The sequence below is a fragment of the Borostomias antarcticus genome (assembly GCF_949987555.1).
Source record: "Borostomias antarcticus genome assembly, chromosome: 1".
Lineage (NCBI taxonomy): Eukaryota > Metazoa > Chordata > Actinopteri > Stomiiformes > Stomiidae > Borostomias > Borostomias antarcticus.
The window spans coordinates 30,595,693-30,739,871 of NC_140234.1; the positions used below are offsets into that span (position 1 = coordinate 30,595,693).

Below are 144,179 nucleotides of genomic sequence, written 5' to 3' on the forward strand. Positions count from 1 at the left end.
TGTGCAAAATAAAACATATCTAGAAATCAAGCTTCAGGGTCTTGATAGTGTCCTTTTTGTATTCGTTTCTTGGATTCGAATGGAGCGTCTCTGCCCTCACACTTTGTTTGATAGGTTCAGTCGTCGTTCATATTTTGTAATAATAAAATTGTTATCTGTGAATCCCTGTCTCTGTGCTTCATTTAGTTGAAGGCTCGTGTGTAGGAAACATTATGGCTATAGCTCCTGTGGAAGTCCCTAGGCGGCGCTGTCGCTCCACTACCACTCACTACACTGGCGCTGTCCGCAGCATCAGTGAGCAGAGACGGTGGTGAGTGGAGAGGTATGACGTTAAGGCTAAAAAGTTAGCATTTCCGCCATTGTGGGGTGCAGTCCAAAAATGCCCAAAACAACTCACAGAATAGTTTTGTTGTAAAAGTTCAAATACATTATTGAAGATGAGCAATAGGCCTATGCTTAAAGGGCATTTCAACAAAGTTTTGTGTTGGAGTGTTATTGTAAATTGTAATTTTTACTGCAAATGTAGAAAATTATTCTTATTTACTTATTATTATTATTATTACTACTACTACTGTAGCCTACTATGAACTATGCTGAGTATTCCATTAACTATGTTGAGTTTTCCATTATATTAATCAGCCTAGACTGTGAAAATCCACCCATTGTGATGTAACAAAAGACATCTAGGCTACATTTGCCGATGTAACAAAAGAAATCTATTATCTTATGAGTGTCCACTTCTACCTGCCCAAGCACATTCGGATAACGCCAGCAGCATGTCTATAGCTCGTGTAGTTGTTTTCATAACGTTTCTATTTTCACAACAGATTTATTTTACTTCAATCTACGAGCCGGTCAGTGATGTTGAGGGAGAAGCTGTGAAGATCTTTGACACGGCGTTTAACTCTCAAACTTCTGAGACAGACGTTTGGGATAGGGATGTAAGTAGGCCTATAATAGCTAATGTTGGTGTGTAGATAATTCTATAAATATATATTTCGGAGGCCTGTAGAAGAAATGTAAAATCCAGCGCGGGCCAAGTATATCCATGTAATGGCGGCGACGGGGCACTGAGAATGCAGCTTCTAAAAAATCTATTTTCTGCCGCGAAACGGTTGTTGTCATCAATCTGTCTTTATGAATCGCTATTTGTGCTTACATAGAGCGAGGGCTTGTTGTGGTTTTTCATATGCCTCTGTAATATGATCTTTAGAAACGTCTTTAGAAACGAAATAGCTTCACCACTTGCTCCAGCACGCATGCGCACAGCGCGCAAACTGGCTATTCTCCGTTACGTCTGTAGGCTACACTCGCGGCTGTTATAGTAGTAACTACAATGCAATTACATTTAGTCTACATTACATTACATTACAGTCATTTAGCAGACCCTTTTATCCAAAGGATTTAGCGTAGTCAGTGTAGGCCTACTGTTACTCACCAGGGGTGCGTTTCCCAGAGGCATCGTAGCGCAACGTTCATCGTAAGAACGTCGTTAGGTCCCCCTCTAGGTGGCGATGCGTTTCCCAGAGCCTTCTTAGGCCAAGGTATACCTCTCCTCTGGAGGCTCTGCTCTACCAGGAGGCTCTGCTCAGGCATCTCTTTTGGTCCAGCTGCTGGTACAGCCTGGTACCAGTGGTCTGCGTCTGCTGGTACAGTACAGACTGGTACCACTGGTGTAGTTCTGCTGGTACCGTTTTGAGCCGGTGGCGAAAGATGGGCAGCGACTCTGCTGTCCTGACGTCAGTGGTCAGTTTGTTCCACCTAACCTTGCATCACCAGGCTCTCTTCGATGGAGAACCTGGTTTCTCTGTTCGCTGGTTTCACTGTTACTGTACATTACATTACAGTACATTACAGTCATTTAGCAGACACTTTTATCCAAAGTGACTAACAATAATTGCATTTAACGTAGGAAAAGCCAATGTACTACTTCTTGCCAGAAATCACAAGTGCATCTTCTTTCTAAAACAAGTGACTAAGAGCATAATCTAGTGCTGAAGGCAAAGTGCAATGTACTGGTGATTACATTTCCATTAGGTCCTGTAGCTCTAGGCTGTACGTATTCAGCAATGACGTACAGTATGCAACATTGGTCAATTACACAACAGCATTAGTCCCCCAATATCATTACCGAAATATTGATATTGTAGAAGAAGTTCAGTTAATCTGTCATCCTTGTCATTATCATCATGAATCAGTCTCATCACAACAGTTCTGATAACCCCAATGGGAGATGGGAAATGTAGTCTGTGATAACAGTTTTTTTCTTCCTATACAGCCAGTGGAGGCCACAGATGATGTCCTTTCGGAGCGGTTCAGGCCAGACACTGTGCAGGATGGATTTTCCACGGTGCCAGCTGTAGAGGAGGAGCCCCCCTCCAACCTGGCAACCCTCAGTTATGAGGTATGAGGCATGTCGTGCCTGATGCATGTAGGATGGAGCTGTTCCTTCCATTGCCCTGTAGGCTAGCACAAAACAGAGGGACAAAAAAGAGACCAAAAGTAATGGGAAAAAAAGGAATAAAAATGAATGGGAGTGACAAAAAAACCACCAACATAGAACTGAATATAGTTGCAAGGATCAAAATGATAAATTATATTATTATGTCAGTATTAAATAGTCCCTCAGTTGCTTTCTAAAAGCTGTCTGAGAAGACGATCTCAGTGAAAGTGATAGAGTGATAGAGTTTTGGACCTCTAAATTTAATGTTGAATTGATGGCGTGATGTTCGACAGAAAGGTAGGTGAAGTTGATTATTATGCCTGGTTGGTTATTAATGGACCAATTAATGTCAACTTCAGGAAAAGTGCCACTAAAATGCTTCTTTGATTAATACAGGATGGGAGCTATCAGGATACCCTCGATTCTGCTCTAGAGCATCCTGCTGGAGTATGTAACGGTATGTGTTATGTCCAAACATTTTGAAAGTGTTGAGATATGCTAGCCTTCATTTATGTGCACTTTGTCACTAATTCACTCATTCTGTGTCTATAGGATCTCTGGAGGCACAGGCGTGCACAACACAGGACATGCACAGCTCTGTCATGGCAGTGAAATGGAGGCCAGGGTCCAGGTTAAGAGTGTTGCCTTGGATCATTCTTCGGTTCATAGTCATCAAGGTCATCACTGCCATGGTTTTCAAGCTTCCATGGAGCAGCATCCTCCTGAGAATCAGAGAGGTGGTGCATGGAAGGCATCGGGTTCCCTTCTCCCAGCTGTACGTGGCCGGTCTGCTCTACATACTTTTTTGTGAAGGGTATTTGGACTTGCTCCCTTTTGTCGTGCCGGAATGGACCGCTCTCAAGGACATAGTCATAGAGGTCATCATAGAGGTCATCGTCCTTAAGTTGTCGTGGAGATGCACCCTGAGCTGCAACAGCCATCTGGAGCGCCACGACCTGCCCCTCAACACAGAGAAGCACCAGCAGGACACCCTGAAGCAGCTCCTTCAAAAACAAGAGAAGTCCCTGAACGTTCAGGTGAGCCAGCTGTATCTTAACCTCACTTTGGGAGATTCTTGTCTTTTCATTTCAATATTTTGAACCTTAAAACAATGAATTGTGGCGTCCGTGGTCCTGCGACAGAGCTGCGTCCGTCGCGTCATGGGCAGGAGGAGGCGGGAGAAGTTGAAGGCGGAGGCACGCTCGGCCGAGCGCCTCAGGAAGCTGGATGTTGCCAAGAGCAAGAGGATCATGCAGCTGCAGCGCAGGATCAATGAGCAGGTGAGCACTGTGGCTGTGAATATGGATGTTTATTAGGAGCTAAGTTAACATATTTGTACCCAAGCTGAATCTTGATTTGAGAGGTAGAGAGGTAAAAAAAAAAAAAACATAATGAAATGATATTAAACGCCAAGAAATTGTCAAAGTTCAACTGATCCCCCACTTACACAACAGAGCACGATGACAGGAAATATTACAAACCTTGGCTTTATTAGTAACATTTTTAAAATACTACAACAGTACAATGTCTCTCTGATTATAGCAATATGTGGACTTTAACAGCTATTTTACTGGTGAAATTAGTTAGCCAGCTGTTTTGCTGGCTAACATAACATAGCTAACGTTTGCTAGCTCAGAGCTAGCTAGTTTCGTTACTTACTTTTTTCTCCCGCGTTAAAATCGTCATGAATGCAATGACGTTGGGGGTCAGGATTCCCGACTTGGGAATTCCTGAGTCCTGTATTGTCTTGAACGCACCATATGTCCTGTCACACAGCGCGTCACACACAAGTCTTTTAGCCTGCTTTTACATCCCCTGTTATACTTAGCTTGAAGTAGGCTAGTATGTCCCATTCGTATGCATACTGCATTCAAAGTACATACTTCATAAGGGCAGCTGTAATACGTACTAGCAGTAAAAAGAAGAAGTATGCGATTTGGAACAAAGCCAGGGAGTTTTGCTGTGTCAAATGGAAAGCTTGTGTGTCTTCCCACAGTATAAGGAGAACAGAGCGCTCAGTGAGAGGCTGCGAGGCCTGGAGAGAGGGGTGGAGAGACTGGGAGGTCTGGAGAGAGAGGTGGAGAGACTGCGAGGCCTGGAGACGTCCCGGGCTGCTGATCGCCTGGGGAGAGAGGTGGCCCACCGGGAGACACGATACGGTCTAAGGAAAAGTCTGTTCCACACAGAGCTCAAAAACAGCACCTTGGAGCACTCACTCACCTCCACAGAGAGAGAGATACTTGGGTAGGAGCAAATGCATGTGGATGCACCTTCTCAATTCTTGCCAAATGATGTGATGATAATGAGAGTTTCTGTCTGTTTATTAAGGTTGAAGGAAGAGATCAATGTTAAAAAACAGGGGAGAGCAGCGGAGCGCCTGGAAATACTCAGACTGAGGGAGGAGGGAGACGGTCTAAAGAAAAGTCTGATACTGACAAAGATCCAGAACAGCAACCTACAGAGCTCACTTGTCTCCACAGAGAGGGAGATACTTGGGTAGGAGCAAATGCATCTGGACAGGGCCGCCGCCAGGGGGGGTTGAAAGGTGGCGGTCGCCCCGGGCCTCGCGCTTTAGAGGGCCTCGCGGCAGGCAGGAACTTTATTTTCATTCTAGCGCTGCCACGACTCAGAGCCGTGTCGGGGGGGGGGGGGGCTGGCGTTTCGGAGGGGAGACAGAGGCGTGTCGATGGGGGGGGGGGCGTTTTGGGGGGTACACAGAGCCATCTCTGGGGGGGGCTCGCAATGCCTATTTCGCACAGGGCCTCATATATCCCAGACGGCCCTGCACCTGGATGCACCTTCTCAATTCTTGTCAAATTACTTGATGATAATGAGAGTTTGTCTGTTTATTAAGGTTGAAGGAAGAGATCAATGCCCATCAAAAACAGGGGAGAGAGGCAGAGCGCCTGTTGACATTCAGACTGAGGGAGGAGAGAGACGGTCTGAAAGAAAGTCTGTTACACACAGAGATCCAGAACAACATCCTGCAGCGCTCACTTGTCTCCACAGAGAGAGAGATACTTGGGTAGGAGCAAATGTGGATGCATCTTCTCAATTCTTGCCAAATGATTTGATGGTAATGAGAGTTTCTGTCTGTTTATTAAGGTTGAAGGAAGAGTTCAATGCCCATCAAAAACAGGGGAGAGAGGCGGAGAGCCTGGAAATACTCAGACTGAGGGAGGAGAGAGACGGTCTAAAGAAATGTCTGATACACACAGAGTGCAAAAACAGCACCTTGGAGCGCTTACTCACCTCCACAGAGAGGGAGATTCTTGGGTAGGAGCAAATGCATCTGGACAGGGCCGCCGCTAGTGGGGGGGCGAAAGGTGCGATCGCCCCGGGCCTCGCGCTTTAGAGGGCCTCACGGCAGGCAGGAACTTTATTTTCATTCTAGCGCTGCCACGACTCAGAGCCGTGTCGGGGTGGGGGGGCTGGCGTTTCGGAGGGGAGACAGAGGCGTGTCGATGGGGGGGGGGGGGGGCGTTTCGGGGGGTACACAGAGCCATCTCTGGGGGGGGCTCGCAATGCCTATTTCGCACAGGGCCTCATATATCCCAGACGGCCCTTGCACCTGGATGCACCTTCTCAATTCTTGTCAAATTACTTGATGATAATGAGAGTTTGTCTGTTTATTAAGGTTGAAGGAAGAGATCAATGCCCATCAAAAACAGGGGAGAGAGGCAGAGCGCCTGTTGACATTCAGACTGAGGGAGGAGAGAGACGGTCTGAAAGAAAGTCTGTTACACACAGAGATCCAGAACAACATCCTGCAGAGCTCACTTGTCTCCACAGAGAGAGAGATACTTGGGTAGGAGCAAATGTGGATGCATCTTCTCAATTCTTGCCAAATGATTTGATGGTAATGAGAGTTTCTGTCTGTTTATTAAGGTTGCAGGAAGAGATTAATGCCCATCAAAAACAGGGGAGAGAGGCAGAGCGCCTGGACACATTCAGACTGAGGGAGAGAGACGGTCTAAAGAAAAGGCTGATACAGACAGAGCTCAAAAACAGCACCTTGGAGCGCTTACTCACCTCCACAGAGAGGGAGATACTTGGGTAGGAGCAAATGCATCTGGATGCACTTTCTCAATTCTTGCCAAATGATGTGATGATAATGAGAGTTTTTGTCTGTTTATTAAGGTTGAAGGAAGAGATCAATGCTCAAAAACAGCTCATTGGCCACCAAGAACTCACAGGAAAGTGAACAAGAGAAAAACTAGTAGGGGATAACCACAGAGATCTTATGTTCAAATGCATTTAATTTGGGAAGTAAACATTATATTACATTACATTACACTCACTTAGCTGACACTTTTATAAAAAAAAGAAAATTAACGTAGGAAAAGCCAATGTACTACTTGCCAGAACTCACAAGTGCATCTCCTTTCTAAAACAAGTGACTAAGTGCATAGTCTCGTGCTGAAAGCAAAGTGCAGAATAGCAAACTAAAAATATAATAGGCGCCTAAGAGGGAGGATCGTGGTACTGACCACTACACTCTGCTACCTCGGGAGGACTGGTTGCCCCGTCACTGCGAGGCCCCTGTAGTCAAATGACGCGGTCACGGCTCTTCTCTGTCCTGGCCCCACAGTGGTGGAATGAACTACCCACTGACGTCAGGACAGTAGAGTCGCAGCCCATCTTTCGCTGCAGGCTCAAAACAGACCTCTTCAAGAGATACAGTACTACCAGGAGTAGTACTGTACCAAGTACCTATTCTATTTTTAGTTTGCTATTCTTCACTTTGCCTTCAGCACTAGATTATGCTCTTAGTCACTTGTTTTAGAAAGGTGATGCACTTGTGAGTTCTGGCAACTACTTTAAATGCAATTATTGTAAGTACCTTTGGATAAGTGTCAGCTAAATGACTGTACTATATTGTAATGTAGCTAGCTAGCTAGGTTTTAAGTGGATTAATTGGAAGGCCATAACATATTGACATCATGTTCATACAAATCAAAACATTCGCTGATTTTGTGTTTTGTGGATTGGTGTATTGCTGTTTTAAAATAAATCATTTTCATCTGGATATGTTTCACTAATAGGATAAAGATGATCACTTAGAATAACTTTGTATTGACTGGTAATGGCTCTACACTTTCAGTATCCAAGTGGTTTCACACTATGGACGTGTGGGGGAGCATGTGGTGTACACCAAGAGAATGGTATTGACCTGAATGCTTCAGGTGGTTCACATTCATTTGGGGATTTATGGTTTTGTGTTCATATAAGAGCAGTTAAAACAGATCAGTCAAATTTGGCCTTGAACACTATAAAACGGGGGCTCATTTTAGACCTAGAACCCGGGTAACCCAGGTGAGTTGTGGCTGTGGGTGTGTATGGGGATGTTTTCCATCTGCTGGATGAACATAATATTGTCTTACCCATTAATTTCCTATAGCGGGTCATTTTACCCATTCAATTCCTATGGCGGGTCATTTTAAACCCAGAACAGCACCCTGATCAGCTTGGTCTCACACTACAACAGATTCAGCTTCATCAAGGTGATCAATATTTCATCTGCAACATGCATTTTCAAGTTGGCCATATAGAACTGCTAAACTAAAAAAGCACACATTCAACAATTGTACATGCTGACGAAATGCATCACAGGCAGAGGTCTGTGCTTCCTGAGCGCTATTCTAGTTATTATCATGTTTCTGTAACACTATTTAACTGGCCACCCGAAGACCTTCATCAACATGCAATGATAGCAGTCAACCACATAGTGGCAGTGCACAGAGCTCAGCTAGGAGACCTCAAACTGCAAGCAGAGGATGCAGATTATCAGATTATAAACACTATGAAGAGTGAAGATGTTCTTCTGAAACTCACACAGACCTAGGCCTGGTCTCCTACTGGTACACTGGGCTCCTCCAGATACACTGGTCTCTACTGGTACACTGCACTCACAGAAATATTTAAGCCTAACTTTTAAGATTTATGTAATTTAATTGCATGACAAATTTCCATGAATTTGCTTTAGGTAGTTTTAACATAAATGTACCTAATAAACTTTACATGATGCATATTTGTCAGTGTAATAAAACCTATTTATTTGAAATGCATAATCACCAGGTTTATGTATTCAGTATAAATAAAGTCTATTTGCTTTAAATGCATAATAATCAGATTATGTATTCAAAATACATAACGTATATTTGTTTGAAATGCATAATAATCAGGTTTTCTATTCAAGATTAATAATATATTTGTTTGAAATACATAATGAGGCTTATGCAATAAACCTAATTAAATCAAAATGCATCATTTATGTAATTTTTTGATTAACACCCAATGGATTTAACATTCTTTTCCATTCACTTCACATCTAACAATTTCAGTTACATCAGTAGAATTTCCCCTAGTCTCTCACATACGTTTCTGTTATCGTGAGGTGAACCATAACCCTTACTGTACATATTTTGTTGTGTTTTGAATCTGTGACTTCCTGTACACAGCAGCTCAATGTAAATCAGGCTTTATACCATATTTCCATACAGCAAATGTGCTTGTTATGGTCTGTGGGCACAGCTTCAGAACTATGTAGCCAGGTGACCGTTAGGACGGCAGGCCAGTGAAGAACTGGCTGCTCAGACAGGGACGCAAACCCCAACAAGATCCCCACTATGATGTCATCGGCCATGGAGAGGAAGCCATGAGGATGGAGGAGCATGTCTGTGAGACGGAGAGAGAGAGAGAGAGAGAGAGACAGAGAGAGACGTTACAGACGTGCTAGGGACATACTAGACGTTTCAATCACACACACACAAACAAACACACACACACAAACACACACACACACATGCACATCATTGATTGATTGATAATTTCCTTAAGTCTGTACAGAAGTCTAGTGTTCACCCGTTTGTAGACCTCCTTGCCAACCCCATAACTGAGCATGTACTGAGATAGAAGAGAAATGAGGGGGGTGGGTTTAATCAACGGAAGATAAAAGATGGTGTCCCTTTCTTTGTCACCATAGGGAACTCTCCTTTACACTGTTTATTGAGAGAGAGACAGAGATGATGCTGCCAGCTAAGGTTGCTGCTCCTACAGTATGTGTGTGTTTGTGTGTGTCCATGTGTGTGTGAGTGTGCATGTGTGTGTGTCTGTCTGTGTGTGTGTGTGTTGGCCTGTGTGTGTGTGTCTGTTGGTGTCTATGTGAGTGTTTGTGTGTGTGTGTGTGTGTGTGTATTGATAGATGGCTCACTGTGAAGCTCATCCCCTGACAGCGTCCCTGCTGCTTGGCCTTCTCCGGGCAGAAGCAGGAGTTTGGGATGATTCCCCCAGTCCTCATAGCTGAACAGGCTGCAGAACTTGAACTGTGGAAGAGAAGACAAGGCACACAAACACAGCGGCTTGTCACACAGCCAATCAGAACACACATACCTGCTGATGCATGTTTGTGATAAGAACCCTGTTAGACGACTGGTGTCTGGTGACTAGTGAGCCAGTCTTGTCTTGTTATTGTTCTGTTTGGTGCACCAGACCTCAGATAATTTGAGGCCCTAATATTAGCTAGACAAATATTTGTCAAAGAATCATGTTATTGACATGTCACACAGCAAAATACATGATTATATCTGATGAAGGGCCAAAAAGCCTTGTATGTACGGCACTACAATATCATATAAATTCAACAAATTAATCAGAGACTATGAATCGTGTCAACATTAATATTCCTGCTACATTGGCGAAGCATTTAATTGTACCCTAACTTACACCTGTGTAATTTGCACACACAAACATACACAGACTGGATGTTCACACCGATTTGGGGGGGGGGGGGGGGCAAATTCTATCAGGTGTAAGTGGGGGGCTCTGGGGAAGAAAGGTTGGGAACCCCTGCTCTAATCCATATTGTGACACTGTTCGACAGTGTATAGCAGCCCACCATGGAAATGGAGAAAAGTTAAATCTGGTGTTGTGATCTGAGATGTTTGTGGTTGTTTCTGGCACACAATACATTTCACACTACATCTACCATGTCATGAAAATGTCATTTTTTAAATCATGAACATTAGAGATTTATTGAGCAAGAATGTGCAGTGAATATGAGGAGAGCATGACTGGCTTCAGATAGCTCTAAGTAAAAAAATATAAATGTTGCAGCTTATTTACACTGTAGCAATCCTGCATTAACATATTAGTAGGCCTACATACTGTGATGGGAATGAGTTGTGGGACTCTGGACTGAGCATGGATTCACTGATTGACTGAATTGAACACAGGTGGGACTGATTGAGATGTAAGCAGACAACAGGCTGGTCAGATGAAGAGATGTAAACAAAATGAAGAAACAGTAACAGCTACAAATAAATACATAAAGAAGTTAAAAAATCATGTCACAGAACAATGCCTGAGTATGTACATGTATTAGCATTTTTATTCTGCATCCCCCCTGGGCTTGAACTCTTGTTGAGTTACCTGCCATGTGAGAAGCCATAGATGGTTTCACACTGACTTAAGCAATCACAAGGGCTGCATGTAACTGTCACAGGTGCATTGAGGTTTCAGCAGTTTTCACAAAACCAAAGACTAAACAATAAAACCAAGGTAAACCAGACTTACAAGATGGCACCGGAAACACCAGGGACTATGCACAGCTACAGCAAATGGAACAGACAAAGAACCAGATGGGAGCTACTATACATGTAGGCTAGAAATACTGTACACATACTAACAAGGCAGATGGAAACCAATCAAACCATCAGTGGCACAAGTCTCTCAATCAGAGCCAATTTAGCCAGTTGTAGTCCTAGGGTCCGCTATTGGGGCGGTGTTGCCAACAACAACAAGTACTGTACACATGTAAAGATGTTGTCCCCCACCCATTATGCATGTTCCCTTGTGGTATCAAGCCCCCTGCTTCTCATTAGGCGTTTTTATACTGAGATCCCACTTTATTGCCCTGTAGAAGACCCCTCAATTTTCTGGCTTTGTTTGTTTATAATGAACCAAAGAAAGACAGCATAATGTGTGATTTTATATAGCATGCCGGCAATCTGGAATCGAGAGGCATGACCCTTGGGCGCAACATTCACTAGTTGTTAAACAAATCCATGCACCTGTATGGTCAAAAGTCCTATAATGAATGTTGAAATACAGACATACCTGGTGCTAGTAATGTCACATCATTTGTATCAATGATTGACCAAAGTAAGCTCCCTACAAACCATGGTAGAGTGAATAAGAGTACAATAACGTCTCCATCTAGTGGGCAAACAAGTCCATGCTCCTGTATGGTCTAAAGTCATATACTGTAATGAATGTTGAAATACAGACATATCTAGCTCTACTAAACACCTCAAGCTCTACTCTCTGCAGATGTAGAAAGTACATTGTTTTAGTGACTTAGTCCTCTTGACCCCGTTCAGGGGCATAGGGCGTCCACCAGAGCTCTCCATCTCTCTCTCTTCTGGGCCTGGGCTTCCTGCCAGCTCACTCCAATGTTCTTCAGGTCTTGGAGTGTGGAGCGTCTCCAGGTTTCTTGGCCAACCCTGTTTCCTCTTTCCCTGTGGATTGCAGTCCAGGGTCTGTCTCGTGATGTTATTTGAGTCCTTCCTAAGGGTGTGACCTATCTTAATTCCACTTTCTGCTTTTGACGGTGGTAGCTATGTCGTCCTGGTTTGTGATCCCTCACAGCTCCTCATGTGGTCTTGATGGGCCACCATAGCTTGAGGATGTAACGCAGGCATTTGTTAACAAGAACCTGGATCTTTCTTGAGAGGCCCTCGGTTGTCTTCAACATATCGGAGCCGTAGAGCAGGACGGTCTTCACGTTGGCCCATGGATCTCAGGGAAAATAACAAAAATAGGACTAGTTAAATAGAAATGTACAGTAAACATATCAAAATATACAAAGGGTAAGAATGAATAAACAAGTCTAAATAGGTTGCCTAGTAATGCAAACATATGTTGAGCCTACTGTAAATTGTGCAAAATAAAACATATCTAGAAATCAAGCTTCAGGGTCTTGATAGTGTCCTTTTTGTATTCGTTTCTTGGATTCGAATGGAGCGTCTCTGCCCTCACACTTTGTTTGATAGGTTCAGTCGTCGTTCATATTTTGTAATAATAAAATTGTTATCTGTGAATCCCTGTCTCTGTGCTTCATTTAGTTGAAGGCTCGTGTGTAGGAAACATTATGGCTATAGCTCCTGTGGAAGTCCCTAGGCGGCGCTGTCGCTCCACTACCACTCACTACACTGGCGCTGTCCGCAGCATCAGTGAGCAGAGACGGTGGTGAGTGGAGAGGTATGACGTTAAGGCTAAAAAGTTAGCATTTCCGCCATTGTGGGGTGCAGTCCAAAAATGCCCAAAACAACTCACAGAATAGTTTTGTTGTAAAAGTTCAAATACATTATTGAAGATGAGCAATAGGCCTATGCTTAAAGGGCATTTCAACAAAGTTTTGTGTTGGAGTGTTATTGTAAATTGTAATTTTTACTGCAAATGTAGAAAATTATTCTTATTTACTTATTATTATTATTATTACTACTACTACTGTAGCCTACTATGAACTATGCTGAGTATTCCATTAACTATGTTGAGTTTTCCATTATATTAATCAGCCTAGACTGTGAAAATCCACCCATTGTGATGTAACAAAAGACATCTAGGCTACATTTGCCGATGTAACAAAAGAAATCTATTATCTTATGAGTGTCCACTTCTACCTGCCCAAGCACATTCGGATAACGCCAGCAGCATGTCTATAGCTCGTGTAGTTGTTTTCATAACGTTTCTATTTTCACAACAGATTTATTTTACTTCAATCTACGAGCCGGTCAGTGATGTTGAGGGAGAAGCTGTGAAGATCTTTGACACGGCGTTTAACTCTCAAACTTCTGAGACAGACGTTTGGGATAGGGATGTAAGTAGGCCTATAATAGCTAATGTTGGTGTGTAGATAATTCTATAAATATATATTTCGGAGGCCTGTAGAAGAAATGTAAAATCCAGCGCGGGCCAAGTATATCCATGTAATGGCGGCGACGGGGCACTGAGAATGCAGCTTCTAAAAAATCTATTTTCTGCCGCGAAACGGTTGTTGTCATCAATCTGTCTTTATGAATCGCTATTTGTGCTTACATAGAGCGAGGGCTTGTTGTGGTTTTTCATATGCCTCTGTAATATGATCTTTAGAAACGTCTTTAGAAACGAAATAGCTTCACCACTTGCTCCAGCACGCATGCGCACAGCGCGCAAACTGGCTATTCTCCGTTACGTCTGTAGGCTACACTCGCGGCTGTTATAGTAGTAACTACAATGCAATTACATTTAGTCTACATTACATTACATTACAGTCATTTAGCAGACCCTTTTATCCAAAGGATTTAGCGTAGTCAGTGTAGGCCTACTGTTACTCACCAGGGGTGCGTTTCCCAGAGGCATCGTAGCGCAACGTTCATCGTAAGAACGTCGTTAGGTCCCCCTCTAGGTGGCGATGCGTTTCCCAGAGCCTTCTTAGGCCAAGGTATACCTCTCCTCTGGAGGCTCTGCTCTACCAGGAGGCTCTGCTCAGGCATCTCTTTTGGTCCAGCTGCTGGTACAGCCTGGTACCCGTGGTCTGCGTCTGCTGGTACAGTACAGACTGGTACCACTGGTGTGGTTCTGCTGGTACCGTTTTGAGCCGGTGGCGAAAGATGGGCAGCGACTCTGCTGTCCTGACGTCAGTGGTCAGTTTGTTCCACCTAACCTTGCATCACCAGGCTCTCTTCGATGGAGAACCTGGTTTCTCTGTTCGCTGGTTTCACTGTTACTGTACATTACATTACAGTACATTACAGTCATTTAGCAGACACTTTTATCCAAAGTGACTAACAATAATTGCATTTAACGTAGGAAAAGCCAATGTACTACTTCTTGCCAGAAATCACAAGTGCATCTTCTTTCTAAAACAAGTGACTAAGAGCATAATCTAGTGCTGAAGGCAAAGTGCAATGTACTGGTGATTACATTTCCATTAGGTCCTGTAGCTCTAGGCTGTACGTATTCAGCAATGACGTACAGTATGCAACATTGGTCAATTACACAACAGCATTAGTCCCCCAATATCATTACCGAAATATTGATATTGTAGAAGAAGTTCAGTTAATCTGGCATCCTTGTCATTATCATCATGAATCAGTCTCATCACAACAGTTCTGATAACCCCAATGGGAGATGGGAAATGTAGTCTGTGATAACAGTTTTTTTCTTCCTATACAGCCAGTGGAGGCCACAGATGATGTCCTTTCGGAGCGGTTCAGGCCAGACACTGTGCAGGATGGATTTTCCACGGTGCCAGCTGTAGAGGAGGAGCCCCCCTCCAACCTGGCAACCCTCAGTTATGAGGTATGAGGCATGTCGTGCCTGATGCATGTAGGATGGAGCTGTTCCTTCCATTGCCCTGTAGGCTAGCACAAAACAGAGGGACAAAAAAGAGACCAAAAGTAATGGGAAAAAAAGGAATAAAAATGAATGGGAGTGACAAAAAAACCACCAACATAGAACTGAATATAGTTGCAAGGATCAAAATGATAAATTATATTATTATGTCAGTATTAAATAGTCCCTCAGTTGCTTTCTAAAAGCTGTCTGAGAAGACGATCTCAGTGAAAGTGATAGAGTGATAGAGTTTTGGACCTCTAAATTTAATGTTGAATTGATGGCGTGATGTTCGACAGAAAGGTAGGTGAAGTTGATTATTATGCCTGGTTGGTTATTAATGGACCAATTAATGTCAACTTCAGGAAAAGTGCCACTAAAATGCTTCTTTGATTAATACAGGATGGGAGCTATCAGGATACCCTCGATTCTGCTCTAGAGCATCCTGCTGGAGTATGTAACGGTATGTGTTATGTCCAAACATTTTGAAAGTGTTGAGATATGCTAGCCTTCATTTATGTGCACTTTGTCACTAATTCACTCATTCTGTGTCTATAGGATCTCTGGAGGCACAGGCGTGCACAACACAGGACATGCACAGCTCTGTCATGGCAGTGAAATGGAGGCCAGGGTCCAGGTTAAGAGTGTTGCCTTGGATCATTCTTCGGTTCATAGTCATCAAGGTCATCACTGCCATGGTTTTCAAGCTTCCATGGAGCAGCATCCTCCTGAGAATCAGAGAGGTGGTGCATGGAAGGCATCGGGTTCCCTTCTCCCAGCTGTACGTGGCCGGTCTGCTCTACATACTTTTTTGTGAAGGGTATTTGGACTTGCTCCCTTTTGTCGTGCCGGAATGGACCGCTCTCAAGGACATAGTCATAGAGGTCATCGTTAGTATCGTCCTTAAGTTGTCGTGGAGATGCACCCTGAGAGCAGGACAAAAGGTGAGCCTTGCATTTAGCAAGTTGATCAACAGCCATCTGGAGCGCCACGACCTGCCCCTCAACACAGAGAAGCACCGCCACGACCTGCCCCTCAACACAGAGCAACACCAGCAGGACACCCTGAAGCAGCTCCTTCAAAAACAAGAGAAGTCCCTGAACGTTCAGGTGAGCCAGCTGTATCTTAACCTCACTTTGGGAGATTCTTGTCTTTTCATTTCAATATTTTGAACCTTAAAACAATGAATTGTGGCGTCCGTGGTCCTGCGACAGAGCTGCGTCCGTCGCGTCATGGGCAGGAGGAGGCGGGAGAAGTTGAAGGCGGAGGCACGCTCGGCCGAGCGCCTCAGGAAGCTGGATGTTGCCAAGAGCAAGAGGATCATGCAGCTGCAGCGCAGGATCAATGAGCAGGTGAGCACTGTGGCTGTGAATGTGGATGTTTATTAGGAGCTAAGTTAACATATTTGTACCCAAGCTGAATCTTGATTTGAGAGGTAGAGAGGTAAAAAAAAAAAAAAACATAATGAAATGATATTAAACGCCAAGAAATTGTCAAAGTTCGACTGATCCCCCACTTACACAACAGAGCACGATGACAGGAAATATTACAAACCTTGGCTTTATTAGTAACATTTTTTAAATACTACAACAGTACAATCCTACCACCAAGTAAAGAAAGCACCACAATCAGTAGCCTACTTAAAATAGCCTACTAGGGGCCTACCTAAATGAACTAGCCTACTGTTGGTGCATTCAAGACAACTCGGGACTCAGGAACTCCAACTTGTGAAAAACGAAATTGAACGCTCGTCCAACTCAGGATAACAAATCGGGAATTTGGTATTATTTTGAGTCCCGAGTTGACGTCACAACATGGCGGCATAGTTTCAGTTTATTCAGTTTATTTTTTTACAGGGACAATGTACACCAATCAATAATTTTAGGAACATTTTAGTTAATGAGCACTCATAGTAAATGTGCCAGTGTTAGCTGAGTAGCTAGTATATATAACGTTGACTATAAGAATTTAATTATTATAAAGTGTTTGTTGTTGTTTTTACATGTAATTTGATGTCTGATTGTGCAATATATGTTTGTATTCTATATATGTCTCTCTGATTATAGCAATATGTGGACTTTAACAGCTATTTTACTGGCGAAATTAACGTTGCTAACGTATGCTAGCTCGGAGCTAGCTAGTTTCGTTACTTATTTTTTTCTCCCGCGTTAAAATCGTCATGAATGCAATGACGTTGGGGGTCAGGATTCCCGACTTGGGAATTCCTGAGTCCTGCATTGTCTTGAACGCACCATATGTCCTGTCACACAGCGCGTCACACACAAGTCTTTTAGCCTGCTTTTACATCCCCTGTGATACTTAGCTTGAAGTAGGCTAGTATGTCCCATTCATATGCATACTGCATTCAAAGTACATACTTAATAAGGGCAGCTGTAATACATACTAGTAGTAAAAAGAAGAAGTATGCGATTTGGAACAAAGCCAGGGAGTTTTGCTGTGTCACATGGAAAGCTTGTGTGTCTTCCCACAGTATAAGGAGAACAGAGCGCTCAGTGAGAGGCTGCGAGGCCTGGAGAGAGGGGTGGAGAGACTGGGAGGTCTGGAGAGAGAGGTGGAGAGACTGCGAGGCCTGGAGACGTCCCGGGCTGCTGATCGCCTGGGGAGAGAGGTGGCCCACCGGGAGACACGATACGGTCTAAGGAAAAGTCTGTTCCACACAGAGCTCAAAAACAGCACCTTGGAGCACTCACTCACCTCCACAGAGAGAGAGATACTTGGGTAGGAGCAAATGCATGTGGATGCACCTTCTCAATTCTTGCCAAATGATGTGATGATAATGAGAGTTTCTGTCTGTTTATTAAGGTTGAAGGAAGAGATCAATGCTCAAAAACAGGGGAGAGCAGCGGAGCGCCTGGAAATACTCAGACTGAGGGAGGAGAGAGACGGTCTAAAGAAAAGTCTGATACAGACAAAGATCCAGAACAGCAACCTACAGAGCTCACTTGTCTCCACAGAGAGGGAGATACTTGGGTAGGAGCAAATGCATCTGGACAGGGCCGCCGCCAGGGGGGGGTGAAAGGTGGCAGTCGCCCCGGGCCTTGCGCTTTAGAGGGCCTCGCGGCAGGCAGGAACTTTATTTTCATTCTAGCGCTGCCGCGACTCAGTGTCGGGGGGGGCGTTTCGGGGGGGAGACAGAGGCGTGTCGGGGGGGGCCTCTCATATATCCCAGACGGCCCTGCACCTGGATGCACCTTCTCAATTCTTGTCAAATGATTTGATGGTAATGAGAGTTTGTCTGTTTATTAAGGTTGAAGGAAGAGATCAATGTCCATCAAAAACAGGGGAGAGAGGCAGAGCGCCTGTTGACATTCAGACTGCAGCGCTCACTTGTCTCCACAGAGAGAGAGATACTTGGGTAGGAGCAAATGTGGATGCATCTTCTCAATTCTTGCCAAATGATTTGATGGTAATGAGAGTTTCTGTCTGTTTATTAAGATTGAAGGAAGAGTTCAACGCCCATCAAAAACAGGGGAGAGAGGCGGAGAGCCTGGAAATACTCAGACTGAGGGAGGAGAGAGACGGTCTAAAGAAAAGTCTGATACACACAGAGCGCAAAAACAGCACCTTGGAGCGCTCACTCACCTCCACAGAGAGGGAGATTCTTGGGTAGGAGCAAATTCATCTGGACAGGGCCGCCGCTAGTGGGGGGGCAAAAGGGGCGATCGCCCCGGGCCTCGCGCTTTAGAGGGCCTCACGGCAGGCAGGAACTTTATTTTCATTCTAGCGCTGCCACGACTCAGAGCCATGTCGGGGGGGGGGCTGGCGTTTCGGAGGGGAGACAGAGGCGTGTCGAGGGGAGGGGGGGGGGGGTTTCGGGGGGTACACAGAGCCATCTCTGGGGGGGGCTCGCAATGCCTATTTCGCACAGGGCCTCATATATCCCAGACGGCCCTTGCACCTGGATGCACCTTCTCAATTCTTGTCAAATGACTTGATGATAATGAGAGTTTGTCTGTTTATTAAGGTTGAAGGAAGAGATCAATGGCCATCAAAAACAGGGGAGAGAGGCAGAGCGCCTGTTGACATTCAGACTGAGGGAGGAGAGAGACGGTCTGAAAGAAAGTCTGTTACACACAGAGATCCAGAACAACATCCTGCAGAGCTCACTTGTCTCCACAGAGAGAGAGATACTTGGGTAGGAGCAAATGTGGATGCATCTTCTCAATTCTTGCCAAATGATTTGATGGTAATGAGAGTTTCTGTCTGTTTATTAAGGTTGAAGGAAGAGATTAATGCCCATCAAAAACAGGGGAGAGAGGCAGAGCGCCTGGACACATTCAGACTGAGGGAGAGAGACGGTCTAAAGAAAAGGCTGATACAGACAGAGCTCAAAAACAGCACCTTGGAGCGCTTACTCACCTCCACAGAGAGGGAGATACTTGGGTAGGAGCAAATGCATCTGGATGCACTTTCTCAATTCTTGCCAAATGATGTGATGGTAATGAGAGTTTTTGTCTGTTTATTGAGGTTGAAGGAAGAGATCAATGCTCAAAAACAGCTCATTGGCCACCAAGAACTCACAGGAAAGTGAACAAGAGAAAAACTAGTAGGGGATAACCACAGAGATCTAATGTTCAAATGCATTTAATTTGGGAAGTAAACATTATATTACATTACATTACACTAACTTAGCTGACACTTTTATAAAAAAAAATCATTTAACGTAGGAAAAGCCAATGTACTACTTGCCAGAACTCACAAGTGCATCTCCTTTCTAAAACAAGTGACTAAGTGCATAGTCTCGTGCTGAAGGCAAAGTGCAGAATAGCAAACTAAAAATATAATAGGCGCCTAAGAGGGAGGATCGTGGTACTACTGTATCTCTTGAAGAAGTGAGTTTTGAGCCTGTGGCAAAAGATGGGCAGCGACTCTGCTGTCCTGATGTCAGTGGGCAGTTCATTACATCACTGCAGGGCCAGGACAGTTAAGCCCTGACCTTATCGATCGACCGTTGGAGCCTCGGAGTGACGAGGCAACCACTCACCCCAAGGTAACACAGCATAGTGGTTGGGAGGGAGTGTAGGGTTTGACTATGGCCTGGAGGTAGGAGAGAGCTGTTTAATTCATTGCCCTATAGGATAGTCCCAGAGTCTGAATGCAAGCTGCTACAGGGAGCCAGTGTAGAGAACAGAGAAGGGAAGTTTGTGGGAGAACTTGGGTGGTTGAACACCAGGCGAGCAGCAGCTTTCTGGACAAGTTCCAGGGGTTTAATGGCCGAGGCAGGGCTGTCCCAGCAAGGAGGGAGTTGCACTAGTCCAAACGCGAGATGACAAGGGCCTAGATGAGCACCTCGGTACATGCATTTTCCCTTTACTACTCCTTTAATATAGTGATAGTATACATCTTATAGTAGAAGAATGAGGAAAAAACAAAAAATTGATGATTGGAAGAAAAAATGCTATTTTGTTGTGTCTCCACTTAAGTTTTTTTGTAAAGCCTAGTTTTTATTTTTATTTCAGTCAACTAAAATTATTCGTTTTAGACCTAAAAGTTTATATATTCTCACACCTAGTTTTCATTTTTTCGTGAACTATAATAACCTTGATCCAGGCCCTTCTCATCTCCCGCCTGGATTACTGCAACTCCCTCCTTGCTGGGGCCATGGCGTTAGCCATTAAACCTGTGGAATTTGTCCAGAAAGCTGCTCTGTGCCTGGACTTCAACCACCCCAAGTTTTTTCACACAACCTCCCTCTCCGTTCTCTACACTGACTCCCTGTAGCAGCTTACATCCAGTTTAAAACTCTGGTACTAGCCTGCTGGGCAATGAAAGGAACAGCTCCCTCCTACCTCCAGGCCATGATCAAACCCTACACTCCAGCCTGACCACTACACTCTGCTACCTCGGGAGGACTGGTTGCCCCGTCACTGCAAGGCCCCTGTAGTCAAATGACGCGGTCACGGCTCTTCTCTGTCCTGGCCTTACAGTGGTGGAATGAACTACCCACTGACGTCAGGACAGTAGAGTCGCAGCCCATCTTTCGCTGCAGGCTCAAAACAGACCTCTTCAAGAGGTACAGTACTACCAGGAGTAGTACTGTACCAAGCACCTATTCTATTTTTAGTTTGCTATTCTTCACTTTGCCTTCAGCACTAGATTATGCTCTTAGTCACTTGTTTTAGAAAGGTGATGCACTTGTGAGTTCTGGCAACTACTTTAAATGCAATTATTGTAAGTATCTTTGGATAAGTGTCAGCTAAATGACTGTAATATATATTGTAATGTAGCTAGCTAGCTAGGTTTTAAGTGGATTAATTGGAAGGCCACAACATATTGACATCATGTTCATACAAATCAAAACATTCGCTGATTTTGTGTTTTGTGGATGGGTGTATTGCTGTTTTGAAATAAATCATTTTCATCTGGATATGTTTCACTAATAGGATAAAGATGATCACTTAGGATAACTTTGTATTGACTGGTAATGGCTCTACACTTTCAGTATCCAAGTGGTTTCACACTATGGACGTGTGGGGGAGCATGTGATGTACACTAAGAGAATGGTATTGACCTGAATGCTTCAGGTGGTTCACATTCATTTGGGGATTTATGGTTTTTGTGTTCATATAAGAGCAGTTAAAACAGATCAGTCAAATTTGGCCTTGAACACTATAAAACGGGGGCTCATTTTAGACCTAGAACACGGGTAACCCAGGTGAGTTGTGGCTGTGGGTGTGTATGGGGATGTTTTCCATCTGCTGGATGAACATAATATTGTCTTACCCATTCATTTCATATAGCGGGTCATTTTACCCATTCAATTCCTAATGGCGGGTCATTTTAAACCCAAAACAGCACCCTGATCAGCTTGGTCTCACACTACAACAGATTCAGCATCAAGGTGATCAATATTTCATCTGCAACATGCATTTTCAAGTTGGCCATATAGAACTGCTAAACTAAAAAAGCACACATTCAACAACTGTACATGCTGACGAAACGCATCACAGGCAGAGGTCTGTGCTCTCTGAGCGCTATTCTAGTTATTGTCATGTTTCTGTAACACTTTAACTGGCCACCCGAAGACCTTCATCAACAGGCAATGATAGCAGTCAACCACATAGTGGCGGTGTTGCACAGAGCTCAGCTAAGAGACCTCAAACTGCAAGCAGAGGATGCAGATTATCAGATTATAAACACTATGAAGAGTGAAGATGTTCTTCTGAAACTCACACAGACCTAGGCCTGGTCTCCTACTGGTACACTGGGCTCCTCCAGATACACTGGTCTCTACTGGTACACTGGGCTCCTCCAGATACACTGGTCTCTACTGGTACACTGCACTCACAGAAATATTTAAGCCTAACTTTTAAGATTTATGTAGCCTAATTTAATTGCATGACAAATTTCCATGAATTTGCTTTAGGTAGTTTTAACATAAATGTACCTAATAAACTTTACATGATGCATATTTGTCAGTGTAATAAAACCTATTTATTTGAAATGCATAATCACCAGGTTTATGTATTCAGTATAAATAAAGTCTATTTGCTTTAAATGCATAATCAGATTATGTATTCAAAATACATAACGTAGCCTATATTTGTTTGAAATGCATAATAATCAGGTTATCTATTCAAGATTAATAATATATTTGTTTGAAATACATAATAATGAGGCTTATGCAATAAACCTAATTAAATCAAAATGCATCACATTTATGTAATTTTTTGATTAACACCCAATGGATTTAACATTCTTTTCCATTCATCTCACATCTAACAATATCTACGATACATTAAAAGAACAATCAGACCACCTTATTGATTCAACAAATTTATTATATATTTTATAGCTCAGTCAAGTCAGTAACTTGCTAATTTGTTACAGGACAGAACATGTTAACCCAGTCCTTGTGTGGTCTTGGACTTGGGTCTCTGTTACTCTTGAATGTTTATGTTTCCACAAAAAGTTAAATACCAGTAGAATAAAGTGCTTTTCTATTGTGACATGAGGCAATCAGGGTTTTGTCAAGAACTGAGGCACCAACAACAGAAAGATTAAAGATTAAAATTAAATAATTCTGGTCAAATCTAAAAAAAGGGCAAAACTGCCAGCTAAATCGCTTGAGAAACTACCCATCCACCCATCCACTCACTCACACAGTCATATGCACACACTGTCACACTCACTCACACAGTCACTCACTCACACTCACAGTCACACTCATATAAAATGAAATGTAAAAAAGGACATTTAAAACAAAATGCAGGAAAAATAAAATAGGCTACGGGAATAAAAGTTACAGTGCAGTGTATATAATAATTATTTGATGTAATAAAAAGCCGCGGCAAAAAGAAAAGTCTTCAGTCTTGATTTAAAAGAACTGAGAGTTGCAGCAGACCTGCGGTTTTCTGGAAGTTTGTTCCAGATAGGTGGAGCATAAAAACTGAACACTGCTTCTCCATTTTTTGTTTTAACTCTGGGGACAGAAAAAGCAGGCCTGTGCCAGACGACCTGAGAGGTGGATGGTTCATAACATAGAAGCAGATCAGAAATATATTTTGGCCCTAAACCATTCAGTGTTTTATAAGCCAAAAGCAGTATTTTAAAGTCAATTCTTTGACAGACAGGAAGCCAGTGTAAAGACCTCAGAACTGGAGTGATGTGATTCACTTTAGTGGGGACTCGAGCAGCAGCGTTCTGAATCAGCTGCAGCTGTCTGATCGATTTTTTAGAGAGACCTGTAAACACATCGTTACTGTAGTCGAGCCTACTGAAGACAAACGCATGGACAAGTTTTTCCAGATCCTGCTGAGACATAAATCTTTTAATCCTTGATATATTATTCAGGTGATAGTAGGCTGACTGTAATTGTCTTAATGTGACCATGTCCGAGTACATGACTACACCAAGATTTCTGGCTTCGTTTGTGGTTAGCATTACTGATTGATACTGAACGCTGGGTGCCCTTTCTATTTTAAATTAATATTTTAATGCACAATTCATCACTTTTTTCAATAGCTCCCAGGTCACGTCACCCAGTCACTTCAAAACAACACAGAATATTATACTACATTGGGCAGATAGGACACAGTTTAGTTTATTGGATTTTAGTGACATTTCTATTTTATATTAATATTTGAATGCATAAACCCGGTCTCCCGGGTGGGAGTCCAATGCTCTCACCACTACTCTACTTGTGCAGTGGAGATCGGCGGGTTGGTTTTGGTGTCCTTCTTCCAGTCCCTAGTGTGCGTTGGGGTTAGAATAAGGGTTGGGTTGGGACAGTATCTGACCTATAAGGCAAGGGGTAAAGGTTGAAGTGAAAGGATGAACATGTGGAGGTTTGGGGTATAGTCCCATAAAGTCATCCCCACCGGGTCTTGAACCCTGGTCTCCTGGGTGGGAGTCCAATGCTCTCACCGCTACTCTACTTGTGCAGTGGAGAACTCATTCTTACCCTTACACCCCATGATGGAGCGAGCCCTCCTCATCTGCTTGTTCAGCTTGTTGGCGTCCCCAGACCTGATGCTGCCTCCCCAGCAGACAACAGCAAAGAACAATATACAAGAATGTGCTGACATGGATGTGGCATTAACATGTTATAGGCTAACTACTCTATGTTCATTACGTATTAATGATGTGTTGATTACTTTTTGGAGCCGTTATGTCACGTTTATGATGTGGTAGATAAAGTGTAATGAATGTGTATTGGATGTATTGTGAATGTGAATTGTTACTTTGCATATTCAATTTTCAGTGTGAATTGAGTTCTAGCTGGCTTGTGCTCAGTGTGTGAAAAGTCAGACCACTGACGAGTGTGCATCTGGGGTCCACTGTTCACCTAGGCCACCTGGATTCACTCCTCAGGCAAAGGATGATATTATCGGCAATGTAATCTACAGTACATCAGCTACAGCACATTAGGTGCACACCATGGTGAGGTATTAGATCACATACTTCCATTGTTCAGCATTCCTGCACAGTGCTTCCCTTGTTTGTAAAGGTCACCACATAGCTTTGTAAATGTCAAGTCTCAGGCTTGTTAGAAGCTTTTTACTTTGGGCTTTTTATGTCAGAGGGTGCAGGATAGAAGAAGAATTATCACAAGGTAAGGAAAGTGAGGCCAGGTGATTTTCAGTATCTAAGAGAGAATGGAATTCTGGGGGAGGTATGATACGTGGAAAGGTTACAATAGGTTGATTGTAGCCCACTGCACAAAGGACTGGTTCCTTTATTAAAGACCGACAGGAATGGTGACAGACGGAATCTCCTCAGCATGTACAGAAAACCCCCCACGCCATCATGGAGCATCCCCCCATGATTCAGAGAGTAATCCCCCATTATTCAATCTGCACACTGACCTCCTATAAACTTTGAATTCCGTGCCTGACCTTTCCAATACACAATATCGACTTCTCTGTTATCTATCTGCCGTGATCAGATAGCTCGGAACATCTGAACCCAAACTGACCTGAAATTAGAAAATGTGTTATATGATGGTTTGTCAAAGGGCAAGGGGTTGGGATGGCAGCTGGACATCTGTGACAAACCCAAAAGGCCAGGGGTGCCGACAGTGAATCAAAACAATTGCCTTGTTGCTGAAATGTGCTATACAAATAAACTTGCCTTGACTTGCCTTAATGACCACCTGTCTGTGGGTGGCACATTGCCCTCTCAAAACAAAATAGACAAAATACTTTTGTTTTTTGGGGAGCAGGCCTAGTGTGGAGGTTTCTATGCCATACATGTAGTGGCCTCTAGTATTAGGAACTGGTATACACTTAAATTTGACCCCACATTTTTGATTAGTCGAGGCTATAGTTCAGACATATTCGATAAGTCTATTTTGCTAGCTTTGTAGTTTGGCTATGTGTCTCCTGTAGCAAAGACAAATAGTTAGGGCTACTCTGATATTATCTGAATGAATATCGTCCACTCTAGGATATGCAAAGATCATGTAAAGTAAATTGGCCGCCAGGCCTACAGGAGTCGTGATGCGAAATTTGTGCGAAATAATCGAGAGAGGAACTATTTGCACAGGTTAGGATTCCAGTAGGGTGGGTTTGGATGATGCACCACGATTTTGTCATTTCATAACAAACTATCCTCTTGTATGACCTCGTTGGAAATAACCTCCTCGGAAATAGTTGCCAATCAGATATCTAGATATCTAAACGTGGATGCAATTTCTTCCAGTAATATGTATTACCTAAGAATAGATTCGCCATGGAAATTACACTAAGTTCAAGTTGCCGCGTAGTGGCCAGCTAGCTTATCTCTAACGTTACGAAGTGAAATATATTTCCTCTGTGGTGATCGCCAGTGGAGCTCCAAAGATAAATGGTAGGCTGTACTCATAAGCTAAATTAGTGTATTTTTCGTAGTCACTGTCTAATAATATGCAATTCGTCTCCCATTAAGAATTTCCAGTTAGATTTAAATTGCATAAATAGTTTTATTTTACGTTTGCTCCCTCTTGCGACGCAGCCTACGTTTTCCGACATCTAAGATGCGTCATTTCCACCGTCAAGAGTCGTGTCCTGACCGGAAAAACATGGCGGCCGCCTCTCCAGATCATGCTCCAGATGGACTGTCTACCCGTCTCCCTGGAAGATGTGCGTTTTACGTGGCGAAGAAAAAACGATTCTGCAAAATGTTAGTTCGAAGTGGAAACGAGTTTTGTGGGGAACATGCAAACGCGGAAAAAGAAACCAAGAAAAGAAGAATCGCTTGTCCCCTGGATCCAAAACATACTGTATATGAAGACCATTTAGCAAAACATCTGAAGAAGTGTAACTCGAGAGAAAAACCCAGGCCTGTTTATTATGTACAAGATATAAATGCAGGACCATCATTTGATGAAGACAGTTCCGTAGTCGAGGTACCCTTAGTAAATCGCAGCAAAGCAGAGTTGGACTTGTTCTTAAAAAAGCTGAGGACTGCAGTCAAATGTTTGAACTGTAAACATGAGGATCGAGCCCTGTCTCATCCCGCTCTCAATGAAGCCTTGAATGATCCGAACAATGGTGACTCTGCCTGCAAACACCTAAAGCAACAGGCATCCCTTCTAGCAAACATGGAGCGCTTGAACCTACTTGGACCCAACCGGTGTTTTGTTGAGTTTGGAGCCGGGAAAGGCAAGCTGTCGCACTGGATCCGCACGGCCTTGAAAGCGCACGACAACGTTCACTTTCTACTCGTGGAGAGATCAAGTACTCGTTTCAAGGTCGACGGCAAACACCAAAGTGCTGATGCCACATTTGAAAGGCTGCAAGTGGATATTCAACACCTGGATTTGAGCAGAGTCCCCCTCCTCAGGGAAACGGCGTTGCCTGTCGTCGGCGTGGGGAAGCACCTATGTGGTGCGGCGACAGACCTCGCTCTGAGGTGTCTGCTGGAGCGACCAGGAAGAGCTGCTCAGGAGGCCGACGACCAGCCGCCCAGCAAACGCCACAAGCCCCCGCGTCCACCTGCAGATACCACAGGAGTGGATTCAGAGTCCGAGGTGAGCAGCGCTGGGACGGAGGAGCCCAGGGTGTCTGGCCTGGCCATTGCCCTGTGCTGCCACCACCGCTGTGACTGGAGGCACTACGTGGGGAAGGAGTTCTTCAGAGAGCGAGGATTAGGCCCCTCCGAATTCTCTGCCTTCCAGCGCATGTCAAGCTGGGCCACCTGCGGCATGAGGCAGGTCAGCGAGGTCCCGACGCAGCCAAGCCCAAACGACCGAACCGAGGAGGAGGAGGAGCACCATGAGCCGGCAGAGGGAGCTGAATCGGACAGCTTGAATGAAGTGGTGTCCACTGAGGACCGCGAACACATCGGGCGCCTCTGCAAACTGCTCATCGACCAGGGCAGGGTTCACTTCCTGAAGCAGAAGGGCTATGATTCTAGCCTGCAGTTCTACACTGGCACAGACGTCTCTTTAGAGAATGTGTTGCTCACCGCACTCCCCTCCTCTCTGCAGGGAGAACACGTTGATAAACTAGCCATCTAACATGGCCAGTGTACAGTATAGTGAATCAACATTCTCATTATTTGGTTTTTATTTTTTTCTTGGTAAATCTACTTGAAGCCTACATATCAGATGCAATACATTGCATTGCTTATATCCATTATGAGTTTTACATTAAAATTGTCATTAGTCATTGTTGATTTTTTTTGCCAGGGGTTTGGGAGGGAGGGAGTTGGTTGGCCATTTATCTTGAAAAATACATGTATTAAGTTATTTCACAAATAAAAATGAAAAGGTACCTCATGTAGCCTTACTGTTTTCAATGTACAACATTAACATTTGTCAGCCTGATACCAAATGTTTCAATGTACAACATTTGGTTATCAGGCTTATCAGAAATACAATTATAAACAAATGAATCAATGAATGCATTAATATAGGCCTTTATATACTTTATAAAACATTAATATAACCTAGGCCTTTATATACTTTTAGCAGCTCGTCTTTTCGACCTACTGTCTTGGTTGAAAAGAACAATAGATTTTACGCCTGTTGGTAACTGGCAAAGAGATTATATTAGGTTACGACCCCTTGGTCTCACCACAAGCTCACCTCTGTCTGAGATACAGTAGGTTATTTGTTATTATTGTTATTATTTGTCCAGCCTATCAGTGGTACTGTTGCTTTCTGTAGTTCACAGGATTGTTAGAAAACTGAGTGTCTGTCATCATTCCCACAAATATTCTAAATGTAAATAGTAGCTTCATTATTAGCTTAATATTCCAATGACTAAATATTAACAGTTGACAGCATTTGATATATAACTAGTAGTAGGTAGGCCAAATCCTAATTGTGCCACTATTCCACAGAACCCGATATATAATTACCACACCTGGAAAGCATGCCCCCTTTACATGGAGCCCAGTTTGTCCAAACACCAGTTCACCTCTATCGCTACCTTCTTAGATGTTGCAAGTTATTGCCAACCTCAGCAATGCAACAGCATTACCAACATGCCATAAGACAGGTAGGTCATCTGTCACGCATCTTATTTAGTGCTCTGTCAGACAGAAGTGAGTGATGTCCAAGCTAATCGTTTTTCTTCTCTATCAATCCAGGGGTACAATAGTCATTCTGATGAAGACGACCCTGAGAGAATCAAACTGATCATTCAAAGAGCCATGGCTGATGCAGATTGGGTCCTTGATAAAGTAAGGGGACAGTTTCATTACATGAACCTTTTTGTTATCAACTCATTGCATAAGATATATTGCAAATAATTTCTCAAGTTCACCTTCTTTGGCCTTCTGGGAGAACTTTTTTTTTTTTTTTGCCTCCCTCTGGAAAATCAGGGGTAGGGTCGTTATGTACATTCTCCCTTGCCTTCCTCTCTGTAAAGAGCATTGTGTTTCCTCTGTTTATGAAATGCGTTATACAAATAAAATTTGATTTGATGGTAGAGTACATCTCTGAAATGTTTTTAGACAACAAAAAGCAGTTATCACAGACAAAAAGAAACAGCTGCAAGGCTTTGTTTCTGCACAAAGCCTCATTCTTGATCAAAATACAATAGGAAGCCTTTTTGAGTGGTTTTTTTTTATATAGTATATGACCTGCTCCAGCATTATCAGTCACGTATTATACTGCACATGGGGTCTGGGAACATATGAAGTGATGAATGAATGATCTATCATTTGTTTCTCTTTTTCAGTACAAGAACAAGAAATGAGGTGTATGAACTGTCAAGACCAGAATCGCTGGAACTGCTCTGTGTTGGCTTCACAACATACAACAAATCTGGTTGTAGCAAATCATCAAAAGGACAGACTGTGAGCGCGTGTGTGTGTTCCCAGGCTAACATGGCTGGCATAGTAAAACCATTTGCGTCTGAATATGGCTGTAGATGCTAAGCAGTAAGCATACAGTGTCATTGTGCATGCTAATACTCATATATTTTGCCTCGCTGGATCTTGGATCAGGTCAATTAAAGTATTCACATAGCTCATCTTTTCAACAACATGGTCTTGAATTTCCATCAGCATAAAAGCAAATGGGAAAAGTAATATGATCGTGTAATATGTAAAAGTATACTTACAATATCAAAGAAAATGGTCCCACTCATTATCATTAAACGCTGTATTTTGTTTGATACCAATGTGGTGGGTATAATTAATTATGTTTATATGAATAAAAAGTATATACAGTATGGTGTATATTTGTGAGTTTGTACCTTATTCACATATGAAATCTTATGTTTGTATGTCTGTCCACACCTACCACCATAAGTTAAGAGTTGGCATGCTTGGATCCACAATATTTGAACCGAGACTATTATTAATGTGTCCCCCTCTGCTGATTGTTATATTACATCATTTACATCATTTTCTTCCCTCCAGATGTCCCACAAACACATTTGATCTGGAACACGTTTTACTTTGAGCGAGACCACTGTCTCCCTTCTCTCTCTTCGTACTTCCCTCCAACAACCATATTTGATATCTACACATCACTTTGTTGTGTACGACAGCACCTGTGATTTATTACGGACGTTATTATGGCTGATTGTACTACATATCACAATGGCACACACATTGTATATATAAAACATACATTACACTGCACACACAATACTCTCACCACTCTCCATTCTGATTGTGTATTTTACATTTGTACTTTTTCTTTTTTGGATATATGGTGTTTTCTATTTGCAGTCCTGTCCTGCACCCTGTCTAATGTCTCCATCAGCGTATGCACCATCGACGTAAACAAATTCCTGATATGTGTATATCATACACATGGCAATGAACTGATCTAAATCTGAATGTGTGTGTATACTACCTGGGTTGATTGAAGGCAGAGCTCTTGGTGTGTGTGGTAGGAAGGTATTTTATGGATCCCTGCAGGGGAAATTACAGGTGCCACCAATGGTCCCTTTACAGTAAGGTTAGGGTAAGTTTGCCAAAGTGAAATCCACTCTGAAGTAGGGTGTTAATGAAATTCAAGTATCACCAATGTGTTACCCCCAATTTGTTTCTTTCTGTTTTCCTACTTGATTGATGTTGTCTGAGTTTCTCTAAATTTGTTTTACAACATCTGTGAAACTTCCTTCTCATCCGTTCCCAGAGAATCAGTCTTTTTTGAAAAACCATTTGCTCTGTGACATCCCTCCCCTGTACCATTTGTCATTCTGCACGGTTGAGTCCCAGTACTCTGATCGACGGAAACACTTCCTGTTTTCAGAGTCCGCTTTGCAAAACGTAACATCAGAATAAACCTATTGTCTTTATTTGAAACCAGCTTGAACCAACCACTTGCGTGTTCTTTTGATTCTCTAACTCAACCCAGTTAGATTTCCATCCATAAGGGGAAAAGTGTTGGGGCTGACAGCATTCTCCCAGAGGTCTTTAAGAACGGTGATCTTGATGACATCATCCTGGAGTCAGAGAGCAACCTTTCTCTGATGAAAAACAATCAGCCTGACACGTGGTCTCTCTTCAACACCATCCCAGTGCCTAAATCTGAAGATCTCTCGAAACCTACCAACCGTGTCATCAGTCTGACATTGCAAAGATGTACGATCACATGATACTGAACCAGATATGGAACGCCAGCCACCCTCACTTGAGAGAGAAGAGGACCACAGTGACCCAGATCTGGAGGTGACAAAGAACAACCTGATGGTACTGTTTGATCAATTTCAAAAAGGCATTTGACTTGATACTCAGAGGTGTGATGATGAAGATAGTAAAGGCCTACTCTGTCCCTCCCAGCTCTGAACAGCATGGCCAGTGTGTGGTACAACCTACCCCGACAAATCAAGCTCAGCTTCTTCTATGCGACGCTAGAGTCCGTTCTCCTACATGGCTGTGAATGCTGGACCCTCAAGCCCACCCTGCAGAAGTCCCTAGATAGGTGCTACACCAGAATGCTGTGTGCAGTACTTATCATCAACAAGAACGAGCACGTTACCAACGATCATCTGTATGGGGGGGTCACCAAGGGTGAGTGACAATGCAGCCAGGAGAATGAGGCTGGCTGGCCACTGCCAGAGACACCAGGAGCTGCCAGCCAGCAAACTGGTGCTGTGGGAGCCGACACACGGGCATCGGTCATGAGGGCGTCCCACACTAACATACCTATGTACTCAAGAATGATGCAGAGGCGGAAAGTACTGGCGAGCTGGATGTATGGAGGACTGGGAAAACGTCATGGTATTTTGCTAAATCAATTTGTAGGCTTATGTTTTCCATCCCAATCCACCCCCACTACTGTGGAAGTCAAGCACGAAATAAGATAAGACTTTTTTTTTTTTTTTTTTTATCTCTGAGGGGGTAAATTAGGCATATCAGCAGTTGAAAAGTTACAGGAAGGTAGGAAAGAGAGAAACACTGGATTCAGAGTAACTAAAAGAAGACACTAGATAGTAGATATGGGGGGTGGGGGGTAGCAGCATAAAAAAGAGTGATATCAGGGACTATATATTCAACCATATGAACAGTAACAGTATAGGATAGACTAAGATATATATGTTCAGTACCTGCAGACATTCAGTCTGTATAAATATAACTATACAAGTATATGAGTCTAGGAGTACACAATATATATGTACAATACATATACAGTACATATACAATACCTTATACTTCAGTTTGTCCCTCATCCTCCTCTCTGTCACAGACTCCAGACTGTCTAGTTGTTGCCCCACAACGGAGCCGGCCCTCCTCACCAGCTTGTTCAGCTTGTTTGACTCCCCAGACTTGATGCTGCCTCCCCAGCAGGCGACGAAAAGATCAGTGTGCTGATACCAGACTGGTAGAACATCCTCAGCAGCCTGCTACACACATCAAAGGACCTGAGCCTCCTGAGGAAGAACAGTATGCACTATATATTGTGTATATATCTAACAATATTTCCCATTGAGTTTTGTCATGATACATCACATTATTTGTGGAGAAAAGCAAGTACAAAAATTAGGTGTAAATGAAAAAGGGTGTATGCACAATGATAAATGAGGCCCCAGTTTGTTGTTCAGGTGCACTCCCAGGAACTATGAGTCAGGGAAGAGAGAGGTCAGGGAAGAATTTTTACAGCTCACCTTTATGGCCCCCGGGTGAAACTGGACTGTTCCTTAGGGGGGCACCCGTGTTACTGTTCACTACGTTGGACAGGCAGCCCTGCAGACGGACATACTGTGGCCTGCCTGTGAGGTAGTCTGTGATCCAGGCCACCGAGTTGTGGTCTAGCTACCTGAATAAAACTGGGAGCTTCTCCGCGAGCTGGAGAGGGAGGATGGTGTTGAAAGCACTGGAGAAGTCAAAGAACATGACTCTCACTGAACTTCCTGGCCCCTCCAGGTGTGAATAGGCTCTGTGGAGTAGGTAGATGATGACATCATCCACACTGATTCAGGCCTGGTACGCGAACTGCAGGGGGTCCAGGAAGTCGCTCACCATGGGTCTAAGGCCCTGCAGAACCAGTCTCTCGAAGGCCTTCATGACATGAGACGTCAGTGCCACTGGCCTGTAGTCGTTGAGGACGCTGGGACGTGCCTTTTTGGGCACTGGGACAATGCACTGGCACCTTTTTCAGCCTCTGGGAGAGGTTGTATAGGTGTTGGGATATGCCAGCCAGCTGCCCAGCACACTCCTTGAGCACTCTGGGGCTGATGTCGTCAGGGCCAGGGACCTTTCTGATTCATAGCCTTTGGAGTTCTTACCTCACTCTCTGTGCTGAGTGGTCTGGTGGAGGTAGGGAGGGGAGAGGGGGCCAGGGGTGACGAGCTGTCTACTAGCCTCACAGGGGAGGAGGGGCAGGGGCAGAGGAATTGGGCTGCCTTCTATCCTCATGGGGGTGGGGGCTGTGTCAAACCTGTTAAAGAACTGGTTAAGCTCTCTGGCATGTTCTTGACCCCCCTCCCCACAGTTGGGTCTGCGGTACCCAGCCCTGTGATTCTCTTCATCCCCTCCCACACTTCCTTGGTGCTGTTCTGCTCTAGTTTGCTCTCCTCCCTCTCTCTGTAGCTCTTTCTGGCCCTCTGCAGCTCCCTCTTCAGCTCCTTCTGGACTGACCTGGCCTCCTCTCTGTCCTTGGCCATGAAAGCCCTCTTTTTCCTGTTAAGCAGGGCTTTAATGTCATTATTAATCCATGGTTTGTTGTTAGGGAAGCATCATACTTTTACTTGCAGAACTGGATTTAGTGTGTCATGCAGTAGCAGAGACCGTCCACGTCCTCCTTGTAGTCCTCTGTGATCAGGCCCCAGTCCGTGGACTGGAGACAGTCCTGTAGGTTCTCCACAGTCTCTCTCGTCCACACCTCCACAGTCTTGGTGGTATCCGGCTTCTGCCTAGTTATAGGCGTGTACCTGGGGACTAGGTGAATCAGGTTGTAATCACAACTATATATCTGTAAAGTGCCCACAAGACAGTAAGTGCAACCATTGCCTCAAACAATTATTGGATTACCTCAACATCTCACTACCAATTGATTACATTTACCAATATTAGCTTCTTCTGTAGATGACAACGGATCAGCTGAGGACAGGTCCACGTGGAAGGACAGAAAGCCCAATATTAGGTGATTAATATGCCATCAACTCTACCTTTTATTAACATACAGTGTACAGTTCTCTCTCTCTGGGCAATCTCCATGCACCCACTGGCGAAGACCGTGGGTCTCTAGTCCACTCAGGGGCTGAGTTGTGGGATCCGTGGCGTGGATAGTGGAGTGATGGCGAGACTCCGCCCCCTCGGGTCAGAGCTGCTTGTGGACATTGTACCTCTCTCTGGGCCACCAACCTGCCCCCACCAGTGAAGACCCTTGTCCACTCAAGGGCTGAGTTGTGGGGTCCGTGGCGTGGTGGCGAGACTCCGCCCCCTCGTGTCATATTGGGCTGTGGACCCCTCTGGGCTTTTGTCAGGGGCACTCCGATTTTGGCAACACCTGGCTCTGGTTGCAACAATCAGTGAATAGTTACAATAAACAAGCAATAGCCTACAATTAAATCGTAAATAAGTAAATAACATGATACAAAAATACACTAATAAACATACATACAGCTTAAAATAGTAGGCTACTCATACGCGCGCCCGCGCGCGCGCACACACACACACACACACACACACACACACACACACACACACACACACACACACGCAGGAACGCTCAGGCAATGTTATAGAGTCATATCTGCCCATAAGCATAATAGCTCGGGTATATTGGTTTGCAAGTCATCAAACAACGGAATGCTCAAATCGTCATGTTACCAAAAATAGCGTATAGGCTTGTGAAATTGATTCGTACCACAACTGATCTGCCTCGTTAAAATTAGGCTATGTGGCGTGAATGTTACAGCGCCGCTGGATCACCTACGGCGAAACACCATCTTCAAACCTAAAATATAGGCTACGGTCGCTTTTTTGTGATAATTGCACCTGTTTTGATGTTCTGGTCTTTGCTGAGTGGTAGACACACTTGTCTTGTTGGAAGAAGAGCGCAGCTTGAACTGACAAGATGCATTGCGAAGGGGAGTGGGATTCGGCACACACACACACACACACACACATCATTGTAACACCTGTCTGGACATAGCCTAATGTGAGGGGATGACGCGACGTATCCCTACTTTGTGTTCAAGGGGGTGTAGGCCTATATATAGGCTATGGGAACAATTGGTAGCCTGACTTTTAGGCTGTTACACCCAGCTATAGGCCTAATACCTACACCAGCTATTGTTTCCTGTGAGAGAACGATGCAGTCAAATTGAAAGCATCATACTCAGCAACGTTGTTATTTTGACTATTTCTAATGATCTATAAGCCTACCCAACATTTAAATTTGTAGGCTATATGAAATACGATTTGTAGGCTACATGTTGAATGTTGCATAGGCTTAGCCTACTTTATCAAGGAGATGAAAGTGCTTCAAGATGACAAATTCCAAACGCCCCAACAGGCTGCGCCAAAGAAGGTAGGCTACATGATTAATAATCGATGGCAATGCTTTGATTCCTGAAAATGTGATTACTAAATGAGCAGTTATATTAAATGGATATTATTGTTACTGCTACTGTTGTTGTTAGCCTATCATCTTTAATTTATAGGCCTACGATATAATTTGACAATTTGTAAGAAGTTCTAAGAACGACGTAGCGTACAACCTACAACTTATCGTCTATATTTTGATATTTGTTCCCAGTTGGAAGCGTGTCCGTTTTCTATAACTGTCAACAACGCCAGAGAGGGATCATGCCATTGGGACACGCTGCACAGTCGGGCTCTCAAGGTAGGCTAAGCTTTATACATTTATATAACTTTTCTAGGCTAAGCTTTATACATTTATATAACTTTTCTAAACTTACTGAGTTTGCCTGTCTGAACTTAGGCTACTGAGTTTGCCTGTCGACTCGAAGCAGTCAAGCAGCTCATTCTTATAACTGAAGAATAGTTAATTCTACATCCTGTTAATTAAACGCCCTTTACATTTTCAATTCTTAAATGCAGAATCAGGCATGTGAATCGAGTGTGTGTAAGGGCTCATTGATGACCCCCAAAACACTTATTCGATTCCCCAAAGTGGCACCAGATGCCCCCACCGAGATCATTGCTCAGGCTACTGACTTCATTAACCAGTATTACAAGTCACAGAAAAGGTAAGTATCACATTCTGAAACACAGTTGTGCATATGTTAACAACACAGAGATCATAAGTGTTAAGGGTATAAGTGTTAAGCATAAGCAGGATATTTTCTCTGCACTGTGTAAGGCTACTGCACATGTTTATACTACTAGTGTATACGTGTGCATGTGATCAGTTCGTGTTGCAGTACACTATATTCTATAGTGCAGTACACTATATTCTATATTCTATAGTGTACTGCTTTCACTCTGTCACTTCTCTAATGAAGGCTAGACTTTTTTCTACTGTTGAACATAACACATGATGTATGAAACCATAACTTAGACTTAGAGTTACTGATTATTCATTCCCAATACGTAGTCCCAAAACTGAGGATCACCTTGCAAGACTGGAGACTATTTCTATGGAAATTGATACCACTGGAACGTATGAGCTAACCAGGGAAGAACTGTCATTTGGGGCCAAACAAGCATGGAGGAACGCTCCCAGGTGCATCGGCAGGATCCAGTGGTCTAACTTACAGGTGAGAGAACTGGGAGGTTGTGCATTTGGGTCTTGGGAAGTGATAGATTCTTGGTATCTGGATGTTTGTGAGATAAAAAAATAAAAAAAATATTAAAAAAAAATCCCGGGGTGGGGGGATCTTGCAGGTTTTTGATGGCAGGAAGTGCACTACTACTCAGCACATGTTTGATCTGTTGTGTGAACACCTGGACTACGCCACAAATGGAGGCAACCTGAGGTAAAGTAATGTGCCCACATGTTTTTCTGTCTGTAAGATACTGTAGAATGTTGGAGTTAAAGCCACAGTCCTTTTGTTTGAGCGATCTGCTTCAATCACATTATCTTACTAAGTTTAGGGGTCAGGGTAGTGTAACCTCTCCCACACTCCTCGTTGGCCAGTTAGAGGCCAGGACTAGTCAATAATAGGTTTCAATAAGTTGCATGGAAAAATTGAAAATCGGACAAATATGAAAGTAGATTTCGGATTGCATTCTACTTTGCTCAGAGGGTATTTCTAAAATAAAGCAGTTGTATCTGACTAACCCGTTTGCCCGCCTGGACAGAGACTGATGAGCAGAGCTAAGTATGAACTCATTCTACTCTTTCTTTCATTCTGTCTCTCTGTATGTGTTTCTTTAAGGTCTGCCATCAGTATCTTCCGTCAGAGAAGGACTGGCAGGACAGATTTCCGCGTGTGGAACAGCCAGCTGCTGAAGTATGCCGGGTACCGGATGTCTGATGGCAGCATCCAGGGAGATCCCTCTAGTGTGGAGTTCACTCAGGTACCTTCAATCAATCCAAACGATCCATACTTAAGGATTTGTTAAAGACTCAGATCTGAGTCTTTTCACAAAGATCCATTCAGAATATGATGAAATTGTAATATTGTTGTTCTGCTGTGCCCTGAAAGGTTTGTATCCAGCTTGGATGGAGACCAAAATATGGCGTCTTTGATATGTTGCCTCTGGTGTTGCAAGCCAACGGAGAGGATCCGGACATTTATGATATTCCTCCACATTTAATTCTAGAGGTTCCCATGGAACACCCACAGTGAGTGACCTTTTAACCTTTATGTCCATGTAGCATCCGTTGCATCCTTGCTGCTCCCATTCACAGACTCTGTCTGGCAGCTGGGTGGCTCTCGCACATGAGTGTTTTTTCTGATTGCTTGTGCATTCATGCCCCAGGTACGGCTCATTTAGGTATATGAGAAGTTAGGATGCTCACTTCACCTTACCACACCAAACGGAGACACAGATAAAACAACTGAACTCAGCATTTTTAGTGATACCAGTGTAAGTTGGATAGTCTTCTTATATGAAAACCTAAACCTGTCCTACAGACTAATGGAAATATTGATCTTTGGCAAAGAAACATTTTAGAACACATTGTCATTCAAACGAGCAAGAAGTTAAAGGAGTAGTAAAGGGAAAATGCATGTTTAGCCCTGTTTTAAGGTTACTTATGATCATATACAATGGTTCAGATCAAAACGTTGACAAAACTAGCACTAGCAATTATCAGAATGTCTGATAATTGCTCTTCCACCGTTTTGGTCATACAATGGATGTGGGTGGGCACCTAGAAAAATCATTCAAAAAACATGTTAAACTCTCAATTTTAAAGACAAGAAACTCACCGAGGTGGTAGTCGGCGTTCTGACATATCATTTGCCATAAAGCAAGATTCTAGTTCATCTGGAAAGGCTTTTTTAATTATTTAGCATAGAACTATGTAGTCGCAGCACATACGTGTGTAAACCTCCGCAAACTAGGTAGCCTAGCAACATAAACAATAACAATAGCTACTGTAAGTAGTTCCGCTTCCAGAATCGCCTCTGCGGATTGATCTACACATCTACAACGGTCGCTTTAATACAAGTCAATGGATTTCATAAGATGTTCAATAAAACCCTACAGGATTCATAATTTGCGGCGATGTCAGAACGGACACCAATTACCCCCTCGGTGAGCTTCTTGTCTTTGAAACTGAGAGTTTAACATGTTTTTCAATGATTTTTTAAGGTGCCCACCCACATCCATTGTATAACCTAAACGGTGGTAGAGCAATTATCAGATTTTCTCAAAAGTGCTAGTTTTGTCAATGTTTTGATCTGAACCATTATATGATCATAAGAACCGTAAAACAGGGCTAAACATGCATTTTCCCTTTACTACTCCTTTAACACCCATCCAGCTGCTCTTTAAAATGCTGAAATATCACTTTAATGATCACACTATTACCTACTGTACGTCTTATGGGAAACGGAGAACTCAGAATTGACATAGGAATTACATTATTTTCTCTTTTACATCGATAGAAGACCTTCACACTAGCCTTGATAATGTAGAAAGACTGTCTGCACCTGAATTCCTTGGTAGCTAATTAACTCAGTACAAAGACTTACCTTGTCTCTTCAGATATAAAGGCAGCTTCCAAATCTGGCACTCCACAATTCTTGGAAATGCCTGGGAATACTTGAAGCTGTAGAAAACATGTCTGCATTCCACATTCCTTTGTCCCAAATTGTTTCCCAAACCATACCTAGGAAGCCCCAATACTTAGTTACCCAATACATCTAATGGTCATTCAGTGTTTATTTATTCCAAAAATAATACAAGTAGAATTAAGGGTCTCGGCACCTTCAAAAGGAAAAAAGAACAGTTCTATCAAATCAAGATCTCAGACTATGTAATACATAATGTATGTATGTGTACAATTGGGGGTTGAATGTTCCACCACAGACCAATCTTAGTTGTTTTTATGCAATGCATGAACCTGTTGTGTTTGAAATGATGCTAGTTAGTGCTTGGTTAAGCTAAGTAACTTAAGATATATTGTATTGTATATTGTGTATTTCAAATGGTGTTAGGTCAAAATCCTTATATACAATAGCATTAACTACGGGTAGACCGTAGACCACAGGTAGACCATGACATGGTGGCCTGGATCACAGACTACCTCACCTGCAGGCCACAGTATGTCCGTCTGCAGGGCTGTCTGTCAGATGTGGTCATAAGCAACACAGACGCCCCCCAAGGAACAGTCCTGTCAGTGCTGTCACCTTTCCTGTTCCCACTCTACACCTCCGACTTCAGTCACAACTTTGGAGCGTGCCACCTCCAGAAGTTCTCGCACAACTCCTCAATCGTGGGCTGCCTCAGGGCAGACGATGAGGAGGAGTACAGGGATGTGATCAGAAGATTTGTTGAATGGTCTGAGGAGAACCAGCTCCAACTCAACATCAGCAAGACCAAGGAACTGGTGGTGGACTTCAAAAGGAACAAGAGGCCTCCAACCCCCATCACCATCCGGGGGGAGGAAGTTGAGATGGTGGACTCATACAAGTTCCTGGGAGTGTACCTGGACTGGACTGTACAACAAACTTGACTGGACTGACAACACTGAGGCCGTCTACAGGAAAGGACAGAGCAGACTGTTCTTCCTCAGGAGACTCAGGTCCTTTGATGTGTGTAGCAGGCTGCTGAGGATGTTCTACCAGTCTGGTATCAGCACACTGATCTTTTCGTCGCCTGCTGGGGAGGCAGCATCAAGTCTGGGGAGTCAAACAAGCTGAACAAGCTGGTGAGGAGGGCCGGCTCCGTTGTGGGGCAACAACTGGACAGTCTGGAGTCTGTGGCAGAGAGGAGGATGAGGGACAAACTGAAGTGTATCCTAGACAACCCCTCCCCTCCCCTCCATGACGAGCTGTGGCGGAGGGGGAGGACTCTTAGCCGCACGCTCATCCCCCCCAGGTGCAATACGGAGCGGTTCAGACGTTCCTTTTTACCAGCAGCCAGCAGGCTGTATAACAGTGCCTGAGCATTTCCGAGTGTTGTGGAGGTGTTCATGTATATAGGTATACATGTGTTTTTGTTAGGGTTCGGTTTGGGACCCAGGCGCAACAGGAAAGGAGGAGGCAAGGAACGGTAAAGCCCGGAGGGGCGATTTAATAAGATCACAAAGGGGGATGTGGTAGTCGTACAGCCGATGGTCAGGCAGGATCGTGGTAGTCGTACAGGCGATGGTCAGGCAGGAGCGGGGTTGTCGTACAGGCGATGGTCAGGCAGGAGCGGGGTTGTCGTACAGGCGATGGTCAGGCAGGAGCAGGGTTGTCGTACAGGCGATGGTCAGGCAGGAGCGGGGTTGTCGTACAGGCGATGGTCAGGCAGGAGCAGGGTAATCGTACAGGCGTGGGTCAGGCAGAAACTGGAGAGATGAGGAGGGGAGGCAGGGTGAGTGAGAGTAATCACAAACGGGGAACGGGAAAAAACACTACAAAATAGGGGTAAGGAGAATGTAGGCTAGGCTATACTTTACCACAAGAGTTTATGGTAAGATCTGGCGATGAGTGGAGTGTAGACCAGGTTCTTGTAGAGGTTGAAGGTGATTGCAGAACGAGGGACAGGTGTGGTGATGATAATTGGAAACCGGTGAGTAGAGCCGCGCCCGCGTCATCGTCGGAGACGAGCGCGCCGTTCTTGTCTTTGCGCACGGGCTGATGTGCTGGGCATGTCGGGATCCGACTCTTCGTCACCGGAGAGGGAGGAGACTGCCGAGTCCGCGGAGCTGGCCGGAGACGGGGAACGCCCGGTAGTGGGGGGAAACTCCGGAGAGTCAGAGCGTTGTATGCCCGGGCCGATGCGACGTGCGGTAGAGCGCGTAGGACGCCCCGAGCGCGCAGCGGGCCCAGAGGGGAGAGAGGGAGGCGGTTGTGGAGGCGAGGGCATGCGAGCCGTAACAGTTTTACTACATATATCTACTCAGCCTGGATGTATGTATGTATGTATGTATGTATGTATGTATGTATGTATGTATGTATGTATGTATACTCCTAGACTTATACAGACTGGATGTATTTATGTACATGCATATATTCTTTATTCTATACTGTACACATGCTATACATTTGGATGTATATAGTCCCTTCTCTTCTTATTTTGTATGCTTACTACTCTGCATCTAGGGTTTTTCTTTTCCAACCCTGCTGTAACTTCCACTGCTGAATCACCACATTTCCCCGTAGGGGGGTCAATAAAGTATCTATCTAATCTGACCAGTATCCTATAGCACACTGATGTACAAAACTAGGCTCTGCCGTTTTTCAACCTACACATGTCCCCTTCCTCCAAGGTACGAATGGTTCGGAGACCTGGGCCTGAAGTGGTACGCTGTGCCTGCGGTGTCCAGCATGCTGTTGGAGGTGGGTGGGTTGGAGTTCACCGCGTGTCCGTTCAGCGGCTGGTACATGGGAACAGAGATCGGAGTGAGGGACTTCTGTGACCGTCAGCGCTACAACATTCTGGAGGTATGGTCCGGCTCCAGCTCTGACTTCTGCCACGCGGACGTGGGCACGGTGCCAACTGCGTGACGGTGGGTTGGTGGTTGAAGACGTCTTGGTTGGTCGTTGCAGAAGGTGGGTCTCCTGATGGGCCTGGACACACAGAGGCTGTCCTCGCTGTGGAAGGACCAGGCGCTGGTGGCCGTTAATGTTGCGGTGATCCACAGCTTTCAGGTGGGCTGTCCCTAGCCATGAGTAACAAACAGCCAGAAAACATTTCCATATTCCCAGTGTCAGCCCAATATCGTGTCTTGATTCCAAAAACATTGAAATGGCCTGAAATTTAAAAAAAAAAGTTACTCCCCTTCCTCCCATTCGGATGCAGAAAAACAATGTGACCATCACTGACCACCACACTGCAACAGAGTCCTTCATGAAGCACATGGAGTGTGAGTTTCGGCTGCGCGGGGGGTGCCCGGCAGACTGGGTCTGGCTGGTTCCCCCCATGTCTGGTTCCCTCACGCCCGTGTTCCACCAGGAGATGCTCAGCTACATCCTCTCCCCTTTCTACTACTACCAGGTACTGATCTTGTGCCAACTGTGAAGTGAGCAGTTTAAAACCAGCAAAATATTACAGAGAGAGCTGAATAAGCCAACTGCACTCCATTCAATGATTCAAGTCGCTGCATGTTGACGTAACTGAATTCAGGGCTTTTACCATATGTACTGGTGTGTGTGTGCGTGGGATTCATCTTATTGTCTGTGTGTAGCCTGACCCCTGGATCACTCATAACTGGAGCAATGAGAGGAAGATCACGCAGAGATGGAAGACCAGCTTCAAAGCCGTGGCCAGGTGAGGTCCGGGACATCCAGTCATCTCCTTTTCACACTCCATCAGTTCGGGATGAGATTTGATGTTTCAGTTCACAATTGAAAGACTTTTTCAGTCACTCTTTCAACAAACTGACACTGATCTTAAAGTCACTGGGCTGCACTGCAATCTCCTTTTAGTTGTCATGGCAACAAAGGTGACTTGTGAAGTGTATTCACTCTGACAGTATTGTGATTTATTTGACCTCTGACCCTTCTGTACATGTTTATTCTACAGCCAGACTGTGCCAAGCTTTTAATCTTTCACCACAGTTTGCTCCTAATGGCTATGGACATGCAAATATGTACTCACTGTTCTGTGATGGGCATCAAAAGACATTAATTAAAATGTTTATAAGGTACTGTATCTTTTAAGCTGCTTAGTTAACGTAGATGTATTATACCCTATGTCCTGCAGGGCGGCGTTCTTCTCCTCAGCGTTAATGAGGAGAGTTCTGGCCAGCAGAGTGACATGCACGGTTCTGTACGCCTCGGAAACAGGAAAGTCTCAGACGTTCGCCCAGAAGCTCCACACAATGTTTAATAGTGCCTTCAACTGCAGGGTAAGAAATCAATTACATCACCTTTCTTGTCTGACAGGTAGCCTTGAGAAAATCTGTCATGCATTTACAACAATTTCAACTCTAGTTTAGGCCTACATAATATTTTTGTGCGTGACACACGCACCAAAGATAGAAATGGTCCCAGCACATCAAAATAAACCTACTACGACATTGCACAATATCAAGTTCCTCGGTAGTATAGTGAATAGGGCGTCCACCTCCCATGCCAAAGGTTGCGAGTTCGAAGGGTGGTGGGTCTTATTTCATATGCCAAAATGTAATATTTAGACGCCAAAAAGCATTAAACCATTTGCCAGTATGCATCTACCATTCTATACAGAGCTACAACGTTACCTGTATCAACCTCGTCCTCATCATCACCCAACCGACGTGACTTCTGTACATTAATCAGCAGTAGGCCTACCAAAGACTTTTCATTCATGTTCATCTGTCGGCTTCCCATCCACAAAATATTAACAGTTTCAACTATTATACCCCCCATTCTAGCCTGTACAGCTAGATAAACTCTGACCGCTAGTCGCTAGATGTCACTGTGTGCTCCCCTGAAACGGTGTTGGTGTAGCTACCTTCTCAATACGTAGTTTCACATAGTCAGACCCATCTCGTTTCGAGCTGTGCCAGCTGAAGCATAATGAAGGACCCCCGAGGCATTTTGCGAGGCAGATGCCAAACTTTATATGGCCTCCCCCCCATCTCAAAATAAAATACTTTGCCCTCCCCAGCACTCAAAAAAAATCACCATGTCCTCCCCCCTTTTTCAACCCCCCCCCCCCACCTAAATATCGAACGGTCACTTAGCAATAGAAATCCATAAGCCTAGGGCCAATGGGCCTAGAATATAGACAATAAACTACCGGTGGAATAGTGGTGGAGCATCCATCGGGGACCCGCTGTAGGCCGCTAGCCTTGTGTTATATTCCGCCAGAGGTCTGCCAACTCGTCCATCGGGGACCCCCAGCCTTGTGTTATCTGGTCTTATCCCTTACCTTTGTCCAGAAACAGAAGTTGAACCAATTGCAGCAAAATAGGTAATGTTAGAGGAATCATCAGTGTAACTGCTTTAGCCACTGGCCGCTAGCATTAATGTTATGGAAGCTGCTGCTAGCTGTTGTGAGCTAATGAACTAACTGGCTATCCCACTCTAATTGTGCTGGATTAGCATTGGAAGCATTGAAACTGATGTGTCCAGGCGACAAGACTTATCTTAATTTATCAGACATTATTTCATGTCATTTCAATTCACAGCTATTTCAGTGGCATGACTAGCTTCCGTCCTACCAGTCCTGAACAGAAACAAGTCAGCCACGCACATAAGCCAGGCTTGACCTGGCCTGGTTTCTTCTCTAGTTTACTTTATAGTTTTCACAGCCCTTGACAAGTTATCAAGTTAACCAAAATAATGTATAAATACCCTGAATTATTTTACCATATGCCCTCAGCTGCTTTGTATGGAAGACTACAACCTCTGTGACTTGGACAATGAGAGGCTGTTGATTGTGGTAACAAGCACCTTTGGGAATGGAAGCCCCCCTGCAAATGGAAAGGTGTGTGGGTGTGTGTGTGTGTGTGTGTGTGTGTGTGTGTGTGTGTGTGTGTGTGTGTGTGTGTGTGTGTGTGTGTGTGTGTGTGTGTGTGTGTGAGAGACAGTGATGTATCAGGCATAATTTATTTCCATCACTCTTTTATTTATTTATTTGATTTTTATAAAGCACATTGTCTCAAAAGTTAACAAGTGATCAAATCTTTCATCTTTTCCCTCTCCAGAGTTTCAAGGAGAAGCTTTTCTCTGTGCAGCATCTTGGTAACAGCTTGAGGTGAGTATCAAAACTATTGGTTGGTTCATCATTCTTTTCAATTAGCATAAAACTTCAAATACTGCATCTCTGGTTTTTGTTTAAATGATTGGGACTGACTAGAGATCCCAAGCATAGGGCCCCAACGTTTCAATCATCACTGGAAATAACTACCAGTCAGTAAAATCAGATGTCTCTCTCCCCGGTTGTGAAACATATCTTCTCCCTGAACATCCAGGTACTGTGTGTTTGGGCTGGGCTCCAGGATATACCCACAGTTCTGTGCGTTCGCCCACACGGTGGATGCCAAGCTGCAGGAGCTGGGCGGGCTGCGAGTGACGCCCGTTGGCGAGGGGGATGAGATGAATGGAGAGGAGGAGTCATTTTTGGCGTGGGCTCCTGTGGCCCTCAAGGTAACTAAACCAGGGAAGGTCATCTGAGGATCATCTGGTGATTAAAAACAAAACAGTGATTATTAGCCTTGCAGCCCTAATCACGTGATCTCTCTCCACATGGAGAAACAGCATGTGCGATCACGTGATTAGGGTCACGAAGCCAGGCTAGTGGATACCACAACAGCTGAGTGGATATCGGTGGATATGTGTTATTTAAAAGGTGGGGGGCTATAACTGTAGCCTCCCCAGAGAAAAATGTCTTCACTTAGGAGAGTAACAAAATAATATTGTCTGTAGATGCAGTAATGTAGACCGAGTGAAAAAAGTCTATAGCGCAATGAATGGTCCCTGGCAGGGTGGTATACCGGGGTATAGCCCCGAATAGTATACCGCCCTGGAACAGGGCTAGGGTAAAATCTACCAGTCAAGGCATTATCTAATCAGGTGTGCACTGATTCAGGTAGATAGATATAGTAGATGGATACTTTCTAGATTCAGTGAAATAGGACCACATCAGTCACAGGTAGCGTCTGTTGCACCAAGAAGGCTCATTAACAACAGGACCTGGTTGGCAGTTTGTCCTTATCATATCCTCATCTATCTATAATGACTCTTGGTGAAATGACAGTGAGCCATTAAGTAGTGTATATATATTGTGTATGTTGTATGGATGGTAGGACACCTGTGAGGAGTTCAGCATCCACGTTGAGCCCAGCTTCCTGCTGCCCGGGGCAGAGCGAGTGTTCAGGTCCTGGAACCCCCTCAGGTACCGCATTGCTCTGGACGGTCACACCCTGGACCGCAGCGCAGGTACTGGACCCAACACCTCCAGAAGGCACTCTGATATCCTAATATACTGTACCCATCACCTCCAGAAGGCACACTGATATCCTAATATACTTACCTCCAGAAGGCACACTGATATCCTAATATACTTACCTCCAGAAGGCACACTGATATCCTAATATACTTACCTCCAGAAGGCACACTGATATCCTAATATACTCACGTCCAGAAGGCACACTGATATCCTAATATACTCACCTCCAGAAGGACTGATATCCTAATATACTCACATCCAGAAGGACTGATATCCTAATATACTCACATCCAGAAGGACTCAAATCCTAATATACTCACATCCAGAAGGACTCAAATCCTAATATACTCACATCCAGAAGGCACACTGATATTCTAATATACTCACATCCAGAAGGCACACTGGTATTCTAATATACTCACCTCCAGAAGGCACACTGATATTCTAATATACTCACCTCCAGAAGGCACACTGATATTCTAATATACTCACCTCCAGAAGGCACACTGATATCCTAGTATCCCTGCAAACCTCTGAAACCACCGACCTAAAGAAGCAAACCTCTAGAAGGGGATCAAATCACTGGAACGTCGATACTAGATGGAAGTTGTTTTGTTTTGTTTTATTTTTGCTTAAAGGTCCTCAGTTCGATTTTTTCCGGACACTAGATGGGGCAGTGGTGCAGCATATCAGATATAAACAAGTGGGCATTTTCACTCCATACTGTGCCGTTCAGGGGGTGGAGTTCAGCGCCGGGCTGGCTTCGCTCATAATAGAAATTCTGCATTTGCTCCACAGGCACTACACCGTTGGCTATATTTTCTGTACAGATAGTTATGACTCCCCTGGACCTATTTATTGTATATATTGGATTTTTTTTTACAAAAAGTGCAGTTAATCCAACAGAGCACCTTTAAGTCAGAACTAGGTTTCAGCATGGAAGACATGTCATTTGTCAAATGTCTCCACATTGGACTAGGGGTTACATTAACATTCCAGAGTTGTTGTTTACATACTGTACAAGTTTGATGGGGGTGATTCTCCCCTGTGCTCTCTCTTACACAGCGCTGGGAGCGGTCCATTCTAAGACTGTGCTCTCCATAAAACTGAAGAGACGGCAGAATCTGCAGAGCTCCCTCTCAAGGTTGTGTGTTTGTACAATCATGCGTAACCATTGGTTAACCAGTGGGTTAGGGTTAGGGTTAGAATTTCATAGACGGTGTACATAGAAAGACAATTACATTATTTGGAGGAAAATCTGACATCTTTAAGCCCTGTTGTAAAATACATATCTAAAATAGTTGAGAAATAATTGTTATTATAAAATGGATTGTTTAGATCACGGACACTGATTGTCCGAGACCTCAACGTTCACCTCAACATCAGTGCGCAGTCATCTCTTTCGCCCTCTAAACATTATTGATTTAAACAAAATAAGTGTGATTATCACTTAATGTTGCTGTTGTTTTACCACATTGTTTATAGGTCTACTGTCCTGGTGGAGCTGGAGCAGGAACCAGGTGAGAATCTCGGCTTCTCTCCTGGGGATCATGTGGGTGTATTCCCTGGGAATCTTCCAGAACAAGTTGCAGCCATCCTCAGGTTCCTCCCCAATGTTCCCCCAACCAACCAAAGCCTTCGTCTGGAGTACTGCCACAACCCCTTGTCAGGTATAAAGAACTGTCTGGAGTACAACAGGTATAAAACAGTCAAGTCTTCACCCCATTTAGCAGTTCAAATCTATGCCATGTTATATGTTATGTGAGATTTGCCGGTTGTTTCCTGTTCTTCACTAGATGAGAGGAGAAGCTGGCAGACTGTGGAGCGTATCCCAGTGTGCACTTTGCCACAGGCCCTTACTTACTTCTTGGACGTGACCACGCCCCCCTCTCAGAAACTCCTCTACAAGCTCTCTCAGATAGCGGGCCGGGAGGAGCACCGCCAGCATCTGCTCACCCTAGCAAAGGTCAGTCAGATAAGAGGCCCGGAGGGTAAAGGTCAAGTTTTCAGTTACATTACAGTAATTTAGCTGACACTTTTATTCAAAGCCACTTACAATAATTGCATTTAAAGCAAGAAAAGTCTGTGTTATACTACTTGCCAGTATTCACAAGTGCATCTCCTTTCTAAAACAAGTGACTAAGAGCATAATCTAGTGCTGAAGGCAAAGTGAAGAATAGCAAACTAAAAACTAGCAGTGCAATTGGACTACAAAAGAGTCAGTGTGGTAGTTGGCTTAGTGCAAAAATTGCAGGTGGTGGGGGAGAGTCAGAGAGTCAGAGGGGAGAGTCAGAGGGGAGGCTTGTTGATAAGGCTGATGGCTGTGGGGAAAAAGCTGCAACGGACAAAGACAAGGGCAGACTGCAGCGCATCATCCGCTCCACTGACAGGCTGATCGGCTGTAGAATTTTGATTTTATTCACACATACACTCATAGTGAAATCGTACATATATATGCATAGGTATTCTCATGTGTGAACCAGGTCTCCCAAGAAAGCTATTGAAAGCTTATAGAGGGAGCCTGTAAAAGAAATTCAAACAGAGCAATACAGGGGGAGCCAGTCAGCGCCAAGCAGTGGACAATGCAATGCATAGGTACATGTAACATACATACATACATGGATGCATGCATACATACATACATACATACATACAGTCATACATACTATCATACACAGACATTAAGCTATCTCGGACATGGTAGGGATCTAACAGATTAAATATATGAATTTAAGAGTTTAAGTTTTAACATTTTCTTAAATGTGGAGATGGAAGAGGGGACTTGTGGGGGCAGTATAGTTAGACCATGATACAGCTCCAATTATCTTTTTTTTGCAGGCTTTCAAGTTTAAAAAAATAAATAAATAGGGAATGTCATCCCTACAGGACCTGCACACCTCCAGGACCCTAAATCGGGCCAATAAGATTGTTGCCGACCCCTCCCATCCTGGTTACGGTCTCTTTGACCCACTCCCCTCTGGCAGGAGACTGCGGTCCATCGGGACCGGGTCCACACGCCATAAAAACAGCTTCTTTCCCACGGCCATCAGACTCACTAACAAGGCTCATATCCCCCCATGACGCCCCCCCCCCCACTGACTCTATACCCCCTACACCACTTGCACATGACCTCTGATCGTTCCACATACCTCAACGACACACACATTGCACACTCTGTATATATCACACTACACTCTGCACGCACACTGTACACTCACCACTCCATTCTGTATATAGTATGTAAATTGCCTCCCTTTTTTTTTTAACAGTATATCATATTTTATATTTTTTGTAATGGTTTTTGGTACTGCATTTGCACTGTCATGTCTTTGCACTGTCAAATTCCTAGTATGTGTGTACCATATACATGGCCAATAAAACGGATCGACCACAGGGCCTCGGAGTGACGGGGCAACCAGTCGCCCCGAGGTAGCAGAGCGTAGTGGTCAGGAGGGAGTGTAGGGTTTGACCATGGCCTGGAGATAGAAGGGAGCTGTTCCTTTCATTGTCCTTTAAGCTAGTACAGTACCAGAGTTTTAAACTGGATGCGAGCTGCTACAGCGAGTCTGTGTAGAGAAAGGAGAAGGGAAGTTGTGTGGGAGAACCTGGGGTGGTTGAACACCAGGCAAGCAGCAGCTTTCTGGACAAGTTCCAGGGCTTTAATGGCTGACGCCGGGGCCCGAGCGAGGAGGGAGTTGCAGTAGTCCAGGCGGGAGATGACAAGGGCCTGGATGAGGACCTGCGCCATTTCATCAGTGAGGAAAGGGCGAATCCTGCTGATGTTGTAGAGCATGAATCTGCAAGAGCGTTGTACAGTAGGTGCCATGTATGTATGTCCACAATATTTTATAGTCTTGTGTTGTTCACGCACTGTCACCTTGGGTGGTGGGCGTGTTCACAGGGGCTTGGACGGCAACAGGAGTGAATATAGGTTATTGCACTCACCTGTTCACCTGTTGGCTTGGGCAAGGAGAGGGGGTGAGCACGGGAAGTGCATATTTTTCTGTTGACCGTAAACGCACTTTAATTTGTATCTGGTATCAGTTAGTTTGAATATGTAGTTTTTGGATGGAATAAACGGTCAAACGGACTACCTGAAGTGGACCTGAATTATTTTGCTACGCATCACAGTGTACGTCTTCCCATGTTTAGTCCCTGCTGGCCAGCTTGGATTGCGGCAAACAAGCGTGTAACGGATGTGATATGTGTAGAGAATGACATTTGGTCATCCAGGGTCACACCCAGATTCCTCTCAGTCTGAGTTGGTGTCACCACTGTGTCTTTAATGGTGATGGCCAGGTCACAGTGCGGGCAGCCCTTCCCCGGGAGGAACAGCAGCTCAGTCTTGTCCAGATTGAGCTTGAGGTGATGTCACCATCCACTCTGAGATGTCAGCCAAGCACCCAGCTATGCGTGTCTCCACTTGTCTGTCAGAAGGGGGAAATGACTGGACCAGTTTGGTGTCATCGGCATGGCAGTGATAGGAGAAGCCATGTGAGCGAATGACAGAACCCAGAGATGTAATGTAGAGGGAAAACAGGAGAGGACCCAGGACAGACCCAGTTAAAATGTCACTGGGAGCACCTGTTCACTCTAGTTTCATGATACCAGACAATTGGGAGATCTCTTCCTTCCGAATGTCTGGGGTTTTCTATGTTGAAATAGTCGCTAGAACGGCCGGTAACAAGACTACGCTTACTGCTTTGGATTGTTTCAGACCTGAACAAACCTACGCCCTAGGCTCTAAAGACTTCGGATTGGTTCTGCAACGCCGTTTTTTTCTAAACTCTCTTGGGTTGGTTCTGCGATGCAAATCTTTTTTTTAAACTTTCAAATAGTTTCCACCCACTTTAAGCGACAAAATCTGAATGAAAGTCCTCAGTCTCTATTTGAGCAAAGCGTTTTGAGACTGACTCGTCAGTGTACGGTCCAGCCCCTGGGGGTGTCTACCTGGGTGTCTACCTGGGACGTTCCCAGTAATGGATCTAATCCTCAGTTTTGAGAGGATGTCAAAACGCTGATGTTGATTGATATTATTGTCATTTATTGAGTGTGCGGTGTTTTCCTTTAGGACTATCGGAGATATACAACCTGGAAGACATTCAAGTGTCCCACATTCCTGGAGGTTCTGGAGGAGTTTCCCTCCCTGGAACCGCCAGAGGCCTTCCTCCTCAGCCAGCTACCGTTGCTGAAGCCCCGCCTCTATTCCATAAGCTCCTCCCCAGAGCTCCATCCCAACGAGCTCCACCTCACGGTAGCTGTGGTGAGCTATCGAACCCAAGGTAGGTACATGGCAACTCCACTCATCCGCTGTGGTGAGCTGCATTATCAAAGCCAAGCCCAGATTTTTTATATTTCATTTTATGTTTCATTGTCCATTATATGATGATCCCAGACTATTTCTATTTGAAAAAATGCCAAACCTGAAGCCAGAGTTGTTCTGGGTAGGAGATGATGCAAAGCTAGAGTGGCTGTTCAGAGAAGAGATTTTCACTACTGCTACCTTTTATTAAGAGAGCATGGACTCTAAGAACTGCAAAATGATTTACATGTAATATGGCTTGAAGAAGATGGCTGGAGCTATTAGTTCACTTTTGATTCCAATGGAATGTCTGTTGTGGAATGATTGTGTTTGACTTTGTGTCTATGTTTACTATCGATGTGTCCTGTAAGTCCTTGTGGGCTGGGCGCCCTGTCCGGGGTGCATGATGACACTGAAATAAACATTTCCAATCCAATCCAATCCCAGATAGAAAGTGGATCTGGGCCATATACAGGCCAGATCTGGCCCTTGTGGCTTAGTTCCGGCCCATATATGGCCCATATCCGCTTGCTATCTGGGAGGTATAAACACAGCAAGTCCAGTCATCTGATCCCAACCTTCGTTTGCAACCCATCCTACTAATTCTGGCCCTTTGTTCATGCGCCAAAACAAGCTGTTCTACTCATGAACATGGAACGAATGCATGTACTGTATTGTTGACGCCAGATTCTCATGGCCTGGGATGTGTCTGATCAGGTCTGTACAGTAGCAGAGCACAGTGAACACCGGTGCCATTTTGGTGAGTACGACACAGAATGGATGTGCAGTAGGAAGCACCTTAACAATTTCTGTCTCTCGTCGGTCCAGATGGAGAAGGTCCCCTGCACCACGGCGTCTGCAGCACCTGGCTGGACAACATCACAGAAGGAGACCTAGTTCCCTGTTACATCCAAAGGTATAGGTCATACGGCTGTATTTATCATGTGATGTTCTACACTGACCAGAGAAGTGTAGTAAAGGTTTGTCAGAGAGATGACACACTGACCAGAGAAGTGTAGTAAAGGTTTCAGTCACAGAGATGACACACTGACCAAAGAAGTGTGGTAAAATGAGCAAGTAGCCGCAGAGGAAAACCTGCTCTAGTGTGAGCTGCTACCTGGAGGGTCTCTGGCAGCAGTGCCTCGGATATCAACCCCTACCTTTGTACTCTTGACCAGTGCTTTCAACTTCGCACCGTGGGTGAGGCCATTCTTCCCCTAGCCTATTGTGTCTTTGTCTGTCTGTGTGGGCAGGTGTGATGTGTTGGTTGGATAGCCAGCAAAGTGTGACACACTTCCATTGCAAGATGTCACTGAAACTGTATTGTACTGTAATGTTATTTAGAAATGTCTCCATTTCATGTTCTGCATGAAAGGATTGTGTGTATGGGCCCAATCCATATGCCAACGCTGCCACCTTCAGGCCAAACTCAGTTATATGATGTGTTCCATCCTGCTTTCAACTTTCATTTCACTCCAACATTGTTTGGGTTCATTATGCCATGCATCCACCACTCAAAGGAACACGCCAACTTTTGGGGAAATTCGCTTATTTGCCATCTTCCCCAGAGTCGGATAAGAAGATACATACTCTTCTCTTCTCTGTGCGTGCAGTAGGAAGCATTAAAACCCGTTAGAGCTGTAAGCCTAGGCTAATGTTTCAAATCCACTTCCAGTGATTGAGCTAAGCTAGGCTTAACGGCTCTAACGGGTCTCATTGCTTTCTACTGCACACATACAGAAGAGCAGGGTATGTATCTTGTTATCTGACTCTGGGGAAGATGACAAATAAGCGAATTTCCCCGAAAGTTGGTGTGTTTCTTTAACAGGTCATGTCTTTGTGGTTCATTTTGCCACCACTTAACAGGGTCATTTCTCATTGGTTGCAGCTCCAGTGGCTTTCACCTCCCAGCCGAGCCCAGCGCCCCCGTTCTCTTAGTGGGAACCGGCAGCGGTATCGCCCCCTTCAGAGGGTTCTGGCAACAAAGGATGCATGACATGAAATGTCCAGGTAATGGAGTGTGTGTGCATTGGTTTAGCCAGTGTTGTAGTTTTCTATGAACCACAGAGGCTGGAAGACTCCCGAACATGAAGCCAACTGAGCCCATCGTCACAAGCACCTGGGGAAGGAAATACTATATTTGAGACCCACAGTGTTGTGACATTTTAGTGAGACACGATGTACTGATTGGTCATTGCAGGATTCAAAGGAACGCCGATGAGTCTCGTGTTCGGCTGCCAGACTTCAGAGACGGACCACCTGTACAAGGAGGAGATGCTGGAGATGAGGAGACGAGGGGTCCTGAAGAATGTCACCTCAGCGTACTCTCGTCAGCCAGGTCAAGCCAAGGTACGACGCCTGACCCCAGCAGTGGCTTGCTCTCTATCAGGGTCAGAGTTTCGCCCCCTTGGGTTGGCTCAAAACAGGGTTTTCTGGTGCGCAACTGTATTGCAAATTTAAACTCCAGCACTTAATTCTACCGATGCCAGCTTGCTATGGTTTGCGAGTTATGAAAGGAAGTTCTAGCAATTAATGCATAATCTTCAACAACTATATAATTTGTTTCAACTATACTGCTACTGACTTTAAGCATTTCATTGTACATGATGCCTGTATCTTGTGCATATGACATGAACCACCATAAAGCACTACTGGCATCCAGCCTAAAACGCCGACCCCTGTGAGCAGGTCTACGTCCAGGACGTCCTGAGGGAGGAGATGGCGGAGGAGGTGTTTGGCGTTCTGCACCAGCAGGGGGGGCATCTGTATGTGTCTGGGGGGGTGAACATGGCGTACGCCGTGTCCCTGGCCGTGCGGGAGATCCTGGCCAGGCGCCTCTTCGTGACCGCCGCTCAGGCAGAAGAATACGTCACCCAGCTCAAGGTGGGCTTCCCTCCATCACTAACACCAGAGCACACGCCACGGTCTCCAATCCTCTATGGTTGTGGGACAGGCATCTACTCTGAACGTTGGCCCTAATTAAACCAAGAAGTACCTTTAGTAACAGTATTGTTCGGTAGTTTAACAGGAACAGCTATGTAATTACATGGTAATGGGGTTTAGCTTACACAGGAATAAGGTATGTGAAGTGAGTTCTCCAGGGGTAAGTGGATATAGTATAAGGGCATGGATTACGTGTTGAGTGAGTATTTACATCCATAAGTATTGCCATGTAGTTTAAAAGATACAAGGACAAATGAGTGTAAAGCTTTACTGAATTGTGTTATTGATTGAAAAGTTTTGTCTTTTTCAGATCAAGAAGAAATACCATGAGGATATCTTTGAGTCAAGTTTTAGAAAGCGTGTGGAAACGCTCTGCCTTGATTGGAATCCCATCTGAGGGTGATACAGCAGAGATGTGAGAGCAGCTGGAGCAAATTGACCCCCCCCCCATCCTTCCTCGGTCCTAGATGTGTCTCTCTGAATGTTTCCAGCGTGTTCTGGGAGGATGCTGAATGAAGTGCTGTTGGAGACTTGTTGGAGCCTGGTGTGCTGCTTTAGGATCTGAGGAAAGACGAGCACCTAAGGAGGGTGTTCTTCCAAGACATGGGTCTTCAGTCTCTTGTGATTAACGCTGAACTGTCAACGGTGTTTAAGAAATCTTCTTCTTTATGCAACTTGGGGATAAATAATCAGCAACTTTGTGGAGTAGTTTTTATAGACTTCGCTTATCCCATTAATGGCTGGGCCTGTCACAGGTCTGTGCAAGGTTAATTCATCTTTTACTGTATATTAAGCTGTTGATGTTATTTGTCTGGAGATTAAATATCCAAATAAAAGTATTTTTCTTTTACTTCTGAACCGCATTGATGTCATCACTTATTTCAATGTTGAAAGGTCAGTGCAGTGAATATTCACCGCAATGGGTTGGGTATCCGTTGACACCAATCTATACCTCACCACTTCTAGAGGTACTGCCAGGATCCTCCCTCTTAATCTATACCTCACTTCTTCAAGAAGTACTACCAGGACACTCCCTCTTAATCTATACCTCACCTCTTCAAGTACTACAGTACTACCAGGACACTCCCTCTTAATCTACACTCACCGGCCACGTGTTCAATTGCTTGTTAAGACAAATAGCTAATCAGCCAATCACATGGCAGCAACTCATTGCATTTAGGTATGTAGACATGGTGAAGATGACTTACTGAAGTTCAAACCGAGCATCAGAAAGGGGAAGAAAGGGGATTTAAGTGACTTTGAATGTGGCATGGAGTCAAGAAGTACCATCAGGATCCTCCCTTTTAACTGCCTATTGTATTTTAGTTTGCTACTCTTGCACTTTGCCTTCAGCACTAGATCATGCTCTTAGTCACTTGTTTAGAAGGGAGATGCACTTGTGAGCTCTGGTGAGTAGTAGTACAATGGACTTCCGTTAAATGCAATTATGTTAAGTCACTTTGGAGAAAAGCATCTATTAAATGACTATAGTAATGTAACCTACATCTAGATCCATACAGAATCCCTGGGGAACTTTGCTCCATGACACAACCGAATTTCGTGGTAGGTTTCAAGACTACCAGTCGATGTCAGCAAAACTCATGCTATAATCAGTCACCTCTCAGTATACATGGTATACTGGGAGGAAAAAAAAATACAAGCCCACAGCACTGATGTTATTTAAATGTCACATTTAATGATTTTAACCACTTTGTACTTCAAATCTACACTTTTTTCCCCAACACGTTTGACCACGTTTGAGGATTCAATCACTGTCCCTTAATTTAACCCTTGGCTTTTGAGTCCTTGTGAGCAGGACAATGTCTATATATCGTTTATTGTATTCAAATTTTGATGAGTTTTGTATAAATGTCTGTCTTATAAAAACGTGACAACATAAGTAGTACCTATGTGACTTGTGTCCAATATCAGTTGCAGAGTTCAGATTAGTCTCTCAGCTCCCAACACGGATTCATCTGCCTTCATATTCCCAGACAAATCCAAGATGAATGACAGTTGGGTTCTGTCCTTCATTCCAACAGAAAATGTCTTGAGGGATATGAAACTACCATCTGCACACAAATACTTAACACAGGCAATGGGGTCATAACCTATCAAATATGTTACTCAAAGTTGTCTAACAGTCTGGAAACCCTTTGGCTATACAAGGATCGGATATGAATTTGAATTTAATGATTTGTAATTTCAAATGGGGGAAAACAAGTGTTTTTTCCATTTCAATATAAAAGCTGGAAGGGACATTCAAGTTTTTTTCTAATCTCCACATTCAAATTATAAACTTGTGGAGGTAAACAAACCAGTACATTGAACTCGAGGTAGAGGTCAATATTGTGAATCCGTTATATACATATAAACACAGCAGTGTCTCTCTAAGGTAGGAGATATAGAATAATAATAGTGATAAGAAATGAAAAGGCTTACTTCGATATATCAACAGATCTGCAGTACACACAAGACACAATTAACATAATTGGTTGTGTTTTTTCTTTTGTTTTGTGGCATTTCTTGTTTTGGATAATTCTGTTGTCTACAGATTCTAGTGCAGGGAAAAAATCACAAAAAAAAAGACAAAAGAAAATATATACATTTATATGCAAGTCTTAAAAATAAAATGAAATTCACAGCCCTAAAAATGTGCAGGCCATAATCCTATACAGCAGTACTGAGTTCATTTCTTTGTTTTGTAAATTTGTTTAAATCTTTTTTTTATATTCATGTATTTACATGTGATATTCCGTGGATCATGAGAAACATGCCATAGAATGTCAAGGAAAATGAAATACAAAATAATAATCTAAAAATATATTAAATTGTCTTCTTCAAAGGGTATTTTTGTGTGTGAGTGTGCTGACAGGATGGGGCGAGTGCTCGTGTGAGTGGGATGAAAGAGAAGATGACTACACTTCCACGCTGTGACTGGCTAAATGTCTCCATTTTCATTGCGAACTTCCTCAGCGTCATCCATCTAACTCTACTGACTAGGAGATCTCTCCCTCACCAGAGCGCAACATCCTGGTCTCGTTCAAACACAGCCATGTCTGCGTGAAGTCTGTCACATACTGTACACCTCTGCTCAATCCAAACAGCATATATTAACATCCTCAAGGAATGATCGTATCTGACCCTCTTTTTATATCATTAAATCTTTTAGGAAATGTTTGTTTCCCTTCACAAATTTCAAACTTTTGGTTTGTCTTGATGTACATGTTTAGTACACCCCCTCATCTATGTTTAGGTCTCCCAGAAGATGGACACTGTACGGACTGTACTGTACCCTGGGGGACAAGGAGATGGGTCCAGATACAGTAAGGTCCATCCCATAATAACCTACAAGACAACTGCAACTGCTCTCTCATGATGACAACACAAGCGTGATGTAGCTGCTGGAGCGTGTCTCGTCGTGGTTGTTCTGGCCACATCCCATGTGGGTGCTGTACACCACAGTGTACACACCACTACCCAGTCTCTCTGGTGCTCCCCACACACACACTCACACACGCACACGGCGCACGCACGCACACACACACACACTTCACCTCCACTGACAGAGCATGGAACAGCAAAAAAAAATCAGCAGGAAAAAATAACAGAACAGAAGTAAACAAGATAACCACTGTCTATACTATTCAACAGTACAACACAAATAAATAAAGAGCGCTATGTCAGTTGAATGCTGTGGTTGGCGGTGAGGGTCGGTGTGGCGGGCTGGTGGCGTCTTACATCCCTGCTACACAGACGGACAGCTGTGGCCCCGGGCCCTCCTTCACTTCATAAATAAACGTTAACTATGATAACTCCGCACGGATGGAAATAAACATGAGCTAGTATGTCTGTTGCATTCTGGGGCGGGGGGGGGGGGGGCGAGGTCTCTATTTTGTAGCCTGCAACAGAAATCCACCTATCGGAGCCCTGCGCCAGCTCTTGGAGCTGCATGCACGTGGTGGCGTGGTCGCGTGCGTGCGTCCATTTTCACGCTCGGTGCCTAAGGATTGGCGGTGATTGCACACACTTGCATACAAAGCCATCTCATGACCCCCGTGCAACCCAGTCGTCAGTGGTTGATTATTCTCAAAAAAAAAAAAAACTTCATTAGTTAGTATAACAATACATACACACACACACACACACACACAGTGGACACTAGTCCAAGACTCCAGTGAAATGCTACGTGGTTCTGGTGGGAACTACTCTGGTTCCCGGTAGTCCAGTGTGTGTTCGGGTTAGGAGGGTTGGCGGGAGCGGTGGCGACGGCTACTCCCACACCAGGGGCGAAGGGGGCATCTCTGAGGGCTGGGCCACCGTGGAGCTGACGGGGAAGAAACACAGAGATAGAAAGAGAGGAGAGACAGAGAGAGGGAGAGAATCTACTTGTTAATTGCGTTCCAGTTAACTAATGTACTTTAATGCTCCCCAGGGACTCACTGGGCTGTTTGGCTACACGTACAATCAGGTGTTTTAGGATAACGTTCATAACCTACAGTGGTTAAAATGCCTTGTAATGGCTGCCAGCGCTGCCTTGTAATGGCCGCCAGCACTGCCTGTGGCAGGACAGTTTGAAGGGACAAAGACTTCTTTATAGAAAGAGAGAATATCCACATGCTGTTTTTCATGCTCCCACAATGATTTATTGGAACGACGTTAAGACCTCAAGGCCTTTCAGAATGTACCAGACCAAGACCTTTCAGAATGTACCAGACCAAGACCTTTTAGAATGTACCAGACCAAGACCTTTCAGAATGTACCAGACCAAGACCTTTCAGAATGTATCAGACCAAGACCTTTCAGAATGTACCAGACCAAGACCTTTCAGAATGTATCAGACCAAGACCTTTCAGAATGTATCAGACCAAGACCTTTCAGAATGTACCAGACCTTTTAGAATGTACCAGACCTTTCAGAATGTACCAGACCTTTTAGAATGTACCAGACCTTTCAGAATGTACCAGACCTTTTAGAATGTACAAGACCAAGACCTTTCAGGATGTTGTACTAGCAAATCACTACGTAAGTAGCCTTGAGAACCAATGGTTCTAGAGCCTAATGTCCCATAGGGCAGGAGCCTGTTAATGCTGGGGCTGGTGGGGGCAGTGTGTAGTAGTAGTACTAGTACTAGTAGTAGCAGTAGTACTAGTAATAATAGTAATACTAGTAGTAGTAATAATAGTAATAGCAGTAGTAGTAATAGAAATAGTAGTAGTAGTAGTAGAACTAGTAGTAGTAGTAGTAGTAGTAATAATAGTAGTAGTAGTAGTAGTAGTAGTAGTAATACAACTAGTAGTAGTAGTAGTAGTAGTAGTAATAATAATAATAATAATAATAATAGTAATAGTAGTAGTAATAATAGTAATAGTAGTAATAATAATGATAATAATAAGTAGTAGTAGTAGTAATAGTAATAGTAATAATAATAATAATAGTAGAAGTAATAATAGTAGTAGTACTAGTAGTAGAACTAGTAGTAGTAGTAGTAGTAATAATAATAGTAGTAGTAGTAATATTAGTAGTAGTAGTAGTAGTAGAACTAGTAGTAGTAGAACTAGTAGTAGTAGTAGTAGTAGTAGTAATAGTAGTAGTAGTAGTAATAGTAGTAGTAGTAGTACTAGTGGTAGTACTAGTGTTAGTACTAGTAGTAGTAGTAGTAGTAGTAGTAATAATAGTAGTAGTAGTAGTAGTAGTAGTAGTAGTAGTAGTAGTAGTAGTAATAGTAGTAGTAGTAGTAGTAGTAGTAATAGTAGTAGTAGTAGTAGTAGTACTAGTGGTAGTAGTAGTAGTAGTACTAGTGGTAGTAGTAGTAGTACTAGTAGTAGTTCCCCCTGCTGGAGTTATGCTGTGGTGTTTTGTCTGTTCTTGTTTTGTCCAGCAGGTGGAGTCTGGGAGTGTCATCCTGTTCAGGTGCACCTGGCGCAGATGTACCCGAGACTTTCAGATCCATCTCAATCAGGGTTCACTCTCTATACCCAGAAGCACCTTCTTTTGTTTGATCTGTTCGGTTGTACTTTTGGTTAACACCTTACAACACCCACCCTCCCCATACCGTTGTCATTGCATCCATACATTACACTACACCACTGACATACTGATATTCACATCTCATACTAGTTGATTATTGTTTATTATTTAGTGGCCAATTAAATATTCTTAAAATTTTGGGCATGTGACTCCCTCCTTGTTATGGCTCTTAACGAGCTGGGTCGTAACATTAGTAATAGTAGTAGTAATAGTAGAAGTAATAATAGTAGTATTAGTAGTAGTAATAGTAATGGTAGTAATAATAGTAGTAGTAGTAATAGTAGTAGTAGTAGTAGTAGTAGTAGTAGTAACAGTAGTAATAATATCAGTAGTAGTAATAACAGTAGTAGTGATAGTAATAGTAGTAGTAGTAATAATATCAGTAGTATTAATAACAGTAATAATAGTAATAGTAATAGTAGTAGTAATAGTAGTAGTAGCAGCAGAAATAGTAGTAGTAGTAGTAGTAATAGTAGTAGTAATAGTAGTAGTAGTAGAACTAGTAGTAGTAGTAGTAGTTTAAGAGCATAGTAAGAGTATAGTAGTAGTGTTTCACCTGATAAAGCTCTTGAAAGCGGCTGATTGTGGGTTGATGCAGAGTGGTACACGATTCCCCTTCTGCTGCTCCAGGATGAACTGGTGGATAATCTCTGAAAGACAAAGAGACAACGTTGGTTTACACAACGGCCACCAGCGGTTCGCCTGGTCACCTCTAGGGGGCGCAGTGTCTCTGCTCCTTTCCTCCCTCCCGGCCGGCCATAAGTCCATGGTTTCTCCACCTGTGAAGAGCTTGGGAGTCAAGGTCGGTCAACAGCAGAGAGGCTAATCTCTGGTTGGAGGAGCACGTGGAGGAGGAAGGAGGAAGGAGGCCAGGTTATTTCAGTCCACCCACAGGGTAAGCCTGTTCTTAGCAGACAGCCTCTGTAATACCAACTGACAGAAGTGGCCACTAGTGATCTGGACCAACCACTGAGAGACAGGGGGTGAGGAAGATGGAGGGGGAGAAGGAACCAGAGAAGGACAAGAAAAAACAACACTAGCTGCATTTACAGTACATGCACACTTTTTTCAATCTGATTAATTCAATCCGATTTCGGGGCTACTGTTTACATGGGAGGTGATCTAATATGTTGTGGTGTTCATATGCGCCAACGCATGTAATTAGAAAAGCTGTGTGACATGCGCACGCAGGCAAGAGTGAGTGAGCTACTATGGTTAAGGAAGCTCAAGTCAAAATTTTGCTAATGGATATCTATCGTCTGTTATTGTGGTGCTCTTTTTGAAGCAACAGCTTGATAACAACTGACGTTTTGTGGACTTGTTTAAACAGGTCATTATTCCTTATTTTCCTGCTGTCTAGATGTCCAATAATGTAAATAAACAGTTCTGCATTTGGATTAAAAACAAACGCTCCGCTGTGGTCCAGTTCTACTTGGAAGCAATTGCGCAGAAGGAACGCACCCAGAGAATAATCTGTTTCGTTTACATTATACTTGAATGGTTTATAAAAAGGTTTAAACTACCTCTCTGCAACCGATTGACATTTAAATCGGTTTGAGCTTTTTGTTTTATTCGTATTGAGGTGTTTATATGGCACATTTTTATTCGGTTTGGGCTTCTAAACCTGTTATAATCGGATTATTAGGCTCCATGTAAACGTGCCTAATGATGGTGTGATCTGAACATGATCCCTAAAGTTGTTATGCCAGGTTCAGACCACACAATATTTTTGTCTTTCACGACGGTCATCATGTCAGATTAGTTGATCAAAATTCCATAAATTCTTGCCGTGTCGTGGCCGAGAGCTTGGCAACACTACACAAACGACTGCAACCAATCATCGTATGCCGTGTCTTTCACGACCATGCAAGTTCAGATAGTCTGGGAGGCGGGTCAAGACATTGTCAGTCATGGAAGAAGTACTGTGTGAATCTGACTCCCCTTCGCCATCTTTGAGTTTTGAGTATCTTTTGACTATCGAAACCATAATATGTACCACAACTAGGCTATATCTGCCTCATTAAAACTACCGTTGATACAGTTGAAGTATTACGTTTTCGTCTGGTAGCAACTCAGTACCATCCAGTGACCTAAAGATGCAGGCTAACCACAGTAATGTGTGGAGGGATAATAAAATGTGTCTGTAAAAATGTTGATTTTCTATAGAGCCACTATTGAGTCTCTTACGCTATGGTATTACCAGCTGGTTCGGGACCCTGACTGTTAAATACAATGCTCAGATCATGAGTTTAGTTAAAACAACTGGAAAGATCATGGGAATGTCCATCCCCCTATCACCCCAAAGAATCTTTGAAGAGTCCACAATTCAGCAGGCAAAGAAGATTCTGTCAGACCCAGCCCATGTGTTGAACTCTGAGTATGAGTTGCTGAAGTCTGGTAAGAGGTATAGGGTTCCTGTAGGCTGAACAAATATAACTTAATTTATTCCCGTTTCGATTGATCTATTGAACAAGTGCTCATCTGAGGATGGACAGAATTGGAACATGTTTTTGAATCATTTTTCACGGTGCCCACCCACATACATTTTATGACCTAAACGGTGGTAGAGCAATTATCAGACTTTCTCAATAGTGCTAGTTTTGTCAACTTTTTGATCTGAACCATTGTATATGATCATAAGTAACCTTAAAACAGGGCTAAACATGATTTCCCCTTTACTACTCCTTTAAAACCTAACATGCTCCTCTTGTAATGGTCTGGTCTTTGCAGAGTGGTAGAAACAGATCGAACTAAACACGAAGATGAGTGGGATTCTGCCGGGGAGTCGAAATTCAGCACAATAGACGTTTATAAATTGGTGGACTGACCCTCCCTTCACACCAGACGGCTTCTTCACTGGCTGCAATTAATTTCGAAAACAATTCTGTGAAAATTACCTCTCTACCTCTCATCTCTCCTGCACTTCTCTACCAATTATTACCACTTATAGACCAGGTTAACCCAGTTCAAATTTTTGTTATGAGCACCAAAACATGTCATTAACCAGCCAGCCAAATCTGAGTGATTAAAAATGTTGCTAAGTATATAAAATAAGGCTTCAAAATCGGTTAAAAATCAGCAGCATTCTCTGGTCTGAGACTGTGGGGGCGTGTCTGCTGAAGGCACCGAAGCCACACCCAATTGCGTGTGGAGGGGGTGTGGACGGAAGAACCTGTCAAATAGTACCGTTCTCTGGTCTGCATAGTCACACTGGCACGCCGTCTCTTTTGTGGTAGGAAGGCACAGCTTTGTGAAAACAGAGAGGAGTTGAAATTACACTTGTCTAATGAGTCAAACGCACAGATGCTTCCTCCTAACCTACCTCCTGACAAACAACACAGGTAAAACTGTAGCTACTCTATACCAACGCGCCAGTGTTACTGCCCTTAGATGCAAAATACAAAAACAGGCAACGCGGAATGTATGAGTCTGTCCCTATTTTCTCCCTGCCACCTCCGGACCCATTCCTATCCCTCCCAGGAGATCCTGTCGTCCCTTGGGATCAATGGAAAAAGTTGTTTAAAATGTACCTTTTAGTCACTGGCTTGAACAGCGCTGATAGCGCGAAGAAGCGTACACTACCGGAGTTGATAATCGGGACAGACTCATCCACTCTCGTTGGCAATGTTATGTGTGAGAATAACGAGCACTCGGCTTCAACTTTCCCGCAACATATCCAACATAACTGGGATGTTCAGCCAGTAGCCGCCGAGCACCGCTTCACTGGGAGAGGGTGCGTCTTTCTCCAGCTGCAGCTGGTCTACCTAACCATCCCCCTCGCTCCCGCCTCCCGGTCTCCCGCTGGACAAATATATTGTTACCATTACCGGTGAACCCATACGCACATCAGGTGCCACAAATATGGCAGGCAGTTTCTGTATAGTTAACGCTTATAGTCATAATATATCATCCGTAACGTTATTTGGTGGGTGGTCGCCTGGTCGGTGCTGCTAGCTATGTTAGCTAGACTAAGGTTATATACACACTCCCATCTGCAACAAACTACATAGCTAATGTTAGCTATAATTCCTCCTAAGATTACATATAATTCATCATAGCTGACATTACCACATAAATGTCAAGACAAATATTTTGTATATTAACGTAGCAGTGTATTTTCCTATTGCTTACGTTACCTAGCTAACGTTATAACGTTAATTAGCTATAAGCACACAAGGCAGCGGTGTCGGCACCAAAGGTTGATGCGACAGGAGGAGAATGGAGGCCGGGGAGGGAGATGGTTGACAGGAGGAGAATGGAGGCCGGGGAGGGAGATGGTTGACAGGAGGAGAATGGAGGCCGGGGAGGGAGATGGTTGACAGGAGGAGAATGGAGGCCGGGGAGGGAGATGGTTGACAGGAGGAGAATGGAGGCCGGGGAGGGAGATGGTTGACAGGAGGAGAATGGAGGCCGTGGAGGGAGATGGTTGACAGGAGGAGAATGGAGGCCGGGGAGGGAGATGGTTGACAGGAGGAGAATGGAGGCCGGGGAGGGAGATGGTTGACAGGAGGAGAATGGAGGCCGGGGAGGGAGATGGTTGGCTCCGCCGAATTCACCAGGACCAGTCGTGAGTCCGTGAAACCCAAAAGCCTCATATTATAATTGCAGAAGCTTTCGGGAGTGAAATGTTTGCTGCAGAGGCGGGCGCTAGCGGTGACACCTCTGTAACACCATGGCTCTTCAAAAATGCTAACCATTTGCTTCTCATTTCAGCTTTACTCGGGAGTTGAAAGAAGGAGACCTTATCATCCCATTCCTGCTGGCATCCAGGAAGGATGCATTTTCGTTTAGTTTTATGCATAGGCATTGCTAACTAAGAAAAACTAGCTAATTCTAGACTGCTGGTTAAAACTAGCTAATTCTAGACTCAAGATTGAGCAGGAGAACCTAAGATTCAAATCCGTTCTAGCTTTATATAGTGTTAGGGCGGGGATATGCTAAGAACACCGCTCTACGTCATCAAGTACCATTTTAAGCCCGCCCAGAAAATCCAGAAATCAAAACTGGTCAAACACACAAAACTGGTCTAACTTCACAATTCAGTACTACACATGGTTCATCCCATTTTTACATGTTATCAGCAATGCATCACTAACACATAGAATGTGTTTTCAAGCAAATCTCTGATTTTGGTTAACTGGGACTTTAAGGTCTACTGATTTCATCAGGCTCAATATCCCAAAAGCCCACACTGTTTTTGGCTGCACACTGGAACACTTTGCTGTTCTCATGTATTGTATGTATTGTCCTGCGTTGACCTTTTTTTGTATGTTTGTATGTATTTATTCTTGTGTACTTCTGTATGTTTGTATGTATTTATTCTTGTCTATTTCTGTATGTTTATATGTATTTATCCTTGTGTATTTCTGTATGTATGTATGAATTTATTCTTGCCGGGGCCTCCTGGCCAGGTCATCATTGTAAATGAGAATGCATTTCAATAGATTTTATCTGGTTCAATAAAGGTCCAATAAATATATATATATATTTTAAATCACTGATCTTCGATTATGTCACACTAAGTGGCATACTCGAGGCCAATGTTGGAAATTTTGTCGGCGACAAAAAAACGGTCCAAAAATCTGGCTGAACTTGTGTAGTCTGAACCCGGCATTAGAGATCAGGATGTCGAGTTTTCAGCTCTGCATGCCACTACAGCGGATCCCGCAGGGAATCCTTACACTCAATTATCCCTGTGTTCAGTCGTGTGATACAATGTCAGGGTTCTCTCCAGTTGGCTGCAGACAATTTCTGGAGCCGTTTCTGCCAGCGAAACCAAGTGTGATATGAATGGAGATAAACAAGTATGTGTCTCCTTTATTCTAAGGAGACTGGTTGACAGTTAACAGCCAAAACGCCGGCCGTTATTTTGCAGGCTTTCTCCGTTGGCGAGACTGTGAAAGCTTCCCTATTTATAATCCATCTTTGGCATGGCCTGGGGACGGGATGGGGAACAAACAAACAAACAAACTCATAGCTCCTGAATCGCTCCATCCTACCCCTCGTCAGGAGGACACGGCAGAACTCACCTTTGACCTGTCGCACAGACGTCAGGTTCTTCTCGAAGCCGTCGTCAAACTTGGGGTTGGTGACAGGCTCGAAGTCGCTGGTGTAGACGCGGCCTGACGAGGTGGTGTAGCAGCACTGGCACATGCAGGTGTGGTAGCGGAGACGGCCCTCGTCCAGGTACGGATGGGCCAGGGCGTCCTTCGCCGAGATCCGCTTCGACTGGGAACACAGACACACCAGTCAGACACCCCCACACCAGACAGACTGGGAACACAGAGATGCACCAGACTGAGACACTCCCACACCAGACGGACTGAACGCAATCTAGAACAATCTGAAACGCATCTAGAGACACGGGACTGACATCAGGAGTCTTCATTGATGCGTCCTAAAATCGTGTGAGCAATATCTCTTGTTGTGTGTTTGACTACCAAGCTAAAACAATTGTCTTCCTGAAGGAATAGTAAGTTTGAAAACGATTTTAATGAAGGATAATGGGGGCGACTTATCGGTGTGTTTCGGGGCATTTGGATACTGACAGCTCACCTGTGCAACTTTTCTTCTTGAAAAGGACTTAGAGGCAGGGAACTGGTGTCTTATAGTTGTCTCCACCTCCTCTCCACCATTTGGTGTTTACAGCTAAAACCTTGTCTTACACCGTGTCCTAACTACACGCGACGCGAGCGAGCGTCAGCGACAAAATGCATTCCATTGCTTTGTTAGGGGCCAGGCAGCGTAGCTGCCGGAACACTATTGTATTTGCCCATATTATTATTATTATTACTATTATTATTATTATTCTCCATCTCCCTCTGAAGTCTGACTTCCCGTGGACAAAAAAATCGCCAAACTTTGCACATAGCTCCAGTCCTATACCCAAAGTCCTCAACCTGCATTGTAGGTCAATAAACCTGAAGGTGGCGCTACAGCAACAGTCTAAAGTTTAAAACTTTAAAAAATCATAACAAATCAGCCATAGGTGCCATCAATGTAAAACCACCATGTGAACATAGTCCCAAGTGAGACAAAACTTTCCTACGCTGTGACCTTGCAGGAATTTTGAAGTCCATCACTCTGATTTTTTCATAAACTGTAAAACCTATCAAACCTATCTCCTCCCACATTTTTTGTTCAATTGACACCAAAATTGATATACTGAATCTTCAGACTGTCCTTACCAAACGATCCTCACAGATTTTTTAAATATGAAAAATTGAGCCCACAGCGCATCAAAAGGTTTTACTGTTAACAGTTCTGTATACAGTTCCTACGAATTATTGCCAAATCAATGTCTGATCATCCTCATAAAAAGTGACATCGGCAACATATCCAAGATGTAGTGATTTTTTTCAGAATTTTATGTCAAAAAATGATTTTTTTTACAGTATTCTGAATTATACCCTCAAATGGTCAATAGAAAAGAACATATCTAAACCTAACTCCCCCCACATTCTTTTTTCAATTGCAACCAAAATGGACACACTGCATCATCAGACAGCCCACACTAAACGATCCTGACAGATTTTTGAAACATCAAAAACTGAGCGCATGATGCATCAAAATATTTTACTATTAGCAATACTGTACATTTACTACAAATTCTCGCTCAATAAATGTCCAATGTTCATGAAAAATCAGGGCAAAATTGTCATGACATGGTAGATGTGTGATTTTTCTCAGAATTTTATCTCAAAAAATTATTTAATTCTGTCCTCTGAAACCAACACTTCATACTGAGAAAACTACACTACCCACAATCCAACGCAAGCTCCACCAATCAGAGACATCGTTGTTGGCAACCCTACCCAGCCCCCGCCGAGGATTACAATGACTAAATTCATTGATTGGCTACTGACTGAGCACACGGCTGCTGAAGTTAATGTTCAATTATGAAGAAAAGCAAACAAAGCCGGTAAAAATGAATAAACATATCTCATCTCACATTTTTCAATCAATTAACACCAAATTTGCTACACTGGATCTTCAGACTGTCATTCACAAACTCATTGACCAGATTGTTGAATTATCAAAATTGAGCTTACAATGCATCAAAATGTTTTACAACACACAGTACTGTTGTCAACAGCTTTCTCTTTCCTTTGTTGTATATTATGAGACTCTGATCACTTCAACCACTCATCCACATTTTTAAGGGCATACCATCATTATATGATGCAACTTCTATTGTTATATCCTTTGTTTCAACAAACATCTTTTCGTGGGCTTTTACATATACCACACGTTAAGTGTTTTATGATGAAACAGATTATATGACCTCTTATTATGCACCCTGGTGACTGGCTTAGTCAATTTGTGAAGCCAAACGTGAGTTGTTGCTAATTAGCTCAGTGAGCTAGAGGATGTTGCTTGGTGTCAGAGGTTACAAGTTCAATCCTCAACTGATGCCAAATGAACATTGGAATGTCAACTTTCTTGTTGTCTTCCTATTCTCTTTCTCTCGCTTATTGTTCCTAAACTTGCCTGAAATTGCGTGGCCCCGGCTAATCGCTGTGTAGCAGCTTTAATTTTCTATTGTTATGTCCTAACTGGACGCGAGTGACGCAGCACGAAGCGGCGCAACGTTTTAACTGCCCTTTTGACGCTCGCCCTGTTCCTATTTTCCTCCTGTCGCTCGCGTTGACAGGCGTTCGTTCTTTAACTGTCTTCAGTTGGGAATATAGACAAATGACGTAACAGAACAGGAAATTTAACGGTTTCAGTTAGGACAGCAAGCATGTGATGTCGCGTTCTGTTGCTCGCGCCGCAAGCAGTTAGGACACGGTGTTAGGAAGTACTCACCGGGTCGAAGACCAGCATCCTGCAGAGCAGATGGACGGCCTCGTGCGTGGCCTGGCTGGACAGGGTGTACAGGACCGGCAGGGACGGCTACACAGAGGAGGAGCGACACACCACGAGAGTTATGGGAAAAACAGTCTGGTTCAACGATGGAGGTTTCTGAGATGAGACTATCATTGGCGCCGCTCAGTTCCAGCGGAGCCAATCAGATTCAATCCCCCGACACTAACTTTAGCAGGGACACCGCTGAGGAAAAAAACAAAACAAGCTTAGCCCCGCCCAAGATGATTGTGGTGGGTTTAAAGAATGTGTTTTTTCCCCCATCTCAGAATGATAATTGGGTGCAGCCAAGAGACCTGTCTCCAAAGCGGTCTGGCTATACAAGACTATGGGTAAAAGAACCATATCAACTTCCTGTGTTTGGAATACCAACAGCCTTGTCATTATCATATCAGATTGTCAAACATGAGACAGGGGTATCTTAGGATCAAAGAAAGTGTGACAAGCTAGGCTAATTTCAAAGACTAGTTGGCCCAAATAACAATTATAGATAATTGTCAATTATCCTGTAGGCCTTTTGAAGTCTGTATTCAAGCTAATGAGAAGTCTCTTGTAGCCTCTCACAAGTATTGTAAACACTGACTTAATAAACCCAATGTACGGCAAAGTAGCCATTGCTCCAAAAGCATAAAAAGTTCTTAAAACACCTACAGCAACATTATGGTTTAAAGCTCCGCATGTTCAAGCCCCATTTTCCTAAATTTACCTAAATGTAAATCACAATAGTTCCTAACCAAACCGGCAGCTAAACCAAGAGCCAATAATTGTTGTCCAAACAGCATCTTTTGTCTGGAGTGTTTGAATCAGAGTTATGAAAGCTGAGTAAACTAAAGACAATGATTGTACCGCAAAACTCTGCACACACACCCTACTCAAGCTGCCGCTGCTGAGGGCTTATATGAGACGATAGCTTGTATCAGTGCTAATCTCACCCAGGAGGTGGGCTGAGACGGTTATTTTTAACTCTAATTATCCTCACTGACTGCCCCCCCCCCAACCCTCCCGCACCCCCCCTAACCCCACCCCCCACCCATCCCCCTCTCCCTCCCTCTCTCTCTACAACCCAGCACCTGATTGAAAAGGCTCACTAGGAGTTGTTTGTTTTCCATGATTATGTCTTTCCAGCTCGAGACACGACTAGATGTTGACGCTCAGCTGGAGCTCTCAGTTCTGATCAGATCTCTGTCACACACAACACACACACTCCAACACACACACTCCAATACACACACTCCACAGGTGAGAGAGGAGGAGGAGGGAGAGAAAGAGAGAGAGAGAGGGGTGGGGAGAGAGAGGGAGGGAGGGAGAGAGAGAGAGAAAGAGAGGGAGAGAGAGTGGGATGGAGAGAGAGGGAGAGAGAGGAGAGAGGGAGAGAGAGGGAGAGAAAGAGAGGGAGAGAGAGGGAGGGAGGGAGAGAGAGAGAGAGAGGGAGGGAATATTTTTTGTGTGTTTGTGGGAGTCATCAGTTCGTTCACGTGTGGGTGTTTCCATCAGTAATCACATTCAAATTCGAGCCGCGTCTCACGCAAATTGTCTATCCCTCATATTTGATTGTGTCATCGGCATGTGTTAGCAAGTATGTGGACGTTAGCGAGTGTGAGGACGTTAGCGAGTGTGTGGACGTTGGCGAGTGTGAGGACGTTAGCGAGTGTGTGTACGTGTACTCGGGGCCCAGGACAGAGTAGGGAGCGTGGCAGTGCACAGTGGTATTAGTGGGCATTAGCCGGGGATTAGCAGAGGACGGTTCTCTAGACAGAGAGAGAGGGGGGGGACTGGGCTGGGCTGGGTCAGGCAGGACACATGACCCAAACGGCCAAGTTGAACAGATGACGACTCAGACCAGAGGCCCTGGCGACGTAATCAGGGTTCTGTTTCAGATTTCCCTGGGTTTTGGAAGCCCGGTGTGCGTGAGGAGGACAGAGTGCTCGGCTGAGAGAACAGGCGGGCGTTAGCGAGGGGGCGGAGCTGCGCTGGAGACGGAAGGTTCTCTTCAGGGTGACCCGGTGCACACAGAGCGCCACATCAACACGAGATGCAGAGAGGGAGAAAGAGATAGAACGAGAGACGGGGAAAGAGAAAGAGAGAAAAACTGAGTACGTGATGAAAGGATGACCTGTGCTCTAAGAGCGTGACGTGTGACAGAGTGAGGACTGGGCGGTTGTTCCTGTGTTACAGAGTGAAAGGGTCTAGACCCCAATGCGGAGGTGATTGGTTCCACGCATTAACAAGGCAGGGTCTATGATGTTGCGCAACTCCCCCACTGTTATTGTATCACCAACCGTGGGTCTGAGACAGATGTGTTTAGTGTTCAGGTCATGGCAGGCCTGGGTTCCTGCTGACCTTGTGTTCAGGCTAGAAGGATGTTAAGGGTATATAGGCAGCTGAACACTGGAGTGACAGTTCCTGGGCTGCTGCTATTGGAACTCAGTTGGTCAGGATTTCTACACTCTTGAGATCTGATGAGAGGAAGGCTTTGCACCGTGGCACACAGGGACAGCTCGTGCGCTCGTTTGGTTGTTTGACCAGTCCGTGGTCAGCAGGGGGTCGATGGCGTCAGCGGGTCACTCACCTGTTTGTGGGGGCCCCTCAGGATGTGGGCCCTGGCCCCCTCACATGCCGTCCGCATGGCCTCCAGAGAAGGGGTCCCCAACAGGTCAGTGATCAAATCCAGCTTGAACACACACGAACACGAACACACGCACACACGCACGCGCACACGCGCACACACACACACACACACACACACACACACACACACACACACACACACACGCGTCAAAATAATAGTCCAATCTACAGTAGCATGAACAAACCGGAACAAATATCTCACATCAGTGCTGTTTAACAGACACTGCTGAGAGAGCATGCTGGTGTGAAATACTAACATGGCAATTCATCGCATGACAATGAGTCTAACAATGATAATATTAATGGAATGGGGAAACAAAAATGTTGTTGATTGAAAGAGTGAGGTGGGGAGATCTGCTTGTAGTCCCAGCCTTTACAGAGCTGTGTGCACCAACACTGCCACTCATTCATCCCCATCTGATTCACTTTTTAGAGCATTTGTTCTTATGAAAAAAAACAACAAGAGGGGTTGTTTCTGGAGTGCGCGTGCACCTCAGTGTTTCTGTTTGTGCCCGTTCAAAATGTCACGGATATCAAATGGCGGCTCCTAACATGCGCCCCAGCCCTTCATCAGCCCAGCACACACACATCTCCCATGTTCTCTAGGCTACATGAACCCTTCTTCAAGAAACGGAAAAATCCCATCAGATGAATATCAAACCCAGGCTGCCTGACTCAGCAGCACCCTGCTAGGAGAACATGGAGGAGGGGTAGATGGAGGAAGGGCTGGGGTAGGAAGGGTAGTAGGGGTAGGAAGGGTAGTAGGGGTAGGAAGGGTTGGGGTAGGAAGGGTAGTAGGGGTAGGAAGGGTAGCAGGGGTAGAAAGGGTTGGGGTAGGAAGTGTAGTAGGGGTAGGAAGGGTTGGGGTAGGGGTAGGAAGGGTTGGGGTAGGAAGGGTAGTAGGGGTAGGAAGGGTAGTAGGGGTAGGAAGGGTAGTAGGGGCAGGAAGGGTAGTAGGGGTAGGAAGGGTAGGGGTAGGAAGCGTAGATAGAGGAAGGGTAGTAGGGTAGGAAGGGCTGTAGGGGTAGGAAGGGTTGGGGTAGGAAGGGTAGATGGAGGAAGGGTAGTAGTGGTAGGATGGGTAGTAGGGGTAGGGTGGGCTGGGGTAGGAAGGGTTGTAGGGGTAGGAAGGGTTGGGGTAGGGAGGGTTGGGGTAGGAAGGGTTGGGGTAGGAAGGGTAGTAGAGGTAGGAAGGGTAGATAGAGGAAGGGTAGTAGTGGTAGGAGGGGTAGTAGGGGTAGGAAGGACTGGGGTAGGGAGGGTTGGGGTAGGGAGGGTAGTTGGGGTAGGAGGGGTAGGAAGGGTAGGAAGGGGTGGGGTAGGAAGGGCTGGGGTAGGAAGGGCTGGGGTAGGGAGGGTTGGGGTAGGAAGGGTTGGGGTAGGGAGGGTAATAGGGGTAGGATGGGTAGGAAGGGGTGGGGTAGGCAGGGCTGGGGTAGGAAGGTCTGGGGTAGGAAGGGCTGGGGTAGGGAGGGTAATAGGGGTAGGATGGGTAGAAGGGGTAGGAAGGGTTGGAAGGGCTGGGGTAGGGAGGGTAATAGGGGTAGGATGGGTAGTAGGGGTAGGAAGGGTTGGGGTAGGAAGGGCTGGGGTAGGGAGGGTAATAGGGGTAGGATGGGTAGACATCAGGTACCTGCTGGATGGGGCTCTGGGCCTGGAAGAGGATGCGTCGCCCCAGCAGCTCAGCGAAGATGCAGCCCACGGACCAGATGTCGATGGCGTTGGAGTAGTGCCGGCTGCCCATGAGAATCTCCGGGGCGCGGTAGTACTGCGTCACCACCTCCTGGGTCATGTGACGCGACTCATCCAGCTCCTCCACCCGCGCCAGGCCGAAGTCACAGATCTGAGGACAGGAGAGGGTCAGGGAGACGAGATATATAGTCACTGATTTCTTCCCCCCCCCCCAATTTTTAATTTTATTTTTATTTTTTAAACCTCTTCATCCATCCATTCAAACATTCATCCTTCCAGACAGTTTTTCCAAGTGTTTTTCTTAGACTTTCTTTGATTATTCTTTGTTGCTTTTTCCTACTTTCATCATTTCAGCACTGTGGAGGGCTAGAGCGTGGCTTCATCTTTTTTCACTCATTACTGACACATTATACATGACTTTATTCTGCTGTACTTTTCCCCTCACTGCTGCTGTACTTTTCCACTGCTGAAACATCCATATTTCCCCCCATGGGGATTATTAAAGTATCTATCTTCTGTCTCTGTGTTGATCACTGTATCCGTCTCCATCCGTCTCTCTCTGTCTCTCTCTTACTTACACACAGACACACTAAATTGGAGCCCATGAAGTCTGCCAAGCTGAAAATAGCAGAAAAGGCGTGGGGGGACCGTTTCCCGTTTGGGAAATAAGAATTACAGCCTAAATTTATAAATGTCTCATTATCACGTTCACAAAAGCAAGAGAGCAGAACCGGCTGGATCCCTTCTCTCTCTCTGTCTTTCTCCCTCCCTCCCCCTCTCTCACACTTACTCTCCCCCTCTCTCTCTCTCTTTCCACCCACAGAGCATAACTAGATCAGTTCAGAAACATACATTTAGAATGTAATGTGAAATAGAAATATCAAATATAGATCCACTTTTCATTCATATTGAATTCTATTTGTTCATTCCCTGAATTGATCCTCCCTCTTAAAAAAAATGTTTCATAGCCTATCGCATTGAAGACATTTCAAACACAGATTCCGAATAATACAAAATATTAATGTGATCTGAAAATGCGTCACTAATGATGTCAGTTAGAGCACGGACATGATGAAAAACACTGGCTGATGTAATCTTAGTCTTGGCCAAATACAGTCATCAGTCTTCTCCAGGGAACAGGTGCTGCTTACTCACAAACCTACAGTAACATGGTGTTTGCAGAGAGACCTCTTATATGAGATGTCATCATCACATGAATCTATGAGACGCTGGACGCTGTCATCACTACATGCATCATTTAGATCCGGACACGTGTACTACGCCGACTCATAATTACCATATGATTTACTGCAGCTGCTCGGGATCAGACCGGCACCTCGTCACAGTGGGTGTTCAGGAATAGAGCCTCACCTCGTCACAGTGGGTGTTCAGGAATAGAGCCTCACCTCGTCACAGTGGGTGTTCAGGAATAGAGCCTCACCTCGTCACAGTGGGTGTTCAGGAATAGACCCTCACCTTGAGCACACAGTTGCTGTTCACCAGAAGGTTGCCAGGTTTGATATCTCGATGTAGAATGCCAGCTGAGTGAAGGTACTTCAGTCCTGGAGACGGTGCACATGGCAGGATTACAGGGACAGAACAGAACAACAATGCATCTCAGACTGTATGTACAGTACAGCACTGTACACAACACCATCTAAAACAAGTCACCTCGCCCACACTTTCAGTTCAAACTCATCCCTCCCTTCACACCTTCAAACGCTTGAGACACAGAAATACTGTTTGAAGTTGAAAACTACAGTAATAGAACTGTGAAATACAGGGGAGCTGAAAATACCATGGGCGGATATGAACCTGCAGCAAATCAAAGCTAAATCAGGTTTCACTGTGGCTGACCACATCTGTGTTAAAGCAACTACAGGATGTGTAGCAAGCGAATATTCCATAGACAAGTGAGACGTGTGCTCTGCGTGTTTGTGAGACGTGTGCTCTGCGTGTTTGTGAGACGTGTGCTCTGCGTGTTTGTGAGACGTGTGCTCTGCGTGTTTGTGAGACGTGTGCTCTGCGTGTTTGTGAGACGTGTGCTCTGCGTGTTTGTGAGACGTGTGCTCTGCGTGTTTGTGAGACGTGTGCTCTGCGTGTTTGTGAGACGTGTGCTCTGCGTGTTTGTGAGACGTGTGCTCTGCGTGTTTGTGAGACGTGTGCTCTGCGTGTTTGTGAGACGTGTGCTCTGCGTGTTTGTGGAGGACGTAGCGTTCGCACCTCGGAGGATCTGGTAGAGGAACACCTTGACGTGGTCGGAGCTGAGGGGCTGCGGAGACACGATGATCTTGTGAAGGTCGCTCTGCATCAGCTCCGTCACCACGTAGCTGGACGAGGGGCCCGGGTCAAGGGAAAAGAACAACACAACACGACGCAACACGACACAACACAACACAACACGGCGCAAAGACAACAGTGCTCGCACAGGCCGGCCGGCAGAGGACTGTTTGGTTTGGCAGACCGCTAGATGCCAGCGGTAGATGCCAGCGCAGTGAGGTGTGGTGGACTTGACCGCCAGGTCAAGCAGAGGAACACTAGTCTTACTAGTCCACCTCTCCTACTCTATTTCTCTGTTTCAAAACAATAACTAATGTACCATTAGTCCAGAGTATATATTTGTTTCATCTCCAGGGATCATTTTAGAACGCTTCACTGTAGTCTCTATCAGACAGTAGGTTGGCATGTAACTGTATGCCGTTTCTGTATTTGTTTTGTAGGTGTTTGCCGTTTTATACTGTATGTCCTATTGTAGCCAGGGCCCCTTGAAAAATGATACCTTACAGTGTTACAACGCTACCGTGACACCACACAACGCTACTGTTGCAACGCTACCGTGACACCACACAACGCTACCGTTACACCACACAACGCTACTGTTACAACGCTACCGTGACACCACACAACACTACCATTACAACGCTACCGTGACACCACACTACCATTACAACGCTACCGTGACACCACACAACACTACCGTTACACCACACAATGCTACCGTTACACCACACAACGCTACCGTTACAATGCTATCGTGACACCACACAAAGCTACCGTTACAACGCTATCATGACAATACACAACACTACCGTTACAACGCTACCATTACACCACACAACGCTACTGTTACAATGCTATCGTGACACCACACAACGCTACCGTTACAACGCTACCGTGACACCACACAACGCTACTGTTACAATGCTATCATGACACCACACAACGCTACCATTACAACGCTACCGTTACACCATACAACGCTACCATTGCAACGCTATCGTGACACCACACCACACAAAGCATCCTGTACACTCTGCATCCGCTACACTCTGCATCCGCTACACTCTGCATCCGCTACACTCCGCTACACTCTGCATTCGCTATACTCTGCATCCGCTACACTCTGCATCCGCTACACTCTGCTGCTGTTTGTTTGTCCTCGAAAAACTAAGAGCTCAGATAAATTGTATACACTTATCAAGGAACGCATCGTGTGCTAATTAAATGCTGTCCTGCAGCTACTGAGTAACAATTAAAAACACAAATTAGTATTTTCCAATAGCACCTGCTAAGAAAAAGAAACGTGGTTTGGTCTCTTGGTTCGTTGGCTGCAAGTCATCAAGAAATAATCATGTTTGAAGAAAAATTGTCAAAATGCTTATGGTTTGAAGAGTGGCTATAGGACCAAGAGGAACAATTTCAAACATGGAGTGTGGAATTAATTATTCTGATTTAATTGAATGCCAGATTAGAGAGTTAAACCCAGAAAGCCCCAAGGTCCATTCCTCCAGTTCCAGCCCGTCAGGAAAATAGTGGGAATTCAACATGAATAAAACGGGGCATGGTGTCAGCGTTTTATAATCCAGCCCTACGTGAACTGAAGACGACGAACACTGGAGCGCTCTGGCTTTGTACACGTCTCTACCTCAGTGAGCTGCTGCCGAGCCCTGACGAAGACGAGGACAAAAACCTGAAGACAAAACAGGACCAAGCCTCTGGACCCTGACCACGAGAGAGACCACACGTGAGTCAAACAGGTCTCTACATCTCTAGAGAGGGAGGGAGAGGGAGAGGGAGAGGGAGAGGGAGAGGGAGAGGGAGAGGGAGAGGGAGAGGGAGAGGGAGAGGGAGAGGGATATAGATTCTTCTGGTCCTGACTCATTGTAGTAGGTGCCCATGTTAGCAGCCATCAGTGTCTCCAGCTGGGGCCCAGACAGCCTCTGATCCTCATGGTTTCAACCTCGTTCAGCAGCGACCCTCCCAACAACACAGCCTGGTCAGACTGAACCCAGCGCGCGCCTGTCGGTCCACCCTGAGCTGTGGTGCCAGCAGACACACCGACGGGCAGATAAGCGCAGGAGAATAGCCTACTCTGGGTAGAATGCAAGAGCCCCCATGGGCTTCTAAGATATCAGGAACAAGAAGACATTTAAGGTTTAATCTGTCCTGTAAAAGCACTGGCCAAACCCTAACGGACTGAGGGGTTAAACCGGCTCGCTGTGTGCCGTGTTCTGATTGGATTCAACTGGGTCTTTGTGTTTTCTTTGTGTAGTCTGAACTACTGACGGTCAGCAGTGATTGTGAAACTTGCCCCATGGTCAAGGTTGGGGGGGGGGGGGTAAAAGAAAAGACAGCGTCTTTAACGGGGAACAGTCGACTTCAGCCAGACGACAGGAAGGCATCATCAAGAGTGACACGCGTTTGGCCTGTTGAGCCAATCAGCTGCGTGCCTGGAGCCCGTAAGGATACATCTCCTCGAAGTAGTCGATGTGGGGGGGCTGCAGAATGTCCAGGGCAGAGAGAACCTGGGGGGGGGGCAAGAAGAAACAAGTCAGGTCCAGACCCTGGTTGAATTAATTTAAAATCCCTCCTGCCTCCTTCCCACTCTGCAGTCTCTTAAGAAACCACTTATCCAATCAGCATCCAGGTCAGAGGTTACCTCCAGGAAGCATTTTTAGGGTTCAAACAAGGGGAGGGAGGGAGCTAGGAAGCCAGGGAGGAAGGAAAGGAGCTAGGAAGCCAGGGTGGGAGGAGGGAGCTAGAAAGCCAGGGTGGGAGGAGGGAGCTAGTAAGCCAGGGAGGGAGGAGGGAGCTAGGAAGCCAGGGAAGGAGGAAGGAAGCTAGGAAGCCAGGGAGGGAGGAGGGAGCTAGTAAGCCAGGGAGGGAGGAAGGGAGCTATTAAGCCAGGGAAGGAGGAAGGAAGCTAGAAAGCCAGGGAGGAAGGAAGCTAGGAAGCCAGGGAAGGAGGAAGGAAGCTAGGAAGCCAGGGAAGGAGGAAGGAAGCTAGGAAGCCAGGGAATGAGGAAGGAAGCTAGGAAGCCAGGGAGGGAGGAAGGAAGCTAGGAAGCCAGGGAGGGAGGAGGGAGCTAGGAAGCCAGGGAGGGAGGAGGGAGCTAGGAAGCCAGGGAGGGAGGAGGGAGCTAGGAAGCCAGGGAGGGAGGAGGGAGCTAGGAAGCCAGGGAGGGAGGAGGAAGCTAGGAAGCCAGGGAGGGAGGAGGGAGATAGGAAGTCAGGGAGGGAGGAGGGAGCTAGGAAGCCAGGGAGGGAGGAGGGAGCTAGGAAGCCAGGGAGGGACAGGCAGAGAGAGCAGAGTTAGGGAGGGGGTGGAGGAAGAGGAAGGCTGTTTTGGGAATGTTCACAGGGACATCTCGGGCCTTGTTTTGTGTGCATATTATTATAAGATATTATTATTCTTACAGTCAACATGAGAACAAATTCACACGGTGGAAGAGTGTCTCGGGTCCCTCCTGTGAAGTCCAAATACTACGCAGCTGCAACTCTGACAGTGTTATGACACAGACCAGCTGCTCTGTGACCTGCATCACTACAACTTCCCCTTAACCAATCAGATGGCTGCCTGGAGATCCAACCAGGAGAGCGAACCAGGAAGATTTAACCAATCAGATGGCTGCCGGGGAACGAATCAGGGAGATTTCTGAGTTAGTCGCTAAACTGGGGGGGGGGGCCTTCCGGATCAGAGCGCAGCGGCGGCCGCCCGTTCACGCTCACTCACGTTGTCGTGTTTGAAGAAGCAGAGCATCTTCAGCTCGCGGAAGACCCTCTTGCAGGAGACGAGGTTCTGGAAGACATTGGGCATCTTTTTGAGGGCGACTCGCTTCCCGTCTCTGGGATCTGTCACAGACCTAGGAGAGAGAGGAGAGGAGGAGGAAAGAGGAGAGGAGGAGAGAAGGGGAGGGGAGGAGAGAGGAGCAGAACATGAGTCACAACACATTAGCTGATGATGACACTACACAGGGCGCGTCAGGGCACCACATCATCAGTCCTACAGGGTTGTCAGGGTTACACCAGTACCACCATGAATCAGGCTGCCATCTAGGCATAGTGCAAAGACTTTACCCGATACAGAGATACATCACATAAGCCGAAGCAGACGGCTCTGGTGCAGAGTGAAGACAGACAGTTGATGTGGGAATACACCCCAACTTTGAATGAAGAAAAAAAAAAGTGAGAAGAACTACTTCCTGCTGTTGCCCGCTTGGTTAAACTGTTTAACCAATAGTTAATTATCTTATAGCAAACAGCAATAGTGATGTGACGATAGCAAAACTAGCTACTCAATTTCATTAATCGATAACTGTTAACCTTAACAAACGATAGACGATTCATTGATAAGAACGTCCAGCACTAGACTTTGCTTTGCTCGCTTCATTTTTGTGTCTTCTTCCGCTGTGTCGTTATTAGCCTTCACTAAATGGCGGGGCGCCCTCATGTGCAGTCAGACCGTAAATCGTGATTACAATTCACGCAACTCCTGTTGAAAACGTTTGTTTAAAAAAAAAAAAAAAAAAAAAGGTTCTGTTCCATTAACGAGCAATTCATCGAGTAACCAAATCTTACTCGAGTAAATTCTTATCGGCAATGAATCGATAGTCGATTAACTATTAATATCCCTACACTGCGTGGTGACAACCTCAACGGGAGGAATATATGGGGGTTGATCTGCTCGCTGGCGGGCTTATAGTGAAGCACGAGGTATAAAAAAACCTGCTTCAGTAAAGATACTAACCATGCGTTTGTAACACCCGTGTGTTAAAAGCAGCTGATTTCACTAATTAGCTCCCCGACCGGGCTGAGGGGCCGCGTGCTAATTAGGAATCAGCTGGTTTTAATGCACAGGTGGAGCACATACATACACAGTTGGTGTTTTTACAGCTCTCTGAACGACCAGAAGCTCAACTAGAGGAAATGATGTCTGGAGAGAACGGGGGGAGGAGAGGGGGGGGGTCTGCTCACTGGCAGGCCGAGCGGGGGAGGGGGGGTGGCACACAAAAGGCAGCCTGCGCCTTTGAAATGGACGCCTGAGTGGACACAGGGGCCGCTCTGTTTGGCACTGGCAGCTAGTTAGTTTCCTCTGCCTCTTTCAGCTCCCTAATTAACCTACAAAGCTAGGCTTTCCTCCTCCTCCTCCTTCTCCTCCACACACGGTCCTGGAGCCCGGGGAGGGTGGCCCTCACCTGGGCACATCTCACAGCTCACAGGCCTGACCGTCTGGGTAGTTAGGATGATGACCGTTGTGCGATGTCATGAGAATGAACAACATTAGTTACCGTAGCTATGCTGATGACACCCAGCTCTACATTTCTGTGACACCCCTTGACTACAGCTCAATTGAACGTTTAATAGAATGTATTGCTGACATGAATGTGTGGAAGTCACAGAACTGTTAAACCACGACAAAACTGAAGTATTGGTCATTGGTGAATAAGGTGAAAGAGAGAGACTATTGGTGCACTTAAAAACACTAACTGAATACGAAATGCCAGGCCAGAAACGTACAGTAGGTGTCGTGCTGATCTTACAGTAGCTTTGAGGCCCATATAAAGAATGTGACAAGGACCTCATTTTATCACCTAGGAAACATTGCTGAGGTGAAACCTTTCCTCTCCCAGACTGATACTGAAAGACTAATACATGCTTTTATTACTAGCAGGCTGGACTATTGTAATGCTCTCCTGTCTGGCCTGCCAAAAAAAGGGATAAGTCAACTACGGATTCAAAATGCTGCAGCACGTGTTCTTACACCTGACCAGTTCTTACAAAGACCAGAAGGAGGGTTCACATCACACCAGTTTTAAAATCACTACACTCGTCAGTTTTAGAATAGATTTTAAGATTTTATTTTAATTTAATACATACTTAATCAAGCACCTAAATACAGTACATGTCAGACATGCTTTTAAAATATACAGGTCCCTGAGGTCCTCTGGCCCTGAGCTTTTAATGATGCCTAGAGCCAGGACTAACACGTGTCCTAACTACACGCGACCCGAGCGAGCGTCAGCGACAAAATGCGTTCCATTGCTTTGTTTTCTATTATGATGTCCTAACTGGATGCGAGCGACGCAGCGCGAAGTTTTAACTGCCCTTTTGACGCTCGCCCTGTTCCTATTTTCCTCCTGTCGCTCGCGTTGACAGGCGTTCGTTCTTTAACTGTCTTCAGTTGGGAATATAGACAAATGACGTAACAGAACAGGAAATTTAACGGTTTCAGTTAGGACAGCAAGCATGCGATGTCGCGTTCTGTTGCTCGCGTCGCAAGCAGTTAGGACACGGTGTAAGACGCCTCAGTTCTTATGCCCCCAGCCTTTGGAACACTGCCAGAGGATCTGGGGCATGTCTGAGACAGTGGTAACTTTTAAGCGAGGTCTTAAAACATACCTTTTTAACATTGCTTTTCCACGTACCATTACTTGTTTTAATATTTAATATCTTAAGTGTTCTTAATTTGTATTGTTTTAAGTCTATTCTACAATTTTTAATTATTTTACTTGTATTGTTTCTTTTAAATCTGTTCTCTCTGTGTTAACATGATTTATGTTTTCATCCGTCTCTTATGTAAAGCACTACATTGATTTGTATGAATGGTGCTATAGAAATAAAATGACATTGACACTGAGATAGTCATGGTGACCATATGGTTGGTCAGGCTAGTCATGGTGACCATCTGGTTGGTCAGGGTAGTCATGGTGACCATCTGGTTGGTCAGGCTAGTCATGGTGACCATCTGGTTGGTCAGGGTAGTCAGGTTGATGACCGTCTGGTTGGTCAGGGTAGTCATGGTGATGACGGTTGTACGGGCTCACAGACCTGTTCACTCTGCAGCACAGCACAGCAGCGGTTAAACTAGAACAGGCAGGAATTAGCATATGGCCACTATAACGAACAACACAGCTTTAGATACGGCACCTCAGAGACGGGGGGGGTGTGGTTGGGCCTTCGTGTATCCCACTACCCAGCGGATCGCTGAGGAAAGATCACCTGCTGTTAACAGCAACACCTGCAGCCTCCGTCAGCAGAATCTCAGGCAATTAGCTGACTAAATAAGAACAACACGCTCTCCATACGAGAGGGAAGATGTTGTGGGTTTGATCTCTCACCTACCTGCATACAGAGCCTGTGAAGTCATACAGAGCCTGCATCGGTAGCAGCCTTTTGTATTATAATCATCTCTAAGCATTCAGTGTTTATTGGACCATTACATTAGAAAAACAGAACTTAAAGGGTTGCGTGCACTTTGTCTCTGTGCTTCCCGACATAGCTTAATCAGCGACACACACACACACACCTACACACACACACACACATGCACACACACACGCACAGTGGGCTGCCCGATACACTCTGAGGGTGGAGGCCTTGAGGGTGTACCAGAGGTTTGTCCTGCTCCTCTCTGAGGTGTGGGTGCTGGGGGGGTCTGCTGTGTTCCATTAGTATTGGAAGGACGTCAGGATTTCTTGGTTCGACGTCAAACTCTTCATCAAATATGTCACCTGAACTCGGGATTTCCGCCATTTTACTTGAGATAAAAAAATCTACACCGACTTCATCAACGTCAGCTGCTGACGTAAATCAAGATGGCTACTCTGCGAGTCAACAATAAGTGAAAGTTGTAATAAGACTTTATTAGTGCTTCTGTCATTATGTGTCTCATTAAATCTCTCGTACACACAATACTGTCCAATGTCTATGTTAACAATGTTGCTATGAAGCTTGTTGCAAAATAGCATAGTTCGTTGTCATCAACTGATATTGCTCACAATGACTAACAATAGCTAACTTGCCTAGAACTACAAAGAGGGGGTGAAAGTTTTTTCACGTTTTGTTTCAGCAACGCATTCAACTGGGATGTAACGTCGTCCCGGGCACCAAATCCCAAGCTCCGATACAAATGGAACGCAGCAGTAGACCGTACGAAAATGTTGAATTCTTCAGTCAGAGACACAACAAGGAACAGCTCAGGGCCAAAATGGCTGCTGTGAGAGTGCAGTTCTGTAGCCTGCCATTAATGGCTCTGCTCACACCAGGGATCTGTTAGTGCTGGCGTTCACAAACGGGGCTTGTGAGCAGATCTGGCGGCGGTGCATGCCTCTTTCAAAGCCCACGGCAGATTTGGGTCAATGACCTAGTTATATTCAAATTAAAGTGAAACAGACACACAGACACAGCGCCTCAACATGCCCTGGGCTGAGGGGTAACACCGGACCTATAGCCCTGAACACGACCTGGGCCCTGGGCTCCTCATCACCCCACTCTCCCATATCTAATCTCCCCAGAAAGTTTTGTGTAGAATATTAAAATAATGGCGGCGCAGAGCCTGGGCAGCACCGGAAGTCTCGATTGTATTTGGATCATTCTCTGATCTGTTTCTTCAAATCGTGTCAAACAGACCGAATAGGCCTACTATAACTGGTGATTTGAAGTTTGTGTGTGTGTGTATGTGTGCGCGTCTCTGTCCGTGTCCTTGTCTGCGTCAGTGGGATTGTGACCGAGTCGTTTGTAGAAGCTCTCTGACGATGTTTAGAGGTGTAGAAGAAGAACATGGGTGTCATGGTTACTGGGAAAGCCTGTAATCTGATGCCTGGATTACTATGACAACCAAATAAAGTGGTATTTCACTACTAGTAGAATAAAATACTTATTGGCCAAGAAACAGACATCTCCTTTATACACTATTTCACGTTAAGATCAATTTTAAAAAAATCATAGACAAAATTCAATTCCTATTGTGGCAAGCAGCTTTATTATTATGATTATTATTATTATGTTGTTGTTTTTTTAATTGCTAGATGGATGTGTGAAGATTTGGTGAAACTCTGACAGCCTGGCATTATTATTACCCCTAACAGAACATTTGTCATTCACCAAGATTTAAGGTCTGTGGCTCCAGCCCCGTGTCCATCACAACACAGAATGAGTTTGATCGTTGGTCATGTCTAGTGTGATCGTTGGTCATGTCTAGTGTGATCGTTGGGTCATGTCTAGTGTGATCGTTGGGTCATGTCTAGTGTGATCGTTGGTCATGTCTAGTGTGATCGTTGGGTCATGTCTAGTGTGATCGTTGGGTCATGTCTAGTGTGATCGTTGGGTCATGTCTAGTGTGATCGTTGGTCATGTCTAGTGTGATCGTTGGTCATGTCTAGTGTGATCGTTGGGTCATGTCTAGTTTGATCGTTGGGTCATGTCTAGTGTGAACGTTGGGTCATGTCTAGTGTGATCGTTGGTCATGTCTAGTGTGATCGTTGGTCATGTCTAGTGTGATCGTTGGGTCATGTCTAGTGTGATCGTTGGTCATGTCTAGTGTGATCGTTGGTCATGTCTAGTGTGATCGTTGGGTCATGTCTAGTGTGATCGTTGGTCATGTCTAGTGTGATCGTTGGTCATGTCTAGTGTGATCGTTGGTCATGTCTAGTGTGATCGTTGGTCATGTCTAGTGTGATCGTTGGGTCATGTCTAGTGTGATCGTTGGGTCATGTCTAGTGTGATCGTTGGTCATGTCTAGTGTGATCGTTGGGTCATGTCTAGTGTGATCGTTGGGTCATGTCTAGTGTGATCGTTGGGTCATGTCTAGTGTGATCGTTGGTCATGTCTAGTGTGATCGTTGGTCATGTCTAGTGTGATCGTTGGGTCATGTCTAGTTTGATCGTTGGGTCATGTCTAGTGTGAACGTTGGGTCATGTCTAGTGTGATCGTTGGGTCATGTCTAGTGTGATCGTTGGGTCATGTCTAGTGTGATCGTTGGGTCATGTCTAGTGTGATCGTTGGGTCATGTCTAGTGTGATCGTTGGGTCATGTCTAGTGTGATCGTTGGGTCATGTCTAGTGTGATCGTTGGGTCATGTCTAGTGTGATCGTTGGGTCATGTCTAGTGTGATCGTTGGTCATGTCTAGTGTGATCGTTGGGTCATGTCTAGTTTGATCGTTGGGTCATGTCTAGTGTGATCGTTGGTCATGTCTAGTGTGATCGTTGGGTCATGTCTAGTGTGATCGTTGGTCATGTCTAGTGTGATCGTTGGTCATGTCTAGTGTGATCGTTGGTCATGTCTAGTGTGATCGTTGGTCATGTCTAGTGTGATCGTTGGTCATGTCTAGTGTGATCGTTGGGTCATGTCTAGTGTGATCGTTGGGTCATGTCTAGTGTGATCGTTGGGTCATGTCTAGTGTGTTCGTTGGTCATGTCTAGTGTGATCGTTGGGTCATGTCTAGTGTGATCGTGAACTGTTCACAAAGACGATCACCTCCAGAGTGGACCATCACTGACATACATGTACACCTTCATAGAATCAAACAATAACAAAACACCGCACTGCTTATGCACCAGCACGCGCACGCGCACACGCACACGCACACACACACAGTGGTAGCCCTGTCAGGATGGATCAGTCAGAGTAGCGTTGTCTCTTATAACAGATTAGAGCCAAACTGTCTCCTCAGGGCTTCCTGCAGTTGGTGTCGGTGCGCGTGATCCACACACCTGACTCGCCCGCCCTTTCTTTGAAGTTTCTTCTTTTGTACAAAATACCTAGACAGGTGTAGCGAGTGAACAGGGAACAGAACACTTCTGCATGTAGACACGGGCTCCAGCTGCCTTTACCCAGACTCCCCAGACCTGCCGCACACTGACCACACAGCAACAAATACAACTTCAACTACTGTTAGACATCGGTATAAGTGGCACAATTGATGCGGGACTCGGCGACAACACATCGCTACTTGCCATTATACATGTTTAGAATTGTTTGTACCTCCTCTGTAATTCAGGGACAACATTCACTACCTACACAGAAGTTGAGCCCTTCACCGTTTCCCTCTCCTCCTCCTCTTTCTCTCTCTTCCTCCTCTGTTTCTCTCTCCTCCTCCTCCTCCTCCTCCTCCTCCTCCTCTTTCTCTCTCTCCTCCTCCTCTGTTTCTCTCTCCTCCTCCTCCTCTCCTCTGTTTCTCCTCCTCTCTCTCTCTCTCTCTCTCTCTCTCTCGTCTGTTCTCTGGCGTGTCTCTGACAGATGGGAGACTCTGCCTTCTAGGAATAATAGGCCCCATTATCAGCACTGTTCTGGGCCTGAGCCGTGTAAAGCACCAGTGTGCCGTGTGTGTGTGTGTATGCGTGTCACTGAGCATTGATGTAGCCTATTGGCGAGCTACTAGAGCGGGTGTAGAGTGTGTGTTTGTATGTGTGTTAGAGAGAAAGAGAGAGAGAGAGGGGGGGGGGGGGATGCTGTTCCCCCCACTATAATCTTGTACTCATGCCACTGGCAGACGGAGAGAAAGAGAGAGATGAGAGAGAGAGATGAGAGAGAGAGCATGCATGTATACTGTATCAATGCAGCCATGATGTTTGTGTGCGTACTACAGTAGCTCCGTGGTCGAGCTCGGCTCTGGAAGTAGTGAGGGGGAGGGGGGTGTTGGGGGGGGGCTGACATGCTGACGCGGCTGCTGCAAGCCATGGGGGAGGGAGGGAGGTGGGGGGGGGCAGAGGGCAAGCCCTGAGGGGGGGCGGGGGCAGCATGTGTCATTAAGCGGGAGCATTCCATCCCTCTCAGCCTGGCGGCGCGTGGAGGTAAAACCTGCTGAAATAGGATCAGGCCAGATGGCGGAGGCTACCTAGAGGATCACTAGAAGAGGGGCATTGTGGGTCGGCCAGGACAGCGGCCCGCGGCCAGATGATAAACACGAGATAGAGGCCTCGGAGAGGAGATGGCGGGTGGAGGAGACGACGGTCTGAACTACGGGAGAAAAGACCGAGTTGATGACCGGGCAACAGGAGGAGGCAACGTCCATCCTGTCCAGGGGAACCTCGTCCGTCCAGAGAATAACAGCCAACGGTGGCAGAACACTGATGGAGGAGAGTGCGGTAGGAGAAGCCTTTTCCTTCAAAGCCAAATCATAAAACATTTTTTAAAAGGAGTTAAATTAGCCCAAAAGATGGACGCTTTGGACGAACGACTGCTGGGGCGATTTAGACGGGGAGCGCTAACGACGCGTCTCTTTTAAAGCAGGCAGCAGCAGCAGGGGTTCTGCTGAGCAGCCAGGAAACGTGTTTATCTCCACGGTAAGCTCCTCTCAGAGACAACAGAGAGAACAACACACATCTGAGCGTGTGGGGCAGAGAGCTGGGTTAACGAGCTGTGGTAATTAAGACACTGAGGCCTCTCGCTCTCTCTGGCTCATTTGCTCTCTCCAGCTCTCTCCCTCCCCCTCCGGCTCTCTCCCTCCCCCTCTGGCTCTCTCTCTCCCCCTCCTGCTCTTTCTCTCTCTCCATCTCTCTCTCTCTCTTCTTTCCCCTGCTGTCGCTCTCCTTTCTCACTTCCTGTTATCTGTCTTTCTCAGAAATCGATGGCTTAATCTGACATCTCCAACATTTCCTCAGGATGCAGGAATCAAATGAGGCCACCCCCTCCCTCCCTCTCTCCCTCCCTCCCCCCCCCCTACCTCTCTCTCTCTTCTCTCTAGAGGAGGAGCTGGACTTTCTCCCTCGTCATGCCGGTGGCAGAATGTGTTTGTTCTTCAACGGCCACATGTGCCACATTGAGAGCTGATGCATCATGGGCATTCTTGGAGAATTGCTTCGCTGGAGGTGTGGGAGTGTCAAGCAAACACCCAGTCACGCCAGCTGGTCGCCGTGCCGTCCATTTCATCGCCGGTGCCCTCATAGCTGGGACACGCCCCCCTCACACTGGCTCCGCCCCTCCTCCTAACGCCCGAGCGGCGTCACAGGACTGAAAAACACCCCCGAACTCCAACTGAAAAGTAACACATCTTGGAACAAGGGTGCAATTAAGTTCTGCGACAGTGTGTGTGTTTGAACGTGTCCATCTGTAGACAGCTGTGTGGCCACCAGTATAGACACCATCCAGTCATGTTTTAGCCGTGTTCTCTCAGCGTGTGTTGAAGAAAAGGCCTGACAGCCAACCGGGGAGGAATGCGTTCACATGCCACAGCAAATGACTTCCTGTGTGTGTGTGTGTGTGTGTGTGTGTGTGTGTGTGTGGTGTGTGTGTGTGTTACACATCATTTACAGAATGTCAGTGAGTGGACTGGCCCGTTCACCTCCTCTGTCTGGATCTCAGCAGAACAATCAGTACTGATGCTCAATCAAACTGCTGGAGACGGAAGCTGAGAGCAGCAAGGAGGACTGAGGCGAGTGTGGGGGTGTCTGTGTGTGTGGGTGTGTGTGTGTGGGGGGGGGGGGCATCTCTAGGCTGCTGCTGGCATTTTGTCGTCTTATTAGTAGGGATGCTACGACCCTATTTTCCACAGGGTTGGCCGATACTGATTTATTTAAATATATATATATATTTTAAAAGGTCATTGGACACTGTACCAATATGATGACAGTGTCTTTGCTTGCATAGATTTAGATTAAGGTTGCCCGTTATTAATCACTCATTACCTGAATGAATAGGCCCTCCAAAAATGATTCAGGATATCAGATATACTTCAATATACAGTACTGTATATCAGACCAATGCCAAGTGAGTGAAAATTTGTTTTCCATTACGTTTATTCATAGGTTTTGTGTCACGCTGAAAGTCGGGGGGTTTAAATCGATCGGAGGTTCCCTACTTATTAGACCTTGTTTGGTTCCACTGTCAGTGGTTTCCACCCCTGACACCTGACCCCTCAGAGTATTGAAGCCAAGCGGCTAGGCTGCCAGTTCAAACTACCAACTGGACTTTGCTACCTTGTTAAATAAAGCTCAAAGCTTATGCTATGTGCACCTGGTCAACTGAACAGTGCCTTGTCCATTTTACATCTACTAAGAACAGTAACACAAAACCAGCAGCAGACGAGGCCTGGACAGAGTCTTTAGGAGTAGGCATAAGCTGTCAGTTGCAGTGACTAAAGAGTTAAACCAGGCATGTATTGTAGTAAGTCTTCCCCTCGGTCTATGTATCTGCCAGGTGCAGACCTCTTAAGAGGTGCTTCTGACCGCTACAGCTGCTTTAAAGAACCCAGCCTCTCGGTCAGCCTTTTAAGCTGACAGCACTAAAAGTCTGAGGCCTTTACAACAGGCCCAACACAACAAAGGCATGAAGCTGGCAAGCCTAACCTGAGGGAACTGGACTTCTTCTGTCCAATCTGTATCATCATACTGTGAACATGTATTCAGAGTCGGTACTAAGCAGGTATGGTGGTGTGGGTCATGAATAGGGGTGTCACAAACTCTCGATTTTCAAATCCACAATTCGATTCAATTTCGATCTTAAGGTCAGGATTAGGTTTTATAAAATTCAATTAAATTCAAAAAATGTAAGTTTATTCCAGGTCGAAAGAACGTTGGGTTTCAGTCACCTTCAGTTTCACATGCCATCTCCAGCTCTAGCCAACTCTAACACTGGCTAGTACTAAACCTTTTGAATTATACCATTAGTATCATGCAGCTACGAAATTATCTGAAACACAGCTAACGTCAGCTAACAAGGACTCTATACCTAGCCTAGTTGCTGGGACTGAAGTCAGTTAACAAAGCAAAACAGGATTCAGACAAAATCAGAATCAGCAGGTCAGACTCCTAAAAAAAAAAAAAAAAAAAATTGGTCAAGAAAAGTGCAATCGGTGCACCCCTACTAATTGACTCTTTCATAAGTATAATAAGCAAAACTGGGGGCCTGCTTTGACCAACCTGCGTTGGGCCTGGTACTGACCCGAAAATGGAAGACAACAAACAGAGAAATCAGGAGTTGCTGCTGCCTCACACGGCCACAAACTAGGTGGATGACTCGATTTTAAGTTGTTTTCTTCTTATTTCGAGTAACACCATATTAAAATTAATATTTGGTGGGGGAGCGTGAATATTTATTTTTAAATCGCTGGGGGAGGGTCAAAGAAGAATATATTTCCGTCAGAGGGAGGGTGACGCCTTTTTTTTAATTTATTTCCGAGCACTCCGAAGTCCTCCAGCGACCACTCATTCTAAATAACAAACAGTCCCTACCTAGCTACTAGCTAGCAAACGTTAGCTGGCTGCGTTTTGCTTTGTTCCCAATTTCAGTCTCAGCAACGAAGCTACTTGTACACGACACAACACCTTACGTAGGATAACGTTCTCTCCAGGCATGCACCAGTACTTTCCAATGCATAAACCATCCAATGTTTCCAGTGTATAAGCGCCTTGTGTTTGTTTGAATACAACTAGCTTGGCTGTGATTCAAACGAAAACCTACAGCTACTTTTCCTAACTAGCTTGGCTCAAACTAAAACATAGCTACCTTATGGGAGATGGGCAAGTAGGCTAACGTTAATCATTTACTTTTTACCCGCAAAGCTTGCTTTGTCTGGTGCGTGGGACGCAGAGGAGGGGGGAAAAAATACTGGGAGAATCACGATCCTGCTTTTGATTTCGATGATCAAAATCCAACGCCCATCTCGATCAATTTTCGATTTCACCCCTAGTCATGAATGTGGAGGTGCTGAAGGTCACAGTATATGCAAGACTGGTCCATGTTCACCCTGGTGTCAACTTTAAAGAGGTACCTAAACATTTAGCCAGTTTTTCTACTTTTAAGACCATTGAAACTAAGATAAGAACAAACAGTGAGTGATATAGGCGATATTGATGATGCATTGACTGCATGGTGAAATAATTTTGCAATCTGACCAACAACATGTGGCCAGTATGGAGAAGCAGCCCCTGAGGACTGTGTGATATAACAGAGCTCTGGGTGTGAAACATCTCCCTCAGTCACAGCACGGCTTCTGTTGATACCTCACTACCAATAGTCAAGACACAGGTTTAGAGTGTGGCTGTGTTCCAAATGGTAGGGCTCTACCCTTCAAAGGGAACATAATCGGGGCCACGCCCACCGGAGCCATATTGAAGGGCGTTCCAATCCGAAGGGTACAAAAGTACTCCCTTCGAAGGGCCCTTCATAACGGTCGTTTCTGAAGTGAACAAGCGATGGTCACTATTGTCTCATTTGCTCCCACAACTCTTTGCGACTGCGACGTCTCCGGTCAATAATTTTGGGCTTATATTGATCCTGAGATCAGGACTCTTTCCCACTCTGAAGGTTTATCTTCAGTTTAGATAGGATTAATTTATTAGCAATGGTTATAGTTAGCCATAGCTTGTGACAGGCTGTTGACACGTGCAACAGCCCTGAAAATGACTTTGAAGGCCATTCCAAACAAGCGTTATTTTGACACCCTACTCCCTATGCCCTTCACAGTGCTCACTACGAAGGGAAGAGACTTCTTAGGATGTAAGGCGTAGGGATGAGCCCGACGGTTTGGAATACAGCCAGTTTGTGCACACCATTACCCATAAGTCTCGATAGATTCAATTCAATAAGCTTTATTGGCAGGAAATACTCAGTACGTAATTATTGCCAAAGCATAAAACTAATTAAATAACAAACAAACAACAACATTGTACTCAGTATACAAATATATATAAAAATATGAAATGCTGCAAGAAATGGTAATAACAACGTGTATACGTATGTGTGTGTATGTGCGCATGTGTGAATATATGCGTATGCTGGTTGTCTAGGTCATTCACTGTCCCTCAGGTTATAGCATGCTGATACGTATTGGCCAGCCATACATGCCCCGTCTCCTTCTCCTTTTAATTTTGAGAGGGCATTAAGATCTTTGAAGTCAATAACAGAGTAAAACTTGTTAAAGTAGATGTTCCTTATATCATTGAATGTTTGTCAGTATGGGAGGAAGTGCACGTCTCTTTCAACCTCACCTGTCAAAGTGACCACATTCTGTATTCTTTTGATTGCCACGATTTTTTGTGTTGTCCTTTTTTGATTGCTGGTCACTGAACCTGTACTTGGTTAGGATCTGTCTCTGCCTTCTATCTCTGACAGTAGAGATATTATGACAATTTGTCATCTCTTTTTGGGGCCAGATAACATTCTAATCTACTTTGGCTTTTAGTAACTTACATTGTGTAATTTGCATAATAAAAAAACTATTTGCTGTACTCTGCTTGATGTTTTGAAAGCAGTGTTGGTGTGAGACTGGTCAGTGTGTCAGAGGGAGCAGTTAGTCTCAGCACTAGCTCACATAGTGGACTGTTCTGGTCTCAGCTCTTGGATTTCGATGGAGTTGGAATGGAGGGTGTCTAGGGGGCTGAATTTAAGGTTGTTAAAAAATTTGAGTGCTCTCTTTTCAATGTAAATTATCCCTCTCTCTGTCTCTCTCTCTCTCTCACACACACACACACACACACACACACACACACACGACAATATACTTTGATAAACTGTAGAGGACAAGGAGCGAACCCAAAGGAAGTAAACATTTAACTTAAGAAGCCAAATTCCACCTGGGTTATAAGCAGGGGTGAGCACATGACAAGCCCCCCATGCAAGGGCAAAGCCAGTTTACTCCACGTTTCACAGGTGCACGCATTGGTGGACACTCACTCTCACAAGGAAGCTCCACTGCCAAACAGACACCCCCCCCCACCCCCAACAGATGCTGGTTTCTACCAACCACACAGTTAACTTATGACTTATAACTAAGCCAGGATATCATACCATATCCATTGATCAAACTTCATAGATAGACTAGCTTTTTGACTACAATCATGTCTGGTTGTTTTATACATTAAAATAGGCTACAACTCAATACCAGCCTGTTTTCTCTAGATCTCCTTGGATACGTCATGAGAAGTTTTCAGTGTACTGGTCTGCAGTCTAAAGCTACTTAAAGCTGATCAATCTCTTCATCTTTGCCCACTACTAAAATGTCCTGGTGTCCTGGTTATCTTTGCGGACTCCGACACACACACACTGCGTTCTTCTACGGCTTTGAACCCTATTTGAACTCGTTGCCCTTTCGGCGGCATGTAGCTCAGGAGGTAGAGCAGCCGGCTGGCGATCGGTTTGGATCCCAGCTCCCAGCAGGGCTTGACATACACTTGAATTTGCCACTGGCCAGTGGATTTTCAAAGTTACTTTGGGCATGAGGATCCCTGTGCACCTCTCTCCCACCTGCCCTTTGAAGAGTGCTGACTCCCTACAAAAACCAACCAAACTAAATGAAATGCTGATTTATTATTTCACTGTGGCAGGGACTCAAATGCCCGCTAGAGGGCGGTAGTAATCATATAACCAGCTGTCTAGCCTAATGTTAGCTTGCTAACTTTGGTTCACTTTAACTGGTAATGATGGGATCTAGTCAGCAATTACTAAGAATTAAACCTTCAAATATATTAGCTAGTTATTTCACTTAAGAGCTGTCTGTTTTCAGTCACTTGTCTGCATACGCTGGCATAGATCAGCAAAGCTTGCAAAATACTTCTCCCTTCTCCTCCTCATACCCTAGCCAAGGCCAACGATCTGGCCAGTGAGGCTGGAAAACTTTTTGTTTTTTTAATAGTGCAGTGCTTCTGGTGAAAGGTGGTTTCTTTTTTCAGATGTTTTTTGCCAAGTTTTTGGCTGGCAGGAGGTGCCTTCAGAAACATTTTATTAGCAGCTATTGATTATTATGTACAAGGTATTCGGCTAGCTTGTCTTCACATTCAAGTTTTCGCGCTGGTGCGTTACCACGGCCAATCAGAGTAAAGGCTCGGAGGTTGTTTTTTTTGTAATGCGAAGCTTACAGCTGGGGCTTGTTGAACTTCAGCCTTGACAAAATGTAGTAAACATTAAACGGTGATGTGTTGGAACACTCTGCTGATTGGGTAACACTGAGAAAACGTGTCATTCAACCAAAAACAAATGTTTTGTCGGGGCTGAACTCACCCGTGATCATTGCATCTCCGTGCTCTCTGCCTTGTTTGTGGAATGTGACTGCAGCCACGGTGCCTGCCTATTCTCCCAAAACGATTCGTAGTCGCGAATCTCTCAAATTTGTTTTATTATGGGAAGACAATTGTACGCTTGTATGTATGTATGTATATATAATCTCAGTTATATTTGCTCTGGCCCGAGCGGGCCATTGAAAAGCATTATTTACTGGCTCGTAGGTGTTCAAGACAGCACCGGGCCAGTGGGCCAGTGCTTATGTCAAGCCCTGTCCCGGCATTATGCCGAAGTGTCCTTGAGCAAGACACTGAACCCCAAATTGCTCATGGGTGGCACGGTGGCTCAGTGCGTTACATCGTCGCCTCACAGCAATTAGGTCCTGGGTTTGATTCCCACATGGGCCATCTCCGGGGCCTTTCTGTGTGGAGTTTGTATGTTCTCCCCGTGCTCACTTGGGTTCCTTCCACATAGAACCCCAATATAACAAACATGTGGAAGAACATGTCCCTGACCAGGACTTGGACTCGGCCCCTCCCTGGGCGCTACTTCTGAGGCTGCCCACTGCTCCTGGCTGCCCCTGGAGGACAGCTTCAATGGGAGAAAAGCAGAGGATAAATTCCACCAAGGACCGCTGTAAAATGCATGTTTGTGTGTTTATGTGTGTGTTTGTGTGTCTCCTCTCACTCACGTGTGTGTTGTAACTGCCATGTGGCAAATAAATGACCCTCCAAGGTCCAGTATTTATGATTTATTATAATTATTAATAATAATTTGGACATCTAAGGGGTCTTTATTCAGCCACATAGCACACCCAAGTACACACACACACGAGCGGCAACAGCACATAACACACACACGTGAGCGCAGACACAGCACACAACGCACACACACGCAACTTCAAGACGCCCCTCGCCACATGCCAATCCAATATGAAGCATTCCAACGTGAAGAATTTTGTACGTTACAGACGGGACGGCTGTAGCTCAGGAGGTAGAGCGGGTCCAGTGATCGTAGGGTCAGCGGTTCGAATCCTGGCTACTCCTATCCACATGTCAAAGTGTCCTTGGGCAAGACGCTGAACCCCAATGAGCAGGCTAGCACCTTGCATGGCAGCTGCCGCCATTGGTGTGTGAATGGGTGAATGAGAGGCCTTCATTGTAAAGCGCTTTGGATAAGTGCAGTCCATTTACAGCTAAAAATGAAATATTTAAATAAACTGTCACAGCTGGCTGATGCATCAATTCGAACCTGTCTTAAAGAAGTGGCTGATGTCTGCCCCAGTAGATCCCTCCTCATCGTTGAGCTGTGTGCAGAGGCTGTTAAACGGGAGGGGGGTATGTGTGCCTCCGGTGGGGGGCTATAAATAAACCGAGGGCAGCAGTGCAGATTAAAAGCAGACAATGGGCAACAGGAAGCTGGATGACAGCGAGGGCTGAGCCGGCGTAGCTGAGCAGACTGACAGGAGAGGGGGGGGGGAGCGGGGGGGTCACCTGACTGATGCTTTCCACACCAAACAGGGCAGTCACGGAATATCATCGTCCAGCGCCCCACAGCCATGAAGACCCTGCCCCTGCGCTTAGCAACCACACTCTACCATGTCCCTGCTGGTCGCTTCTCCATTCAATCCCAACCGCCTGAACAAACACTACAACACTGACCGGAAGTGGATCTCCGCTCTCGTGGGAAAAAAACAATGTGCTGTCATGAGGGGGAAAAAACGATTCTATCACGGGAAAAACAAACAATATGCACGCTGGCTAAAGCTGTTTATGTTTATAATAGGTGGTCATGTGGCAAGTGGAGGCAATTAATACTACAGACAAGTCACGGAGTGGCCCCGAACCTGTGTCATACAGACACATTTGCTGTCATTGTGGCAGGTGGAGAGAGAGAAACCAACCCATCTCTCCTCGCCAGGCCTCCGCTCACAGGTCCCCTGTGCTGTCTAGCTCTGTCTTCCTGTTCCCACTCCAACACGTGGATTCAAAAACATTCGTTTAAGACCTACCAGTAATCATATGGTGCTAAACTTAGTGACAAGGACGAAATCTTAGGATACAAATATCATATTTTTAAAGAATTTGAGGTTTCTTTATTTCAGTCTAAAGACTATTGAATGGATTACGTTGCTTTCATTCAAAATGATACTATTCTCAAACGAACCTTGGCATCTGGATAGGTCTGTCTTGCAAAATACACATTTGTGAATTGTGATGCAGTTAGGAGATCTAGGCTGCATCTACGTGCACTTTAGGCTAAGGTCTGGACAGAACACAGATCCACGAAACGAGTAGGCTATTCTACTGAAAATACAGGGAAAGGTTTGCAACTTACCATACCACCCCAAACGCTCCATATCCTATGGGCCTGTCCGGTTCTATATCCAGTTGTTGTTGTAAGTGATGTGAGTGTTGGTGATGGTGGTGGTGAGCTTTAACAGCTGCTGCTTGAACTTGGGCAGGTGCCGCAGCCGCTGCCGGACCCGGGGCTTGTCCGGGAGCTGGCGAGGGAAAGTACGGCTGCTGCTGGCTCGGGTTCAGCATTACCGCCGCAGCAGCGGCCGCCGCTGCAGCTGCGGCCGTGGAAGCGTGCTGCTGGACCGGGTGGACGGCTGCGGCGGAGCCGGGGTGCTGCAGGTGATGCTGGCCCGGGTGGTGGTGGTGGTGTAGGTGCGGCGGCGGGAGATGCGGTAGCTGGTGATGATGGTGCGGATGATGGGCACCAACTGCCGAAGCGGCGCCGTTATATGCAGCCATCATTTTTGCGGCATTGGTAGCCGTTGTACCGCACAGAGCCATCCACTCAATAACAACAATCAAAAAGAAATATATAAGGGAGATGGATGACAGTGTCGTTATAATTAGGCTATGGCAATAGTGAACAGGCCTAAAGGTAACCAAAAAATATTTGGGCAGGTGGATAAGGCCTACAATTAGTCGCCTAATTTGGTTATGGACCGACGCATAAAATCAAAACAAAAAGTCTTAAATGTGTTTCAAATTAAACCAACATGTCTGTTTGGCCTATTACGATTCTATGAGAGCAGCACTAACTCTCGCTTACGGCCTTATCGTTACGATCTGACCTACTTCTTCCATTTTAAATGTAGCCTATTGTGCATACATCGTCAGCGAGAGTGTTGGTAGGCTATAATTAATAGCCTTTGTAAATGCAGTGCACCTGTTAAAATGAATAAATGAAAAAATGCGACAGAAAAAACCCGCACCCCCCACAATAAATAACTGATCCGCGGCCCTAGATCTCCCTCATGTTGGAAGTGGCGTCCCCCCTTCCCACTGACGGAACTCGGTCAATTTCCCCTTCTTTATGTGAAAAGGGAAAACGATCACAAAAATCACATGGGAAATAGCACATTCATCTTTTGAATCTACTCAAGTTTGCCATATTGTCTGGTCCAGACCCGCCGTTGTTCAGCGCCTGTGGCTGCATGCAGTTTGCAGAAGTTCAGGCGGCTTCAGTCTCGCTAGCCTCGCTGGTCTGGACACACTTGTTTTCGGCGTGTAAAGTCGCCTGTAAAGACTTCAGCTGTGCCGCACTGACTCTATATTCCGATATTACATAGCGAGCAAGCTAATCATCTCCAGGAACGTGTAGCCCGGTTATTGTGAACCGAGCTAACCGTGGGGTGGGATTGTCTTTGATTGCCTTCAACAACGTCCATATACTGTGTTCCGCTGGTTTCCCTTCAGATGTAACAATTCCAGCAATCCCAGGCGACAGAAATCCAAATCATGTTGATATCATTAGCTTGCTATCTTTTTCCCGGAACGAGGAAAAACAAATGATTCCTCTGGTAGTTTATAGTCAACTTATTTCCCCCATCGAATCCGGTGCGTTCAGCGCGCTCCGCACTTTATCTCCAAGCACAACACGGACATAAATCCAGTAAAGAGAAATAAAATGAAAGATCAAAACTAAAACATCCAATAAGTCCGTTTATTGGAATTGTCGACTTGACTCCCTCCAGCCGGATGGTTCTGCCAGGACCTCGGAAGAAACACGCACAGCCTAGGCTTCTTGGTAGCAGATCAGTCAGTCGGTGATGGACGGCCGCGGCTCCAATCAGTACGGGTGCCTCGCGTGTTCTGACGGCGTCGAGCCAATCGGTGGCATGCAGAGAGAAACCGGGGTGTTACCACGACGTGCAAAGTCAGAGACGCTGGAAACTGCAGCCATGGTGGAGAGAGAACCTGGGGGACGCGCAGTGTGCGAAGGCGACGGCGGAGCCGGAATGGAGAAGTCCAGCTTCAGTTGCACAGAGAGATTACGGGAGGACTAGATTTGATTTACAATGATTGGCACATGATGTAGCCAAACACGTCCCAGGCTACGTCGTCGCATGAAGGGTTAGGAAAAGGGCACGTGCTAATTCCAGGCTGTTACAACATGGAGCTATTATAGTGATAAATCCTATATACAACATGGAGCTATTATATTATAGTGATTTAATCCTATATACAATCCTGTACAACATGGAGCTATTATATTATAGTGATACAATCCTACATACAACATGGAGCTTATATATTATAGTGATACAATCCTATATACATGGACTATTATACAGTATTATAGTGATACAGTCATATATTGTAGACTACTAGATATACACTACAGCTTTGGCATAATGAATGACTTCAGTCTTTGTGCTCTGATTGGTGTTGGATACATTTAAGATGGCCCAACCCGGCAGGATTTAACAGAAATATTTTAGGGGAGTATGAGTTACTTTCATTTAATTAAATAATGTGTTAGCTCATATGCTCATCTTTTTAGAGTCAAGGCAAAGTTAATAGCCTTTCCTTTGATTTCATCGACTGTGGGACAACTAAAACAGCAATCATCCATCCGTCCGTCCTATTAGATGCAGGCTAAAGCCCACCACTAGGAGTGCTAGCCAGAGTCATGTCTCAGTACAGGTATTCATGGGTTTCAAATGTAGTCCTAGACCTGCCAGGACCAACACAGGTGTTTCAATTTATCTGATTGGCTCTACTGCATAGCATCCTATGCAGTAGAACTAATTTATTCATTTGAAACACCTGTGTTGGTCCACAACATGGCAGGTCTAGGACTACATTTGAAACACATGAATAAAGTCAACCCTCCCCAGGGGACTGACTGTCAGATCCATTGATTTTAGACATGTGCTTGTTTAATCCTTATTCGCTCACATCTAGTTTAAAACTCTGGCGCTAGCCTGCAGGGCAATGAAAGGAACAGCTCCTTCCTACCTCCAGGCCATGGTCAATCCCAACACCCCCTTCCCAGCGCTACACTCTGCTACCTCAGGGCGACTGGTTGCCCCGTCTCTCCAAGGCTCCTGCAGTCGATCGACACGGTCATGGCTCTTCTCTGTCCTGGCCCCGCAGTGGTGGAATGAACTTCATCACCTCTTCAAAAAGTACTACCACTATCCTCCCTCTTAAGCACTTATTGTATTTTTAGTTTTCTATTCTTGCACTTTGCCTTCAGCACTAGATTATGCTCTTAGTCACTTGTGAGTTCTGGCAAGTAGTAGTACACTGACAACCTATGTTAAAAGCAATTATTGTAAATTTCTTTGGATAAAACCGTCTTGACTAAATGACTGTAATGTAAATGTAATGTAATTCCAAATGTTAAGATTCTCATTGGTTATTGTAGAGGTAGGTCTACGTTTGGGTACAAGTACTGTAGCCTATTAAATTCCTTGTAGGCCTATTTCACAGAATATTCGTTGGGTCTAGTTTAGGTAAACGGTGCAGCCACTTCTATAAATAACTCGTGACGTGTGTCATCTCTGATCGGCTCCTAGCATGAGATTTAGATCAATCGGAAGTAGCCAATACCGTTGCACACCAATAACAACAAAACAAAACAAACATCTTTATTTATCACGCAGTGAAACACAGCACATGCATGGTGCTTCTCTCTGCTCTTCACCTGTCCCGACATCCTTCCCCCAAGCGCAGCCAGGAGCACATAGTAGGCACCGTGCAGGGGACGCGCCCGGGGACCAACCAAGCGCTCCTGCCCATCTTCATCAGGGACGGACAGCGTTAGCAATCTGTTCTTCTGCATGTTTTCGTATAGGGTTCTCTATGGAGGAAACCCTTGCGAACACGGGGAGGGGAGAACATGCAATCTCCGCACAGAAAGGCCCAAAGAGCGTCACATGAGTGATTTTGGGGTTCAGTGTCTTGCTCAAGGACACTTCGGCACACTCCGGAAGCTGGGATCCAACCGGCCGGCCTCTCTACCTCCTGAGCTATGTGCTGCCCCACCACCAAGGTAGTAGAGATAGAGTAGGGTTGTAGGGGTAGCTGTAGCTCACGAGGTAGAGGGTCGTCTAATGATCATAAGATCGGCGGTTCGAATCCCGGCTCCTCCTGACGACATGTCGAAGTGTACTTGGGCAAGACACTGAACCCCTAATTGTTCCAATGAGCAGGTTAGCACCTTGCATGGTAGCTGCCGCCATTGGTGTGTGAATGGGTGTGTGTGAATGGGTGAATGAGAGGTCTTCATTGTGAAGCGCTTTGGATAAAAGCTCTACAGTATATACGTGCAGTCCATTTACCATTTAGAGATTGCTCATAAACCTGTACTGCTTACTTAACTTGGGGTGATTTTAAGAAAAATACTGTACTGTACAATATATTGGATATATTAGAGTAGACTAGTGATAGGTAGACAGCTAGGTCATATATATAGCCTCAACAGTTTGGTCATGTCCAGATGTAGGGTGTCTGTGGGTTTTCCTCTCATATCATAGCAATGAGTACACTGTATATAGATATAGCAGTCAGTACACGTGCCCAAGCTTGGCTTGAAATGGTTCCACTAGAACACATGCTTCTTTGATGTCCATGATGAGTTTGCAAGGGTGGCTATTTACACATGTCAGAGGTGTCACTGTGTCGCTTGTCAGTATAGCTTCCAAGGTTTCACTTGAGTGAATGAGTAATAATGGCCTACTCTGGAATTTGTTTGGGGCGTTAAACTTGAACACTCATATGCTGCTGCCATTTTGGCCAAGTCTCCCTTGTAAAAGAGATCTCCCGATCTCAATGGGACTTCCTGGTAAAATAATGGTTAAATAAAAAATGACATTTACATCTGCTAACTTGTATAAACTATAGAATCCATAATTGTTGGTGTGAACTTGTAATAATAACATTCATGAATCTCTTTACTTTGGTGGTCTGTTTGAGCAGGTTTACATAGTATAAATCACCATGTCATAAATATAACAGAAGTACCTTAACACCAAAAGAACTGAGACAGCCATACTGCAGGAATAAGATATTTATTCAATGAGAATTTTTAATCCCAATCTAGGTTTATAAATAAAACAGATGTCCTCCTTTACCAGAACTCCAAATCCTCTGGATAACTGAGACATGCTCCCTTTAACTGAGCAGTGTCATGGGAGTACAGGCTTATCTGGGCTCTCTCATAAAGAATTGGGCCTGGGCTATTCTCTGTGCACCTTAATATAACCAATGAAAGAGTGTTATAGTAATTCCTTAGAGGACAAATAAAAACAGAAAGGTAATGCAGTTGACATCACAACGTGTCAGACTGTGCCGTCTCCCACTGCCTTCCGTATGTTGAAAATATATTGTGAAGCGATTAAAGCCTCAGTAGAAAACACAATAACTACAGTGCGAGTGACGAACAGAATAGGAATTATCAGTCTAAATCCCTCTGAAAAGAGAGAGACAGAGGGAGGGAGGGAGAGAGAGAGATGGGGGGGGGAGGGAGAGGCAAGATTCACGTATCCCAGTCCACTCCATCTTTAAACGACAGGCCTATTTTAAGCAGGAGGAGTCTTTTTTTAGTAACTTGTGTTCTCGGTATGAGCAAAATTCGATGCAAGAGCAGTCTAAAATGATAGCGGTATCCATCACACTTGAAAATAACAAGCTTCCTGTGATGTTGTTTGACACAAATCAATCATGGCAGCACAGGCACACATTAAGTGAATCTCAGTGCTAAGCAGAGGGATGGCAGGTAATTATCCAGCTAGTGTGGAATGTGCTGATGGCTTCATCACTCTATGAGCTGCTCTCTCCTCATCCTCTACAGATTCCCAGTAGGGACTGGGACAGTGCTGTACATACAGGCCAAGCGCAGGAGCCACGTATCCATTAATCAGTAATGCTGGTCGTTGCTGGTCTCTCTCCCCAGATATGAGAAGGACAGTGGCCAATGAATGTTGTGTGTGTGTGTGGGGGGGGTTATGTGTAAAAATAGAAGAGTGACAGGAGACCAGCTATACCACAAAGGAGCAAAATATAGATCTGCTAACATCTAACATCTAGAGCCTTTTCAACAAAGTCTCCTAAAGAGTCATTTGTGTGTGAATAAAAAGAACAAACTATCATGGAGAACATTCTAATGGACCACACGGCTGTAAACTCAAAATGAGTGAACCAGACACCTGTGGAAGGATGAAGTACAGAGCAGTTTAATTAAATTTCAAAGGATTCACATGTAAAACGCAGATTATGGCTCTGAATAGTTTTGCATAATTATAATATCACCATCTTATTTGACTAACAAAGCACCCAGGGCCTCACTCCAACATGGTATAGGAAGCGGGAACAGATACAGGTTTTATTACAGAGGTTCAGCATACAATAGACACTCTCAGCCTGGTCTAAGTCCCTCTCTGCCTGCCTGCACGGCTGCCTTTCTCCAAATCTGCTCCAGGATCTTGGTGTTATTCTTAAGTAGACTCACTCCAGCCTCCTCTACGTAACAGCTAAGTTACTTGATAAAGGGCACCGAGGGCATCTTCCTTCTCCACCGAGATATCCCCGGTGAGGCCTTGTGATATAAGGCCCCTGTGATGTAGGGCCCCCATCATCCGAGGCACCTACTCTAGGTCCCTACAGCACATGCACACAGGCAGCCTTCTAATCGCCCTAGCTCACAGTGTCCCTCCCTACAAGACAACAGGTATGATTAGATGTTACGGCACATTTCTCTTAAAACTCATCAATCCCTCCTGTGATTCTACGTAAACACATTCATACTGATTTGTGAAAAATAACAAACTTCAAAACATGCCTTTAACACGTAAAATCATCACGAGTATAGTTATCGAAAGGAATCAACTAGGAAGATTATCACACGTAGCATTATAGAAAATATCAAACAAAAACATACATATATTTATTCTGGATTACATATTCATTAAAGCAAAGCAAAATGAAAAAGGTTTACTGTCGTTTCGTGTCTGAACCTAGTATTCAAACAGGCACTCTTAAAATTTAAGCATTACTGCGTTCCTACTTCAAAACAATAACAAAACAATAGTCTCTGGCCGTTGGGTTGTTCTGGCCACACGGTTGATATGGCGACGACGCGCCCTGCTGCAGCATGCTCGACTCACCGACTACGGCTGCCCTTACGATCACACTTACACACCTCTTTTCTTTATCACATACCGGAACCTTCTCTCGCTCCACTCTCTTACGTACAATGCCCTTCTATTTAGTTGCTCGCTGGCTTTTCACCAGTGCCTCAAACATCCTTTCTGAGCAAGGGACCACATCAGCTGTCAGTGGCCTACTGTTGTGTCACTAGGCACACCTTGCACCAAAGATCCAACTTCTCCATTTCCAACATTCCCTTCTTTCTCTTCCTCCCTCAAGTTGTTCTACTAACATTCTCTTGTACTTTGCTCAATTTCTCTTCGCTTTAGCCAACCTCTAAGATCCCAGCTTCTCAGACAAGCATGCAGTATATGTCACTGCTACTGTTGCTAGAAGCGTCATCAACTAAAACTCCATGCAAGATGCTACATTGAAAAAGTGATCAATTTCATTCAGAAGAGTCAGCAATATCTATCCGTTCTCTGTGGAAGAGGTACTGGTAAACTCTAATGCACACATGGCCAATCACGTCCAGGGTAAACCAGAAAGGACCTCTCCAACTGCCTGTGACAGGAAACAACAAGAAACGGTGACAGTATCATGCATTCCACAATGTGTATTAATTATTCTAGCAGGTTTTTTGCTTCCCTCTGGAATATGTAGGGGTGGGTCGTATGCCCACCTCCCTTGTTCTCTGTAAAGCGCATTGTGTTGCCTCTGGGTATGAAATGCGCTATACAAATAAAGCTTTGATTGATTGATTGATTGAGGTAGAATGTTCATGATGAACGGTCAACTTATAAAATGCATTTTCATGTTTAGTTTGATGTTTTCAGAGTCTGTTCTAATCTGTCTGTGGCAATAACACTCATTCCCCAAAAAACAGCCCTGGAGTCTGACCCAGCCGCCTCTGTATATATAGTGATCTATTTTCAGTTTGTTGAGCGGGGGGGCGGGGGGCAGGCAAGTTAGCCGTTATCACCGGCGGCCGTTCTGTGATTCTCCAGAACCTACAGATGGCCAGCCCGCCCCTGCCTTCAGCAGAACTTCAGCAGTGGAACATATTGGAACATTATCATATAATTCCCCAAAATGTTGTCTTCACCCTGAGTAGGCTCCCACACCTAAGACGTATGGATCTTTAGCTCAAGGGCTCTGTTCAACAATATTTGCTATTGCTGTGCCCGACATTTGGAGGGTTAGGCCATTAGTCTAGTCTGACGATATTTATCTAGGCTCTGAGCTCTCTGAGGGTGCGTTCGGCCTGAGGTGCGTTCAACTTAGTCGTCTCATGGAGGCGGTTCAACCACCTTGCATTGGCTAGCATGGATTCAGTTTGGTTTTCCCGCGACCTTAACTGCAGTATTGGTGATGAGCAAAATCTGATATGGCTCATCTCACTTTGCATCTAGTGTCTCTCTCTGGTACTTCTTTATCATCACGTACTGGCCTGGGATCAGAGTGTGTCCTCCCTCCACGCCGCACACACTTGGTTGTGAGCTTTGGCCACAGCCATGCTCAGTCTCACACAGTAATGGATTAACGCATCACTAGTGAGATGAACGTCTACCTTTCGAAGGTCAATGGCTCCGGGGAGTGACATTGGTCTCCCACAGATGATCTCATATGGACTAAGGCCCGTCTCTCGGTTGTGTGTTGCTCAAATGGAGCAAAGAACGATGTTCAGAGCATCTGGCCAAGGAACGGCCTCCTGATGATACTTGGTGAGTCTCTCCTTGATGACGCGATTCATGCGTTCAGTCTGCCCGCTGCTCTGAGCCGCATGTTTGGCTGTGTGACTGGCGAGGTTGTTTCCTCTGCTCTCGGAGGTGTCACCACGGGTGTGTCCCTTCACCTTGAGGACTGTCACTTCCTGTGGGAGGTGGATCGCCTCAATCAGCTCTTGGGCCAATTCTCCGTTCTTGATTGGTGTTCCCAACACTTACAGGAAGCTCCGTTGTTTCCATCGTTCTCCACAGTCATGCACTATCCCGTACGTGTATCGACTGTCCCCTTCCCAGGACCCTCCCAGACGGATTTCCCCCCCACGACTTTGACCCAGGAACCCACCTCTCGGACTCTCCCTGTCGCCTCACCCCTGCCACTAGGGCTCTTCTTCTGCAGTACATACACAACACTCCCCGGTCCATTTAAACTCGCACCACACTTAGCTTTGCACCTAGACACTGCCGCACACACGTAGTATAGCACACACTCCATTCACATTCCTACAAGGCACCCACACACGCCCAATAATTTTAGTTTACCTTAGGTAGGGTATTTGATTTTTATTAAACCGTTGAACTTGGATCCAATGTTCTGTCTCTGCTTCTGGGGTCTCTGGCACATTTGGCTAGCAGGTATCGTTGGTTCCTAACACAATCATTTTTGTCCTTCGCCCAGATTGGATGTTCTGTGAGGTCAGGTTTTGTCGCTTGCCTCAGTTTCCACCTAAATTCCAGAGATGAGTTGAACTTTGTCAACACATCGAGGCCCAGCAGGGCGTGGGTCACGAATACAACCCAAGTGGGTGTCATGATTCTCATAGGCACCGACATCTAGAAGGAAAGGTTGAGTCTGTGTCACATATATAATATTATAATATATATCGCTCCGTACATGCTCTCTCGTCTGCTTTTGAGAGGGAGGAGAAGGAGGAATGGTAGAGTCGAGAGTCGTATCAGATGTGTCTAATTGGGCTGTTTCATCATCTGAGCCTTCAGCTCCTCCCAAGTGAGGATGGGGCAGCCCCTGGTTGGAGGGCCCAGCTACCGGTTCTGGTGACACATGGGGAGGTGCCTCCATGAGAGGGGCCGCACCCGGTCCCTGTGACGCAGGCAGAGGGGCCCCTGCGGAAGTGACAGCAGCAAGTTCCCGCGAGGCAGGGGGAGGGGTCCCTGCAGGGGCCGTGACAACAGGTCCCTGTGACGCAGGGGGAGAGGCCACCACTGAAGCTGCAGCTGAGACCAGCTGAGTCAAGGATCGTTCTTGAGACCTCTCTGAGTTCGGCTCTTCCTCTCTCCCCCTCTTCTCTCCACTTTTCAGCCTCTCCCACTCTGACTGCTACGTCACGTCTTCTCTCCTCAATGCTTTTCATTTTCCCCTCCAAGTCCTTTATTGTTTTCTCCGCTCGGTTTTTCTCAACCTTTTGTCGGTACATCCTAATCTGTTCGAGGATGATGGTACACCACTGTAAACGTTTGTGTGAACCTTTATGCAAGCGAAAGGATTTTCCTCAGGCCTTCCTTATGTCGGCTAAAGCCCACCCCCCATCCGGCTCGTCCGTAATATGATACTTTGCCAGAACTTCATCCTTCACCTTGATGAAATTCAGTTTTTCCCATATAACTTCTACAATATCCTGAGACATTTCCTCACTGTATCGCTGGGTGGTTCCGTACCGCCCTTTACTTTGGTCGATTTCTTTGCAGGACTGGATACCATTTTGCAGTTCACAGCAAAGATGCTCAAACAGAACTCTCAAGCAAACGATAATGTTTTCTTTTCACTGGAGACAGGGAATGAAGGATGTGAATAAGAGCTCAAGGACGCTGTGATGAGCAAGGGAGGGGCTGCGCACCGGAGACTCTCAGCCACCTCTAGTGAGAGAAAGGGGGGACTGAGTACTGTCGATTTCACAGTGGCGATAAGAACTCCACACTAACCTTATTGCAGGTTACTTCATTGTACAGCGCGACGGATCAACAAAATTTAACCTTTATCTAGGTTACTTCAAGATCAATCGCGTAAGACGCACCTAATCCCACAGTACTAGGCCGTAAACGCCCCAAGTCATCTGACATTCAACCCGCTAGATGTCTTTTTTGCGCCTGTCTGATATGTCCGTCTAGATGAGATGGTCCATAGCTTCTCAGCTATTGAATTGAATTGAAAGCTTTATTGTCATTATACAAGTATAACGAAATGTCGTAAGAGCTTCCTCTAAAACAATGCTCACAGCCACACAGCCACACACACACACACACACACACACACACACACACACAGAGGTTACACACATAGACCAACATAAGAGCATATATAAGAGCACACAGAAAATTGCACAGTCCCATATTTCTTCCATCAATATTCCGTTCAGTCCCAGTTATAAGTCCCATAGGGTGATAGAGGGCGTGGGAGGGGAGTGTTTGTTCAGCTCCATGACAGCTCTAGGAAAGAAGCTGTTTCTCAGCCTGGATGTGCAGGCTTTGAAGGCCCTATAACGCCTCCCGGATGGGAGCAGGGGGAAGAGGTGGTGGGAGGGGTGAGCTTTGTCCTTTAGGATGCTGCCTGCTCGGTGTAGGCAGCGGGTCCTAAAGATGTCGTCGAGAGTGGGCAGGGGGAGTCCCATGATGTTTTCGGCAGTCTTTATGACTCTCTGGAGGGACTTCTTGTCGGCTTCTCTGCAGTTCGCATACCATGCTGTGATGCAATATGTCAAGGTACTCTCAATGGAGCACTGGTATGATCGGAACCTGTTGATTGACTATCCTTCTAGCGTACTAGGCCGAAGCATACGATCTGTGCATTCAAACAATTAGAGGTTTTCTTTACAGAGCACTCACACTCACTTTACAGAGCACTACATTCAACAAACAGTGATTTTACGTGTTGGAGGCTATGTGTGGTGTATAGTTCGGTTGCTTGTTCGTGAGTGTGACTCTATGGCCCCCCGACCGCCAGGTCAGCTGCAAGGCGTCCTCCGCACTGGCTGTTGGCTGGAGACCAAGTTCGTCTGGTTCCTTCTGCTCAATCTTCGATCCGGTTCACCACGGCACCAAAATTCTTGGCTTTTTGTTCACTAAAGAGGTGTAGCATCACCTCCCTATAACCACGATCTCAATTGTCTTTCTTGCAATGAGGAATCACTGAAGAACTCACTCCAACACTGGATAGGAAGCGGGAACAGATACAGGTTTTATTACAGAGGTTCAGCATACAATAGACACTCTCAGCCTGGTCTAAGTCCCTCTCTGCCTGCCTGCATGGCTGCCACTCTCCAAATCTGCTCCAGGATCTTGGTGTTATTCTTAAGTAGACTCACTCCAGCCTCCTTTGCGTAACAGCTAAGTTACTTGATAAAGGGCACCGAGGGCATCTTTCTTCTCCACCGAGATATCCCCGGTGAGGCCTTGTGATATAAGGCTCCTGTGATGTAGGGCCCCCATCATCCGAGGCACCTACTCTAGGTCCCTACAGCACATGCACACAGGCAGCCTTCTAATCTCCCTAGCTCACAGTGTCCCTTAGTACAAGACAACAGGTATGATTTAAGCAATAAACCACTCGAGGCCGTGTGTTATAGTGATTTTATAACAGCTAGGGGGCGTTGTTAGGCGCGAAGCGAAGTGCCTAAAACCCCCCTAGCTGTTATAAAATCACTATAACACACGGCCTCGAGTGGTTTATTGCTTTTATACAACGGTTACTACATCTATTAGTGTAAGATAAACACACAGCAATGTAAAATATTACGATTTATTCAAAACGAAGCATCATTCCCTCAATTCCGCCGAGAAAAATAGTTCCCCTAACAAAAGGGTTGCCAAGCAACAACAACAACTACAATGCATTGGATCAAATGGGAGGCGCGTTAATGCTGAAAATGGAATGATATGCGTTCCCAGGTGTGTGTTACAAAGTATTTTAACACGGCTTCCAGCCAATCATAATCAAGAACCAGAATTAACCGTTGTATAATAGATGTTACAGCACATTTCTCTTAAAACTCAGAGGGACTAGAGGAGGGAGCACTAGGAGTGGAACAGGGACTGGAGTGGGACGACAGAGCTGGGGCTGGAAGGACACTAAACAAAGGCAAGAAAGGACAACAAATACAAGACAGTACTAGGAACATCAACAAAGTCAAAGTCAAAGTCAAATTTATTTATATAGCACTGTTCATACAAGCAAATGCACACAGTGCTTTACAGAATAAATAAAAACAGTTAAAATAGTGGATAAAATTAAGAAAATAAAACAGGACAGATCATGGTAAAAGAGAATAGAAAGTAAGAAACAGTAAAGAAAATTAGTAAGTATAAAAACATTTTTAATTAAAACAGGTAAAACTACATGATAAAAGCGAGATTAAAGGTATGTCTAAAGATCTCGCTTAAAGGTTCCCACAGTTTCAGCCATTCTTAGGTTTTCTGGCAGGGTATTCCAGAGGCTGGGGGCATAAAAACTGAAGGCTGCCTCCCCATGTCTCTTGGAACCATTAAAAGTTGTGCCAGAGGATCTGAGGGTCCTACTTGGTGTACAACGTAAAAGCATGCCTGACGTGTACTCTATGGAGTGCTTTATAAACTAATAATCTTAAAATCTATTCTAAAACTGACCGGTAACCAGTGTAGCGATCGTAAGACTGGTGTGATGTGTTTCCTCCCTCTAGTCTAAGTGAGGATACGTGCTGCAGGGCTTTGTATCATCTGAAGTTGACTAATAGCTTTCTTTGGTGGACCAGATAGGAGAGCGTTACAGTAATCCAACCTGCTACTGATAAAAGCATGCATTAGTCTTTCAGTGTCGGCCTTGGAGAGAAAAGGTTTCACCTTCAACCGCAATGTTTCTCAGGTGATAAAAATACATCCTCGTCACATTCTTAATATAGGCCGCAAAATTAAGATCAGAATCAAACATGACACCTAGGTTTCATGTTAGATTGTGATCTTAATTTTGAAGCCCATACTGTCTTATGTGAGAATGGTGCAGGTAAAACGTACAAGGTGACAAGGTGCACAAGCCTCTGGGGGGAGTGTGTCTTCAGGGGGAGGTGAGGGAGCTGCTGGTGCCAGGGTCAGGGGTGTGGTGGAGCCGTGCCCTGCTGGTCCCAGGGTCAGGGGTGTGGTGGAGCCGTGCCCTGCTGGTCCCAGGGTCAGGGGTGTGGTGTAGCCGTGCCCTGCTGGTTCAGGGGTCACGGGTGTGGTGGAGCCGTGCCCTGCTGGTCCCAGGGTCAGGGGTGTGGTGTAGCCGTGCCCTGCTGGTTCAGGGGTCACGGGTGTGGTGGAGCCTTGCCCTGCTGGTCCAAGGGTCAGGGGTGTGGTGGAGCCGTGCCCTGCTGGGTCAGGGGTCAGGGGTGTGGTGGAGCCGTGCTGGAAGCTTGTTCACTGTAGCCTCTCCTGATGCATGGCGTGAGCAGACATGCTGGCGGATGCAGGGGCAGAGAGTCACTGGGAGGAGAGGCAGGGGCAAGAGTGGGGGGTCCGAAAGTCACCGGGCCAGGGTCCAGGCCAGGAACAGGGTGAGCAGGGCGGAACAGACCACGACCAGAACAGTTTCTGTGACATGGAGATCCAGAAGGTAAGTGGGATGAAATCTCTTGCAAGAGAGACCTTTCCTATAGGCTGCAGAAAACAGCAAATTCATAACAAATAATAGCCCTGAGGCAGGCCAGGCATTTCTGAGGAGGAAGAGTAAGGAAAAGGAGAAAGAAGACAAATGAGAATTGAACATATCTTTAAAATGATGTCTCGAATCCACAGCAGAATGCCTGAGTAGGCATTATCATGTTTATTCTGCATCACTCAGGGCTTGAACTCACAACCTTAGACACCAAGGGCCCTTCATGATCTTGTTCAGATACCTGCCAAGTGAGAAGTCATAGATGGCAATCACCAGGCTTGCATGTTGTGGCAACCCAGGGGACAGGGAAGACCATAAATCCAGGAAATGGCAGCGGCACACACAAACAGAGACCAGCGAGACAGCTGGCAGTTTGGAATGAAACATTAGAGGGTTTAAGATAAATTATGTACCAACTTTTGACATTTCTCATATTCTTTTTTATATGGATAATCTAAACTCATCTACTTCTGACATTATTAATATGATCATTGTTATGGGTAAATATCATATTTATTGTATCAAGTGGAAAAATAGCAAGCCCTCCTTTAACTGGTTTATAAACGACTTCAAACTGTATTTTTCAGCACTTAAAAAATATACTGTATGTATCTATTTTCTTACTGTTTTGATTGATGCTCTTTTTCACGCCAATGCTCCTCTCTTTGTGATATGTGTACTACTATAGTGTAGTAATTGTCTGTGTACTTGTAAACACCCTTTTTGTATGTATGTATGTATGTATGTATGTATGTATGTATGTATGTATGTATGTATGTATGTATGTATGTATGTATGTATGTATGTATGTATGTATGTATGTATGTATAAATAACACCAGGCGTGCAGCAGCTTTCTGGACAAGTTCCAGGGCTTTAATGGCTGACGCCGGGGCCCCAGCGAGGAGGGAGTTGCAGTAGTCCAGGCGAGAGATGACAAGGGCCTGGATGAGGACCTGTGCCGTTTCATCAGTGAGGAAAGGGCGAATCCTCCTGATATTGTAGAGCATGAATCTGCAGGAGCGTGTGACGGATGTGACGTGCGGAAAACGACAGTTGGTCATCCAGGGTCACACCCATATTCCACGCAGTCCGAGTCGGGGTCACCACTGTGTCTTCAATGGTGATGGCCAGGTCCCGGTGCGGGCAGCCCTTCCCCGGGAGGAACAGCGGCTCAGTCTTGTCCAGATTGAGCTTGAGGTGACGTGTCATCCACTCCAAGATGTCAGCCAAGCACCCAGCTATGCGTGTCTCCACTTGTGTATCAGAAGGGGGAAATGACAGGACCAGTTGGGTGTCATCGGCATAGCAGTGATAGGAGAAGCCATAGGAGTGAATGCCAGAGCCCAGAGATGTAGTGTAGAGGGAAAACAGGAGGACCCAGGACAGACCCTTGTGGAACCCCCGTAGTCAGACTACGCGGTTCCGACGTCGACCCTCTCCATGTCACCTGTAAGGAGCGGCCCATCAGGTAGGATGCAAACAGGGAGTGTGCAGAGCCAGCGACCCCTTTCTCCTCAAGGGTGGAGATTAGTTAAAGTTGTTCAATAAAGTTATTCAATAAAGCAATATTTTTGTGCTTCGGGGAATCCTTTGCTTTTTTTTGTCACGCAAAAACTAGGAACAGCTACCAGGAGTTTAATAGGTTGTACAGTTTTTTAGAAAAACTAGTGATGGACTTCATCATTCCTGCCAACTCAAGGCATATGGATGTTTCTATTCACTTGGGCCTACATATGGGTGGTGGTTGCAAAGTGATAGCACTTACGGCTGATTTGTTATGATTTTTTAAGTTTTAAACTTTAGACAGTTGCTGTAGCGCCACTATCAAGACGATCGGCTCACAATTCCAGTCGCGGACTTTTGGCATCTAGGACTGGACCTATTGTGCAAAGTTTGAAAAGGGACTGGCAGCGGACGCCTAATAACACAGACAATACAACAACAGTATCACTCACCATGAACTAACTACAGTATCACTCACCATGAACTAACTACAGTACCACCCACCATGATCTAACTACAGTACCACTCACCATGATCTAACTACAGTACCACTCACCATGAACTAACTACAGTACCACTCACCATTAACTAACTACAGTACCACTCAACATGAGCATCCCTCCTTCGGGTGGGGGGCATGGTTCCACTATGTGCTGTAAGGATTTAACATCACTGCTGTCACAGCTGAGAATATCAAAGCATTTACCCTGTGTACACATGAATACCCGTTTGACAGAAACATTGACAAAAGATCAATGAAGTATGTGCATGTGTGCATGTGCACTTGTATTGCTGCAGATGGAATCAACTGAAACTAGGCTACAGAATGAAGAGTTACCAGAACTCTCACTAACAAGGCTATTCAATTAGCAAGTCATATCCCAGGGCCAGTATGCTTAGTGAATCCGAAGTCTCAAAATGCCCTCTCGCTACTCCACCTACTACCACCACTAGAGGTCAGTCAAGGCTTTGCCTTCACTACTCCACAACAGTGAACGTACTTTGAATGCAAAACGGAATAGAGTAAATCAATGAAAATCTGGGAGTAATATTTCCATCCAAAAACCAACACCTAGGTAGGCTACCTATCAGCTTTGGATGGTTCTTACAGCAAATTTTAAAAGATAAAAGTTGTTCAGAGAATCTTAGGCATTTTTTTAAGCGGCATATCATAATTAAAGACTGTGTGGTCTTTAAACCACCGGTGACACAGGTACACCAGCTGAGAGGCGACACACAACTACAGTGATCTCCGGTGGAATTTGTCCTCTGCATTTCACCAAGCTGTCTTGTAGGCCTACTTCTGCATGTTTTTCTCGAGCTACAACACGCCCCTATATGTGTCCCTTATCCCTTCGTAGCATAAAGATCCATGTGTCCGTGTCCGTCCATACGTAGCATGAGATGTAATACCGTTGCACACCAGCAGAGGGCAGTAGAGATTATAAACCTGCGCTGCTTACGTCACCACCTGGATGTGATTTAAAAAAATAAAGTTTTTGTTGTGAGCTAGGTGTTGCACTTGCCTGTAAGACTACTGAAGGCCTTTCTGTTATAAAACTGCAGTATGCCACTACTAAGTGTTAAAATCAGTGCATGTTGTGAAAGCCAGTCAGTATTTAAATCATCCAGCCTGTTGCTGAAAACGCCCATGGGAAATGATCAGCTACTCATGGTAGGGTCAAATAATCATCTTTTGGGTGAAATTTAGCTTCCAACAAACCACTGCAATGCTGTCTGTGTAAAGGGTAGACTCCTGTTGATCACCCATTATCTCCAATATCTGCTCTAGCCTACAAATATGTCCAAGAAAAACATGTCTTTAGATCTCAACCGTTACCCTGCAACTGCTCATTATGGAGGCTGTGAGCAGGTCGAGCTGCTTTGCAAATGTTTAAAATGTCAAGGGAAGTGCTGTTGAAAACCTTGATTTATTTGTGGTTCCGTCGGATAATTGCTAGTTTCTTGTCATTTATCAGAAACACTCCACTGTCGTGTTTTTGTGTTGAGGCCATAAATCTATCAAACCTCAGGGTAGATCGTTGGCCCGGGAAGCTGTTTGTGTGCTTTGCTATTATTCCCCTGCTGTTGAAGAAGACACTTGAAAACCCAAGACCTTTCTGTTACAAATGAATGAAATCCTGTTGCTATGCTGGCTATGCTGTAATTACAGACACAGGAAGCCATGGTGCTGAGAGAGCGATTCAGAGGCGTATTGACATAAAGTTGCATTCCACTGCTAACAGGAAAGAATGAGGAACACACAGTAGCATAGAGGTGTATCTTTTAAATCAAGGGACATTTTGTTTGTTTGGAAGTTTGTGTCTTCGGCCCCATTCTCACTGCAAAAGTCAAAAGTGGCCCAAATCTTTTTTGTTGTTGTGTGACTCAGGCTTGTTTTTCTTTCATGACAGGGTGAACGCCCTTGCTGCCACTCACCCCCCACCCCCCAGACAACAACTGATCATTTGACACTTTGTGCACCTTGTCTAAACAATAGACAACAACGGACTCTACACTACTGTACATCTGAACACTTGAACCAACACAACCCGACAACACCCCAAACAATTGAACACTATGCACAATTGTATATGTTATTTAATTGCACTGCCTACATCATGGATACAGACATAGTCATCCATGATCGGATGGGATAAGAACATGAGGATGATATTGATAGACTGATGGATTGGATATTAAATTGCCGGTTTGGGAACCTTTAAATGTGTATCTGAGTACCCGGGACTGGAATGAGGAGCTGATTGGCACTGATAAGATACTGTAAGGACATGTGATGACAAGAATTCCAATGTACCTGTATCTATAGGCTACTTGTTACACATGGTGAATACACTTTCTATTCTATTCTAATCTATTCTGAACAGCACAAATCACATAGAATATGACATTTTTTATTCAAATTTGCACCACTTCCATTTGTGGTCCTAAATCAGACAGGTTAGATGTTTTGCAATTCGACCTCAGTGTGAACAGCCAAACAAATAAATCATATCTGAACAATAAATCGGAACTGAGCACTAAGACTTGCAGTGTGAATGCAGCCTCGGCTATTTATTCAGAGCTGGTTTGAAGTTTAGTTTGCTTGGATGGCTCAAAGTCACTTAGATGGCTAAGACACTTCTGAATGACTTTTTAACAACCAGGCGGGAAGGAAACCATGCTTTCAATGACCCGTCAACAGGCATGTAATAGTTACAACCCAATCAGCCTTGGGGCTGACATCATCATCACTGTGTCCACTGCATTCTAACTCGAACAGGGCCTCCAGGGAAGGCTGTAAACTGAGGTTGTAAATTTTGTTAGGTAAAGTTTTGCAGCCGCCATTCAGTATAATGACAGTGCCTTAAAAAGACGGGACTAGGGTCATTGTCTTTTAAGGGAAATATATCACTAAGCGTTGCCTTTGAACCATTAAAACAGTTTCCCTCTTATTAGAATGGTCCAGATCTGAGGTATGCATCTAATGGTGGAGGATTCTCGAGATGCTAGGATCATCACCGGTATTATAGTTTCAGGTTATGACATGAGAAAGATGACAGACTTCAAACTTCAACAATGGGCACCCTGGGAAAAGACTGCTGCAACACAAACATCAAATCCACAAGTTTACTATCATTTGGACAAAATACTAATCCATTAATCTGTACAACTAATAAGAAATAATAATAATAATAACCATTAATCTGTACAAACGGTCTGTTGTCCTCCCCTAGGAGTGGGAATGTTCTGGAGGGAGAGATGAGGAAAGAACCAGGTAGCAGGGGCAAAGCACTCAGGAGGAGTCAACAGCATATTGCAGGTGATAATTGTAAAATATTTGTGTTCCTGCTTTGAAGTTGCGGCCCTTGTCCGTTTCTGCCCTGCAGGCCACTTACACTCGATTTATGGCACAGCTACAGAGTCGACACGGAAACTACACTCCCTCCAGCGCTCCAGCCATGGCAAGAGAGGACTAGATGAACGGAATCCTATTTAATATAATAATCTGGTGTTTATTTCACACAAGATAAGAAAAATCTGCATGTTGAATGTCAAATCAGCCCCACTGATCAAGACAAAGCTTCTAACTGTCTAAGCATTGTACTGGAAAAAACTGAAGCATTGAAAAAAATGCTTTTACTATTGTATATCATGATGTGAATCACTATGTTGTAAATATTCATCATCACTCATCATCACAAATCCATCACATAGCTCCATTGATCCGTGGCATTGATCCGTGGCAAAACGTGTACATCAAGCCACAGCTACTGGAAAGCTCCCTGCATGTTGGGAGGGGTTGTTCCTGAGTTGGCCCTTCCATCTGCCTGCAGGGCCCCATCGTAAACACATACAACACACTGTGGCTCTAAGGCCAGCCTATCACAAGGTATGTACAACAGACAAGCCTTTAAAAGTGCCTCTTGTCTGTCAGGGTTGGCTGAGAAAGGTTGAGCAGGGTTCGTGTGAACAGCAGAGATCTCAGCTCGGGACAGGTGAGACTCCTAGTGACTACCAGCACTCAACTACTCTGCCAAGCGTTCACGACGAGGACCTCAGCCCCAGAGACCCCCCCCCAGCTCAGCTCCACAGGATAGACATCTGACCTGTCTGTATCTACAGGCCTCAACTTTACTCTGGCCTGGTCTTCTCGCTGGTGGGTGTTTGGAGGGTGTTGGGGGCGCCAGCTATGAGCAGCCTGGCTAGTCTGACAGAGTCCGAGTTCTCTGAGGAGGAGCAGGAGAGAGCGCTGCTGGAGCTGGAGGAGGCCGACGCCAGCGGAAGCAGTAGTGAATCTGGCTTGAGGAAAACTTCTCCGGAGAGAGCCGGCGCGGCCAGCAGCTGCCCAGACCGAGCCTGGGCGGCCGTCCGGAAGGGAGGCGGCCGCCTCGTCCGCTCGAACGCGCACCGCGTGGCGGCCAACGTGCGCGAACGCAAGCGCGTGCTGGACTACAACCAGTCCTTCAACGCCCTGCGCAAAGCCCTTCAGCATGACCTCAAAGGTAAGCGACTGTCGAAGATCGCCACGCTCCGGCGCGCCATCCAGCGCATCTCCTCGCTGACGGCGCTCCTGCGCGGCGGCTCGCTGGCCACGCCCTCAGACCAGCCCGGCGGCGCACGGCAGCAGAATGAGCCCGGTCCAGAGCCGCCGCTGAAGGGGAGGGGCTTCCGGATCCCGCAGGGCGGCGGTAGGGAGGCGTACGGATCACACAGGCCCCATCAACAGGAGCCAGGGGAACCCCAGCTCTATGGAGACGCCCCAGGGCCGCCTGGCCCCCTGCGCCCGCCCTCCCCACCCCCGAGCGCCCACCCGTCACCTCCTGAGACACAGCGTTACGCTCCCCACGGACACTTCCAATACAGAGAGGACCCCGACAGCCATGCGCACGGCTCTGGCCAGTGGAGCAGGTCAGGGGGCCCATGTGGAGTAAGGGACATCTACTGCCAGAATCCCACACCAGGCGTTTCAGGTTACTTTGCGGCGGTGCCCTCGACCTGGCAGCTGGGCTGCATGCAGGGCTCTGCTACGACCGGCTACCAGCAGTTCCTGACCACACACTGACCCCTGAAGAGCTAACAATATACTGTGAATAATGTTGATGACTGTGATGACAGTAGAAGGGTGTGACGTGTAGTTTTACTAATAGTTGCATTATGTCAAGAGTGCAAAATCAATTTGTACTGTCCTGCAGCCTACTGAAGCAGTGTGTACTGTACTGCAGTGTGTTATATATTCATTTACAGCGAGGATGGTTTAGGGTGGTTGCCAGAGTAAACCTGTGTTGTTGTGTTAGCCTGTAAGATTGACAAATGGCTACAGAATATGAATTCCAACTGTAGTAGCCTGTGTAATCAAGCGGACCACTGTATATTTGTAACATTTTCGCATGTATCTATCCATCTATCTAATTTATCAAGTTGAATACTGGAGAAAACTATACCCACATTTTATTTTGCTCGCAGACTACTACCCAAGTAACTTCTAGTAGGTATTTTCAGTAAGACTTTCTATTATGCAATGCAATATGTATTTTTATAAGAAAAAATGAGCCATGTAATAATGGTTGAATTGTCCAACTCGTGTTTGACTAATTGGTATGCTATCAACTGTAGAATATGATGGTTACCTTAGTTACTATAGAATATGATAAATGAATGGTTATCTTAGTTACTATAGAATATGATGAATGGTTATCTTAGTTACTATAGAATATGATGAATGAATGGTTCTTAGTTACTATAGAATATGATGAATGAATGGTTCTTAGTTACTATAGAATAGGATTAATGGTTACCATAATTACTATAGAATAGGATTAATGAATGGCTCTTAGTTACTATAGAATATGACGAATGGTTATCTTAGTTACTATAGAATATGACGAATGAATGGTTATCTTAGTTACTATAGAATATGACGAATGAATGGTTATCTTAGTTACTATAGAATATGATGAATGAATGGTTCTTAGTTACTATAGAATATGATGAATGAATGGTTATCTTAGTTACTATAGAATATGATGAATGGTCATCTTAGTTACTATAGAATATGACGAATTAATGGTTATCTTAGTTACTATAGAATATGATGAATGGTTATCTTAGTTACTATCGAATATGATGAATGAATGGTTATCTTAGTTACTATAGAATAAGCGCACAGCAGCACTTCTCCCTGCCCATAACTGAAGATCGCTCCCCGTCTGAACCTTCAGGTAGCACTGCCAACAGCCGGCCATGCAGTCTGTCCACTGGGAATGGCTGTTTGAATGTCCAGCACTCAGTAAGCACGATGACCTCGTCAAAATAATGCAGTACACGTTTTTTTTTTTTTTTTTTTTTTTTAAATGCGTTCTTAAAAAAATCTTTCAGTATTTACATTTTAACAAGACAGGCAAAGACGGACAATATAGAAGGAATATATATACACAGTATAAGAGTACAAGAGGACATTTGAAACGATTGCTAAAATGATACCTGGGTATTTACAAATGGACTCCAGCATTGAGGACACAGGTTTCAACTGTTCTTTTACACCAGTTGTCAAAAAGGAGTCTGTGCAGAATCATACTGTTAAAAACCTATAAACACAATGGTGTACGCAGGAGCACATATCCAACTGAACAGTACAGAATAGTTTATATTCATTCATATACATACATACAAATGTGTGTATGAAGAAGTATGAGTGTACCGATTCATACCCATACTTTTTCATATGCACATATATATTTATAGCTACCTGTGGTGCAAATATAACAAACATGGTTTTACAATCCAACAACTGCTTGATCTCAAAACAGGTTTGGGGTTAAATGGGCTGGCTCGCAAACTATGGAACCGTTATGAATGAAAGAACTGTACAGGTACAAAATAAGCGTAGGCTACCGATTGGATACAAATGTTCAGTCAGTTTATTATCTAAATAAGAGATCTTTGATAATACTTCCAATTCCATGCAAATATATAAACAGTTGAAAAAAAAAGAGGTTTTCATTCCCTGTGTAGCAACCAGCTCTCATCCTGACAGAGGGGTGAGAGGGTTGGGCTACAGAGCTTGACCGTACGGGCACTTGTTTGGTGGCAGGGTGCTTTGCACTGCCGCCTCACAGCCAGAAGGTCCTGGGTTTGATTCCCAGCAGGGGGCGCTGCGTTCTCCCAGCGGGGGGCTTATCTCTCCGTCTTCTCTGTGTGGAGTTCCCATGTCCTCCCCGTGTTCACAAGGGTTCCCCTTCCTCCACAAAGAACTCCGATATAAAAAACATGCAGAAACGGAACAGGTTGCTGTCCTGTCCTGTCTCTGACCAAGACACGGACATGAGTACTTGGATTGGTCCCCGGGCGCCGCTGGTGAGGGCTGCCCACTGCTCCTGGCTGCCCTTGGAGGAGGGACAGCGTGGGTGGAATAAAGGCAGTGAACAAATTCAGTGGGCTGACCGCTCCTGCATGCGTGTGTGTGTGTGGTCGTGTCGCTGCTCCCTGCACGCGTGTTGTGTGTGTGTGTCAACAGCTGTACAGTATGGGACAATAAAGTGGATTTCCTTTCATTCATTCTTTCATTCATTTTCATTCACTCCCATGTGAGAGAGCTGCTTTGTGTGCCCCCTCCTGGTTGGAGGCGGTAGTGGCGCGGGCGGAGGCCTCCTCTTTGGGCTGCCTGCCGGCCAGCTCTGCGATGCTGAAGACGAACTGCAGGCATCCCAGCTTGACGTAGCTGCCGTGGTGCAGCAGGGCCGTACCCTCCCACCCTGCCCCGCTGCCCCCGATCAGGCTGGAGCTGCTGGCCTTGCAGCTGCAGGAGAGCCGGGGTCCTCCTCCTCCTCCTCCTCCTCCTCCTCCCTGGGGCTGGCTGCTCATCACGCCCCCTGCTGGCATCAGCCCAACCATGGTGCCAGACCTCTGCTCCGGCTCCCTGCTCTTACAGTGACCTGCAGGGTGGAGATGGAGAGAGAGAGACAGGTCTTAGTGACCTGCAGGGTGGAGATGGAGAGAGACAGGTCTTAGTGACCTGCAGGGTGGAGATGGAGAGAGAGAGACAGGTCTTAGTGACCTGCAGGGTGGAGACGGAGAGAGAGACAGGTCATAGTGACCTGCAGGGTGGAGACGGAGAGAGAGACAGGTCTTAGTGACCTGCAGGGTGGAGATGGAGAGAGAGACAGGTCTTACAGTGACCTGCAGGGTGGAGACGAAGAGAGAGACAGGTCATAGTGACCTGCAGGGTGGAGACGGAGAGAGAGACAGGTCTTAGTGACCTACAGGGTGGAGATAGAGAGAGAGACAGGTCTTAGTGACCTACAGGGTGGAGATAGAGAGAGAGACAGGTCTTAGTGACCTACAGGGTGGAGATAGAGAGAGAGACAGGTCTTACAGTGACCTGCAGGGTGGAGACGGAGAGAGAGACAGCTTCACCCCAGGCGCTCCAGACCGCAGGCCGACACCCCCCACCCACACCCTCCCTGCCACTACACTCACTGTGTACGTTGAATAATGGAATTCAGGGGGATTTAAATAGAAGTGTGTGTGTGTGTTACTCACAGTTGTCATGTATGCCTATACACTTAAGACTGAAACTTGACTGAAACAACATATCTGTGTGTGTGTGTGTGCGTGCGCGCGTTCGCCGGCAAGCTTAAAGATGAGTGTGTTTTGCACGAGGTGCGTGACTCACGGACGAGGCCCGGTCCTCTGGTCGGCAGGCTGGCGGCGGCGGGACAGAGCGCGCTCTTCTCAGAGAAGTCGCAGGAGTAGAGCACGTTGTCCACGGTGGTGCCGTGCTCGCTGTAGTTCAACAGCTCGTAGTGCTTTGTGTTCTACAGACCCACAAACCACACACACACACACACACACACACACACACACACACACACACACGGGATGTCAAACACACAGACGACGGACGTTCACGTCTCTTCGGACGACCGCAAACGCACAAATAATCGCAAATACAACGATGGCAAAACGGTGATGGTACTGACTGAAGAGAGGTCTCGTTCACCAGCGTACCTCATCGTAAAAGATACAGGCGTGTTTCCCGGATACGTAATTGCACTGTCCGTAGTTAGTAAGGCACACATCCATGTCTGCACCTGCAGAGGAGTAAACCGAAGTCCAGATGGAACATGAGACCTCAAGCAATGTGCCTCATGTGTACATAATATATATATATATATATTATAATAAGTTAACATCCTTCCTTACCAGATCCTATGTACAGGGTCCTGTAACACATGTTGATGGCTCCTCCTCTTCCCAGGAGAGGGTAGAACGTCGCTCTGGCCTTCACTTCCTTAGTCTGGGCTGTGAGGGGAACAGAACCAACATGTTTGCACACACACAAACACACGCACACGCCTTGCCTATGGTAGCTTATGACAACTTGATTTGGAGATTCTGAGATCGACAGTGCCGTTAACAGATTTACTGTTAGTGTAAGCGAGACTAGTCTCTAAGGCTCTTCTCTAGGACTCAAAAGCACTCGAGGTAAAACTATCTGCTAAATAAAAGGTATTTACACTTAATATCCACAAGGCGTTGAACAATTCTGACTAGTGACTTCATGCTACCAACACATGACAAGACTGCTTTGACAGCCAGAGAAAGAGGAAGGATTCGAAGGTCTCCGCACTTTCTTTACGTGGCGTCAGAGGTTTGAGTGCGACGGTGGTGGGTGACGGGGCGGCACAGCTGCTCTGAGGGGTGGGAGGAGCTTTGGGTGGAAATAGCTGCTGTATTCTCTGCAAGGCTAGAAGTTTGACCAGCTCCTCGTCCAGCTGGTTCAACTCAATCTCTGTAAAAAAAAAAAAAAAAAAAAAAAAAGCATGTGAGAGTCAATAAGGTACTGTCCTAACTTGTAGGCATAGTAGGGAAGAATTAAGGTTTCTGAGTGTCATTGATAGGGCTGAGTATCGATTCGAATGTCAAGAATCGATTCGATTCCGATTCACAAGGTTCAGAATCGATTATCACGATTCAATTCGATTCAATATCGATTGTGCTAGTAAAAACTGTTTTTTTTAAGCTGTAACCTTAATTAAATGACTGCCAAGTTATGCAACACATCAATACTAGGGCTGGGTATTGATACTGATTTCCAAAAATGAATGAATTAATGAATGAATAAATTAATGAACTATTCATTCCTTCGTTTATTCATTCATTCATTAAATAAAAGATCGATTTGGGGATTCATGAATCGATTCTGAATCATTTGATGTGAGGTGTGTATTAGAAGGTGGTTTCCTCCATACCTCCATCCCCATCGATGCCCCCCTTCAGGCACCCAGACAGGTCAGCTGAGGCGGCGAGGGGGCTGAGGGCTCCGAAACTGGCCTTTCCGTCCAGGGGGAACCCTGCAGAGACACACGACACGGGCACTCATCCGAAAACGTCACTCTGGACAGGTGGGAGAGCTTGTGAACAAAATGAGTACGGGGAATCTTCCCACTTGTAAAGACAGCGAGGAGAGATGTTCAATCAGTTTCTGAGATGCCATGTTTCCCTCCAGAATGAAGCTGTGTCTGTCTATAGTTTCATGTATTATAAACTGTTTGTATTGTCTGTAAGACAGACAGACAGACAGACAGACAGACAGACACTACTGATTTAAATTTGGTATTGCTGCTGCTACCCTGGCCAGATCTCTTGCAAAAGAGATTTTAATCTCAATGAGACGTCTTGGATAAATAAATGTAGAATGAAAAGAAAAGAATGATCCCAGTGGAATTAATGTGCATATTGTGGTGATCTGCAGAAGATGAGCAGTGGTTGTTATGATCTGAGAGCAGGAGTGTGGTGAGGCGGGGTGTGGGGGAATGTCTCACCTGTTGACGGTGCGGAGGGGAGAGCCGTGGCTGGGCCGGGCTCTCTGACGGACCTGGGCGGGGTGAAGGTGTGGGCGCCAGAGCTGGGAAGGCCGGGCAGAGACGACGCCGGACCCGGGGGGGCGCCGTGGGTCAGGGTCTGAGGGCATACCGTGTGGGAGGGGGTGCCGTCTCTCAACGCGCAGGAGTCCAGGGGCTTCGTACTCTCAGTTTTAACCATGACCCCTCCTTTGTGGTTGGGGGGGCCTTGGGAGGCGGCTGGCAGGGTCTGGGGGGGCTTCAGTCTGTGTTGGAGCTCAGTCTGTCTGCAGACGTCCGAGGCGCCGTCAGGTCTGTTGGCTTTAGCGAGGGGTCCGTTGGGTTGCGTACAGTTCTGACACGGCCTATCTGAGCAGCCACAGCTCGCCTCCTCCACGGGCCTCTTTAGTGCAGAGATCCCCTGGTGGGCATCAAGGGTACTGCATGGTTTAGAACAGGGGACGGGTGAGGCTGTTCTTCCTGACGAGGGCTGCAGTGAGTTCTGCTGCTCTGTCCCCACACACAGCTTGATGTCAGCTTCCTTGGAGTCCCAGTGTGACAGAGACGACATATGCTTGGCAGATAAATGACGCAGGATGCTGCACTGCAGCGAGATGACGTCTCGCAGCCACTGTTTATAAAAAAAAAAGAAAAAGAAAAAACATCTTTAAAAAAAACTAACAAACACAGTAATAAGAGAGTCTCCAGAAACGCCCTACAGAATATCAATCTACAGAGACTACCTGCTCCTTTGGTGTCTTTAATGGGTTATTTACTTGCAACCACAAGTGCATGTTTCCCCCAAATAATTCATAAGTACAATTAGAAGTAAGAGGTCACTGATTGATAATATAATCAATACAATTTTTGAAATATATTTTTAAAAACTGGTTATGAGTTCTGACAAGCTGACGAGTCGTGTGCTGTATTGTAGTGAGTGAGTGAGTGAGTGAGTGAGTGAGTGAGTGAGTGAGTGAGTGAGTGAGTGAGATGAACACCAGTGTGTAAGCTACCAGCAGCTGTGCCCACCTCCTGTTGCTCTAGTTCACTGGTGAAACGCTGTGAGGAGCATCCGTGCTCCTGGTCGGCAACGCCGTTACAGACCAGCTCCCCTGCGCGGGCGGCGGCGGGCGCCAGCAGGGGCGGAGGGTTGTGGTACTGCGACTTGATGCCATCGGGAACCTTTTAGACAGAACAAGGCTGTTCACTAGAGAACATTTCCAGGGCGTTAGGATGAATAAGCATTATTGCTTCATAGAGTGTGAACCTTGAGTGTCTTTTTCCTGTGCGGGTGGGCACTGTGGAGGTTGGGCGGGTTTCGTCGGTGGACCCGGCGCAGGAAGTCCACCTTGACGGCGTGCTGGGACATCCGGTCCTGGAAGTGGTCGAACAGCTGGCAGCGGTTGGCGAGGTTCAGGCTCCTCTGGTTCAGCTGGTGATCAACAAGGCGACAAACGCTTGGGTGAACGATAAATTCGAGTCAAACCTCAAAACGGAGACCCGATTCCTGGAATCTAGGGACACTGGTGTGGTAGTCAAGTGGCGCGCGCTGTCTATCAAGTATCAAGGTCATTTGTGAGATATTCAACTAGGGCTAGGTATCGATTCGAATTTCAAGAATCGATTCGATTCCGATTCACAAGGTGCAGAATCGATTATCACGATTCAATTCGATTCGATTCAATATCGATTCGGTCAGTGTTACTAAAACCTTTTTTTTTTTTTTAGCTGTAACCTTAATTACATGACTGCCAGGTTATGCAACACATCAATACTAGGGCTGGGTATCGATACTGATTTCCAAAAATGAATGAATCATTTAATTAATTAATGAACTATTCATTCCTTCATTTATTCATTAAATAAAAGATCGATTTTGAGATTCATGAATCGATTCTGAATCATTTGAATCATTTGCCTGGTAAATAGCAAGCGATGAGGAATCGGACATTCCCAGTGCTTCCTGTCTCAGAGACGATAGGAGACCGGGCTCGGCCTGAGGGCTCACGGGCGAGGTCGCTGACTTTGATTACACCCTGCGACAGTAGTTCTGCATCTTCCTAAGATACTAAATTATCAGGGCAGGTGTGTCATTTTTACACTGTATTTTACTTGATTTCTTATCTTCATCTTTGAGCTGCATGTGTTTGCATGAAAGGTGCTATACAAAGAACGTTTTGTTGTTGTTATTATTAGAATTATAATTATAAGCCGAAATGCTTGGTGTCTCTGCTTCTGTGGCTCGCAGCTTGATAAACCCGCAGGCTAGTGATGAAAGCTGGCGTTTCTCTCACCACCAGGTGCTCTATGTGGTTGGGGCACATCCAGGTCCCAGTGGGCATGGCTGTGAGCGGCGGGTCCAGACAGTCCATGTGGAACAGCAGGGGGCAGTAGTTACACTGGACCAGGGGGGCAATCCTGCAACTCCTGCGGGGGGTGGGGGGGTTGGTGAGGACCAGAGATCAGGCTGTGCTGAGCATCTCTACTGCTCATACACACACACACACACACACACACACACACACACACACACACACACACACAGACAATCAGAAAATATGTACCTGTTGCAGGAGAAGCATACTTTCATGGGTAGGGGCACCAGTCCGCCGGGGTCTGTCTCCTGCTGCGGCCTCCTGAAGGCCTTCCCCATCAGCTCCTCTCTCCGACGCTTACTGCTACCTGAAGACGCACAGAACATCACCCCATCTGTTCATCCTCTGGAATGAGTACCTGAACAGTGGCCTCAACTGACACCGTTTTGTGCCCCTGCCCTGAACTTACAATATGAGCCAAGCAATGGTGGTGTGTGTGTGGGGGGGGGGGGGTTCCTGATAAGACTCTGACCACATATCTCCTTCCCTTAGTCCCAATCTCCTACCCTTAGTTCCTATCTCCTACCCTTAGTTATCCAGGTTAGATAGATAAATACAGACAGACAAACAGACATATAGACAGACAGACAGACAGACAGACAGACAGACAGACAGACAGACAGATAGATAGATAGATAGATAGATAGATAGATAGATAGATAGATAGATAGATAGATAGATAGATAGATAGATAGATAGATAGATAGATAGCATTCAGCGTCAGCCATTTAACCTCTGGAACTTGTCCAGAAAGCTGCTGCTCACCTGGTGTTCAACCACCCCAAGTTCTCCCACACAACTTCCCTTCTCTGTTCCCCACACTGGCTCCCTGTAGCAGCTCACATCTAGTTTTAAAACTCTGGTAATAGCCTACAGGGCCAGGAAAGGAACAGCTCCCTCCTATCTCCAGGCCATGGTCAAACCCTACACCCCCTCCCGACCGCTATGCTCTGCTACCTCAGGGCTACTAGTTGCCCCGTCAATCCGAGGCCCCTGTGGTCGATCGACGTGGTCACGGCTCTTCTCTATCCTGGCCCAGTAGCGGTGGAATGCACTGCCCACTGATATCAGGACATCAGAGTCACTGCCCATCTTTCGTCACAGGCTCAAAACTAATCTCTTCAAGAAGTACTACCACGATCCTCCCTCTTAAGCACCCCGTGCTCGCCCCCAACGGGACCCCCATCCCTCCTGAAAGACCCAAAATGCCAAAAAATAGGACTTTTAGATCGCTAACATTTTTTGCATAAGTCAATGGAAGTCAATTGCGAAAATTAGCATTGCAGCTAGCGGACATTTTCTGACAGTGAGAGATGATGAAATGAAAATATATTCTGTTGCTGTAGCTAGATAAGTAATGTAACCACAGTTTAGTCTGGATTTTGATGTTAGTAACTATGTAGGGCATACATTGTAGGCTAACATTAGCTATGTGTTGAGGAGTAAATGGGTCAGTTCCCATTTTTTCCCATTTAGGCTATGCATTTTCAGCAGTGCTTTTGCAATTTCTTTTCTGCTGTTCAGCATTCACACATTTTCTGCAGGATTTTTTTTTTTTCCAAAGTAATATGTTTTAATCTTTCGTAAATAAATATTGTTAATATTTATTTACCTAAGTTATGTGCACTAATTTCCTTTGTGTAGAGAAATGCACCGATAAACATCTGCCTGTGCACGTCTATGACGACACTGTTGACACCATGTATCTGTGACACTCCCGCCCCATGACAACACTAGTTCTGGGGGTTCGGGGGGCCTACCACCCCCCCTGACAAAAATCCTAGGGGAAACACTGAGCACTTATTGGTTTTTTTAGTTTGCTATTCTTGCACTTTGCCTCCAGCACTAGATTATGCTCTTAGTCACGTTCTAGAAAGGAGATGCACTTGTGAGTTCTGGCAAGTAGTATTACATTGGCTTTTCCTATGTTAAATGCAATGATAGATAGATATATATAGACAAATAGATACTGAGGGCCTGACCTGGCAGTATGCTGGTGCAGGTGAGCTCGTTGGGAAGCTGGAACTGCGTGGGGTTCCTCTCCATGGCGGCGGTGATGAGCAGCTGGAACGGCCCCTTGAGGAGGCGTGGCGAGGGGGGAGCGCCGCCCTCGGGCTCGGAGCCATGGGCCTCGTCTTCAGCCTCCGCTGTCTCCTCGTCCGCCTCAGTCTGGTCCTCCGAGGGGGTGGGCGTGGAGGAGGAGGAGGCGTTGGAGATGGGCGTGCCCGGCCGGCTGCCGCACCTGTGCCGCTCCAGGAGGCGAACTTGGGCCACAGCCGCCGCCCTCAGGCCAGGTCCCGCCGCCCCGGCTCCAGAGGGCACGCCGTCCAAGCACAGCGGCCCGGAGCCCAGGTCCAGCTCCGCCGTTGGGGAAGAGGAGAGCCTGGAGAGAGGCCTCTCCGGAAGTCCGTTGGTCTGCTCCGCCTTCTGCTCCCTCTTCTGCCAGAGGTGGGCAGGAATTAGCATCCAGGTAGAAATCCAGTTCATTGCACTGATAACCCTATTGCTTTGTTTCGCTCCCCTGGTCTTCCTCACCTTGTGGTGTTGGCTCCACTATTAACTCAACACAGTTGCTTAACAATAATAAAATGATTCATGAAGCATTTTTCATTGTCTTAATCTCAAGCATTGAAGTGTTAAAGAAACTAGCATGCAATAGCAACTGGCAGACTGCTCACCTTGCTCCTGACATTACAGCGATGACACATCCAGTCACCAGGGGGCAGCATTGCTTCACTCAATGGCGGGTTACTATGAGAATCAAACACAAAAGAATAAGCCAGAAGTGACCTGCTAAGAGCTGATGCCATCTGGGCTTGAGGCTCTGGTTACATTTCCAAGTAATTAATTTTGAGTTCCATTCATCTGTGTGTTCTACCTGCAATTGCATTGCTTGAGGAGTTGTTCCAACTTCAAATACACCAAAGTCCTAAAAAGTCGTATTTACTAATTCACCAGCTGTGAAGAGCAAGATGAAGAGGTGGCAAGGAGGTAGGTAGGAATGCACCATTAGGCTAACTGGGGGGTGAAGTCGGAATGTACCATTAGAGACTAACTGGGGGGTTAAGTCAAATCTATCTCTGAAGACCCAGCGCTGCCACAGGGATGTGACAAGGTTATGCAAAACAGAATCATTGCCATGCAGGCACATCATCCTGCTAAACTGTGTTTTACTGCATTAAGAGGTGATGTGTTACTGAGATCCTTCACATTAGTTTAGGTAAGCAAATTAGAATAATGGTTCCTCATACTTTGTCTACCAATATTACATATAAAATGTATAATATGGATATATAGTCTATATATTTCTGTCTGTGACCCGTTTTTAGAATTTTCAAATGATTGAACTTTAATTATTGAACATGGTCAAATAATGTGATGTATGACAAAATTCGATGGGAAATATTGTGGATATATCTCACAATATTTCCCATCGAGTTTTGGCATGATACATCACATTATTTGCGGAGAAAAGCAAGTACAAAAATCAGGTGTAAATGAAAAAGGGTGCATCCACAATGATAAATGAGGCCCCAGGTCGCAGTCATTCCGCGGCAAATTTTAACCACCAGATACAGACTGACTCTCCGAAGCCATAAAGCTGTTTTAACCATTAGATACTGACCGACTGTCCGAGGCCATAAAGCTGTTTAACCACCAGATACCGGCTGAACGGTCCAAAGTCGCCACGACGCTGTTTTAACCACCAGTTGACTGTCCAAACAAAGTCGACATAAAGCTATTTACAAAGCACGGGATTTCTAATGTATCTGATGAATGAAAGTTGAGCGCGCGAGACCTTTCGAATGTGCTCGCGCTACATTGTAGCGACGTTATTCGTCCAGCGAGGCACGCAGGCTCATTGCAAGATCTTTGCGGTTTAGGTTACATAAATGTACTGTACACTACTGTACACTCACCAACACTGTAGGTGGAATGCAGCGGGACAGTGTTCACAGCACAGCAGGTCCCCTCCCTCCCGGCAGCTGTCGCAGGTGTCGTGGTTGCTGGTCCTGGCCGGTCTGCGGCCGGTGCTCTCTCCGTCCCTCGACTTAGGCGGCGCGAGCAGCGTTTGAATTTGCTGGAAAAGTTTGGTGTCTTTTAGCACGAGAAACTGGATGACAGTTAAAGCCTTCCACTGCCCTAGTAACAGGGACATAAATAGGAGCACTATTGTACAGTATACCATACTGTAGGTCCATGCTGTTGTGATCAATTAATTTAGCTGCCCAACAGTCAATAATACATTACAGTTAATCGATAAGTAAGTTCAGAACCTTTCCATACGTTAGGTGGTTCTGCAGTCAACTATACACACGGCCTTAACACAGGCCTGTTCTAGTCTGTACGCTGCAAACAGTCTCTCAATGAATGATTCATCATTAGGGATGTTACAAGTGACACTATTTAATATGGCAATGCGTTTTGCTTCCATCAATGTCTGGTTAAACTGCTGTATCCAGGCCCAGAGAAGCTCCATTGGCTCACCTCCATTAAACCCCCAGAGGTGTCCAGATCGTACACAATCGTTGGGGTCTCCATTTTGTCCCACATTCATCCAACAGCCGATGACTTCTCTTGCAAGTAACTACCGTTAGCTAGCAAGCAGGCTAATGTCACACCAAGTGTCACTGTCCAACAGCGAGTGCCTCAATTCACTATTTTGTCTGCTATTGCTGACGTTGACTAACTTTAGTTATAGCTTTAGCAAAGGAAAATCACATCCAGCCAAGGTTGAAGACTGAAGATCAAGCTAGCTAGTTACCGTCCAGCTTCCAGGGCGAGCTAGCCAGCAACGTTAGCTCTGGTTGGCAACCAAACCAGCGCTCACAGCTAGCGAGCACAATTCTAACGTTAACCAACCTAAACCCCACTACAGTGCTTGAGCTAGCTATGCAAATTATTGCGTTTCTTGCAGCTACTAACAAGCGATTGCCGAGCATGAAATCTGGCCTTGCTAGCTAGCTAACACTAGTTACCACTAGCTAGCTAGCCATGGCTCTTGTTTCTGCTCCTGCTAGCTGCTCGAATAGAGGCTTGGCAAAATTGCAAACCCGTTGGTTCCATTGTCGGACAAAATGTATGCATACAACCAGGCACTCTAAATTAAGGTGCGCGGCAGTTCCAGCGCACGGTTTTTATCAAGCGTTTGGTTTATATTCCTAGAACAAAGCAGGTATCCACAGATATGTTGCTATTATTGTTGTGAGAGAAAAAAAACAGGCATCAGGCATCAACATTGCTAGCTACTAGCAACATCCCCTCCACAGCTAGCAGCGTGAAGCTAGCCTCAACAACCACACGCATATCCGGTAGCGTTCTTGCAAGGAATTTCAAAATGAAGGCCCCGCAAAACTTTTTTCTTTTTTTTAATTTGACTGTGAAGACATTTAAAAAGAGCACTTTAGTCCCAAATACGATAGAAAAAAAGCACAAATATATAATTACAGAAATAGATATATATAGATATATATATATTAATTATTTTAAATGTTAGTTAACTAATTTATATGAATCAGGTTCAATTAGTGAGGCTGGCTCAGCTACAAATAGTGACCTCTCAATATAAGGTGTAATGGATTCAGGAGAGTGAGAGGAACAATAATAATGTAATAATATTGGTACATTTATCATCATGCATAGGTGTGGGATAATAATTCAGGAAACTTTGTGTTGGTCTGATCATGCGTATAAAATATTTAGGCTAGGCTAAATCTTTTGTGTTGATACCAGATTTCCTCTTTAAAAAACACAACTGTGCTTTTTATGTACACTGCACCTCTCGGTTTGAATGTGATGCAATATATATTATTTATAGCTTACTGACATGTAACTACTCTGTAGCAGTCCAATATGGCATACCAGCTGCTCTCTCTATCTCTCTACATCGTGTTAATTAAAATGCCAGGCACCCCTGCCATGAATCAAACCTTCTTTACCCCTGGGCACCAGGGGTACCTGTTACCGAAGCAAGTAACGGCACCAGACTACTGGTCTGCCCTGCACCACTGCCTCCTGTACACAAAAATACTGAGGCTTGAACGGTACATTTCCTAGACCATTAACACATACAGTATGTTTCTGTCTCTGATTCTACAAAACAGTTATCACTAACAGTACTATGTCCTCTTCAGCCCCGAAGGAATGACAAGACATCTCCACTTTTGTTCTGATTTGAGGTGTTATTAGGGCCCGAGCACTGGCGGTGCGAGGCCCTATTGAATTTCGAAGAATTATTATTCTCCTACCTTCTACCTTCTACCTTCTTCTTCTTCTTCTCCCCAAACAAATGCCTTTTTGGCGGCCTAAACATCGATGAAAACGGATGAAACTTTGCAGATACATCAGTCCCGGTGAAAAATTTGATAATACATGGGTGACGGAAATGGGCGTGGCAAAACGGCTCAAGAGCGCCCCCTGGAAAGTTTAAAATGGCGAGCCCCACCTTTCAGTTTGATGTAGGCGAACGAAATTCGGTGGGCATATGTATTTCATCGAGCCACACTTAAATGTCTCTTGGAGCTATACCCAACATGCAACAGGAAGTCCGCCATTTTGCTTTTAATGTGCCATTTTGTCCTTGTTTTGACCATTTCCATGCCTCGTACTTCAACGAACTCCTCCTAGAGATTTCATCCGATCAACTTCATATTCGGTCAGCTTCATCTTAAGACCTTTGTGATCAAATGTTATCAAAAAAATTTAGTTTTCACCACACACCCTTGCCGTGGCGCCCCGCTAAAGTTTGACATTTCGCCATAAAACACGAAGTCCTCATAACTCCTCCATACATTATCCGATTTGTCCGATATATCTCACGCTTCATGACGGTTCTGTCCTGAACACATCTATGTGTCAGTATTGCATCATACTCATAGCGCCACCTATTGGTGAAACAGGAAGTCCTCATAACTCCTACATACATTATCCAATTTGTCCGATATATCTCACGCTTCATGAAGGTTCTGTCCTGAACACATCTATGTGTCAGTATTGCGTCATACTTATAGCGCCACCTTTTGGTGAAACAGGAAGTCCTCATAACTCCTACATACATTATCCAATTCGTCCGATATATCTCACGCTTCATGAAGGTTCTGTCCTGAACACATCTATGTGTCAGTATTGCATCATACTTATAGTGCCACCTATTGGTGAAACATGAAGTCCTCATAACTCCTACATACATTATCCAATTTGTCCGATATATCTCACGCTTCATGACGGTTCTGTCCTGAACACATCTATGTGTCAGTATTGCGTCATACTTATAGCGCCACCTATTGGTGAAACAGGAAGTCCTCATAACTCCTCCATACATTATCCAATTTGTCCGATATAGCTCACGCTTCATGACGGTTCTGTCCTGAACACATCTATGTGTCAGTATTGCGTCATACGTATAGCGCCACCTATTGGTGAAACAGGAAGTCCTCATAACTCCTGCATACATCATCCGATTTGCACCAAATTGCTGATGCTTCATGAAGGTGGCCTTCTGAACCCATCTATGTGTCGGTATTGAGTCACACTTACAGCGCCACCTACTGGTGAAACAGGAAGTCCTCATAACTCCTACATACTTTGTCCGATTTACACAACATTTCTCACGCTTCATCAAGGTACTGTCCTGAACACATCTATGCGTCGGTATTGAGTCACGCTTAGAGCGCCACCTACTGGTGACAGGAAGTTTCTGTCAGTACTGGACACCGAAATAGCCCACCCTTTAACGGCGCCACACCCCGACCCGCGTGGGGTGCGAGGGCCCGCTCACTGCTGCTCGCAGCACTAGTTCTTATATTGTTTTTCTAACATTGCCCTAGCTGATGCCTAGCAGGCCTAGCACTGTAGTAGCACTGGGTTAGGATTAGTTAGTTTTGGGTTAAGCCTACAGCTGCTTTGTTGATGGAAACGTTCAAGTCCCTCTGTTGTCTGTATTGGGCGGCTGTAGCTCAGTTGATAGAGCGGGTCGTTCAATGATCGAAGGGTCAGTGGTTCGAATCCCAGCTCCGACGGTCCACATGTCCTTGAGCAAGACACCTAACTCCAAATTGCTCCCAATGAGCACCTTGCATAGCAGTTACCGTCATTGGTGTGTGAATGAGAGGCCATTGTAAAGCGCTTTGAGTGATGCTAATGTGGAATAGCACTATATAAGTGTAGTCCATTTACCATTTAGGCCTTAGCCTACTCTGTTTCATGCAGAAGCATTACACAAACATGGTGACAAGTGTCATGGGAGAAGAGTAACTGGAATGCCTCAACAATGTGTGTGTGATAGATAGAGAGAGGAATGCATTTATAGTAGGCTACGTCTATTACAATTGCAGGGTCCATCTTTGTCAAGAGTTTTGCTTTGTGTGTGTGTGTAATAATTTTAAGACATATTATCATTATGTTCCAAACCATGGTGTTTCCCTTGCTAATAACATTAACCGCGAGACACATTTCAGCCCAAACTCTTATTATGAAAAGAGAGTGCGTTGTCCAGCGCGTTTGGCGACCAACCCGGATATGCTATTGAGGCTTGTTGAGGATTGTTTCACGCTCATCACTGAGTTGGCGCAACCGGAAATGCCGTTTTGGCATGCGCGAAAGAAGTTGGGGGCTTGTTTAAGGATCAGCACTAGGCAGTCGCCAATAGTTGTGGACAATCAAGAACAATCAGCGCCTTGCAGTGGAGGTATTGGAAACGCTTGCAGTGCCCATTGAACCTTTCCGAAAATGTTGTCCGACTTTAGCCGTCGAGTAGAGGCAAAGAAGGAGGAGGCTGTGACTGTCTGCTCCAGTAGAAGTCCCTTTACGCTGATAAGCAGTGTCATGGCCTTTCACATAGTCCTAGTAAATATTTATGAAATAAGTCATATTCGACGCTAAATAAGACATTACATTTGTCATATAATGTATTATAACCGAGCAACAGTTGTAGCTCATTTTTCATGTAGGCTAACATGAACCTAAACCTGATGTAGGCAGGGTTGCTGTTGAACAGTGCAAACTGATCTCCGACCTGTCTGTGTTGCATATTCATTTAAGCTTTTTTGCTTCTCGCCATATTAACTGAACTGTCTGTCTGTCTCCCTCCATCCCGACCAGTCGTCACCTGACGCTTTCAGATTGCCAGGTAGGCTATTCCACGTGACAAACCGCATTTCCTCAGAATTCCCCTACAAACAATGATGTCATTAGATCCCCCTAATCAGATTTTAAAGGCAGATTGCAAAGTGCATTGCATTACTTTCTTTGAATAAAATTGCTATAAACAAAAGTATGTTTGGTTGACTGGTTGATTACATGCATATGCTAGGCTACTGTTTATAGAATACTTAATCAACAAATTACACTCAGTTTGCATATCCAGTTTTTCTGAATAACTTTTATTGAAGATGTGTTTTTGTTCATGAAGTGGCCTCATCAGCACACTATATACAATGAATCAAAAATAGATTATACAATCATCATCATTGTCATCACACCATCTTGCATTGATAAATATTCTCAAGTGGAAATGTTAGAAATAATGAGAATTTGAATGGTGATGTGTTATCTAATAGGTTCAGCTAGGTGTTTTCAAACAAATACATTGCATCACTACACAGCATCCCTTTGAGAATCACCACTGTGGCAAAGCTGTTGGAAAAATATTTTACAATAGCTTTTAAGTCTGAAAAGTCTGAAAGCTCTCCTGGTCAGTTCATTGGCAATGAAGACGAAGAACAGAAAACACTGATTGGTAAATTGAACACAATTTTTACTTCCATTTAAGTATCTCTTTTTCTATGGTCGGCTACTTATGAAATCAAAAACATGACATATTTGAAATATACAGAACATACATAATGTGAGCATTGCTTGGTAAGGGCCTTCAATTTAAGGCACGTTCAGATTTCAAATCCTTGGAGATCATTGAACAAATGTTTCCGTTTTTTTTAAACATGGTTATGAATGTGATTTATACAATTTAATTTGAAAGTATTGTACAGCATACTGTAATACTTCATATCCAATGGATCACTGCTTGAACAACACACTAGCTATTGTGTTGTTACAGGAACAAGAAAAGAAAAACATACTAATTTGCATTTGGGACCCGTTGGGTACAAGCCTAGCATTTACTGTAGCATACGGTCCCGTTTTGCCTTCCACGTTTCTGTGATGACGTAGTGTATTAAGTCTTTAAGATCAACGGATAAAAACTGTATAAACTCTGCTGCTAGGCCGATGCTGTTGAAGCTCTACAAAAATAATACCGTGGCCCAGTCTTTGTGGTGGGGAAGGTCCTCAGAGATCGTGTTCTGTAGAGAGGACAGGGCGAAGGGTTGACAGTGGAGGGTTGAGAAGTGCAGACAAACCTCCGAAAGGCAAACAGGCTTGATATCTGTCCATGCTGAAACACAGGGTCAGGGCCTCTAAATAGAGACCTCATACTCTTGTGTCTCCTGTAAAAGACAACATTCTTTGTTAATAACTAAAGAGAGGATAAATGGTCCTCATCTAACAACAAATTGTAAACAAATATAAAGGAACGATATGAGGTATGATCTCATGAAATTAACAGTCACAACAATACAAAGTTCAGAATGTCCCATAGGAGTAAAGATGCCTACTCTATCACTTCTAGGGGGCAGTATTCAGTTAAAAATGGAGGTGTACAAATCACACCTGCTGCATGGGACATCTCCCCCTCCCCACCTTTAATAAATAACTGAAAGAAAGATGCTTAAATGGCATCCAGGCTAAGTAAACTATGAACTGATATATTGTATATTTCATACTATTAAAAAATAAAAAAAACATTTTAATATTATTTTGACATTTATGTTGGTTTACTATTGTACTTAATTCTTCACTGTGTAGTGATTTTGTTATTAAAGTTAATAAAAAAATTAACTTAAAAATTAACTTAAAAACTTTACATTGGAATTGAGTTAAGAAGATAGGATACTCATATTGATAGATTCACTTGTTGCAGGCAAGTCAATATTCCTCTTATTTGTCACATGTATGGTGCACAGTCACAGTAAAATGTTGCTGTCGACTCCCAGATTATGCTCATTACAGTTAGACTCCAATACTCAATTTACACATTTACAAATGCTTTGCTGCTAGGGAAAGGGATGTCTGGGGCCCCCTGCTGGAACTGCTGCCTCCGCAATCCGACCCCGGATAAGCGTATGAAGATGGATGGATGGACAAATGACACAAGAGGTACCCTTCCTATAGGCTACAGTAAAAAGATAAGGGTCAGATGAGATCGATATAATAAATAATCCTGGGGGTGTGCTGACATTTGCATTTGCATGTGGTTATGTTAATAAACACTAAATATTCTGATCCACTAGATATAGTGGTACTACACGCTCATAACACAGACATAATTACAATGTGGAAGACAAGGTGGTCAGTTCAAACTGCCAGACATTTCCATTTTCACCTGACAAGAGGTGACAGTGACTTTAAATTGAGTTCAACAAACTTACTGACCCACTAGAATCTGCTCTACTAGACTGGATTTTAATACAATGAGCTTTAAGGTTCAGGCTGTGAAATCTCATCTGTTTCAGGGAATTATGTATAGCAGGGAATACATTTACATCCACTCAACCCTGGTTATATACACTGTAGGGAAATGGGAGATTTGGGCCGCCGCTACAACACGCTTGAAATTGAAATGGAGAGATAGATTGGTATGCTCTACAGGATGTATTGTAACAGGAAATATATATACAGTTAGTGTCCTCACCTCACTGTTCTTCGGGAGTGCAATCATGTCGAAAGAAGAGACAGAGACAAGTAGTTAGTTACCGTGAAGCACTATATTCATTAAATAATGCTATAACGACCTTGGGCTTGACTTTCATGAAGCTGCTGTGTGCTGGAGAATAAATACACGTTATTCAGCGTGATCAATCACCTAAAATGTCAGTCATGATGTAAAGTCAGCAGTGATTAAGTGGAGTTAATGTAAACAGGGTGAAAATGCAGTGCATGCAATATAATCTGTATTTAGAAAGTACTTTGTGGCCAACTAGCTTGTGGCCAACTTTGCACCTAGATTCACAGCAAATGTGTGCCTCTTATCGTGCCTCTTATCGTAATGATATAGCAAGGACAAACTGACAGTCTTTCCTAACCTGTTAAGTGAGTCTATTATTAAGTAAACATTTACATGCTTAAACACTTAGTTACCTGAGCAACATTCTGGAACCATCAGAGGAAATTAAATTGCCCTTATCAGTACCTAAAAGTGAGCGGACTGTGGCTTTGCAAACCTCAATTACATTTCCATATTGTCACTTTACAGTAGATTAGATCTGGAGAAGGAATCTGCAATCTGGCAACCCAGGTGTTGGCTCACATGCATGGACTCATTTTAGATATGGCACAAATGGTAGCAACCAAACACAGCCTGGTTTTGGGGACAAATTCCTACCGACACTTTTTGTGAACAGGTGGAAGCTCTTGCTAAGGGCTTCTCACAGTCAGGGGTCAGTTCACTCAGTGTCCAGGTAGTCTTTCTACACTGTTATGGCCCCGTTGGTCTAGGCAACGGGACCTATAACTAGGTGTGTTGGCAGTGGTGAAGGAGGAACACAAAGTGACACTGAAACAAAGGATAAAATAGGAATTCAGGATTTATTCCTATAATGCAACAACACAGGAGACAAGGGAACAATGAGCAGTGCCAAAGGAAAGAACTCAGTAAAACTCCTGACTAGTCTACCTATCCCATGACAACTAAACTATCTAACAAAAAGTACATGGGTGGCACCTGCCCCTAAACCTAGTGTGCATAACAATAGGACCGCCTGCGTGATGAGATGTATGCCCATGGGCAGCTTACCTGTCCCCTTTCCCCTGTGCGTTGATAACTGAAATAACATACAACGTATGAATAAAGTATGTCAAATGATAATGTAATAGAACTACAACAAAATGGCGATACTGAACAACATAGGATACTTAACACAACACTAACTGACCAGGCCAAAACAAACACATAAGACTAAGCAAACAAACACCGCTGACAAACAAAACACACTTCACAACATAGCGAAAAGGAGTCAGCTCCAAAACAAAGGACAGGTTGGGGTATATATAACAGAGAAGAGGACACAGATGATTGGACGCCAGGGACACCAGTTAATTGGACACAGCTGCACGGAATGGAGAGATGACAAAGGGGAGGAGGGAACCAGCAAGGAGGCGGGACGAATGGAAGGAGGGAATCTGCAAGCAGGACACCTGAATGAATGAATGAATGGGAGAACAGAAGGGACAACCAAAACACAACACAAAAGGGACAGCAAAACACACAACGCAACAAACACAGGACATTACTATGGTCACCCCTGTGGCCATAACATACACACACACACACACACACGCACACACACACACACACACCAAATCAGGGCAAGTGTACACTTACTGCCGTCTCGTAGACAGAGTTGTCGAGGGTTGATTCTACAGGGATGTGATTGTATGGTAAGTTGGTGGCATTGGGGAGACGTAGAGACTTCCCCTGGACCCTGAAAAGGCACCCAGTGAACACACACACACACACACACACACACACACACACACACACACACACACACACACACACACACACACACACACACACACACACACACACACACACATATTACTGTCACATAGGGTACAATAGCACACTTACAAAAGCATAACATTAACATAATGTCTTTCTTTGGATAGCATCAACACTGTGCCTACTTTGAGAAGTAGAGGTAGATGCCAGAGATGAGGAGTAGGCTGAGGGCCACTGGGATGAAGACGGCCAGGGCCACGCCGGGCCCCTCCATATTCCGCTCTGCACTGGACACTGGGAAGAGAAACACGTGGACAGATAAACAGGCCATCCATCCCAGAGTGGATTATGTTTTAGTCACTTGTTTAGAAAGGAGATGAAATTCTGGCAAGTAGTACACTGACTACCTATGTTAAATGCAATTATTTTAAGTTGCTTTGGATAAAAGCGTCTGCTAAATCAGTGGTTCTCAACCTTTCTTCCCTAAAGCCCCCCTAATTTACACCTGATGGGATTTGACCCCCCCCCCCCCCGCCCCCCAAGTCGTTGTGAACGTCCAGTCTACATCCTACGGAGGTCAACACTGGATGTCCAGTCTACGTCCGACGGAGGTCGACAAACACTGGACGTTCACAATGACTTCCGGGGGAGGGCAAATTCCATCAGGTTTAAGTTAGGCTACAATGAAGCGCTTCGACAACTTAGCAGTAACGGGTTGACACGATTTGGAGTCTCAGATAAATTTGTAACAAATTAGAATTGTAGTGTAGTAGGCTTTTGGCCCTATCAGGCATAATCATGTATTTTGTTATAACTGCTATGTGATATGTCAATGACATGATTCTTTAACAAATATTTGTCTAGCTAAATATGATATTAAGGCCTCAATTCATAGGCCGTAGGCCTGGCGCACCCCCTGCGTTGGCGCCCCCCTAAGGGGGGCCTGGACCCCAGGTTGGGAAACCCTGTGCTAAATGACTGTAATGTAATGTAATGTAATGGTCTAGTAACCCCACATATGCGCTCTCCAGTGTAGCATGCTTGACATGACTGCTAGTCATTTGACCCCACACAGTCTCTTGATGAAAATAATAATTGTGCTCTGTAATCAAATGATTAGCACTTTTGTAGTTTTGTTGTGGATGTGATAGCACTCACCATCCAGCCTGCGCTCACCGACGTGCTCCAGTGAGTCCGCTGGAAAAGAAAAGAGGAGCTAAACATCACTGTGGTGAAACATAAAGAAGGATGGACTTTTAAAACATGGCTCAAACATTGGGCCTTGTCTGTGCTCTGCACCATTGCAATACAAACACATTTGCTCTTTATAAACACTGTATTTATAAAATGTGTTCAAAACTCTGGTCCTCAGATGTACAGATTTTTAATAAGCATCTGATTCATACCGCGTGAAACCAGATACTCCAGTCATGTGAACAGTTATTGATTGATCAGTTACTGTACTGTAGCTTGTCAGTGACAAATGCAAAATGCAATTCCTACCTCTACAGACAGGGGGCAGGCTGCTCCACTGGGACGGGTGTCCAGGGACACAACGGAGGACAGGCTCCCCCAGCAGCTCGTGGCCTCCGAGGCAGGAGAAGCGGAGGGTCTCGCCTGCCTGGAAGAGGCGTTTCTCAGAGCTGGGCACACTGAAGGTCGGGGTGCCTGGGTTCTTACACGGCTCGTAGCTCTCAGCTGGGAGAGGGGGAAAAAGAGGATGAATACACACACACACACACGCACACACACACACACACACACACACACACACACACACACACTCCATAATGACCTTAAAGAGCAGAACATTTTGATAGTTGAATGGTTTCTGTAGATGTCGTAGCATTTAGTTAACACACACACGTACACACAGACATACACTAGTCCACCACCGGCTTTAGGCCTGGACCTGGGCCCAGTCCCCCTTCCCCTCACCCTAACCCGGGTACGTATCCTTTTCCTACCCCCACCCTACCCCCGACCCCTGCCTCTACCTGGACCCAGGCGTAGGGGTGGGACGTATGCCCACCTCCCTTGTTCTCTGTAAAGCGCATTGTGTTGCCTCTGGGTATGAAATGCGCTATACAAATAAAGCTTTGATTTGATTTGATTCTGTAGCTCAAAGTATGAAGGAGTTGAAGGTTGAAGAAGGTTTCAAAATTTCCCCATTGACTTCCATTGATTTTTTTGTTGAAAAAGCAGAATATAAAAATTTTAAGTATAAAAGGTATTACAAATCTGAAAGAAGTCCCATAATGTCCTTAAGGGGCTGAACATTTTGATACTTGAATAGTCTGAGTAGCTCAAAGTACTGTATGAAGGAGTTAAAGAGAGCCAAAAAAATAAGTAGAAAATTGCATATCCTGCAGAAAATGCAGAAAATGCATGAATGTGAAAAATCTGAAAGCTCAAATGCAACACTGCACAGCTGAAAAACCTGGAAGCTAAAAAACCAGGAAGCTGAAACGTGAAACTGGCAGAATTGGAAGCTGAACTGCATTACCTAAAGAAACTACAAACTTAATCGTTACAAAAACTGTAAGATAAAATGTAATACTGTCATAGCTGAAATATGGAATAAATTATGGAATGTATAGCTAAAAAGCTTGGAAGTTGAAAAACCTGGAAGCTTAGTTGATATGTGGAACTGTCAGAATAGGAAGCTGGACTGCATTACCTAAAGAAACTAAGAACTTGAATACTTTTAAACTTTTCAGCCTAGGTAGTTTAAACTTTGAACTGAACCTGTAGCTTTAAATATGAGCAAGTTGTTTAAATTCTACTTATGACCCTTAGTGAGCATGCATATTAAGTAGAATGGCAAAAGGATGATGCTTTAAAGCAATACATAGCGTTTTTTCAGATTTGCGCCCCCACAGGCTCTTTTTATTATTTTTTTTATTTTTTTTATACCTTTATTTAACCAGGTTAAAAACTCATTGAGATTAAAATCTCTTTTACAAGAGAATCCTGGCCAAGAGTGGCAGCAACACAGTTTCCTGAAAAAAAGACATAAAGGTTACGATACACAACTAAACATTAAGGTTACGATACACAATGACAACAAAAAACAACAATAACAACCGCTACAACAATGACAACAAATGTTAACAAGACTAGCTCAAAGCGCAAAATCAGTAATAGTTTATATGACGATCAGTTAACAATTACAACTACCAATAGATTGGGTTTCTATAGCCTTTACAGCACTTTTGAATACATTTAGAGTGATTCTGTCCTGGAGTTTAAGCGTGTTTTGTAAAGTGTTCCATGTTGAGGGGGCAGAGTACATAAAAGCCTTTTTGCCCATCTCAGTCCGAACTCTAGGAACAGTCCTAGAGTAAGTGCACTGTCATACTGTCGTAACGTTATCAGATTGTCTTTTTCTTTTTCTGGCTTCCTCTGTGATGTTTCGCTTTGGTTTTCTCAAAAAACGCATGATATCCATAGACGCCGGAATAGTTAGATACTACTGTGTTGTTTCAGCACAACGTACGACTGAATGCTGCGTCCCGGGGCGCAAGTTTTAAAAGGTAATAAATGTCAATGTATTATCTTTCTGAGTACACTGTTTGGACGATTCAGCT

At 45.1% G+C, this 144,179-nt stretch overlaps 6 protein-coding genes across 6 annotated transcripts in view; 3 read left to right on the forward strand and 3 right to left on the reverse strand.

Annotated features, from left to right (window-relative positions):
• The first annotated feature begins 25,879 nt into the window (after positions 1-25,879).
• On the forward strand, positions 25,880-29,943 carry lyrm9 (LYR motif containing 9). Its single transcript, XM_084443312.1, has 4 exons — positions 25,880-26,128; positions 28,607-28,764; positions 28,856-28,948; positions 29,449-29,943. The coding sequence occupies exons 2-4, from the start codon at positions 28,639-28,641 to the stop codon at positions 29,464-29,466; spliced, it is 237 nt and encodes a 78-aa protein (XP_084299438.1). The 5' UTR covers positions 25,880-26,128; positions 28,607-28,638; the 3' UTR covers positions 29,467-29,943.
• On the forward strand, positions 26,141-27,856 carry trmt13 (tRNA methyltransferase 13 homolog). Its single transcript, XM_084443300.1, has one exon. The coding sequence runs from the start codon at positions 26,295-26,297 to the stop codon at positions 27,777-27,779; it is 1,485 nt and encodes a 494-aa protein (XP_084299426.1). The 5' UTR covers positions 26,141-26,294; the 3' UTR covers positions 27,780-27,856.
• A 6,331-nt stretch (positions 29,944-36,274) lies between the features above and the next one.
• On the forward strand, positions 36,275-55,303 carry nos2b (nitric oxide synthase 2b, inducible; the record flags this gene model as incomplete). Its single annotated transcript, XM_084459215.1, has 23 exons — positions 36,275-36,384; positions 36,732-36,894; positions 37,022-37,113; positions 37,516-37,657; positions 37,786-37,925; positions 42,009-42,183; positions 42,289-42,390; positions 42,542-42,736; positions 42,927-43,009; positions 43,445-43,589; positions 45,050-45,154; positions 45,375-45,424; positions 45,642-45,816; positions 46,476-46,608; positions 47,684-47,762; positions 48,104-48,288; positions 48,415-48,584; positions 51,690-51,900; positions 52,749-52,836; positions 53,809-53,930; positions 54,121-54,269; positions 54,609-54,803; positions 55,174-55,303. The coding sequence occupies 23 exons, from the start codon at positions 36,275-36,277 to the stop codon at positions 55,258-55,260; spliced, it is 3,096 nt and encodes a 1,031-aa protein (XP_084315341.1). The 3' UTR covers positions 55,261-55,303.
• Positions 55,304-56,572: 1,269 nt separating this feature from the next.
• nlk2 (nemo-like kinase, type 2) lies at positions 56,573-99,047 on the reverse strand. Its single transcript, XM_084435773.1, has 11 exons — positions 97,411-99,047; positions 80,092-80,221; positions 78,828-78,883; positions 76,302-76,408; positions 75,555-75,640; positions 74,020-74,229; positions 72,328-72,429; positions 69,702-69,788; positions 66,923-67,121; positions 61,450-61,543; positions 56,573-59,190 (listed from the first exon to the last, which is right to left on the reverse strand). Exons 1-11 carry the CDS (start codon positions 97,872-97,874, stop codon positions 59,136-59,138), a joined length of 1,590 nt encoding a protein of 529 aa, XP_084291899.1. The 5' UTR covers positions 97,875-99,047; the 3' UTR covers positions 56,573-59,135.
• A 21,182-nt stretch (positions 99,048-120,229) lies between these two features.
• LOC311317082 (PHD finger protein 12-like) lies at positions 120,230-131,588 on the reverse strand (the record flags this gene model as incomplete). The annotated part of the gene is made up of 15 exons (XM_084448088.1): positions 120,230-121,733; positions 122,474-122,631; positions 122,825-122,907; positions 123,020-123,118; positions 123,447-123,608; positions 124,069-124,170; positions 124,642-125,290; positions 125,689-125,841; positions 125,927-126,091; positions 126,954-127,086; positions 127,224-127,341; positions 129,017-129,473; positions 129,713-129,785; positions 130,955-131,115; positions 131,523-131,588. 15 exons carry the CDS (start codon positions 131,586-131,588, stop codon positions 121,388-121,390), a joined length of 2,925 nt encoding a protein of 974 aa, XP_084304214.1. The 3' UTR covers positions 120,230-121,387.
• Positions 131,589-140,180: 8,592 nt separating this feature from the next.
• The window catches only part of LOC311326430 (seizure protein 6 homolog), a gene marked incomplete at both ends in the record, with an annotated part of 58,373 nt that continues 54,374 nt past the window's right edge, over positions 140,181-144,179 (reverse strand). The window contains 5 exons of the mRNA XM_084459323.1: positions 140,181-140,282; positions 140,470-140,569; positions 140,775-140,883; positions 141,748-141,786; positions 142,093-142,287. Of these exons, the coding sequence (XP_084315449.1) occupies positions 140,181-140,282; positions 140,470-140,569; positions 140,775-140,883; positions 141,748-141,786; positions 142,093-142,287 (545 nt within the window). The remainder of the gene's footprint in view (positions 140,283-140,469; positions 140,570-140,774; positions 140,884-141,747; positions 141,787-142,092; positions 142,288-144,179) is intronic.

Excerpts from the sequence above, each read along its gene's own strand:
- trmt13 (XM_084443300.1), top strand. The coding sequence starts at position 26,295 with ATGCGTCATTTCCACCGTCAAGAGTCGTGTCCTGACCGGAAAAACATG.
- lyrm9 (XM_084443312.1), top strand. The coding sequence starts at position 28,639 with ATGCCCCCTTTACATGGAGCCCAGTTTGTCCAAACACCAGTTCACCTC. Across the intron at positions 28,765-28,855 it reads ACCAACATGCCATAAGACAG|GGGTACAATAGTCATTCTGA; the intron begins GTAGGTCATCTG and ends CTATCAATCCAG.
- nlk2 (XM_084435773.1), bottom strand. The coding sequence starts at position 97,874 with ATGGCTCTGTGCGGTACAACGGCTACCAATGCCGCAAAAATGATGGCT. Across the intron at positions 76,409-78,827 it reads ATCGACTACTTCGAGGAGAT|CTACGTGGTGACGGAGCTGA; the intron begins GTATCCTTACGG and ends CCCCTCGTCCAG. Across the intron at positions 59,191-61,449 it reads GCTTTCAAGAGCTTTATCAG|CTCCACGGTGGCCCAGCCCT; the intron begins GTGAAACACTAC and ends CTTCCCCGTCAG.